Raw genomic sequence first — 121,896 nt, forward strand, 5'->3', positions numbered from 1 at the left:
GTTGTTTTGGCAGCCTGGGCACTTCTTGGGCAGCAAGACGTTTCTGTGGTGGCACCTTTTGTCTGGCAGGAATCTTCACTTGGAGTAAATTTTTCAGGAGATGGGACCGGCCTTTACATTGCACGGCTTAAAAAAGGCAACAGCAGCTCTTTCCACCAGGAAAAAAAGTCTGGAAGCTTTGGCTTCAGGTGTAGTTGTTGGGGCAGCCTGGGAACTTCTTGGGCAGCAAGAAGTTTCTGTGGTGGCACCTTTTGTCTGGTAGGAATCTTCATTTGGATTCCATTTTTCATAGGGTGGGACCGGCCATTGCAGTGCAAGGGTGAAAAAAAGGGAACAGCAGCTCTTTCCACCAGGAAAAATAGTCTGGAAGCTTTGGCTTTGAGATGCAGTTGTTGGGGCAGCCTGGGTACTTCTTGGGCAGCAAGACCTTTCTGTGGTGGCACCTTTAGTCTGGCAGGAATCTTCATTTGGAGTAAATTTTTCAGGAGATGGGACAGGCCATTGCAGACCAGAGTTGAAAAAAAGGGATCAGCAGCTCTTTCCACCAGGAAAAAAGTCTGGAAGCTATGGCCTTCAGGTTCAGTTGTTGGGGCAGCCTGGGAAGTTCTTGGGCAGCAAGAGATTTCTGTGGTGGCACCTTTTGTCTGGTAGAAATCTTCATTTGGATTGCATTTTTCAGGACTTGGGACTGGCCATTGCAGTGCAGGGCTGAAAAAAAGGGAACAGCAGCTCTTTCCCAAAGGAAAAAAAGTCTGGATCCTTTGGCTTCGAGGTGCAGTTGTTGGGGCAACCTGGGAACTTCTTGGGCAGCAAAGATCTCTCTGTGGTGGCACCTTTTGTCTGGCAGGAGTCTTCATTTGGAGTAAATTTTTCAGGAGATGGGACAGGTCTTTACAGCGCAGGGCAGAAAAAAGGGAACAGCAGCTCTTTCTACCAGGAAAAAAAGTCTGGAAGCTTTGGCTTTGAGGTGCAGTTGGTGGGGCAGCCTGGGAACTCCTTGGGCACCAAAGATCTTTTAGTGGTGGCACCTTTTGTCTGGCAGGAATCTTCATTTGGGTTCCGTTTTCCAGGAGGTGGGACCGGCCATTGCAGTGCAGGGCTGAAAAAAAGGGAACAGCAGCTCTTTCTACCAGGAAAAAATGTCTGGAAGCTTTCGCTTTGAGGTGCAGTTGTTTTGGCAGCCTGGGCACTTCTTGGGCAGCAAAGATCTTTCTGTGGTGGCACCTTTTGTCTGGCAGGAATCTTCATTTGGAGTAAATTTTTCAGGAGGTGGGACAGGCCATTGCAGTGCAGGGCTGAAAAAAGGGATCAGCAGCTCTTTCCACCAGGAAAAAAGTCTGGAAGCTTTGGCTTTGAGGTGCAGTTGTTTTGGCAGCCTGGGAACTTCTTGGGCAGCAAGAGGTTTCTGTGGTGGCACCTTTTGTCTGGTAGGAATCTTCAGTTAGAGTAAATTTTTCAGCAGGTGGGACCGGCCATTGCAGTGCAGGGCTGAAAAAAGGGATCAGCAGCTCTTTCCACCAGGAAAAAAGTCTGGAAGCTTTGGCTTTGAGGTGCAGTTGGTGGGGCAGCTTGGGAACTTCTTGGGCACCAAATATCTTTCTGTGGTGGCACCTTTTGTCTGGCAGGAATCTTTATTTGGAGTAAATGTTTTAGGAGATGTGTGAGCCCTTTACAGCGCAGGGCTGAAAAAAGGGAACAGCAGCTCTTTCCAGGAGGAAAAGAAGTCTGGAAGCCTTGGCTTCAGGTGTAGTTGTTGGGGCAGCCTGGGCTCTTCTTGGGCAGCAAGAGGTTTCTGTGGTGGCACCTTTAGTCTGGCAGGAATCTTCATTTGGAGTAAATTTTTCAGGAGGTGGGACAGGCCATAGCATCGCAGGGCTGAAAAAAGGGATTAGCAGCTCTTTCCACCAGAAAAAAATGTCTGGAAGCTTTTGCTTTGAGGTGCAGTTTTTAGGGCAACCTGGGAACTTCTTGGGCAGCAAAGATCTTTCTGTGGTGGCACCTTTTGTCTGGCAGGAATCTTCATTTGGATTCTATTTTTCAGGAGGTGGGACAGGCCTTTACAGCGCAGGGCTGAAAAAAGGGAACAGCAGCTCTTTCTACCAGGAAAAAAAGCCTGGAAGCTTTGGCCTTGAGGTGTTGTTGGTGGGGCAGCCTGGGAACTTCTTGGGCAGCAAAGTGATTTCTGTAATGGCACCTTTAGTCTGGCAGGAATCTTCTTTTGGATTCTATTTTCCAGGAGGTGGGACCGGCCATTGCAGTGCAGGGCTGAAAAAAAGGGATCAGCAGCTCTTTCCACCAGGAAAAAAAGGCTGGAAGCTTTGGCTTTGAGGTGCAGTTGGTGGGGCAGCCTGGGAACTTCTTGGGCAGCAAGAGGTTTCTGTGGTGGCACCTTCTGTCTGGCAGGAGTCTTCATTTGGAGTAAATTTTTCAGATGGTGGGACAGGCCTTTACAGCGCAGGGCAGAAAAAAGGCAACAGCAGCTCTTTCCACCAGGAAAAAAAGTCTGGAAGCTTTGGCTTTGAGGTGCAGTTGGTGGGGCAGCCTGGGAACTTCTTGGGCAGCAAAGATCTTTCTGTGGTGGCACCTTTTGTCTGGCAGGAATCTTCATTTGGAGTAAATTTTTCAGGAGGTGGGACCGGCCATTGCAGCGCAGGGCTGAAAAAAAGGGATCACCAGCTCTTTCCACTAGGAAAAATGTCTGGATCCTTTGGCTTCAGGTGTAGTTGTTGGGGCAGCCTGGGCACTTCTTGGGCAGCAAAGATCTTTCTGTGGTGGCACCTTTTGTCTGGCAGGAATCTTCATTTGGAGTAAATGTTTTAGGAGATGGGAGAGGCCTTTACAGCGCAGGGCTGAAAAAAGGGATCAGCAGCTCTTTCCAGGAGGAAAAAAAGTCTGGAAGCTTTGGCTTCAGGTGTAGTTGTTGGGGCAGCCTGGGCACTTCTTGGGCAGCAAGAGGTTTCTGTGGTGGCACCTTTTGTCTGGCAGGAATCTTCATTTGGATTCCATTTTCCAGGAGGTGGGACCGGCCATTGCAGTGCAGGGCTGAAGAAAAGGGATCAGCAGCTCTTTCCACCAGGAAAAAAGTCTGGAAGCTTTGGCTTTGAGGTGCAGTTGTTTTGGCAGCCTGGGCACTTCTTGGGCAGCAAAGATCTTTCTGTGGTGGCACCTTTTGTCTGGCAGGAGTCTTCATTTGGAGTAAATTTTTCAGGAGATGGGACCGGTCTTTACAGCGCAGGGCAGAAAAAAGGGAACAGCAGCTCTTTCTACCAGGAAAAAAATCTGGAAGCTTTGGCTTTGAGGTGCAGTTGGTGGGGCAGCCTGGGAACTCCTTGGGCAGCAAAGATCTTTTAGTGGTGGCACCTTTTGTCTGGCAGGAATCTTCACTTGGCGTAAATTTTTCAGGAGATGGGACAGGTCTTTACATTGCACGGCTGAAAAAAGGCAACAGCAGCTCTTTCCACCAGGAAAAAAAGTCTGGAAGCTTTGGCTTTGAGGTGCAGTTGGTGGGGTAGCCTGGGAACTCCTTGGGCAGCAAAGATCTTTTAGTGGTGGCACCTTTTGTCTGGCAGGAATCTTCACTTGGAGTAAATTTTTCAGGAGATGAAACCGGCCATTGCAGTGCAGGGCTGAAAAAAGGGATCAGCAGCTCTTTCCACCAGGAAAAAAGTCTGGAAGCTTTGGCTTTGAGGTGCAGTTGTTGGGGCAGCCTGGGCACTTCTTGGGCAGCAAGAGGTTTCTGTGGTGGCACCTTTTGTCTGGCAGGAGTCTTCATTTGGAGTAAATTTTTCAGGAGATGGGACAGGTCTTTACAGCGCAGGGCAGAAAAAAGGGAACAGCAGCTCTTTCTACCAGGAAAAAAAGTCTGGAAGCTTTGGCTATGAGGTGCAGTTGGTGGGGCAGCCTGCGAACTTCTTGGGCAGCAAAGATCTTTTAGTGGTGGCACCTTTTGTCTGGCAGGAATCTTCATTTGGATTCCATTTTCCAGGAGGTGGGACCGGCCATTGCAGTGCAGGGCTGAAAAAAAGGGATCAGCAGCTCTTTCCACCAGGAAAAAAGTCTGGAAGCTTTGGCTTTGAGGTGCAGTTGTTTTGGCAGCCTGGGCACTTCTTGGGGAGCAAAGATCTTTCTGTGGTGGCACCTTTTGTCTGGCAGGAATCTTCATTTGGAGTAAATGTTTTAGGAGATGGATGAGGCCCTTACAGTGCAGGGCTGAAAAAAGGGAATAGCAGCTCTTTCCAGGAGGAAAAAAAGTCTGGAAGCTTTGGCTTCAGGTGTAGTTGTTGGGGCAGCCTGGGCACTTCTTGGGCAGCAAGAGGTTTCTGTGGTGGCACCTTTTGTCTGGCAGGAATCTTCATTTGGAGTAAATTTTTCAGGAGGTGGGACCGGCCATTGCAGTGCAGGGCTGAAAAAAAGGGAACAGCAGCTCTTTCCACCAGGAAAAAAAGTCTGGAAGCTTTGGCTTCAGGTGCAGTTGTTGGGGCAGCCTGGGCACTTCTTGGGCAGCAAGAGGTTTCTGTGGTGGCACCGTTTCTCTGGGAGAAATCTCCATTTGGAGTAAATTTTTCAGATGATGGGACCGGCCTCTAGAGCGCAGGGCTGAAAAAAAGGGAACAGCAGCTCTTTCCACCAGGAAAAAAAGCCTGGAAGCTTTGGTTTTGAGGTGCAGTTGTTGGGGCAGCCTGGGAACTTCTTGGGCACCAAAGATCTTTCTGTGGTGGCACCTTTAGTCTGGCAGGAGTCTTCATTTGGAGTAAATTTTTTTGGAGATGGGACCGGACTTTACAGCACAGGGCTGAAAAAAGGGAACAGCAGCTCTTTCCACCAGGAAAAAAGTCTGGAAGCTTTGGCTTTGAGGTGCAGTTGGTGGGGCAGCCTGGGAACTCCTTGGGCAGCCAAGATCTTTCTGTGGTGGCACCTTTTGTCTGGCAGGAATCTTCATTTGGATTCCATTTTCCAGGAGGTGGGACCGGCCATTGCAGTGCAGGGCTGAAAAAAAGGGAATAGCACCTCTTACCAGGAGGAAAAAAAGTCTGGAAGCTTTGGCTTCAGGTGCACTTGTTTTGGCAGCCTGGGCACATCTTGGGCAGCAAGTAAATTCTGTAATGGCCCCTTTTGTCTCACTGGAGTCTTCATTTGGAGTAAATTTTTCAGGAGATGGGACACGTCTTTACAGCGCAGGGCTGAAAAAAGGGAACAGCAGCTCTTTCCACCAGGAAAAAAAGTCTGGAAGCTTTGGCTTTGAGGTGCAGTTGTTGGGGCAGCCTGGGCACTTCTTGGGCAGCAAGAGGGTTTCTGTGGTGGCACCTTTTGTCTGGCAGGAGTCTTCATTTGGAGTAAATTTTTCAGGAGATGGGACCGGCCTTTACAGTGCAGGGCTTAAAAAAGGGAACAGCAGCTCTTTCCACCAGGAAAAAAAGTCTGGAAGCTTTGGCTTTGAGGTGCAGTTGGCGGGGCAGCCTGGGAACTTCTTGGGCAGCAAAGATCTTTCTGTGGTGGCACCTTTTGTCTGGGAGGAATCTTCATTTGGAGTAAATTTTTCAGGAGGTGGGACCGGCCATTGCAGTGCAGGGCTGAAAAAAAGGGAACAGCAGCTCTTTCCACCAGGAAAAAAAGTCTGGAAGCTTTGGCTTTGAGGTGCAGTTGTTGGGGCAGCCTGGGCACTTCTTGGGCAGCAATAGGTTTCTGTGGTGGCTCCTTTTGTCTGGGAGGAATCTTCATTTGGATTCCATTTTTCAGGAGGTGGGACCGGCCTTTAAAGCGCTGGGCTGAAAAAAGGGAACAGCAGCTCTTTCCACCAGGAAAAAAAGCCTGGAAGCTTTGGTTTTGAGGTGCAGTTGTTGGGGCAGCCTGGGAACTTCTTGGGCAGCAAGAGGTTTCTGTGGTGGCACCTTTTGTCTGGCAGGAATCTTCCCTTGGATTCTATTTTTCAGGAGGTGGGACAGGCCATAGCATCGCAGGGCTGAAAAAAGGGAACAGCAGCTCTTTCCACCAGGAAAAAAAGTCTGGAAGCTTTGGCCTTCAGGTGCAGTTGTTGGGGCAGCCTGGGCACTTCTTGGGCAGGAAGGATCTTTTAGTGGTGGCACCTTTTGTCTGGCAGGAATCTTCATTTGGATTCCATTTTTCAGGAGGTGGGACAGGTCATTGCAGTGTAGGGCTGAAAAAAGGGAACAGCAGCTCTTTCCACCAGGAAAAAAAGTCTGGATGCTTTGGTTTCAGGTGTAGTTGTTGGGGCAGCCTGGGCACTTCTTGGGCAGCAAGAGGTTTCTGTGGTGGCACCTTTTGTCTGGCAGGAATCTTCATATGGATTCTATTTTTCAGGAGGTGGGACAGGCCATTGCAGTGTAGGGCTGAAAAAGGGAACAACAGCTCTTTCCACCAGGAAAAAAGTCTGGAAGCTTTGGCTTTGAGTTGCAGTTGTTGCGGCAGCCTGAGAACGTCTTAGGCAGCAAAGATCTTTTAGTGGTGGCACCTTTTGTCTGGCAGGAATCTTCATTTGGAGTAAAGTTTTCAGGAGATGGGACCGGCCTTTACAGCGCAGGGCTGAAAAAAGGGAACAGCAGGTCTTTCCAGGAGGAAAAAAAGTCTGGATCCTTTGGCTTGGAGTGCAGTTGCTGGGGCAACCTGGGAACTTCTTGGGCAGCAAAGATCTTTCTGTGGTGGCACCTTTGTCTGGCAGGAATCTTCATTTGGATTCAATTTTTCAGGAGGTGGGACAGGCCATTGCAGTGCAGGGCTGAAAAAAGGGAACAGCAGCTCTTTCCACCAGGAAAAAAAGACTGGAATCTTTTGCTTTGAGGTGTAGTTGTTGGGGTAACCTGGGCACTTCTTGGGTAGCAATGAGATTTCTGTAATGGTACCTTTTGTCTGGAGGAATCTTCATTTCGTTTCTATTTTTCAAGAGGTGGGACCAGCGATTGCAGCGCAGGGCTGAAAAAAGGGAACAGCAGCTCTTTCCACTAGGAAAAAAAGTCTGGCTTTGAGGTGCAGCTTTTGGGGTAGCCTGGGCACTTCTTGGGCAGCACGAACTATAGCTGGTGGTACGTTTTGTCTGGCAGGAATCTTCATTTGGATTCTATTTTTCAGGAGGTTGGACCGGCCATTGCGGTGCAGGGCTGAAAAACAGGAATAGCAGCGCTTTCCACCAGGAAAAAAAGTCTGGAAGCTTTGGCTTTGAGGTGCAGTTGTTTTGGCAGCCTGGGCACTTCTTGGGCAGCAAGAACTATAGCTGGTGGCACCTTTTGTCTGGCAGGAATCTTCATTTGGATTCTATTTTCCAGGAGGTGGGACAGACCATTGCAGTTCAGGGTAGAAAAAAGGGAACAGCAGCTTTTTCCACCAGGAAAAAAACTGGAAGCTTTGGCTTTGAGGTGCACTTCTTGGGGCAGCCTGGGCACTTCTTGGGCAGGAGGAGGTTTCTGTGGTGGCACCTTTTGTCTGGCAGGAATCTTCATTTGCATTCAATTTTCCAGGAGATGGGACCAGTCATTGCAGTGCAGGGCTGAAAAAAGGGAACAGCAGCTCTTTCCACCAGGAAAAAAAGTCTGGATCCTTTGGCATTGAGGTGCAGTTGTTGGGGCAGCCTGGGCACTTCTTGGGCAGCACGAACTATAGCTGGTGGCACGTTTTCTCTGGCAGGAATCTTCATTTCGATTCTATTTTTCAGGAGGTGGGACCGGCCATTGTAGTGCAGGGCTGAAAAACAGGAATAGCAGCTCTTTCCTAAAGGAAAAAAACTCTGGAAGCTTTGGCTTTGAGGTGCAGTTGGTGGGGCAGCCTGGGAACTCCTTGGGCAGCAAAGATCTTTTAGTGGTGGCACCTTTTGTCTGGCAGGAATCTTCATTTGGATTCCATTTTCCAGGAGGTGGGACCGGCCATTGCAGTGCAGGGCTGAAAAAAGGGATCAGCAGCTCTTTCCACCAGGAAAAAAGTCTGGAAGCTTTGGCTTTGAGGTGCAGTTGTTTTGGCAGCCTGGGCACTTCTTGGGCAGCAAGAGGTTTCTGTGGTGGCACCTTTTGTCTGGCAGGAGTCTTCATTTGGAGTAAATTTTTCAGGAGATGGGACAGGTCTTTACAGCGCAGGGCAGAAAAAAGGGAACAGCAGCTCTTTCTACCAGGAAAAAAATCTGGAAGCTTTGTCTTTGAGGTGCAGTTGGTGGGGCAGCCTGGGAACTCCTTGGGCAGCAAAGATCTTTTAGTGGTGGCACCTTTTGTCTGGCAGGAATCTTCACTTGGAGTAAATGTTTCAGGAGATGGGACAGGTCTTTACATTGCACGGCTGAAAAAAGGCAACAGCAGCTCTTTCCACCAGGAAAAAAAGTCTGGAAGCTTTGGCTTTGAGGTGCAGTTGGTGGGGCAGCCTGGGCACTTCTTGGGCAGCAAGAGGTTTCTGTGGTGGCACCTTTTGTCTGGCAGGAATCTTCATTTGGAGTAAATTTTTCAGCAGGTGGGACCGGCCATTGCAGTGGAGGGTTGAAAAAAGGGAACAGCAGCTCTTTCCACCAGGAAAAAAAGTCTGGAAGCGTTGGCTTTGAGATGCATTTGTGGGGGCAACCTGGGAACTTCTTGGGCAGCAAAGATCATTCTGTGGTGGCACCTTTAGTCTGGCAGGAATCTTCATTTGGAGTAAATGTTTTAGGAGATGGGAGAGGCCTTTACAGCGCAAGGCTGAAAAAAGGGAACAGCAGCTCTTTCCAGGAGGAAAAGAAGTCTGGAAGCTTTGGCTTCAGGTGTAGTTGTTGGGGTAGGCTGGGAACTTCTTGGGCAGCATGAGGTTTCTGTGGTGGCACATTTGTCTGGCAGGAATCTTCATTTGGAGTAAATTTTTCAGGAGATGGGACAGGCCTTTACAGCGCAAGGCTGAAAAAAGGGATCAGCAGCTCTTTCCACCAGGAAAAAAAGTCTGGAAGCTTTGGCTTTGAGGTGCAGTTCCTGGGGCAGCCTGGGCACTTCTTGGGCAGGAAGAGGTTTCTGTGGTGGCACCTTTTGTCTGGCAGGAATCTTCATTTGGATTCAATTTTTCAGGAGATGGGACCGGTCTTTACAGCGCAGAGCTGAAAAAAGGGAACAGCAGCTCTTTCCAGGAGGAAAAAAAGCCTGGATCCTTTGGCTTCAGGTGTAGTTGTTGAGGTAGCCTGGGAACTTCTTGGGCAGCAAAGATCTTTTAGTGGTGGCACCTTTTGTCTGGCAGGAATCTTCATTTGGATTCACTTTTTCAGGAGGTGGGCCAGGCCATTGCAGTGCAGGGCTGAAAAAAGGGATCAGCAGCTCTTTCCAGGAGGAAAAAAAGTCTGGAAGCTTTGGCTTCAGGTTCAGTTGTTGGGGCAGCCTGGGAACTTCTTGGGCAGCATGACCCTTCTGTGGTGGCACCTTTTGTCTGGCAGGAGTCTTCATTTGGAGTATATTTTTCTGGAGATGGGCCCGGCCACTGCAGCGCAGGGCTGAAAAAAAGGGAACAGCAGCTCTTTCCACCAGGAAAAAACGTCTGGAAGCTTTGGCTTTGAGGTGCAGTAGTTGGGGCAGCCTGGGCACTTCTTGGGCAGCAAGAGGTTTCTGTGGTGGCACCTTTTGTCTGGCAGCAATCTTCACTTGGAGTAAATTTTTCAGGAGACGGGACACGCCTATACAGCGCAGGGCTGAAAAAAGGGAACAGCAGCTCTTTCCACCAGGAAAAAAAGTCGGGAAGCTTTGGCTTTGAGGTGCAGTTGTTGGGGCAACCTGAGAACTTCTTGGGACGCAAGACCTTTTTGTGGTGGCACCATTTGTCCGACAGGAGTCTTCATTTAGAGTAAATTTTTCAGGAGATGGGACACGCCTTTACAGCGCAGGGCTGAGAAAAGGGAAGAGCAGCTCTTTCCACCAGAAAAAAAAGTCTGGAAGCTTTGGTTTTGAGGTGCAGTTGTTGGGGCAGCCTGGGAACTTTTTGGGCAGCAAAGATCTTTTAGTGGTGGCACCTTTTGTCTGGCAGGAATCTTCATATGGATTCCATTTTTCAGGAGGTGGGACAGGCCATTGCAGTGCAGGGCTGAAAAAAGGGATCAGCAGCTCTTTCCACCAGCAAAAAAAGTCTGGAAGCTTTGGCTTTGAGGTGCAGTGGTTGGGGCAGCCTGGGCACATCTTGGGCAGCAAGAGGTTTCTGTGGTGGCACCTTTTGTTTGGCAGGAATCTTCATTTGGAGTAAATTTTTCAGGAGGTTGGACCGGCCATTGCATCGCAGGGCAGAAAAAAGGGAACAGCAGCTCTTTCCACCAGGAAAAAAAGTCGGGATCCTTTGGCTTCAGGTGTAGTTGGTGGGGCAGCCTGAGCACTTCTTGGGCAGCAAGAGTTTTCTGTGGTGGCACCTTTTGTCTCGGAGGTGTTTGTTCCCTGTTAGCACGTCCCTTATGGCGTCAATCACAGAGCACTGCGACTGCTCACAGGGCATGGTGAAGGAATACAGCAGCAGTGCGGAAAGAGGAGGTAGAAAAATACATTCCTGTATCTGATTGCCTTCCTCAATTACAGAAATTGCTAATCTTGTGACATTAGTTGTGCTGGACCCTTCTAAGGATGTACTTTTTCCCAGACACTTTGCTCCAGATGTGCCAGTTACACCAAATGAAACCAGAGAGAACCTCAGCGAAGCCAAAAATCAGCTCTTATGGCATTTGGCATTCTATGGGGTTTAGCAGTGGAGCTCAATCTCTCTGGGATGGCTGGTCCAGAACAGTTCATTTAATGAATGTTGCTGTTGCCGAACTTCCCTGGGCATGTTGCAATTGGCTACTGAGGCTGAAAGATTTCCTCAAAGGATTTTTATCTTTTGAAACTACAGGCTGAATTTGAGGGATAAACTCCAGTATTCTGAAAGTGGAAAGTTGATCAAACAGAAAAGAGTGTTTCTTCTACAACGGATTTGAAATAGTCCGCTTGTAAAAATCACAAAGCTTGAAGCCTACTCAGCAGAGCTGATTCCTCATCTGCACTGATCATCAGCAACTGGCCTCTCTCCTATTTCAGGGCCTCATCTGTGTACACTGGATTAAGGCCTCCTAAGAAAAGTAGTGTTATAAGCTCACTTGTCTGGCAAGGTTTCCTTAGCAGATGGGTTGAAAAGCAAAACTTTGGTGCCATGACCAAGGAATGCAGAGCCAAAGGTTGTTAGTGGTGCTAGCTTTGCTCCACTCTCTAATAACTTCTGTCCAGATCAGTGCTGGCAACAAGAATTCCAGGTTAACGCTTGTTTCATTTTTCAGGCTTTGCATTTCAAGAGTGGGGAGTTGTTATTGGAAACTCTGCCATGGCTGTCAGTAACAGCCTTGGAAAACAGTTTTTCTTATTTCTGAGGGAGAAGTTTCCAAGCCAGCTTTGGAGTATGCAAATAGTTGAATGACTTGTTGTACAATTGGAAATAAAAATCCATACATTTGCTCTGATTAATGTCTTAACTTATATTTGGCTAAAGAGTTCTTTTCTTGTTCCCTTCTTTAAAAAATAGAACCCACAAGCAGAAAGGCGATCTCCTAAAGTGTTGTAACCTTTTAAGGCCACTTGTTGCCACACAACAATAGCATGCCAATATCACATCCAAAGATACAGAATCTTATAGAGATACACACAAATAGATATCTATACATATCTTTGTGTATATATACATATCTATACAAATACACACAAGAAAGTTTGAGGTTCCTGATGAGAGTTCTACACGGGTAATGAACAGAGGACTGCTTTGATGTGTCATACAACTGGGGGGACCAAGAACATATGTTCTGAGCTTTGATTTACTGTCCTGGTTTGTAACTGCCCGCCTTCCCTTTGGGGGGAACACAGGCCTCTATTTTGCACGGTCTTTTTTGTTTTACTTTGCAGTGTAGACTAGGGGCAGAAGAGTTTTTGGAGCCCAACAGCTCCGCCTGAGCAACCCATTGCAGTGCCCGAGCCCCCCCCGAAAAACACAGCGAGAAACCTTTCTCCAGGAGCTGACCTGAAGCCCCCCTCCGGCCCCGCTCCCGCCACGGCCCCGCTCGGCTCTGCACGGGGAAGGAACGCGCCCAGCCCCGGCCCGACACCCCCGGGGGCCGCGCACCGGGGGTCCCTGCCCGGGGCTCACTCACTTGGGGTCACTTGCCGAGGATCCCTCCCCGGGGGGCACTGTGTGCCAGGGGTTGTTCACCGCGGGTCGCTCACCGGGGTCCCTCCCCAGGGCTCACTTACCGGGGCTTCTTCACCGCGGGTCGCTCACCGGCTGTCACTTACTGGGGGTCACTCGCCGAGGGTCGCTCAGCAGCAGCCACTCGCCGGGGGCCGCGCACGGGGGGTACCTCCCCCGGGGCCGCGCACCGGGGGCCACTCGCCGGGGGTCTCTCCCTCGGGGCCTCGCACCGGGGGCCACTCGCCGGGGGTCTCTCCCTCGGGGCCGCGCACCGGGGGCCACTCGCCGGGGGTCTCTCTCTCGGGGCCGCGCACCGGGGGCCGCTGCCCGGGGGTCGCTCAGCGGCAGCGCTCCCGCTCCCGGCCCCGCCCGCTCCCGCTCCCCCCCAACCGCCCCTCTCGGCCCCGCCCCTCTCGGCCCCGCCCCGCCCAATCCCCGCCCCGCCCCGCCCACTCCGCCGCCTCCCATTGGCTGCGCACGTTCGGCCGTGGAGCGAGGAGCGTGCGGGGAGCGTTGCCTGGAAACCGGCGAGGGAATCCCGGGAATCCTCGAGGCGCCGGCGCTGCCCCGCCACTCCTGGAGCGAGCGGCCGTGCCCGCGCGGGGAGCGGGCACTCAGCGCCTGGCTGCGGCCGCCGCAACGGCCAGGGAAGCAGGCGCGCGGAAGGCGCGCTTCGGCCCCCGGCCAGCCAGGAGCCCTTAACTTATATTTGGCTAAAGAGTTCTTTTCTCCTTGCCTTCTTTAAAAAATACAACCCACAAGCAGAAAGGCGATCTCCTAAAGTGTTGGAACCTTTTAAGTCCACTTGTTGCCACACAACAATAGCATGCCAATATCACATCCAAAGATACAGAATCTCATAGAGATACACACAAATAGATATCTATACATATCTTTGTGTATATATACATATCTATACAAATACACACAAGAAAGTTTGGGGTTCCTGAGGAGAGTTCTACATGGGTAACAGCGGAGTGGTTTGATGTGTCATACAACTGGGGGCACCATGAATGTAAACTCTGAGTTTTGATTTATTGTCCTGGTTTGTAACTGCCTGCCTTCCCTTTGGGGGGAACACAGGACTCTGTTTTGTTTTACTTTGCAGTGTAGACTAGGGGCAGAAGATTTTTTGGAGCCAAACAGCTCGATGCAGATTCAGTTCGTTTAGTGGTGCCTAAAACTCAGGAGCTGCACTCCACGGTGCCGGTGGGACCCTCCCAACTCAGCACGTTCCATGATTCCATCAAGTCCAACTGTCAGCCCAGCACTGCCCCAGGAACCCCCAAACCACTAAAGCATGTCAGCCATGGCCAAATGCAGTCGCCTCTGAAACACCTGCCGGGGTGCTGGCTCTGCCTGGGCAACCCATTGCAGTGCCCGAGCCCCCCCCGAAAAACACAGCGAGAAACCTTTCTCCAGGAGCTGACCTGAAGCTCCCCTCCCTCGGCCTCGGGCCATGTCCCCCGCTCCTCCCAGCGCAGGCTCCTTTCCAGCAGCCCCCTCGGCAGAAGGCGGCTCAGGGCTCCCTTCTGCCCCCCCGGCCGGCTCCGCTCCGGCCCCGCTCCCGCCACGGCCCCGCTCGGCTCTGCACGGGGAAGGAACGCGCCCAGCCCCGGCCCGACACCCCCGGGGGCCGCGCACCGGGGGTCCCTGCCCGGGGCTCACTCACTTGGGGTCACTTGCCGAGGGTCCCTCCCCGGGGGGCACTGTGTGCCAGGGGTTGTTCACCGCGGGTCGCTCACCGGGGTCTCTCCCCAGGGCTCACTTACCGGGGCTTCTTCACCGCGAGTCGCTCACCGGCTGTCACTTACTGGGGGCCTCTCACCAGCAGCCACTCGCCGGGGGCCGCACACGGGGGGTCTCTCCCTCGGGGCCGCGCACCGGGGGCCACTCGCCGGGGGTCTCTCCCCCGGGGGCCGCTGCCCGGGGGCCACTCGCCGGGGGTCTCTCCCCCGGGGGCCGCTGCCCGGGGGCCACTCGCCGGGGGTCTCTCCCCCGGGGGCCGCTGCCCGAGGGCCGCTCAGCGGCAGCGCTCCCGCTCCCGCCCGCTCCCACCCAAACCCCAACAAACGCCCCTCTCGGCCCCGCCCCCGCCCCGCCCAATCCCCGCCTCGCCCCGCCCACTCCGCCGCCTCCCATTGGCTGCGCACGTTCGGCCGTGGAGCGAGGAGCGCGCGGGGAGCGTTGCCCGGAAACCGGCGAGGGAATCCCGGGAATCCTCGAGGCGCCGGCGCTGCCCCGCCACTCCTGGAGCGAGCGGCCGTGCCCGCGCGGGGAGCGGGCACTCAGCGCCTGGCTGCGGCCGCTGCAACGGCCAGGGAAGCAGGCGCGCGGAAGGCGCGCTTCGGCCCCCGGCCAGCCAGGAGCCCTAGAAAGAACAAAAGTGTTGAAAGAGAGGGAACTCATCGCACCATCACAGAACATGCTGAGCTGGAAGGGACCCACGAGGAGCGTCGAGTGAAGCCTTTGCCCGGCACAGGACCGACCCCAAGAGTCACTCCGTGGGCCTGAACTCTGCCAGCCTTGGTGCTGTGACCACTGCCCTGAGGAGCCTGGTCCAGTGCCAACCACCCTTTCTTCCGTTTGGGAAGAACCTTTCCCAAATATCCACCCTAAACCCACGTGAAAAAAACCTATTTGCCACCAAAAAAAAAAAACCAGTTTCTATTTTCTTCCTTCCCCTTCTCCTTATTTAGTGTTTACACAACAGTACTGCAGTGCCCTACTGGCTCAAAACTGAACTACTTGAAGTCCTTGCCGTATAGGCTGGATTTTGTCCCTTAGGCAGAGGCTAATCTGTGTGCAGTCCACCAGGACTGCCAGAGCTTGGGGAAGGGATGGAGGCTATCGCAGGAAGGAACAGAGATGCGGAGATATTCCCTGATATTCTACTCTAGAGGCGGCTCAAGAGACAGCCCTGGAGTTGGAAACACTTGCCGTTGTCACTGGACGATCTTGTCCAGCACCACAGAAAGGATCTTCTCCTCCGGCAAAGCCGCAGCTTCCCGGGAGCCGTGGATTGAGAACCGGTGTCTTGGGGACAGGAGCTGCTGGGCCACCTGCTCCTGGGAATCTTAGACTGCAATGGCCTGGGCTCCCACTCCTACCCGCAGCCTTTTGCTGCCATGTGCATCCTCGGCGAGGAGCGGGCTCTGCTCTTCCCCGCCCCTCCCCGGCAGCAGGGAGACCTGGCCAGAGGGGCTCCTGTGTGTGACTCCGGCAGGTCTCCCAAAGGCTCTGGGAGGGATGGAGTCTGTTGCCAGAAGTAACTGAGGTGCCGAGATACTCCATCCCCTGCTCTTGCCATACTGGATCGGGGAAGAGCCCTTGAGTCGGGAACACCTGCTTTTGCCATAGGAGACAACGCAGCACGTGTTGCTGCACAGGATCCTGATGTGGCACTGGAAGAGCATCAAAGGACGCATGGATTGGGCACCTCATATTTGGGATAAAGTGTCATTTGTCTTCAATTTTGGGAGTCAAGTGCAGGGTTCCAAAAAGAAAGAAACAACAGGCTTTATCCCAAGAAAGAAAGGCTGTATACTTTTGCTTTGAGGGGCAGTTGGTGGGACAGCCTGGGCACTTCTTGGGCAGCAAGAGCTTCCGTGGTGGCACCTTTTATCTCACAACAATCTTCATTTGCATTCAATTTTTGGATCTACTTTGGCCATTGCAGAGCAGGGCTGAAAAAAAAGGAAAACCAGCCCGTTCCTCCAGGAAAAAAAGTCTGGATCTTTTGCCTTCAGGTGCAGTTGGTGGGGCAGCCTGGGCACTTCTTGGGCAGCCAGGAGAGTTCTGTGGTGGCCCCTTTTGTCTGGCAGGAATCTTCATTTGGATTCAATTTTTTAAAAGGTGGGACCGGCCACTACAGCGCAGGGCAGAAAAAAGGGAACGGCAGGTCTTTCCACCAGGAAAAAAGTCTGGAAGCTTTAGCTTTGAGGTGCAGTTGTTGGGGCAGCCTGGGCACTTCTTGGGCAGCAAAGACCTTTCTGTGGTGGCACTCTTTTGTCTGGCACGAATCTTCATTTGGAGTAAATTTTTCAGGAGGTTGGACCGGCCATTGCAGCGCAGGGCTGAAAAAAGGGAACAGCAGCTCTTTCCACCAGGAAAACAAGTCTGGAAGCTTTGGTTTTGAGGTGCAGTTGTTGGGGCAGCCTGGGAACTTCTTGGGCAGCAAAGATCTTTCTGTGGTGGCACCTTTTGTCTAACAGGAATCTTCATTTGGATTCAATTTTCCAGGAGGTGGGACAGGCCATTGCAGTGCAGGGCTGAAAAAAGGGAACAGCAGCTCTTTCCACCAGAAAAAAATGTCTGGAAGCTTTGGCTTCTGGTGCAGTTGTTGGGGCAGCCTGGGAACTTCTTGGGCAGCAAGAGGTTTCTGTGGTGGCACCTTTTGTCTGGCAGGAGTCTTCAGTTGGATTCTATGTTGGAAGGTAGTTTGGCCTACGCAGGACAGGTCTAAAAAAAAGGGAATTAGCAGCCCTTTTCCCCAGGAAAAAAAGTCTGGAAGCTTTGCCTTGAAGGTGCAGTTGGTGGGGCAGTCTGGGCACTTCTTGGGCAGCAGGAGTTTTCTGTGGTGGCACCTTTTTCTGGCAGGAATCTTCAGCTGCAGTCTATTTTAGGAGTTATCTTGGCCTATGCAGGACAGGGCTGAAAAACAGAGAATTAGCAGCCCTTTTCCCCAGGAAAACAAGTCTGGATCCTTTGGCTTCAGGTGCAGTTGGTGGGGCAGCCTGGGCACTTCTTTGGCAGCAAGAGCTTTCTGTGGTGGCACCTTTTCTCTGGCAGGAATCTTCAGCAGGAGTCTATGTTGGGCGTTAGTTTGGCCTGTGCAAGGCAGGGCTGAAAAAAAGGTTATTAGTAGCCCTTTCCCCCAGGAAAGAGAGCCTGGATCCTTTGGCTTCGAGGTTCAGGTGGTGGTGCAGCCTGGGGACTTCTTGGGCAGCAAAGAGATTTCTGTGCTGGCACCTTTTGTCTGGCAGGAATCTTCATTTCTCTTCAATTTTGGGGAGGTGGGACTGGCCATTGCAGCTGAGGGCTGAAAAAAGGGAACAGCAGCTCTTTCCAGGAGGAAAAAAAGTCTGGAAGCTTTGGCTTGGAGGTGCTGTTGGTGGGGCAGCCTGGGCAATTCTTGGGCAGCAAGAGCTTTCTGTGGTGGCACCTTTTGTCTGGCAGGAATCTTCATTTTTCTTCAATTTTGGGGAGGTGGTATTGGCCGTTGAAGCTCAGGGCTGAAAAAAGGGAACAGCAGCTCTTTCCTTGAGGAAAGAAAGTCTGGATCCTTTGGCTTCTGGTGCAGTTGGTGGGGCAGCCTGGGCACTTCTTGGGCAGCAAGAGCTTTCTGTGGTGGCACCTTTTTGTGTGGGAGGAATCTTCATTTGCATTCAGTTTTGGGGAGGTGGGACCGGCCATTGCAGCGCAGGGCTGAAAGAAGGGAACCGCAGCCCTTTCCCCCAGGAAAGAAAGCCTGGAAGCGTCGGCTGCTAGGGCCAGTTGTTGGTTTTAATAGATTTTTTATTTCTTACTCTTTACTTTGTTTTGATATTGACCTCTGCAATAAAGAACTGGTAATTATCTGTCCCGCGGAGGCCCTATAGGTGTTACTGGAGCAATTAAGCTTCTTGTGTAAGGTTTCTTTCAAGTCTTTTAAAGTGTCCCAAGCGGCAATTAACCACTTCACGCTAACGAAAGTATTTCCATCAGGTGATGTATGTTCGAAGTGAAAGTTTTGCAGGCTACCAGGAACCTCCCCTGGAGCCCAGTGACTGAACAGAATTGCGGACACCGGCTTTAGCTCTATGCAGGGGTGTCTTCGTCAGCCTACGGGGACATTTTGGACTGCTTGCTGGAGTCTTGGGGAACCCCTGGATAGTCTCCAACAGAGAGTTGGTACATTTTCCCGCCTTGGCAGAGCCAGCCTGCCTGTATACCAGCAGCTTAGCCATTCAACATCGTGTAAAGGTGTGCCCGGTGCCAAGCTGGCCAGTGAGCGCCCACCGGGGAGTATTTAAGGCAGTGCCCAGCGTGGTGGTGAGTCCAGTCGGTGTTGGCCAGGGTCCTCTGCTGGTCCCCACTCCTCGCTCCATCCTGCTTGCCTCTGTCCTGCTCGTGTCCCACCTGCCCCGTCTCCTGTCTGTCTTGGATCCAGTCTGTTTCCCCCCTGCTTCTCTCCAGCGGTCCTTCCATGACAGCCTGAGGCTGACTACACCTGGATCTCTCACTGGTGGTGGTAACCTTTTTGTACTTTCCTTTTCCTTATCTCTCCCTCTTCTTTTCCCCTCCCACCTCGATTTTACCATTACTTATTGCTACAAAGAAAGCAAATTGTCTGTTTGAGACCTAACATTTGGAGTTTTGTGCCTTAATCTTGCCTTCGAAGTAATCATCTAAAGAACCACATTGCAGCCCCTGACCAGTCTGTAAAACCCACCAACTGCACCTGAAACCCAAAGGTTACAGGCTTGCTTTCCTGGGAAAAAGGGCTGTTGCTCTCTTTTTTCAGCCCTGTGCTGCAATGGCCGGTCCCACCTCCCCAAAACTGAATCCAAATGAAGATTCCTGCCAGACAAAAGGTGCCACCACAGAAAGCTCTTGCTGCCCACCGAGTGCCCAGGCTGCCCCACCAACTGCACATGAGAGATGGAGGGTAAGGGCTTTCTTTCCAGGGTGGAGGTAGAGTCGTGTGCTTGCAGGAGCCCTGTGCTGAAATTGGCAGTCCTTCCACCTTCCACTATCCCAGGTTGCTCAGAGCTCCATCCAACATGGCCTTGAACACTTCCAGGGATAGGGCATCCATAAATTCTTGGGGTAACTTGTTTCAGTGCCTCACCACCCTCACAGGGAAGAATTTTTTTCGTAATATCCGATCTAAACCTGCCCTCTCTCAGTTTGAAGCCATTCCCCCTTGTGCTGTCACTACAGGCCCTTGTAAGTGCTGATGAAACTTGACTGGATATTTTTACAGCAAAGGTTATAATTTTTATTTTCTTAAGGCAGTGACAGGGATGATACCGGGATCAATTACACTTCAAAAATCTGTTGCTTGTATTAGTAGTTAAAAATAACAAACGGTATTTAAACGCATTATTTCTCGTCTAGGGGGTGCTAGAGGGCTGGTTACAGCGCCCACGACCCTCCTCTGAAGCTGTGTTACCTTCCTGACTGTGATGGTTAATAAATACTTTTAGCCAATTTGTCTCTCCAGATCAGCCCGGAAGTCTTTAAAAAGGTACTCAAAAGTATTTCCCCATTCCTACTGGTTTTGCAGCCAGTCAGATGTGTGGGGTTTATGTCCCACAGCAAATTAAAAACACCACAGCCATTATGTAAATGTGTATTTGTTTGAGTATTCACCCTGATGGTGTTCAGGCAGTTATGCTGAGGTACTTTGTGGATTTTTGGAACAGAAATAACATCTTTTAATGGTGTCTGTGACCGGCTGAGGTGCAGGATGTGGCCTCTCTATTTTTAGCATCTGTACACCCATCTGTAGTGAGAAAACATCCTGTGAGTGTTAATTTAGGTGATGCAACCTTTTAAGTCTGGAGAGCTACTTCCTTCTTCAAAGCTTGCTAATTCTCATGAAAGAAATAAAGAGAATTTCATGACAGTGACCTATTTTTCACTTTGAACATCCCAACTATTGGTGAGCATTTACATTAAAATATTTGAAGTTTAATAAATTTTGCAAAATGTCCTGGATGTTGAGGGATGTAGTGATGCACTCAGAATTAGAAAGTGGAGATTGTCTTCTTTTTCTTTGAAGCTCACAGGCCGATGAAAAAAAAAGTTTTCTAGAGAAACTTAAATTTTTTATCTAATTTGTACACATTTCTACAATTAGGACAGCTGTAGGTTCACCCCTGGCAAAATCTCTCTGCTGGTAACCCAGCCACATGCTGATTAATCCTTATTTCATGTTCAAGTGACCATGATATTTTGGTCAGCTGGCGACAGAGAGGTCCAGGTGGTAAAGGAACAAGGACTGAACAGTATGAACAGCGTTTGCCTTTTTCTCTCCTCCATCCCCCTTTTCTATATATTATACTTTGCCACTTTCTCTGCTCAGCAGACAGGAATTTGCTGGATGCATCCATGAATGCAGAACCCACTGGAATCACGACATTTGTTCCAAATGATCCAGCTAGTGCCAGGGAAGCAGAAGTTATGACTGTGTAACAACCACACTGTGAGGAGGAACAAGACTGAAAACCACTTTCCGTAAAGGGAAGGATTTGAACTGGTGTTGGAGATGTGCAAGGCTCTGTTATTCTCCCTCCTTAAGTTGTTGACAGGACACAGTCCCCTCTCTTACCTGTCATTGAAAGGTCCTTCTAGTTACACTTATGGCAGTGTAACTTTGTACCAACATCAGCCGTGCACTGTAAGGCTGCTGAGGTTTCCAAAATCCACCTTTTTTATTTCTGCTAGTTCTGCTTCGTATCCTTCAAGCCAGTACACAAGAACAAAGCTTCAGCAAAGCCTAACTTTTTGTTTCTGACATCATTAGCCAACGTAAACCAAACCATTAACAGGCATCTAAAAATATTTCTGGAAGTTTTCACGTGCTCGGTGAGGATTCCAAAGTTTTCTTTGAGGGAGACTCAGGGAGACTCTAGGAAGAGGATTTTTGGTCCAGGAAAAAGAAATAACGCAGCTGAAGCCCAGGCACCGTTGTATGAAGCACATTGATTAACCTTAGTGCTGCTGCGTTCCTACTGGAATACACACTGGAATGACACTGGAATACACACTGGAATGACACTGGAATACACACTGGAATGACACTGGAATACCGCCGGATTTCCTACTGGCCGCCCGGAAGCGGCTCCTCCCGTGACTCCCAGCGCGGCAGGACCGCCTCCCGCTTCCACCCGCACATCCTGCCTGGCCTCGCCTCAGCTCGCCCGACCCGTTCCATCCCGGCCCGCCCCGATCCCAGGCGATCCTCCCTCCTCCCCGGGTGAGTGCGGGGCCGCGGGACGGGAAGGGGCTGGATGGAGGCGGCGGGAGCCGGGAGGGGGGAGCGAGGACACCCGGAGCCCTGTGCCCGGCGGTATTCCCGCTGTGCCCGGCGGTATTCCCGCTGTGCCCGGCGGTATTCCCGCTGTGCCCGGCGGTATTCCCGCCGCTTCCCAGGGAGCTGCCGTGGTGTGGGAGCGAACAGCCCTGGCGGGGAGCAGCTGCTCCCGTGTGGGGTTCTGCGCTGGGGTTTGTCCTCCAGCCCGGCACGGAAGGAATTGGGGGTGCTGGTGGATGGAAAGTTGGGGCTGAGCTGGCACTGAGCTCCCAGCCCAGAAATCCGGGCGTATCCTGCATCCAGTTCAGCGGGCCGTGGGTGAGGGAGGGGGTTCTGCCCCTCTGCCGCGCTCTGGTGATTCTCCACCTGGAGCGCTGCATCCAGCTCTGGAGCTCCCAGCGTGAGAAGGGCACAAACCTGTTGGATCAAGTCCAGGGAAGGCCAGGAAGATGATGAGAGGGATGGAGCAGCTGCGGAGACAGGCTGGGAGAGTTGGGATGGCTCAATCTGGAGAAGTCTCTGTGGAGATCTCCTTGCAGCCTGTCAGTACTTAAGTGCTGCAAGAAAGATGGAGAGGGACTTTTTACGAAGGCCTGTAGGCAAAGGACAAGGGGCAATGGTTTTAAGCTTAATGATTTAGGTTTAGACTAAATGTAAGGGAGGGTGGTGAGGCACTGGCTCAGGTTGCCCCGAGAAGCTGTGGATGCCCCATCCCTGGCAGTGCTCAAGGCCTGGTTGGATCCTGTTGGATGGGGTTTTGAGCAACTAGATCTTGTGGAAGGTATCCCTGCCCATGGCAGGGGGCTTGGAACAGCTGTAATAACGAGCAGAACACTACGGAACAGCACGTGTTGTAAATGAAGCTGCGTTCTGTGAATAGTAAATATCTGAATGTAACTTCTTTAAATCAATGTGAATGAGCTGAGAGGTTGGTACAGTGGATTTAGGTCTGGAATTCAAAACTGTTAATCTAGGCTTGGTTGCATTTGTGTTGCTGGCATTTGGGGATGTCAGCTTTCGATCTTGGTGCCTTCAGCAGCATCTTCAGATCTTGCTGTCAGTCAGGGACTGATTTTCAGTCTTTAATTTTTTACGCATCCCCTTGCCTCATGCTGCAGTTGGGAATGTTCATTCTCTCAGGAAGGAGGTGATGTGAATTCCCTCCTGCAGGGCTGAGGTGACCCTCGGTTATTGTTGAGGGACAGGCTGTGCAGGAACTGCTGATGAAACACTGCCCAGGAGTTAGTGGGCCAGCAAGGGTGTCCTGCTACACAGAAGAACTTAGTGCTGCATGTAAATACCAGAACTGGAGTTTAAGTTTCAAAACACAGATCCCGATCTGTGTAAATAAAAGCATCTCAACAAATTGATAGCATTTCCTATCAAATGGGTGTAGGGAGTAGAGCTGTCATTTTTACTTAGGAATTATGGCATCAGCACGTTCAGACTTCTCAGGTGTTGGCTTTCCAGACTTGCACAGTTACCTACCATTACTTGATTTTCCCCTTAATTTCCTGAGAACTTGGCAGCCAAACCGTTTGTGGATCAACTTCTTTATTTTTGCATAATGGTACACAATCATACTATCTGCCTGGGAAAAACAAAGTAAATGACTTCCAGCTTTAAAATGAAATGTCTGTGCTTGTATGAAAGAATTCTTTTTGTTCTACATAAACAAAGTTTGACAGCTCAACAGGACTGAAAGCAGAATCTTGGCCTTTTAGTTCTTAAACTGGTAAATTTTACAAGTTTTAAACTTGTAAATGTAGTAATTACAGAGCATCAACAGGAAGGCCTAACAATGTTCCCTGTCTTCTGTAAACTGTTAATGCTTTGGAGCAAATAGTGAGGCTCTGAAACCAGAGCTGTTCCCGGGATACTCTGATATCCCACTGGGTAGGGTAAGAGTTGTTGCTCTGGGCCCGTGAGCTCTTGAGGTTGTGTTGCTGGTTGATTGTTTTGGTCCTCTCTCCTCTTGAACAGGAACCATGCCCAAGAAAGGAGGGAAGCATGCTGAAATGGGAAAAGAAACACAGACACAGTGTAAACGAGCAAAACTGGAAGCAGCTTGTTCTCCCTCAGTCCTGAGTTTTGAGAACCCAGACAGCCTCTTCGGGAGCTTGATCTCCCCCATCAAAGAAGAGGTGTTTTTCAAGGAGTACTGGGAGCAAAAGCCACTGCTTGTCCAGAGAAATGATCCCCTGGTGGCTGCTTACTACCTGTCCCTGTTCCAGCTGTCAGACTTGAAGGAGCTGTGCAGCCAGGGCCTGTACTATGGGCGAGATGTGAATATCTGCAGGTGTGTGAATGGAAAGAAGAAGGTTTTAAATAAAGAAGGCAAAGTGAATTACATGCAGCTGAAGAAGGATTTTGACCAGAAAAAGGCATCAATACAGTTTCATCAGCCTCAGAGATTTAAGGTGGGATTGTTTCACTGGATATAATTGATGCTGGCTCAATGATGTGGTGTGTTTTGCTTGAGTTGCACTAGACATGGCTTCATCTCTGTCCCCAGGGGAAGTGGTTGACATTGATGACCTGCTGAAATCTTTACATGAGCTGTATTTAAACACAGTTTATACTTTTGCACTGTCCATCATGTTTCACTGCTCTGCAGTAAGAACAAAATCTGATTCATGCTATAATATGTATAATAATATATTCTTTTTAAAATTTTGCTCTGTCACATAAAAGTTTGGAATAAAACCGAAATGCACAAAATTGATGATTAGGCATCTGTGCTTAAATTATCCCTTCTGCCCCACTGTTTCCTTGTGCAAACTTTGTGGGTTTTGAGCCACTTCCCTTTAATGGAGGGTAAGGTGTGAAACCATGTGAAATATTTCCAGTGTTCTTGCCAGTGAATTGCACCATGGAAAGGTACCAGCCCATTTTAGCTGAGTGTTCTCAGTCCTTGAGTTTGAGAACGAGACAGTGGGGCTGCACAGTTGTGTAAAGGACTTGGATTCTTGGAGGTGCTTTGATTCAGGTAGTCTTGAAGGTGTCAACACAATTTAATTGTGAGGTGGACCCAAATAAGATCCCAAATACAAGCTGAGTCCCAGGTATAGTGTTCCTGGCTGATGTCAGCTTTAATGGCCAAGCTGCACTTGTGTGGATCTGGTACTTGGCACGTTCTGCTGTTTCCCTTCGGTGCCTTGTCTGTCACATGTGGGGTGTGGATGAGTCAAGTTTGGTTTTGAATATTCCCAAATGATTGGAGTAACTGGTGAAAGGTCTCTAACCTTTGTATGTTCTCTCTGGTGAGAGAATGCAGGTCCTGCATGTGCTTATTGTCTTATGGTGTTTTGCTGTTTGTGGGATTATTTTCCTCTGTTCAGCCTTGTCTGTCTGGTTGTGCAGCCTAAAGATGGCACAGGGAAGAGAACAAACACAGGTTGGGGCACCAGACTTTTTGGCTTAGCAATGACTCTCATGGCAGATCCCCTTTGCATCTCCAGTGCTCTCCTTCAGGAGAAACACTGGTACAGAGCACCTTCCTTCCCAGCCTCTGTGTCCCTGATGTGATCATTCTTCCCAAGCCATGGGGAGGATGTGGGTTGGGCTTGGCTGAGCTCTTCAGCAAGTAACAGCATCTTTTTTTTTACAGGAGGAGCTGTGGAAGATTCAGGAGAAGCTGGAGTGCTACTTTGGGTCTCTGGTGGGGTCCAATGTTTACATCACTCCCCAGGGATCCCAGGGCCTTCCTCCTCACTATGATGATGTTGAGGTAGGACAGCACAACCTTGCCTGTGAAATTGTGCATGGGCTTTTGCTGATGGCAGTGTTTGCTGTTGTGTGTGTGCTTCTAACCCTCCCTCCCACTAAACATTATAGGAAAATGTTTTTTTTTTATTTGTGTTTCCTTGTAGTCATTTTTCTTACATATTTTTGCTGAAAATTTACTAATAGTAATATCTAATCATAATATCATGTAAACTGGGTTTTCCAGACCTGGTATTTCCATTAGATAAAAAGAGAAGTTTGTTTTCACAGCTGCAGAAGCTTTCTATCACCTGTTTTTTCATTTTCACTTCATTCAGGCCCCAAGAATTTACAAGTCCTTTTTCCTTTACTAAGTACTTGCTCTTTCTTCAGCTGGACTGTAACAGCAGACTGGTTGTGCTTGTTGGTCCTGCTGTTTTTAAGAAGTTACTGATACGATGAATTCCTGTGGTCCAAGTGCATTTTAAATCAGCTTCTAAAAGAAACATACAAATGTACACTGCATTATAAAAAAAAAATTGGACTATCCCACTTAAACCAAATCAAAAAATCCAATCCTTATATGTATATTTTGCTTTTTAATATTTTCATTTCCATTAAATACACCTGGAGTTTCATTTTCCTTATGCTTGTTATTCAGCAGCTTCACATCCAGCATTTCTAACTCATGCCATCTACCCCCATTGGGCACCCTATAGAGGTTTCTGATGCTCTGTTGGGGATAAGCCTCTTTCACCTGAAATTTTGGATATTTGTGTGGCAGATGTTCCTTTTGGGTTAGTTCTCTAGCACTTACTTAAGTGACTGGAGAGAAACAGGGATTTCCAAATGCCTGCCTTAGGATAAAACAGATCCCACTTCACAACTCCTCTGTCTGTTGTCTCTAAATAGAGACCAAAAAAATTAGTTCAAATTTAAATTTCTCTGAATTGTAGCTATCTAAAAATTAATGTGAAAGGAATTACTTCCTTATGGATTTGGATTTATGGTCTTTTGCAGGTGTTTATCCTTCAGCTGGAAGGCGAGAAACACTGGCGGCTCTATAAACCAACGGTGCCTTTAGCTCGGGAATATAATGTGGAATCAGAAGATAGGATTGGGAATCCCACACATGAGTTCATATTAAAGGTATGAGAATTTCATTGCCTTAGGTGGTCTGGGCTGTGATTGCCAGAAAAGTTAAAAGTGGTCCATTTCTTGAAGACAGCGATTGTGGCTGTGAAACTGAGGGGAGGGTTTGCACACTGTGAGCACGAGAAATTTGGGTGATAGTTGTCTAACCTATCCTTTGCTTCTAGTATTTAAATAATGGGCCAAAACCCCCAGTTATTTCTGTAAATTGAGTAGTACTCTCCAGGTTGGGCACCCTGACCCCTAGGTCATGTTTGTGGAGTTGTGTGCAGAAAAACCACTGGGTTTGTGTATGGTTATGAAACATTTTTATGCTTTTACATGCTGCCTGTAATCACTCAGGCTAATCCTTCTGTGCACTGAGACACTGCTGCACTGAACATTGTCACTGTTCTGGTGAATGAGATTTAAATATTTATCCTTGGCTGATAAAGAAAAGCATGAACCAAACCCCATATAAACTTGCTGTATTAATTGCTCTTCCTTTTTCCAAACCTGAAATTCAAGTGTTTGGTTGGTGGTTGATTTTTGGAATAAAAGGAACATTTCATGAAGATTACTGAGTGTCAGCAGGGAATCTGGTGCTTGTCCTGTTCTGTTTTACCTGCTTTTGAAGTGTTAGTTGTCCAGCTGGTGGTGCTGCTCCATGTTGGAATCCTCAGGAGTTTCTCTGCCTTTTGGCCTGTTATGGAGCCTCTCTCTGCTCTTCTCAGTGTCCAGAGCTGCATTTGGGTGTAGGTGTTTTAGGAATAGTGTGACATGTTGGATGGTGAAGGTGTTTTAGGAATAGTGTGACCCATTGGATGGGATGCTGACATCATGAGCTGTGTTGTTTGACAGAGGGGAATATTCAATTGTCATCGTGTACTGGGTGATGCAAAGTCTAGTAAATTACAGTTCCCTTTTTCATTTCTGGAATATTTTGGACCAGACTTCAGTGAATTCATTTTTATGGAATAATGATGGGCTTAAAAGTTATCCAAGTTTTTGATTTATTTTTCTTCTGTTTGCTGTTGTTCACTTCCTGTGACCCATTTCTTCTGGGTGGCTGGTGTCAAAGTTTGGTTGTCTCTTTGTGGCTGCCTCTGAGAGGGATGCTGTTGTTTGACTCTGTTTCCTCCCTAAACATCTTTCTAGAATATTTCCTTTCTCCATCTTTCAAATGAAGAGAATTCAGAATACTCTTGGTTGGTGTAGTCCCCACTCTGGTAAGGAAGGCAGTTTTCTTTGACTGTGCTGTCCAACTCTATAGGTGTTTACAGGACAAGGCAGAAGTAAACTTTTATTTCCTTCTTGGAGACAATTTTATGGGCTTTACACCTTTCTTATCTTGACTTTCCTTATCCAGTTTTTTTTCAGTGTGGAGTTTTAATTTACATAGGTGAGAAGAAAGATAGGGAGGAGGAGGAAGGTTGTACCTGGTTTTTAAGTGCTTTAACTGAAAATCTCAGACAACAGTATTGTAACAGATTACCATTTCTATAGAATATTTGGCTTTTTTCGTGGAATACTAGCCTTTTCTTTTGATGTGATCTGACCAAATCCCCATTTCACTGCTCCTCTGCCAGCCCACTGTGTTGCCAGCAGGTCCATCTCAGCTGCTTCTTTGTCCTCTTCATGCAGCTCAGTGGAAGTCTGCGTGTTCTGTAATGTTAAAAAGCTTGTTTCATGTTTTCAGTAAATATTGACAGCAGGTTGGAAAGTTTAAGGTTCTGAACTTCTGGCTTAGTGTTGTTTATGTTATTAAAGTGTACATTGCAGGACTGCTCCATTTTGTGATTCTAAAGGATATATATTGTCAGACTGTCTGCTCAGAGAGTATTTTCTCTGTTTTGACTGCAATAAGGTTTGACCTGGTGCCCTAAATATATCAATTTTCTTGCAGCCAGGTGACTTACTGTACTTCCCAAGAGGCACCATCCACCAAGCTGACACTCCTCTTGGGACCTCCCATTCAACACACGTGACCATCAGTACCTACCAAAACAAGTAATTATTCTTTATCTTTTGTTTTGTGTGGCTTTCCTCTGCCAAGTGATGTGTGTGAGTAGTACAGACCTGAGATGTGGTGAAGTTTTGGGGCTTGGGGGAAGGAGGGGAGCAAGAAGACTGTTGTTGTTTGAAGCAGCCTGTTTGAGAGGTTTTCATGCAGCAAGCTTGATTGCTTTTTAATTGCTTATTTTATTATTTACCAGCTGTAGGCTTTAATGTGGAAGATGCTACAACTGCAAACTCACTGCTATTTTTAAAAAAATCTCTCATCAGTGGCTGAAGTTACTGTTCATTTCATAGCTCAGATAAAGAGTCATGAGTTACTCCTTTCATCATGTTTTCTCCTGTATTTGATAGTCACCTGCACTAATCTTCTGACAGATTTGCTGCCAATTCTTCCTTGCAAACATTTTCTGCTTATCTGTGTTTTTTTTATCTCCTACTCCATGTATGCAAGTCAGATTTCTTATGACACACTCCCAGTCCTTGTGCCCACACATCACACAGGGAAATGTTCTTGCCAACCTAATCAGCCTCCCAGATTCTGGGTTTGGAGCCATTGGCCTGAGTTAGGAATTAGGAAGGGCAGAACAAGTTTGGGCATATTCTAGATAACTGTGAGATGAATCTCTAACCACCAGCTGTGCCATTCTGGAAGCCCAGGATGGGCTGGTAACTCTTCATCTGGCCACTCCTCCAACATGGAGAGAGGGTTAAGAGGAAGCTGCTCAAAGGTGTGAGTCTTCTTAAAAAAGTTGGGTTCAGATTATTTCAATTTACACACATGTTTTTTTATTTAGAAGGTAAAAAAAACCAAACCCAAAAAACAGGAGAGGAAGGGGAAAAGCTGTTCTTCTTCCAAGGTTAAAAAGTGGAGTCATCCCCCATTAAGGCTGTTGGTAATGAAGTGCTGACATCCTGCCTCTGCACCTTCTGTCAGCAAGTGCAGGGAAAACAAGCAGGAGTCCTGGTGCAGGCTGGTGTTCTGACTTAGCTTGTAGATGGAAGTATGATCTGGAAACATTTCCTTGGCAAATTGAAGAGAAATCCTTGAAAGCAGCTGTGGAGGAAGTGCTGGTGGAGGTGGCACTTTCAGGTATTTTCAGGTTTGTCTGGGCCAGATCCCAGCAGGAGAGAAGTGAGCACATGTGGGATAAGCAGGGCAGTTTGGAAAAGCAGTGAGTAGCTGAAGACAGTTGCTGGCAGATGGAGACTATGGGGGCAAAAGAAGGGAAGTAGTGAGGAGTAGATGTCTAATTCCTTTCAATGGCCAGAGTTCTTCCCTCCCACTGTGTAGCAGACAGTGGAACACTTGAGTGGAGATGATAAAAAAATATTGCCACTACAAAAAGTGGCACTTTTTCTTTTTCCTAAACTAAAGTAGTGACTAGAGATCAGAGCTGACAGCAGGGAGTGCTGAGGGAGAACAAGAGCAGAGGGTGAAGTGTATGTTGGAGGACAGGCCCTGCCCTGCTGCCTGCCCTGGGTGGGTGGGAGTTCTGCTGGCAGCCCTGGATGTTTGTCCATTAAATCAGCCTCAGGATGTGGGAGAGAAGAAGGTCACCCATGGACAGGGCAGCACTTTGGTGTGAGCCTCTTCCTGCCCAGGTCGACTCAAGCTGGGCACAGAAGGTGCAGGCAGGAGTAGGATCCTCCCTCTCCTCCTCTGGTTTATTGTTACAAGTGGGGAACAGAAGCACAGGGATCAAAGACAATGTTTTTGGTTAAGTATGTAGGCTAAGAATGGGGATTTAATGCAAACAAGACACCTACAAACTGCCTGTCAGGTGTCATTAAAATCCCTGCAGGCATCTTGGTTTTGGGGTCGTAATTAAGTTTCTAGTCAAGCTGAAAACTGATGCCCTGTTGGATTTGATAACCCTGGGTACATTTCCTCCTTCAATATAAATGTCTCAAAAGCACATTAAGTGACAAAACCAACCCCACACACTTCACTGTGTGCAGTGGGGCTGTATGTGCCTGTGGCTGGATGATAAAGACCCCAGGAGGAATTCATCAATCACTTAAGCTGCAGTCACTGATAAATGGCAAGCACCTGGAAGCAGAAGAAACTGGACCCTTCTCAAGCCAGTTCCTTCCCTCTGTAGAAGTGCCACTGACCTGAGGGTGGTGAGGACACACATGTGCATGAGCCTTTGCCTGAGGCTACAGAGCAGTAACGGAGGGGCCAAAGGCACTAAGCAGATTTGGAATTCTCAGGGTTTCCAGCCCATGACACCAGTTGTGATGTCTGTTTTATTTCAGTGCAGCTATTTCAGGAACTTTTTTTTTTTTGTTTCTTCCTGTCCATCAGCTCTTGGGGAGATTTCTTACTGGATGCAATTCCTGGCCTGGTGTTTGACACAGCAAAAGACGACGTGGTGCTGCGGACGAGCATCCCGAGGCAACTGCTGATGGTAGGTAGGTGGGACTGAGGGAATAATGGTGCACCCTGGTGGAACTTCAGCACTTGATCTGCTCTGAAGGCTCAGTGCAATGGCACTGCCTTGTCTAGCAGCCCAGCCACTTCTTTTGAAGTCTTCAGGATGATCTTCTGAGGTTGGCTCCATCTCAAGCATTGCCTAATTCATTGCACTGCTTTTCTTTCCTATCACAGTGTCCTTGTATGGCTTGTTTCCTTCTAAAAGTAATGCTGTTTGCTTGGGATCTGTCGGACAGGCATAATTCCTCTGAGGCCAAGCTTTTCAGTCTTTAAAAGTTAGTGCATATGTAAATTGTTGTGTGACCTCTTTATGGTGATCCTGTCGTGCTGATCAGCTCCAGGAGGAACAAATGTCTCTTCAACTGCATTTGCTTGTCCTTTAGCATTGCAGTAGCCCCAGAGCAAGGGAAAGTGAGCTTTCATGGGGAATGTGTAAAACAAACAAAGGTGGTTGTTCTGGGACTAAGTGTTAACCTTGCAAAGATAAAAGAGGAGTGTCCAGAGTTTTATAGCATTTCTGTACTGGCTTAGGCCTGGTCTGTGCAGCTTTAATTCATGTGAGAACAACTCTGTGTGGATATTTAGCAGGTGAATGCAGCTGACTCCACCAAAAAGCTGAGCAGCCTTTTGAGGAGGCTTGCAGACCACCTGGACCACACCAGGGAACTGAGGTCATCTGACATGAAGAAGGACTTCATTACGCACCGGCTGCCGCCTTGCTTGGGATGTGACTCCGATTCCTTGACTCCAGGTGGGTTTTGAAGTTACTAAAACTGGCTTACTGGCTTATGCCATGGTAGAGCTGTTGCTAACTCTGCTCCTCTTGGGACTTTTAGTATTTTATGGTAGGCAAAGATCACAGTCCAGCATCAGCTTCACGTGCCATGAGGCCCCACGTGTGTGTTTGCTCCCCCTGTCTAGTGGGAGAGATGACACTCCCTTGGAGTGGAATAAAGATTATCCTAGACTGGAACTGGCAGCTGTGATAAACTGTATCCCGAGAGCATTTAACTGGTAGCAGTTTTCCCTGGGCTCTAGCTTGCTATTTATTATAGTTATTTGTAGACAGGAAAGGTGAGAGAATTAAAAAATCTCCTTCTCCTTGCCCCCTCCACAGCAAGTCTGAGGACATGTGGGTGTTGAAACACAGCTTAACAAACAGTCCAGCCTTGAGAGAGTGGGGAGAGCACAGGGGGGCTCAGTTTAACCATTTGTCTGGTGTTTTTTCCTTTCTAAGGGAGGATTTATTTTTCTTAGGTGGGAAATTGCCAAAAATAGACAGCAAAATCAGACTGCAGTTCAGAGATCACGCTCTCATCTCCGTGGAACCAGATCAAGAGAATGCTGTGGGTACAGTGAAGCCACCTCTGTACATTTGGGGTGGGCTGGGGAGTGCACATGAGGCATGTGAGTTGTTGCTCTCCTGTGCAAAAGGTCTAAAAGGGTCGTGCAGTTACACTGAGCTGGATCCTGCATCCCATTAGGGTTTGTTAGGATACTGTGGGGTTGTTTGTTGAGTGATATGGCACATTCCAACCTTCTGGAGGGGGGGCTTCAAAACTAAATTCAGCCTATGATTCTGTATGGGAGGTGCATGGCTTTTGTCTCAGGTTTGATGGGGTAGATCATTACAGCAGCTAAATGGCCTCTACAGGTCTTGATAATAGGGGGTTTTTGTATTCTTTGTATTTAAGAACAGGAGTAAGTTGTAAAAATAGGTTTTCTCAAGAGAGGGAATTCTGCTGGTTGCAGCTGCTGCTGTGGCTGCATTTAGTCTTCACTTCTGGGTTATCTCTGTATCCAAGCAGGTGCCAGGGGCACTACTAAGTTGTTCCACAACATTGATACATGCATCTTGCATTATGCTGTGTTTATACTACTTCTTATCCATGAAGGTTTTTTAGTATGAAATTGTAGAAGTGCTTTTTATCTCACTTTAAAAAAAAAAAGGGGGGTGGGACACACAGCAAAGATTATCTTGTACAGTTTGGGGTTTGTTTGGATGAATTGAATGTTTCCCAAGAAAAACACACCATAACTTTCTGATTTTTTCCTCCATCTTGCTTGTGTCCATATTGAGACTGTGTAGGTTTTGGAGACTTTTTCCCCCCAATTTTTGGGCCACCTTGCCTTCTGATGTCACACAGATCAACCCAGGATGACAGGACACATGGAAGACTTGTGTCCACAAATTCCATGGGCAACCTGCCCAGAGAGCTCTGAATTGCTTTGCACAGCTCTGACCAAGGACTGATGATGGGCATGTGATTTTTAAGAGACAGATCAGTATCAGACTGGAAATGTGTTGATGCACACCTGTTCATTAATACTTTCCCTTAAATGGCCTGTTTTCTGTACAGCATCACTCCTGGGACTCTAGCAGGGGGAGTTTTAAGGCAGAAGATGATTGTAAATAAATTTTCAGAGGTGTTTTGGAGAGTCCCTTATTGCTGTGGGAGGTGGCTGTTGGAAAATTCATTTGGGAGGGTGACTTGCATGCTTTGTTGTAAGAGTGACTCCAGAATTAAGGAGCATTGGCAACTGCAGTGAGATGAGTCTGAGGCTGTGGATCACATGTAACTGTTTCCTCCCTGCTGTCTTTTAGGATGAAATTCGCAGGGAGATGGTTTATGTGTATCATTCCTTAAGGAACAGGAGAGACACTCACATGATGGGGACAGATGACACTGCCAGTGAGGATGGCACGGCCCAGGTTTGTTCCTGCAGACACACCAAAAATTATCTTTCCATGGTGGGTTTTGCTGCATGGGATGAGCTTGCCCAAAATGGCAGCAGGGCCTGGGTTCTGCCGTGATCCTCAGCACCCAGAGCCTTTCTGCCCAGCCCTGCAGTGCCCACATGAGCTGAGGCTGCACCACAGAGGCAGTTTAACAGTGGAACTGAGTAATGTGATCTCATGCTTAATTAAACACTCGAGATGTTAACAGGATTTCTGGTGCATGCCTTATGGCCCAGTGAGCAAAGCTACTGGAGCAACTAAAACCAGCTCTTACTGGTGTGTCCTTAGCACATCCTCTACTGAGGCTACTGGATAGGCCAGCAGATATTCCCTAGGGATCACTGCCATGCTAAACCCATGTTAGATTCTGTACCCAATGGAACACACTGCAGGGGTGTTCATTTTAGGGTAGGGTGGGTCAGCACTGCGAGTAAAGACCTACCTTGTTCTGAAATGTACTTTTCAGGTTGTCTCTGTTCCTGCTTGCAGGTACAGTGTGCTTTTGCTGGGTCATAAATCCTTCCTAAGCATGGGCTTTGAGCTTTGGAACCTTTATTTCTGCTTTTTTGGCAGTGAGATGCTGTGTCTTAGCTCTGTGATCCGAAACACTTGAATGGCAAAACAGGGCACAGTCTGTCCTCATCTCGGTAATTACAGCAAAGCTTTTTGCCTGGCACTTATTTTTCTTTGGAAGTAAATCTCACTGGTCCTCCAGAGCTGAGGTTGTACACTGGCACCTGAACAACATGTGCAGATCCCAGAACATTCCTTCTTGCCCTTGAAGACTCCAGGCCTGGGAATGGAGCTCCTCTGTGGTTGTGTCAAACTATATCCAAAGACTGCGTGTGGCAGCTAGAAATAAACTTCTGTGAGCTTCCAAAAATAATGGGTAGGGCTAGGCAAAAGTGTAAGTTTAAGGCTATTTAATTCTTCCATGTGTAAACCACAGGAGAAAGCCACATGCTGTAAACATCCCCACCTCAGAAAGCGTGCTAGAACACGGAATAGAGTTCAGCATTTTCCCTACGAAGATAAAACAGGCCTGGATAAAACCGAGTCTTCTGGAGAATGCTCTCAGTGACACCAGTGCCTTGTGGGAAGGGAGCACATTCCTGCTGCTCCCTACCCACAGCTTCACACACTGCTGTGCAATAAGGACACTGCTCTCAGCTGAAGGATTTTTTTTCTGTTTCTTCTTCCCCAGCAGACTCACGGGCTGCGCTTTCCTTTGTCATACTTGGAAGCACTGAAGCAGATTTGGAGTAGCAGCACTGTTCATGTTAAAGAGCTTAACCTCACCTCAGATGAAGAGAAGGAAAACCTTGCCTTGTCCCTGTGGAGTGAATGTCTGATTGAAGTTCTTTGATGCTTCTGTGAATTAGCTGCTCCTCTAAAGGAGCGTTTCTGTCTATTAAGCATCTCCTGAGAGCGAGGCTTATTAAATTACTTTTTTATCCATCCGGCCTCTGGTTTGTGGTGCTGTCTAAACAAATACTTGCTTTTCTTTCCTCAGTTTTAGGAAACTGGGCATGGGGAAAACAGGTAATCTGCTCACTGTCTAGTGAGCCACAGCTCCATGTCTGGGATGCACAAAGTCACTCCTAGTAACACCAGTGCTGTGGTATCCCCTTCCCTCTGGAGAGCTGCTAAAGTTATACATGGGGCAGGATCCAGAACCTTGGGCATAGAACAGTAACTTGTTCTTTTTCATTTGTAAAGTTCAGCAGCAAGAAAACACGTTTGTTCAGTTTGACTGCCCTGACAGGACAGAAGCTTCTCAGTAGAAGCTGTGTGTGGTGTTCCCAAAGGGGGAAGATTTTGCCCAAGAAAACCCCTTTCCTCTCAGATGCTGCCAACACTGGTGCTCCCCCAGCACCAATTTTAATGTCAAAGTAACCCAAAAAACCTCTGACTGGAGCCTGTATCTTCAATGCTCACTCAAGTGGGTTTTGATGAGTAGTGCAGTTACCTGACTATTAGAAATCAATGAAGTATTAAACTCACGTGACAGCAGAGCCATGTGCTCAATATACTTACCCCTTTTTTTGTCCATTTGAAAAGAAATATTTTACAGGAATGTGCTTGACACCTGCTAAAAACTATTGTTTGGTTTGTTTAAAAAAAGAAATCGACAAGCAAAATGTTCCTCCTAAAAAGTTTTATACAGTTAAAATATACATGCTTTAGCATTTTACATTCAAGGTCTCCTAAGTACAAAAGCCTGCTTTGCTTTGTTATGTAACACTGAGACACCAAATATGATTTAGTCATTCTTCATTTAAAAAACTACAACTTTTTACACAGGCTTTTAAAATTTCATATGGAAAGCAAGTCACGTGCAGAACACCTGATGTACTGACTTACAAGGAAAAAAGTTAAACAAGTGCTTTAGTTGGAAAAATATATACATATATTTGAGGATCTGTTACTCAAACAGCAGATTTATGATAATTCTAGAATGTAAAATAGTAAGTGCAAGTAGATAGTTCTTTTTTTTTAAATAGTACTATATAGAACTCCATTTCATACAAAAATAGACATCCATGTATTTTATTTCTATGGCAGACTTGGGGTTATGTCTTTATTCGTTTGGGGGTGATCCTGTTTGAGTGCACAACTGAAATAGTTACAGCTTTTGGAATCTAAAATATCTTGCCTTTAGCTAACCTGAACTCCTTAAATAGTCCTAGAAATACATACCCTGAATATACAAATATGAAAAAAAAAAGGTATTTTCAATTAAGTAGGTAAGTGATGCCGAAACCAGTGATCTGAGGGATTTCTCATTAAGCAACACTGGAATGCAGGCTGCCAGCACCTTTGAAAATACATGCCAGGGTGAGTTGTTTTCTGCAGGAAGACATGGTTTCAAGACCAAATGACATTGCATTAAATTAAGCTATGTACACTGAACCAAAATACAGCTTACATTTAAAATCGTTGCTGTGCTAAAAGCAGCTTTAGCCCTTGCAGAAGTGCAGCCTGATCCAGGGCCATTTATCCCTGGTTTGATACATGCACATATGGCTCCTGTTAAAGGTGATCTTCTGGGATAACTCACAATTGCATGGGTAGTAAACAGGCCACGGGGCAGCAAAACCAGTTCCTGGATCTGGGAATTTGGTACAGTGAAAACGAGGGAAGGCAAAGGCCGACCAGTAACACTGAGGGGGTGAGAGTCAGGCTTTCTCTATCACCTCATTTCACATGCTGAGCTGGAATTCCAATTCAAACTTGCCTTTATGAACAAAATAAATTGCATTTGAGCAAGATTTGAGCTTCAGGATTGCTTGGAGCCCACACAGTTTCGCTTGGGACATAAAAGTCCAACTCCCCTTCTTTCAAGCTCACCAGTGCATTCATTCCTCGAGGAGCTTCCATCAGTGTGAGGAAGGTAAAGACAACATCTCTGAAGAGCTTTTCCCATGTTATCTCTTGCAGTTCCTATACTGCAAAACCTATGTCTAGTCTTTTATATTTTTATACCTTTCATACTGCAGATGAAGAGTAATAAGTGACTTTCATAGGAGCAGCCTCCGAAAAATCAACTTCCCTGCAGAGAGACATTGGATCAACATCCCCCCCCAGATTTGTGCAAAATTCAGTTCTTCAAAGAGTTGGTGCTTGGTATGAAGGAAAGTAGAGAGGAGTTGCTGCTTATGGTTTCAGTGGTGTGTGACTTCAGTAGCTGGGGTCTTGTTTTCCCCCTCTAAGATGTTAATAGCCCACAGAAGGTCCATCTGTGGGGTGAGTTTTACAATATTTCTATATCCCATTTCTGTGAAGGTCTGTCTTCTACTGGCTGATTCATAATGATGTGGTTCTTGTCATAATAATTTCCTCCTTAAAAACAAAAGAAAGTCATGAAGGAATTTTTTTTAAAAGAAATGCTCATAAAAATCTATGGATAATATTTAGGAAGTATGATTAAGTAGGAAAATTAGCTGAAAAACAGAAATTCCATGAGGTGTCTGTAATTGAGCAATGACAATTTTAACCAGCCTTCTTTTTTAAACTCCTTTTCACTTTTTGAGCCACAGCTGTTCTGTGGTCGCTTCTTGACCATTTTGTCTTTAACTTGCATTCCTTGCCATCAGCACTGCTCAACTCTCTGAAGTACAGTAGTTGATTTGATCAAAATAAACCTCTGGAATCAAAAGAGAAAGGTTCCTCCCTGCCCTGCTGTCCCACTGACAAGCAACCGGACATAAACCTAACAGGAAACCTTAAATACAAAAAAACCACCAAAAAACCCTGGAATATGGCAATTAACCCTAATCAAAAAACATACCTAAAACATGTGAGAAGTTTAGGGATTGTTTGTTTTTTAAATACCTTTAATATCAAGGACCAGTTGTTCACTGAGGTATGAACTGATGGTTCCATCCTCGTTGAGTCTCCACTTCTGTCTGTCCTTCCCATGCTCTGCCCAGAGGGCAACTTTGGCCCCAGGCACGTCTCTGCCACCAATGACATCTAGACAGGCATTGTTGGCCTAAGGAACAAGAAGAGAGGTGAGATCCAGGCCACAAATCCTCAGTTTTGTGCCTGATTTGTTTCAGGCACTGAGCATATGTCAGGAAATGGTGCTGCAGTTGGTAAGAAGGAGTGAGGACAAGTGAGGAACAGATTATGCAGCAACTTATCAGCTGTCTGATCAAAGGCAGTGTCTCTGCTACTTCAGGTTTTTATGTTATCAGCTTTTTATGTTAAATTATCAGCTTTTTTTATACCAAGAGCAGACTATCAAGGGCAGCAATAACAGAAAATCACTTACTCCGTCCACACATTACTTTTCAGATAAATTCTTTACTCTTTTAAGTTTTAAACTTAAACTTGCGACTTTAGACAAAACGAGGTTTCTACTGGTTTCTACTTCCAGGAGCATCGGTCCCATTAGACAGATGTGAGAAGCAGCCCAACTTGCCCAAGCAGACAGATCAAAGTGACCTATAAGAAGATGTAGTTTTTTTTACGAGTTTTGGTTTAAGAGAGAACAAAAGCCATCTGGGTGTTAGTGGTGGCCTAGAGTAAAAGCAAGAAGTGAAGGTCAGAGGAGAGCAGGGATACAACCCACCCACTTCCAGCACCTGGAAACTCACCCTGGACTTGAAGAGCCCCCTGCAGTAGTGCCAGACCTGGGTGTTCCTGCCGTTGTAGGGGGATGCACACACTGAGGTCGCTCTGACGTCTGCCAGGCTCCCAGCCACCGTCAGGTACCGCCCCTGGGCTCGGTTCCTCACCCTCAGGTACACTGCAGGCTGGGAGGGGGTGAGGGGAGCAGGTTACAACACAGAGATTACCACAGCTGATGTGAGAGAGCCTCCCCTCCACCTCACATCAGTTTTCTAAACACTGTGTCCAATTTCCAGTATCAGAAGATGATGCTCACTGATTTTTTTGTTAGAAATGTGCATGTGAAGCAGCAGCAAGCGGCTTTCACAGCTCTAAGCAGCAATGGCAGATAGGTTTTCTTTAAGAAAAATGTATTTATGGCTATAGACCTAATTCCTGGGGTATGCAAACATGTCTAGTTCAGCACATTTCAGTCATTCCAAGGCCAGGCAGTGGGCTGGACTCCACAGGCTTTTTATTCTTGGGACACAAAACTTACTGGATTTCGTATCCAGTAACTTCAACCCCGTTAACTGGAGTATATGGCAGACATAAACCACTTTTGAACATGCATTCTGCTTTTGAAAATACACAGAAAACAGGGTACTGACTTGGCATCCCTGTTTACTCAGTTTACTCAAAAAATAAAAGGATTTTGTAGGGCTGTTACAGGGTTTGAGCTTTTGCTCTGTCATTCCCTGATTTCAGTGCAAATAAAGAGCAGGGAGTTATAAAGAGCAGCTCTGCTGGAACCTCAAACTCAAGCACAGTTTTTCTTCTGGGAGCTTTGAATGCCCTTTTTTCCATATTAAAACAAGCAGGCAGTAAAGCCTCTCTCCCACCAAGCATCCATAAACATGTGTATCAGTATAGTGTATATATTCCTTAAAAGGCATTATGAAGTCACTGAGCAAAGCCTGTCTCATTTTGCAAGGCTGGGCAGTGAGAACACCTGCTTTGACTGGTCTGGAGCTTCTGTGTGTCACTGATGGCCTGCTGGGCCTTGGAAAGGCAGAGAAGCACAACTGTATCTCCTTTTCCTTGATTCAGGGACATTTATCTCAGTCTTGCTTCTCCATCTACCTTTTGCAAAGCTCCTAAGAATGTTGTGGTTTTGAGACCTGAACCTTTGAATTTGACTGAACTTGGCATTACTTGGGGTGAGGTAGAGAGGGAAAACCTGGTGGGACTGCATGAACTTTGCCTGTTTTGGAAATCCAGGCTGCAGCACAATAAAATTTGCTCTTGCTTCCATTTATGTTAATTATGAAACAAGTCTGGAATTGGTTTTCTCATTATATTGTTTTATGGCAAAAGTGTAAAAATAGAGCATCTCCAGGACATGCTAATGAGCAATTCAGAAAAACAAAACTTGGCTCCAAGAAACTAGGAATTATTTCCCTTTAGGAGGCGAACATAGATCTCAATAACTGCCACAAGAGGAATTTTCTGCTTCAGTAATCTTCCAGTAGGTCCTTCTGGCTGTCACCATTTGGCCTGATTTAAGGAGTACAACATACACCACTGTACTTGCTGCTAGAGCTGATACTTGTGCACCAAATCCCTGTCCAAAAAAAACCCTGTCCTCACACAGTCTTACAGTACCTGCTTCATGGGACGAAGGGAGCCAATTACTTTCCAGCCACTGTGTTCATTCCAGTTTGAAATCTCACTGGGCTCCAGCAGAATCTGCCTTCCTAAAAAATTACATCCCTCGTACGCAATCCACCTGGAATACAGAGAATAGGACATGAAGGGCCTCATGTTAACCACAGCAAACCCAAACTGCAGGTCAGGGCTGTGCTCCTGAAAACCCCAAACCTCTCCACAGTGGTGCTTATGTCAAACCTCTATTTCTGTGCTGCAAAATGCCACCCATGTCAGTGGTTTTACTGCCTTCTGTTGATGCTGAGACCTGTTTTCTAGTTTTTTCTGCCTGAAATTTGTAAACTCCACTCCCCATCTCCTCCCCCCCCATTTATTTTCTCCATAAATAGGAGGACCCAGATGGGAATTATGCTGGTTTCAGCAGGCAGAGTTAAGAAATTAGGAAGCCACACACCAGGTGCAGCTTTGCCTGGTTGTACATATTAATTATGAGAGGATCTCATCCTATGTTTTCATTACAGTTAAAGCTTTTTATAGCTATTCAACCTGTCTGAAAACACCAAATGTTTACTCCAAAACCAACACCCTGCTGTAGCAGACTTTCCTGTAGTGAATATATCTGAGCTGTGGGCACGGCTGAATCCCTCACCACTGGCACATACAGACCCCCTTGTTATCTGGGCATCTGCTCAGTGAATGCTGCTTACAAAGGGCAGCTTCAGGATCACAGATCCCCTCTGTTTGTATCAATAGCACATTGTTGTGTGAATCCTAAACGACTCCTTAACTCCTGCAGACACAAAGCAAACGCTGGTTTCCCCGGTTACCTGTTTTGCAGGTCAGCTGCCAAGATCGTGAGGGGTGGGTGAGCTGCAAGTCAGTGAGAAAAGATCCACCCTGCTCACAGCACCTGGAATTTGCCTTTCCCATGGCACATAACTTGGAGGAACTCGACAGCCAGCCTTGCTCAGGGCTCCATGGAGCCTAAAGTGTGAACTGCCTTGCAATGAGGCTGTATCCCTTTCCTCAAATGAAGTCCCATCCCTCCTGACTAACAGGTATCCAGAGCAGCCTGACCACCACTCTGTGTTCTTTACCCTTCTAATCCATTCCTGACTTTTTTTCCTTGCAATGTTTCCTGTCAGGTCACTGAGAATTCATTTGTTAGCATTGTTCTTGGAGCATGGGACAGTCTCATTTGGAATGCGGTTTCAAAGCAGACAGTTATAGGAAACAGAGAGGGGAGAGACTGTCACAGTGATCACCAGATGAAGCCAGGTTGGGCTTTTGGCCTTCAGCAACTCAGGCAGAACTCACCTCAGCTCTCACCAGGCTGTGCCTCCTGTCCCACATCTCAGAGTACCTCAGCAGCCTTTGCCAAGCCACAGCCCAGGCTTGTGCCATTGCTGAGGTGGCCAGTAAGTCTTTGTTATTTGCCTAAAGCTGACAGCAGGCTTTGGGACAAGAAGCTAAAAAACCTCCAAATCCGCCTTCCTGAGCTCTTAATCACAGATAAGGCAAACAAACCCACAGACTTCCCACGATCACCTGACACCTTGAGGCTGCCTATCTGCCACGTGGGATGGGGACAGGCTGTGGGGGTCTGCTTCCCAGGGAGCATCACAAACAACTCAGAGGAAGCCCAGTCATTCTGCCCTGACCCTTCTCAAAGACAGGGAAGGAGCTGACCTGGCTTGGATGCACAGTAACGAGCAGAAAGATGCAGGAGGGGCTGCAGTGCTGCACTCACTCTCCTGTGCTTTCTTGCTATGTGGTCCTAAAGCCATCACCCTTCCTTTACAGCCAAATGCATGGGCAAAGGGATTCAGTTTCCAGTTCCACACCCCTGATGAGAGGGCAGAGAAAACTCATAAAGGGATGTTTCCCAACAGGACGAACTTCAGACCTCAACATCTCCATAGAGGAATGGAGATTTACACACTCCCACCAGAAATCAGTCAGGTGTTCCTCCCAAAGAAGGCCTTTCCCCCTCCAGACTAACACAGATCAGGGGGAATGTGTGCACTTCTCAGCCAAACAGCAGCTGTTTGCCACCCTCACCTGGGGCACCTCAAGACAACAGCAGCAGATCATCACTCACTCTATATTCCCAGCAAGGTTTCAGGATGGAAGGGGCAGATGTTAGGGACTAGAACTCATAGTGAATTGGCAAAGCTCTGTAGGGATGCTTATATTCATTATTCTCTCAAGAAAATTACAGCCTTGTCTGTGTGAAGAAGGTGGGAAACATAGGAAGTGTGTGTCACATTAGAGGAACAGCAGTTTCCAGCCAGTCTCAGTCGCAGGATGAGACTCTGCAAATTGTTTGTTGCTGCTGTGGATGTGGAGGCTGAAAACCTGGTCAGAGACAGAACACTTGAGAGATTTTCCAAAAGGTGAAGGGGCAACACATGGAAGAGGTTAGAGGGTCACTCCTGCAGATGTAAAACAGTTTTCATAGAAGAACCTGGGTGTGCGTTCACACTCAGGGAGGAGGGTTAAACTAATAACAGAAGCAAATTACTGTTCCAGTTGTCAGATCCACCCTGAGCTTCTCTCAGAAGCTGCTGCCTCTTTGGCAGCCAGTCAGCACAACAAGCTTCACTGAACCAATGCAGTGGTTTAAATCACTGCAGTTTATAGCTGGTATTTTACAGCCAGTCAATAAAGGCGGTTTGAGTTTACACTATCTGTCTTTATAAGTCAGCAATCAAAACTTACTTTTGGCTCCTTGCTTGAACAACAGGCTCTATTGGTCATTACTGTACAGAGATGAAAGGACAATTCTTACAAGGGGAAATACACACCCTGCCCAGAGTTTTTGTTCAATTTTGGGTCTTGATACAAGAAGTGTGTCTGGCATTCAACTGCATTTTAGAATTTTATATTGTCTCAAAATTAAAGTTAGAATGTGAAACATCCTATGGACAGGGTGAGAAAATGCATGTTCAGTATTAGTCCCTACAGTGCAAAACTGACAGGAATATTTACTCCATACTTACAGTCCACTCCTCACCCACACAGACTGAGTGTAAAAATGAAGGTCCTCATTCAGAACAGAGCTGACAGGTTCACTGAAGTGCAGCTCTCTGCCCTTGCAGCATTCCAGGGTGAACAGACTGATGGAAGGCTCAGCAAAAACCTGGGGGAGGAGGAAGGAGAGAGGGAAAAAAAAAAGCAAAGTTTTAGTGGGAATAGTCTGACTTCAGGTGTTAGACATGAGGCACACATTTGCCCACTTCAGTTGAACTTCCACGTGCTTTTGGGTCAGATCATGCTCCCTTTAACAAAGAAGGAAAAAAACCCAAAGCACACAGAGCTGGAACACACTGCATTTATGAGTGGCTTTGTCACCGGAGTGTGGTGGCCCCACTGACACATGCCAAGCACAGTGAGTCACTTTGTGATGCAGAGAGGCCTCTGCATCTGAAAAAAAATCATTTTCATCTGGTTTGTATCATCAGGGCCTAAGTTTTTGCTTTTCATAAATCCAGGTTATTTACTTACTGATGGAACACATCACCAGCAGTGTTCAGGGTGATCTGCAGATTGCACCTAAAGCAGCGATGCAAATAACAAGTAGAGTGTCCACAGACTTCAATTAGCAGTAGTTCACTGCAAAAATCTTAGAGAGCTACAAACGGCAAGAGGTTAAAAAGGTCAACTAAAAAGTTCTCAATGTTTTTAACAGGCATTCCTATTTTTCTCCTGACTATCCTGAGGAAACATCATAATTAGTAAACCCTTCAATCTCATGCAGAATTGAAACACTTTTCGCTTAATGTCCTTTTCTACAGTTGATAGATTGCCTGTGAAAGCAAATAAAAGGATCAGTTTGCATGAAAATGTGGTCCAGCTACAAGATCAGCAGAAAAACGGAGGAAATACTTAAATACATGAAGTCTCTGCCTTAGCACAAGGAACACTGGCACAATTCTTCAGCATTTTTAACCTAAAGCCATAAGGGGAATATTGTAACCTAAAGCATAAGCACTTGCAGGAGGAGGGAACAGGTCTGGGTAACCTCTGATCAGCCTCTCCAGGAAAGTCACCCTGTTCTTAGGAGAGGTTACCCTGAGATAGCTGGCTCAAGCAAAAGTTAGGATTTCTCTTGCAGCAAAGATATGGCCTCAGGTGGAAGGAATGAAGCAAAATCTTGAACTGAAGTTGACACAGGCACCGAGCAATTAAGAGAAATTAACTTTCATGTTTGAGGAGGCACATGTATTGTAGTGAAGTGTCTCTGAACAGCTCAGTGGTGATTCAGGACATACAAATTTACTTGACACTGACTCAGAGCACTTGGTATGTAGCTGGTTGGCCAGAATCTGCCTCAGAGAAGTTGTCTTCCTCTGCCAACCAGTGCAGGGACAATCTAAGTCATGCAACACTGCAAGGACAGAGAGTTTGCTGAGGTATTTTAAAGAAGATGCTGGGGATCATCAGAGGCGTTTTTAAAGCTCACTGTACTCCTAAAAAACTAATGTTACAACCTAGAAAGAGATTAAAACCTGCAGTGTTTTTATTTTGGAATGTCAGTTCTTCCCAAGTGCCTTCTGCTAGATGGGGTGGGTCAAATTTACAGTGTGTGACTAAGGGCTTACTTTGAAATCCAGACCAGCAGACAGGCAGCTCTTTCTCAGGTTGCCCTGCTCAGCAGGGCAGGTACCATCACACTCCTGTTTGCAAGAGTCTTGGCACTGCCTTTCACCTGAGCAGACACCAGAAATTGTGTCCAGAACAGGTCCAACAAGGTCAATTTTCACAAGGGCATTACTGACCATGAGAAACACCCTTTGGCATCCATGTTGCCAGACACTGTTACCCAAGCCTAAATGTTTATCCTGCTGCTGCAATATTCAGTATGTCAAGAGACAGGGATGCTGTACTAGATGGACAAGTTATCCGATACAGCATATCCATTTATATGCTAAGAACCAGGACAGCACATTGGTGGAGTCAATTAAAATGACTCCAGAGTCAATTGAAATGACTCCAGCTGTCCTGGGGTGAGACTGTTTGACCTGAATGGCCTGGGAATGTCCTGTCCAGCTGCTCAGAGTCCCAGTGTGTCTGTAGGTAGCAGGCACTGTGTCCCTGGCACACACACAGCCCGTGACAAGGGCTGACACCACCTTCCCAGCGACACCTCAGGAGGACTCCACTGACCTTGCACAGACAGAAAACAGGCTGCTGTGTCAAGGACTGAGCTCTCACATTTCCATAACCATATACAGAGCAAGGAGCTGATTCCTCACTTTATGTATTCCCTTATACACCAACAGCTGGCAGCAGTGACTTGGCCTGGCTTTTTTCTCTGACTTTGTTTTCGTAGTTCCATGGAAACTACCAACAGCGAAAAACAAGGTTTAGAGGCCATGCTGTTATGCTTCCTACAGAGGCATCCTGCTCCTACCCTTCCCTGCAGAATGCTGAGGAGCATTTTCACCCATTTTCAGGTGGAACTTTCACCACTGACAGGTAATTGTGAGGCTCAAAGGACCAGCTTTCTTCATGAAGGCCCAGTCCTGACAGACCAGGGATGAAAGGGGCTCTCCAAGAGCCAGAGGAAGGGCAACTGGCAGAGAATACAAGAGGGGACAACCTCACTGCCTTAGGTGGACCCGAGTTCCCCATTTCAAAGGTGAGCTAAAGTCATCCACGTTCCCTGGCAAGTCATTCCCATGTCTAGGTCAGGATTACCTCAGCTTCCTTTCAGAGTTATTTCAAGGAAAATAACCTGAAATGCCATCCTTTGGGAAAAGCTTGCCAACTGTGAGAATGACAAAGCACTAAAGAATCACTTTATGTGTGGGGGAACTAAGTGCCTTTGCTTAAACCAGCACCAATAATATTTTAAGAGGTTTTGCTTGTTCTGTTTTTTAATGCCAGTGTCCAGGGAGAAACTTGAAGAGATTTAATATATTCAGGAGGCCAGTGATGAAGAAAGGCTACATTTACACAGCATTTCAAGATATAAGCAGCCTTGTGAACTGTTAAATACACTGATATTCTTTACTTAACAGGTGTGGTAGCCTGTGGCTCACACAGCACATGATGCAGTGGCAATGACACAGGTAAGCCATGGAAATCAACACACCAAAAATCTCTTGTGCAGTTCGACTCAGATCAGGCTTTCCCCTAATGATTTTTAGCTTTTTTTTTTTAAATGGAGAGAAGCTGTGCACCACAAATTTTTCACAATTCAGAAGAGATATTTATACTCTACTAGTTCAGAAAAAAACACAATGCAAGCCTGATGTGTTTGATATTAAACAAAGATCATTCAAGATGAGCTTCCTTTAAATGCCTTTTGCTTGCAGTGCAAAGCTTAGGTGCTTTGTAAAGCAGCAGTGTGCAGACACAAAGCAGCTGACCAAAGGGCACTGGAACTGAAAATCATTTGTACAGGTGAATCTGTACATGTGCCTGTAACAAAAACTATAGATTTAGGTATGGATAACATATGGATAATTTTGCATTATGAATGCTGTGAAAACTATTACCAATAGAGCCCTTTTGAAAAGGGCTCAGCCAAAACATGTTTTTCCTCACACCTTTTTTTTGCAAAGTTAGATTTTGCAAACTTTGATGCCAAAGCCTAATAATGCCAAAGAAAGAAGTCCATGGGGCCAGACCAAAGCATGACTAACCCAGTCATGGCAAGGGTTGGTGAAGTTTCCCACTTCGTGTCTGTGCTGACCTGCTGCTCTGCAAACAGCATTTGCCAGAGTCTGAACTGGATGAGCCTCCACAGCTGTATTTCAACATCCATGGGAAAATCTTACACTTCAGCCTTGGCTAACTCATCATTTACAACTGTCTTTACTGCCTGGCTACTCCCTTCAGTGTGGGATGGATGCCTGGCTGAGGGAGAGGAACACAGTGCTGGACGACAGAACACACACGGTCCAGTCCCAGCTACACAGAATGAATCATTGCCTGGCCCTGGGAAACCAATTCATTCCTGTATCTGATTTCATTATTTGCCTCACAGGAATGCTGGGAAGATTGGTTAACACCTGTATTTAACTTAGAAAAAGAAAATCAATACAGAAATACAAGAACTGTCATAGTTGATCAGAGCAAGAATAAGGAATGCCTCAAAAGAAAAGGGCAAAAAAGCAACCAAACAAAAAAAGCATTGCACAACCTACAACCTGGATCTCATTTTTGATTTTAGAAACACTGAGACTGGTTTAACTTAAGGACTGCTGTTAACACTTTAGAAGGAAAACTAAGTGCTCATTGCAACAATACTGAATATTCTTGTCCACGGAAATCACAGCAAATATGACAGGGAGTTTGACAATACAGCCTGTCTGAGAAAAGGTAGCACTAGAGCTCCCCATTGCAAGAACATAAGGGTCACTATCCCAAAAGAATAACCTCTTCAAGCAACAAACACTGGGTAAATTCCCCAATAAGCAACCATGGCCCTATAAATGGCACAGCTGACTTCACCCACTCTTTTGCTGCTTTCCTTTCCATGAACCCATGGAAACACAAAAGGCAAGTCCTCGCTGATGTAGGAACGGAAACCAGCAGTATTACACCACTATTTTTTCCTCACAGAATATCAAAACCAAAGGACATAACACACTCATTATCAAGGCATACATTTGCTTTGTTCCTTCTTTCTATCCTCTCGTTAACCTACAACTTTTCCTAAACACTCCAAGAAGGACAAAACAGATCGTTCTAAGTTTGAGCAAAATGGAACAGCAGGAAAAAAGAACAGCTAGGGCCTCCTGAAGATTTAGTTTGAGTATTACAGCCCTTGGACAATAAGCATATAACATTTGTTATATTTGTTTGCAAACATTTTGTTTGCATGAAAGCTGCATTTTCCATAGAACAAACTATTCCCTCAAATCCTTTCCTCATCTTCAATTGGTCGATCTATTTTTGGAAAAAAAAAGTCAAGGCTTTGCAGAAGTTCTTCGCTGTTTCAAATGGATTAAGGCAGTGCTGTTTCCTTAGTCACAAAAATTCCACTGCCACCTTACAGTGCTGTTCCGTCAGGTCACAAAATCCCACCGATGCCGTGAGGGAGTACTGCAAATAAGGAATGTTAATCCTCAAATTCTGCTTCCAAAACGGAGCCCAGAAATCTTGCAGCAGCTGACAACATCTAAATAAGCCCCTCAAACTGTTACAGCTTTGAAGTGAAAACTCAATAAGTTACGCTTTACACTTCACTCAGCTGTACAAAAATCAGGGTAACATACAGTTAATTATCACTACAATCCTGCAAATTAGCAAGGGAATACCCAGATCCCATGCCCCTATTTTTCTCTAGCCCATTTTCTTCTCCAATCCCAAAGAATTGGCTGATATAATCTACTTCTAAAACATACAGCTGGACCACACCTACACCACTAAACAGGCCTGGACTGTTCCCAAAGGCTGGTAATGAGCTGGCCTTTGTACTCCTAAAAGCATATTATTTTTCCCCTTTGCCAGTGCCACACATGGACCTCTTCTCCTGGTGAACATCTGGGATGCAGAAACCTCACGCACAGCAATGCATGGCTCCCCACCACAGTGTGGGAGTCCTTCACAGACACACTTGCAGCAAATTCATCTCACTGAAAAGTGGAGCAGGAGACAATGCACATTCAGGGCTTGGTGTTGGGGTTAAAGGTTCTCCCTCTCACACATAAGCAACCAAGAGACACACCTTAGGTCTGCTAATTGAAAGCCGAATAATGGAAGGGGTTCCCAGGGCCACAAATGAATTCAATAAAGCTACACAACAGCTCCACTTGGGAATAGCATTGCTTCTCTCTTGAATGAGCTAACAGAAATATGTTGTAATAAGGAGGGCTCTGTTCCAGGAACAGTGTTTTGTGGACAATGCACAGAATGAGCCGCGGCTGTTCCTGACCACGGACGGAACCCACTGCTCCGTGCCCAGCATCACGTCGGTGCCACACAAAGCCTGGGAGCCCTGACCTGGGGGATCTGCACTCACAATGACTTAGGGGCCACTGAGGGCACTGCTATTTGTGAAACAGGTGGGGTTCAACAGCATTTTATGCTGTGTAGCCCTGATTTTGTGAAACACGAGGGCTCCTATTTGAGAGAGAGGAACTGAGCTAAGAGGTGCAAGCCTCTCACAAGGCAGAGGAAGACATGTGAGCTTCCCACACACAGCCTGCCAAACACACTTCTTCCAGGGCCTGGCCCTCAGTAATCAAGGGCTGCCAGCAGTTTCCTACTATGCCAAACTGCATAGTTACTTCCCTGTGAGATTACAGGCTGGGGGATTGGATGAGACCTACTATTCCATGTTAATACTTCACTCTGATTTAGCACAGCAGTGTCCAAAAGCCCAACTTAAAAACCAGGCTCTCAGCAGGTGAGGTGGGAAGCTATAGCTCCACTGAAGTCACTGTATCTGTGTTGTCTAGTGAAAAGTCCAGCTCTCAAGCTCAAATTGTACATCCTCCCCACCATGCCCGTGGCTTTTGGTTGGTTGGGTTTGCTTGGTGGGTTTTTTTTTTGGTATCTCTTTTTTGCTTGCTTTGTTTGCTTGTTTGTTTTTTGGGGGGTTAGTTTTTTTTTTTTTTTTTGCTTTTGTTTTAAAAATCTGTTCACAAATGAAAAAAAAGACTTCATATGTGAAAAAAAAACCCTGAATTGAGTAATCTCTTAAGTCCAGCTTCATGAGGGTTACATTGAAGGACACATGTCACATAGGCTGAGTTTGTGTTCTGTGATCAGGGGAGGACGAAGAGTTTTGGAGAAGATGGTGGCAATTGCTAGAGAGGAGTGGGCAGAGGAGCCACTTCAATTGCAAGACTGAAGCTCATGGAGGACCTTGGTGGAGCAGAAATCCACCTGCAGTCCATGGAGGGCCCCACACCAGAGCAGGTGGATGCCCAGAGGACACTGTGATCCTGTGGGAAGCCCAGGCTAGAGCAGGCTCCTGGCAGGACCTGTGGCCCCATGGAGAGAAGAGCTCATCCTGGAGCAGGTTTTGCTGGGAGGACCCTGTGGAAGGGACCCACACTGGAGCAGTCTGTGAAGAACTGCAGCCCAAGGAAGGACTCACACTGGAGAAGTTGATGGACTGTATCCTGTGGGAAAGACTCCCTGCTGGAGCAGGGGAAGAGTGTGAGGGGTCCTCCTCCTGAGGGGGAAGGAGTTGCAGCAACATGTGATGAACTGACTGCAGCCCCCATTCTCTGTCCCCTGAGCTGCTGTGGGGAGGAGGCAGAGAAAATCAGGAGTAAGGTTAAGCCAGGGAAGAAGGGAGGGGTGGAAGGAGGGCGTTTTTAAGATTTAGTTTTATTTCTCATTGTCCTACTCTGATTTGATTGGTAACAAATTAATTTCCCCAAGCTCAGTCTGTTTTGCCTGTGATGGTAACTGCTGAGTGATCTCTTCCTGCCCTTATCTCAACCCACGAGTCTTTTGCTGTATTTTCTCTCCCCTGTCCAGCTGAGGAGGGATAAGGCTAAAGTGGCCTTGGGGGCACCCAGTGCCCATCCAGGGTGAACCTGCCACAGGACCAGTGAGAAAAATGTTAACCAATGCAACTTGTACAAAACAGAGCAATTTTGAGCCCAGAACACCCAAGAGCACACACCTACAAGCGACCACGTGCATGAGTGCACGCAGCCCAACTTGTTCTGAACCCAGAAAATCCTGTAAGCCAAGAAAACAAACTTCACTCTTTCCTCTATATACCACAAGCACTTGTTTGAGACATCTGACTAGGAAAAGAGTTCTAAAATGTTATTATTTTTTTTTCCCAATAGTCCTTACATATTGAATAGGCTTGAGGGATTTGATTGTAGCAGCTGGGCAGCCACAGGAACTGAGGTCAACGTAGAGCCCTTCTTCCAGCACACAGTGATTGTCAGTGATTTCCCCTTCGTAACACAGGAGCCAACTGCAAGAATAATGAAACAGAAAAGATAAGCTGCTCGAGCTGCTTATTAACAGAAAGTTTTTTTCAAGACTTAGGATTTGCTAAGGACACAAAGAATAAAAAATTTCTCTGTTCTTGTCAAGCTTAAAAGTAAGGTGACTTCAAAGGCTATGCTATGAAGCAACCCAAAGCAGCAAAATCACATCATGTGGTACAGAAACCTCAGTTCCAGAGTCAAACGATGCGAGGGGAATGCAGACACTTCTACTGTACCAAGTTCTCAAAATCTGGAATAAATTCTAATTGGAGTTTAAAAAAGAATCACAGTGACTGTGCAAACTTCCCACAGGGATAGCAAAATGCATTCTACCCAAAGCAAGGACAGGATGAGAGTTACTGAGATGCATTGCAAGACAAAGGTTCTAAGACATGATGGAATATGATGGGCATGTGTTATGTGTTTTCAGTTGCCTGAAATTTAGTAAGGTTTCTAAAAAAAAAAAAAGTTCATATCACTGAAAATGGTGGCATGTAAAACAACAGACTTACCATCCCCGAAGAACCTTAAAAGAACATGGTATGAATGATGTAAAATCAGAAACTTCTGCAGTGAAATCTACACATGCTCCTTGGAAATGTGTATTACTGAAAGCTTTGAGCTACAAGAACAAAACAAAACAAAAACAATGACTAGAAGGAAAATGAAGGCATTATCATTTATGTAAACAGAGAAAGCTGTACTCTCACAGAAGTATCCATTCAATTCATAAAGACACAATAAACAGAATGACTTGTCATTTAAGGAATCTTTTACATTTCTATAGCTGCTTTATTTCTAGAAAGATCAAGTAATTTATCATCTCTGGGACTGGTACAGGATGCTCCCCAGTAATGCTAGGGCAGGCAGTGTTATCAAGTGTTAAAAGTTCCACTGCAGCAGGAGAGGGCCCAGCAAAAAGAGAAGGGCAGGACTGAAAGCTGTTCTCATCCACATGAAGAACCCCTGAGCTGCAGTTAAATCCCACTGCAGCTCAGCAATCCAGTGTTCAGAACAGGATGGGGAAGCAATGGTCAAAAGACACAGATCTACTGGTGACAAAGTGCCTTGAAAACTTCTGTGACCACAGCAGGTAGTTTTTAATTTCAGAATTTCAGATGGAACTGGGAACTCATGAAAACAGCTTGGCTGAACTTCAGATGCCATGGTGAAGAACTACAAGTCACACTGGACCACGCCCCACCAGTAAGATGTGACCAATTCACCCTGAAAAGCAACAAGGCTGAAAGTGCTGCAGTAAAAGGAAAGAGGAAAACAGAAAAAAAAATAAAAGAAAAAACCTAGTATGATATAGGCTGTGATCTACAGCAAAGTCACCCAAAATTCTGCACCCTTGGGCTGCCACTGTGTAACTGAGATGAATTTCACTTTAAAGCCTGAAAGAGAGGCTGGAAAAGAATGAAAAATTTAACTGTATCAAGAGAATAGCTCATATTCTGTAATGGAAGAAAAACACGATGGCTGTTGCAAAAGCTGCTTCCCCCTTCATGCCCCAAATTGGCCAAGTTTCCTGCCAAAGAAAAGAAATCAAATGCTTTTGCCAGTACAGATTGAGAAAGCCAAGCACAAGTATCAGCAAATGATTTTATGGAAAAGCTCAGTCTATGTTTTTAAAACAAATGAATATGTTTCCTGTTAGAAACAACAAGAAAGGCTTAACCTGGCCTTACAGGCTGTAATTGCTAATTGGAGAACACAGATCAGCTACAATACAGTAAATAAAGTGTAACTGATTTTTCTGTAAATGCAATCACACTGCTATGTCACAAAACATCCATTTAAGCTGTAATTACATAGTATTTTCTACCCACTCATCTAAAAGCTCTTTACAAAAAGGAATATATATATATATATACACACACCCCCCTTTCCTTCATAGGCCATGTGCTATGCAAGGCTTTTAAAAAGATCCACAACTCATTTTAATATAGAATGTATCTAATAATGAGTGATGGTCTTAATTTGACAAAAGCTGGGGTGAAGTAGTGATTCCTCAGTGAAAACACTGAGCATCTGCACTTAGCCTCAGAGTGCAGCAACCTCTGGTTTGTCAGGGTTTGCACATCATTATATGAGGTTTCGCTTCCTAAAAGTTCAACACACAGCACATTAAAATACAAATATAAGGTATCACAGCAATTATCTCTGCTTCCTAAATCATCTGTACAAGTCAGCTGCTACTGAAAGAGGCTTTGTTCTTGCTGGGCAAAACCAAGCTTCATTTTAATAAAAGAAATGGCTTTGCAGAGTCAGTGATTTCAGACACTGTATGTCCATGGTTTATTAGGGAGCCTGGCAGGAGGAAAAGGTCAGGGGAATTGCTGAGAGATTTAAGAAAATTTAGCTGCTTTTCAATTTCTGATGAGCAACCAAACACAGGAGTGAAAAGAAGACACACTGTTGTAGACAGTGAAAACACTTCCCTTAGCTCAGATACACGCTTATTAAAAGTGGGAGAATGTATAATCATTGAAAATAACCAATATATGGCTTATGCAAGGCTCAAACATCAGGATGTTTAAGGACCTGCCAGCTCCTATGCACCATGCTTTGAAGTTCCAAACCAAAAGACTGCTGGATAGATTAAAGCTTTTATTTTACTCTGAATAGGAAATTCTTCATATTTATCCAAAAGACTGTCCTTTACTTATCATAAGTGATTAAATGTTTTCCCATAAAAACTTACTCAAATTATTTCCCCTCCTATAAGAGCTGTAGGGATATGAATGATGTTCTTCCTTCCTTAGCTTTGGAGTGGAATCCGACAAGAACCAGGATTGTGATAAATCACAATAGTAATTTTTTTACAAATGGTGTTAGGACTGTTATTAGAGAACACAAGAGGCAAACCACAATCCAGTACAGGTCAGTATTTAAAGGTGACTGTGTGTGTATATACATACACAGTTTTTTTCATGTTTCTGGGAAATAAAAAGACTATAAAGCACAATTTATTGAAACTTCAAAGGCTTGAATTGATCTTAAAGGTCTGCAAGACTGAAGTAATGCACTCAAACAACAGTTTTTGGGAGATAGTGAAAAAATAGAAGAATTGAACATGGAAAGAAAATTGTCTTCAACTGTTTGGACCCCTCTGGTTTGATTTGAGGTGGTTATTTTATCTGGTAGCATTTACCAAGGCCTTACTGTGAATATATTCTTGTAAGTCTTTGGATTTGGCTGCAAACTGCCATGTGAATAGGTCTGGCAGGAAGTCAGTGTTTAAGACTAAAATAATGCACCAATTATGTCTTCAGACAGGAAACACTTCCTGTAGTCCTGGGTTAATCATAAAATCATAGAACTAGGATACTTGGGGAAAAAGGAGGGTGTGGTCCACCTGCTAAACAACACAGTGTATGTTATTTCCCATCCAAGAAAGAAAGAGCAAAATTGTGTCCAGATGACAAAATACTTAGAGCTCAACGGTTCTGTTTCAGCAAACTTTAAAGTCTCTTTTGTCTGAAAAATGATGTCATGTTTCTTGAAATAAACTTTTCCAAATTTGCTTAATTAAAAGCATGTCACAGAGAGAGCAATGCAGCCCCTCCCATCATCACCCACACCAGCAGTGCACTCCAGGACACAAAGACAAATCAAAAAACTAATGCTGGAAGGGAGGAGAGCCCTGTTGAGACAGAACATTGTAGGGGACACAGACCATGTGTGGTGACGAGCACAGAGTGGGATTTTGGTTTTAGAAAGATAACACAAAGGTCCATTAATGGAATGTAACCTCAAAAGATAAGGACCGAAATTGTAAAACCCCAAACTAACTCATTCTTGAGACTAACAGTGAGTTATAGGGGCCACTTTCTCATTGTAAGTTATCACCAAGTCAGACACAACTTTCAGGGAAATTGTCAGAATGTATCATAGAAGAGATTTAGCACAGATTTATTATAACCAGGATGTGTTCAGTTAAGGTCTTAATATTACTGTAAGGAAAAGGTAACCACGGGGTTACCTTGCTCCTTAAAGAGACTATGAAAAGCAGAGCTACCAGCACTCAAGACTGAAAAAACCCATTCTGTTGATGCATCTGCAGGTTTGGAAAGCGCAATTCAATTTTCTGCAGTTTATATTTTCATCCTCACCTCATCTGTGAACACAGCAGTGACAAACCAGATACAACGCAAAAGAACGGAACGAAAATCTGCCACCAAGAGAAGGACGAGTGAATGTGAGGGAGACTTTCCAGGAACAGGAAGGCAAGAAGAGGAAAATAAAAAGCTACAGAGACCCAAATTCAGTCAAAACCTATTGGGCTGCTTGCATTTTTGAGGACAGAATACTAAAGGGTATGATCTGGAATAAAGTAAAGAGCAGAACATCAGCAAACTTAACCTTTCTACATCTACCAGGTTCATCCATCAGTGATCTGCTGTATGAAATGATAACACTGAGGTATCATTTGAAGTAACTGAGGTATCATCTGAAGCAAGACGTTCAACACTGCCTGTATTTAATTATTAAATGTAGCTTAGGACTGAAGACAGTAATATAATGTCAACATACCAAATGTGGAGGCTCATTCATTCCAAGTGGTTCCTGCAATAATAAATACATACACATATGTTAAACCTCCCCCCAAATCAATTACAATTAATTTCCTAGGAGACATGTCAAGTTCCTGAAATTTGTTAATTATGAACCCAAGAGCAGAGAAAAAACACACTTCCCAGGCTCTTGGCACAATTCTCTTCCCCATTTTTGCCATCAGCTGCCTGTAAGCTCACGATTACCTGCCTGACTGTTCAGTGCCTTTCACACAGAGAAGTTGTATCAGCATTAATTAGTTCGTATAATGTGGATTAGAGCCCATGCAAATGTCTCTGCATTTGTTTTTGAGGCTGTTTCTTGAAAAGATGCAGAATTAAAAACAACAGATGACTGCAACAGCTCTTTAAACACGTGATCTTCAAAATAAGGTTAAATGTTCCTTTCCTATTTTCAGTGCATTAGTATAATTTACTACTTATTATTTATTTATTGCTTATTATTATTTAATACTTATTACTGAGCATTGTCTTTGCTTTGCATTTGGGTTTTGACAGTTCTGGCACTAATCTGCTTGGCAAGTTACATTACCTTGGATTGAATAATGGATTAAAAATATTTCCTGTCTTTATTCACTGTATGTATTACATATATTTCAGTATAAAAATAATAATAAAAAAATCAGACTTCTATTACATAACAACAACATAAGTCAGATAAATTCTCAAGTATTTTTATATCCATTATTGATTAGGCATTATAAATTACTATGTTTTAAAGCAAATTAATCTTTCCAGGCCAGGTTATTCTTTCCCTTTATGCAGTCTACCAAAGGGAAGTTCTTCTTTTGAGGTTTCCCTTATAATTTTCTCAAGATATAGAAAGATCCACAGTGTCCATTTAAGTCTGAACAGACTCATGATGTCATTTACAAGGGTCTTTAAGTTGTTTCCAAATAAACAGACAAGTTGTTATAATGTGGGCTGTCCTGTTTAATTATTATGGAATGTCCTGGACTCCAAAGGCCTCATTTCTTTCAAGTTTCCCCCCTAACAAGTTCTGATAACTCACCAACTTCACAGGTCGAATTGACATAATGATTTTACTGGATCCTCCCCAGTCAAGGAAGCATTTGTATTTTCCTTTCTCCAATACATATTGTTCTCCACAGAAGTATTTCTGCTTATATGCCACCCACCTGGAGAATGACACAAAAATTAAACCAAAACCATCACATTTTTCCGTGCAGTCTGATGACAATGCTAGCAAGTTAAACGCAACAAAAAGCCCATCTGACAGACAGTGCAACATTAAACCTGAGGAGACAAAACTGTCACACCTTTGATTTTCTGCTCTTAATTTGCAAACACTGTTTGACAAACACACAACTCTGGGTCTCTGCCTTTCCATCAAATATACACTCAACATGAGATGATGCTTTTCTCAGAAACAAGAAACACAAAGGAAAGAAATTTAGTTGACAAGTTTTCAAATCTCTCTCAACTGAATATTCAGTATCACATAGTTCTGTAAACCATCCCTTCAACTGTTGTCATGCAAGACTCTGGGAATGCTACTGCATTGAACTTGTCTTACAACCCTCAGGATTTTGCAGTTCTCATTTGTATCCCTCCTCTCCAAATTGAGTCGCAGCCTTTCATTCTTGTATTTTATCCTCGTGAGACACTAATTATCAGCCCCTGTGTGAGCAGTTCCAAGTCCCCCACTATTGCTACCCATCCTAAATTCAAAGCCTTCTTAGTCTCACTTAACAGCTGCTGATCCCTATCACCATCACCATTAGGGTAGGCATGACAATGTTAATATTGTATTAAAAGTCTGGAATTTCAACCCATGATTCCATAGTGCTATTTTCCCATAACATCTTTTATGTTTTAGCATTTGATATTATTTTTCATGCACAGTACCCCTGCCCTCCATGTAATAGCCTACTCCATCATTCCCATGGAGTGGGTGACTCCCCTGCTTATCCTTCCTGTCAGCCTCTGCAGTATCTGCTGGATCAGAGCTGTTATTTCATGCCAAGCATTCTAGCTCCCCCACACTAATCTTTAGGCTTCTGGCACTTTAGAGTTTTGTCCTTGCTCCATCAGTTAATACCACATATGTCTGTCTGTCAACAGACACTGCAGGTGGTCTAATTTACCTTTCTTACTTATTTTCTTTGTTTCCTTGTTTATCTTCCTTCTGAACTTCACATATGCACACCAAATGTTAGCCAGGTCCACCCTGTAGACTGTACCAGCTTGAGCCAGCTACTCTTCCACACCCCTTGGTTTAACCCCTCCTTTTAGTTAAAATAGTTCTATAAAATTAAAACATTCAGTGCCAGCAGTCTGACTTTCTTACAAATACAGCACATCTTATCCTTTCTATACAGGCTCTACCTGTTCCAAAACCTTACCATACCTAAAATCTCTCTTCTGTTTTACTCCCAAAGCTCCTTTATAATGAAACTACAGTGACACCTCTGGAGGAACATCACAAACTTTGTCTAGTAACAACAATGTCCAGATCCAAATCAAGGTACAAGCATGAGAGCTACAGAAAACTAAAGTTATTTTTTCCCCCTTCCATTCACCAAGGAAACATAAAGAAACATTTTTTCCTCCAAATGTTTACCACCTGTAGCACGTGAAACATATTCTGTCAAAAGATGCACCCAAACATGCACAAAGATACCGAAGAGTTCTCTCCAGGTATTTCAATAGACTTACACTCCACTCCTCACAAGAACAGATCTCGTCTCTGGGCCAAATCCAGCCTTCTCCAAATCCGGGATTTCTTCATTGGTGATGTCTAATGCCTTCCCATCTTCATCATCAGACTGAAAAAGTGCCACTGATGACTCTATGAAATCCTAAGAGGCAGCAAGGGAGTCAGAAGACAGGCTGTCACAGCTCAGCAACACTTCAGAACAAAAAACATTTTGGAAAAGAGTTACAGCCAGAAAGACAGCGTTTCATAAAGCACTGAAGGGACTTGGATCCCTTCTGTGGATCTTTAAGGGATATTTTGGCATCGAAGTTCTGTAAAAACTGGCAGCCTGGCAATCTGATATGGCCTTCAGTGGTTTCCACTGAAGAGATAAAGAACCTGCTGCCCCTCAGCACCATCCTTTCCTCTCTGAGGATGACTGAGAGTGCAAAGATGCCCACGTGGGCAAGAGAAGAGTCATGGATCTTCCAACAACTGATCTTCCAACAACTTCAAAAATGACTATTCCAAGTATTATCACGACTACAGCTTTTTACTTCAAGTTCTCCTTCCTCATCCCTTCCCAGCAACATGGCAATAACCATGGAGAGGAAAAGACGGGGCAAGATCACCTTTCCAGCACAAAGGATTTGTACCTTTTGGATACATCCGCGGCATGACTAATCACTACAGCTATGAATAAATCCTGCTTAACACTGTCATGTTCCCTCTTACATAGCTGTGTGACACTGCTCTCTGCTATCAGCTGGCTTAGCTCCCTGACCAGATTACTTGCACAGCTTCAGATTATTTGAATTTGGGTTTCAAATCTTCAACTTTTTAACCACTTAGCAATTCTAAGCACACAGTTCAGTCACTGCTTGGGAAAACAGAAAACAACAATCCATTCACTTTATTCCTTTAACTTTTAACATAAACCATGAACTGAATTTCAGTGTTTCTCAAACATTCAGCAATGTTATAATAAGTTGAAGCTAAGTCTTTCAAACAAGAAATAAAGGCTATCAAGCAAGCAATGTGGCTGATAGAGATCCACAAACATATGAGGACACCACCATAGCAATTATTACACTAAATACTTGCTGCTGTAGCACTTCAATGTTACCAGAGAGCAATATGCTGAAGGCTACACTGAGAAAACAAACACTTATAACTGTCAAAACCCACTTAGAAATTAAGGCCAGACCAAGCATGCAGCCAGACTCCTTTGGTTGGGCTCTTTAGAGGACACCACGTCTTTGTACAGGATACAATCACAAGGAATTATGAAAACTAACTTTAGAACAAACACTTGATGTAACTCCAGCTCTCTGCATTGTTTACAGGACACTAGAAGGTGATGGAACAAATTATGTAGTAAAACTGGTTTTCTTACTAAGTTGACCACCTCCTTCTTTAATTTATTTAAACAGTTGCAACTATTTCAGGTATACACTAGAAATTAAAGTACCAGGTCTGACAAAATCATCATGAACAACTGCAGTTTCAGACTACTTTTCTGGAAAACAAACAAACAACCAAACCAGTGCAGTATTGGTGCAAATGGAAAACAGTTACTCTTAACAGTCCTAAAGCAAAAACTTTATAAAAGTACCTGAGAAGTCATTTAGATCAAATCTACACAGAATTTCTTTGACTACAATTAAAATACTGAAATATATTCACAAGTCAAATTACATTTAAAACATGTTTCAAATTCAGTCATCATTTTTTCCTGCCTAAACTTCCACTATAGTTTCTCTTACAATAAGCAATAGGAGAAATACTTCTATAAGAAAAGACTTTCAGAGCAAGGCAAATCATTGCAGACTTGAAAACATTAGTGGGGAAGCTCCAAAGGCAACATACTCTGAAAAAGACTCAGAAACTTTGCTCTTTCACTCAGCCATGGGCAAAATCCCAGCTTCACACATTCACTTGACACTGAAGAAAAGAAGTAAATGCAACTGTCCCCCAAACCAGCACAAAGTACAAACTGCTGCCTGCCCTCAGGAACAGGCTCTGTATTTGACTGTGGTGTGTTCAAAATAGATGCTGATAATGGAGCTTGGCAGTAGCTGGAAAAAAACAATTCCACAAGATCTTTCTGTCTCTGCTTTCAAAACACTCCCCAAATCCCCACATTAGCTCTTGAAATACGTAAGACAGCTAAAACCTGGAAGCTCTTGCAGTGTGCCTGTGAACATCTTCACCAGTGGGTGAGGAGGGGTGATGTGCAGCAATCCCTTGTTTGTGTGCAGTGACTAACCTTCCAGATTTGTCAGGAAATGAAATTCCTGCCTCAGCTCGACTGCAGCTACTGCCATGTGTACAGAAACAAGGGCTGGATTTTCCTGGTGCTAACAGGCGCTGGTGGAACCTGTCATGTCGAGTGTCGTGGTGCAGGAATATCTGAATAGCTTTGCAGAGCACTAAACCCCATTGAGGGAGCTGGGACTGACACAGGCTAATGAGGAATGCTGTACCCTGCTCTCTGAAGAGCCTTTACGTGCCTCTGGACCACACTCCCCACTCTGGGAGCACGACACAAAGACATTTGATCTGACTCTGCCTGCAGCTGACTCAGGTACACGAGGCTCATTAGCTTCAGCTTCAGGCCCTGTGAGCCAGGCTGAATTGTTTTCAGGTCTGGGCTGACCTCAAAGCCAACACAGCCAAGGTCACCTGGTGTGATGCTCCAGCAGAAAAAATACAAGTCTGGCTGAACTGGCCCTCCATGAGACACAGTGGTGGGTGTGTATAAGAACAGGGTCAATGCCCAACCCCACTCCCTACTTAAACTGACCATGAGTAATGCATGGTCATTTCACAAAATCCTAAATCTTCTAGAGAGAATCTTAAATTCAATTTGACTAAACCAGAATTCTAGGGAAGGGCAATAAAGTTCTGATATGTAGGAACACCCCCCCGTTGCTTCTCCTGAGGGAATTTCCAAGGTTATGGAGAAGATCTTGTACATTTGCTGTTATGCACACAGAACTAGTTTTGGATTTTTGCCCAGGTCCCCTTGAAAACAAGAGCTTAGTACTAAAATATTTTTAAAATCCTGACCTTAAGTATCATATACAAAGTCAGGAAGGGGAGCATATGGCAAGCCTGAACACTGACACGTGTGGTGCACATCGGAGGGAGGCAGGCAGGCAATCTGCTGGTCAAGCCAAACAACAGAATGCCAGTGCCCTTAGTCATTTTATTGGCAAGCAGCTCATTGCCTTTAGTTATGCTACAACTTGAGGAAAATTGTTCCCTGCACTTGTATTTTATTAAATATTGACACATATTTATATGCCAGTTTGAATGATATATGTTGATTTATGACTGTGAATGATACACATTTTTAAAATGTTTATGAGTTGAGTCTTGCCAACTCTCCCAGGTGTGAGTCAAATTAAATACATCCATGTATGTGGAGGGTCACTCTTACTGGCCACACACATAATTTTAAGCTTATATTTACGACCTTTGCCAAGACGAAGATCTAAAAAGATCAATTTAACTTGCTCAAGTGTCCTATGTATAGCTGAAAAATAGAGAGAAACTAAGATTAGTCAGTAATTGAACAGGATTCTGCATATTCAAAATTAAGAATCCTAAGAAATTTCCTGCCTGTTTTTTCTCAGAAACCTGAAAATAAATTATTTAAAGAAGTATAGTTTTCTTCAATTCAGTTTATTCTCCTATCTTTATTTTAAGTTGCATGATAGATTCTGATTATAAACACAGCTTTTGCTAGGTGCCTTTCATAAAAACCAAAGCTGCAAATTGTGAATTTAAGTATGGCCTTCTTGGGTTCACATAAACTTTTTATTTTTTAAAAAAGGTAATGACTCTTGAGACAGCAAGTTTGCTCTAAATGCCTATCTTCAATCTTCACAAAATTCCTGGCTCAGGAATATCACATCTCCTCAGATGAGGAGATGAGTTATCTGAGTATACAAAACTGAGTAATATCAGAGTGAACAATCTGAGTCTCAAAAGGAGCCACTCTTTGCAGCTGTATTTAATGTTCACAGAGTTCCCATTATAATAAAAAAATCTTCGAACCCTCAAACAAACAAACAAACAAAAAAACCCAAACCAAAGGAAATGACAAAGAAGTTCTAATCCCATGTTTCCCCATCACTAAGAAGTCTTTGCCTCCAATACTGGACTCTTACAGATAGTTTTTATTATTATTTCATCTTTGCCTCCACTAAACCCATTTTTAGCAGCAGGGATTTTTTTTTTACCATGATTATTTTTGCTGCCAAAATTTTCTGGCAGAAAAATCACAGAGACAGAGGGTAATGCTGTTTTAAGGCTTGTAACAGCTGCTGTGTTGAAAGCTATTTTTATTTTAATAAAGAAGTACACTGTACACTTAGGCACGTTATGCTTTTAAGAAAATTCTGTTAGATTCAAATAGCTTGAAGTGCAGAAGGGAGGCCCTTGGAAAATCTGGCAGGTAGACAAGGAATTCTGCACGATATACTTTTTTTGTATGAGCATCACAAAGATTATTTAGAACCTGCTTCTGCTTTGCAATGTATGCACAGTTCAGCCTAAATTTCAGCCAGCAGGAGAAGAATGAGAATGAACACGGGCAAAAGATGGAATGACTAAGCCCAAGACAGCTGTGCCATACACAAAGAATAACCTTTCTCTTTATGTACAGAGCTGTGCATAATTTGTGTGAAATGCATAGGAGTACTTACAGCCTGGAGGAACCGGAAAGACAGCAGGGCACTGTCAGCTCCCCCCCAGGAGTGTCTGTCTTCATAATTTCCCTCCTCCAGCAAGTACTGATGGCCTTTGTAGCGTTCCTTGTCATAGGCAACCCACCTATGGCACAACAAGGGAAAGAGAAGTCAGTAAGAGCAAAACAACTGCACACACCGTTTTCCAGAACAAATGAAAGGGGAAGAGAACATCCCAGGAACACTAAAATGAGTATCACAAACTCAGCTGCTGAACAAAGCAACGCTTGTTTGAAACCACGAACCAGCAACCCATGAAGTGTTTTTTGTGGATCAAAATCCCCCCATGTGATTCTCTATCCAACAATAGTTTATTCATGTGACACTTCTCCATGTGCCTCCTCTCAGTCAGCCATATTCCCAACCCCAATATTTGGTACTACAGAGACTAATAAGCAACCAGTTGCCAAAACATTCCAAGCCACCAATTGTCAATGATAAAAGAAACAAGCAGTAGATATCTTCAGTGGATTAATAAACAATGAGTTTCTACCCTTGCTGGAGCTGATGGCAAAATTAACAGATTTCAACAGAACAGAATTTTGCCTGCTTATACTGTATCCTGCTCGAATCCAAAACCACAGACATATAAATAGACAAGCAAATTGAATATATAAAGTATACTGCATATGGAATATCTTTTAGCACTAAATGAACAAAAGTTTTTAAAGTATTTTTAAGAAATAGATAAGGTTCAATTAAAAGAAGGTATTTCCATACCAACTTCGAAATCTCTAATGGAGCTTAATTTGAAAAAGTGCTTCCCCCTCCTTCTTTCTTGTAAGCATTTTTTTTTCATCAAAGCTCCCTTGTAAGTATTAGGGCTGCTGTACAAATTCTGTTGGCACTGAATCTTGCCAGGCAGGGATAGCTTTACTTTTAGTACCATTTGGTTTACATTAATTCAGCTGTTTAGGTTACCGCAGTACTAAAAATAAAAGCTGCCACAACAGACAGAACAATGATTTTTAATAACTTGAGGCTTCCCAGATAGTGAATACACAATGCATTTATGAAGAGATTACTTGAGGAGTAACAATTAAGTTTGTTTTTAATTTAGTGCTCATAAGATTCTGACGACAGCCTGAAAGGATGTATGTTATTCAATCTTTATGGTGAAATAATAACATGGAAATCCCCTAAGGAACAAACCCAAAATTTTCTAAAAACTGTGTTATTACCAAGGTCTTTGGCAGAAGGTCTTGGAAGAGGCTGGAAGAACAACATGAGGGGTTGGCAGCTCTCTAGAATAGCTGGTGCTGAGTCTGCCTTGTGAGAGCCCACCTGAGGACTGTGTTTCACAGCCCTGAAACACAGTCTATGCTTGTCTATTTATATGTCTGTGGTTTTGGATTCGAGCAGGATACAGTATAAGCAGGCAAAATTCTGTTCTGTTGAAATCTGTTAATTTTGCCATCAGCTCCAGCAAGGGTAGAAACGGAGAGGGGCAGGGCTACAACAAATCAATCCAATGCCTCAATAAAGGAAATAATTAGTAGATTCTTAATTCCAGACAACATGCAATAGGTGACAGAGGAAAACCATTAAGACAATAAAACAGTTTATATGTTTCAGAGGTATTAAAGTGCCAAACTGAAGAACTAACCACACCTATCCAAGGTCATTTCAGCAAATTAAGTAGAGACTATCAGAAGTATAAAGCAATATGAATAAAGCTCTGTGTGAATGCTCTCATTAAGGAACAAAGTGGCCTAGTTTATTGACATCCAAATGGTAAACATTGACTCCACACCTCTCACACATTTAGCTTTATCTTCCAACATTCCCTCAGAGAGATAAGCCATATGTAGAGGTAGTTGTACCCAAGGGTGATGTTTGACAAAAGAAACATATACTCCTTTTTTTTCAAAATGTTTTACCTGTGAAAAATTCCCATCACCACTTAGTTAGCACTTCTAAGCAATTAGTTATGCTTTCCTCCTTTAAAATAAATAATTATAGAAATGAAATATACTTACACTCCACCAATTACACGTATTGATCCAATTTCCCAGAACTCCTCTTCGCCAGCAAACAGTGCTGGGACAGAAGTGACATTTTCTGAAAACTCTTTGGACCATCCTCCAAAGTGGGTTTTCTCATATATTATTATCTAGAAAACATGAAGTTGAACAATGACCTAAGTATGCCCTGAATAGTAACTTGTAGTTTGTGTTTATGTACTGCTACAGTATGTGGAAGACCTGTTTTCCCCCCTCCATCACTACGAAGAAAATCCAGGGTTGCAGCCCTTCTGATTCCTGAGTGCCCTGAAAGCTGGAGACCCTATTTGGGTTTACATGGGCTTGTCAGGCTATTTGCAGACATTTCCAGACAGTAAGATACTTATTTACAGAACTCTATACACATAAATGTACTCTCCAGCTACATGACTATGATTTATATCCTGTACTCCTGTGCCTGGGCAATGAATATTAGCCTGCAGTGAATCCTACCTGGTCACAGGTAGACAGATGGAGCTTAACCCTTCAAAAGTAAACGAGTGGTCTTTGCCTGTACTTTGCTAAAGTTATTTGAATGACCCCCTTCAGGTTCCTCATCTGCCCAATCACACAGATTAACTATTAACAGTATTAATATTTGTTGCAGTATTTAAAAAAACTCCCGAGTTGTGCATGTATTTGTACAATTAAAAGTCACCTAAGGCATTACCATTTTTGTGGAGAACTAGAAAAAGGAGGGAGAAGGAGAAATAACTCTGGATTAGCTTTCTGCTCCTCAGATCACAGAAGGATCATGGTCTCACTCACGACTCTTGTACTGGGATAAGGCATAGGAAGGAATTCCTGGACCCTTCCTCCCTTTCTCCTTCTTTATTTTTAAACTTGGTATGTTAAATGGGAAAATCTCTCCTGATCCCTTAACCATTACAGTAACTAATGTGGCAAGTCAAAAAAACTGGTTTTATTTTGTAAAAACTTTAAAATTCTTCTATAGCAAATTGACATTCTGCTAATGTGAAAAATGAACTACTACTGCTTTTACAACTCATGAAACACTGACTTTGACACCATTAGTGAATTCTTCTTCAGCAGCCAACACTGAATACTTAATCAAATGTCATATACCCAAGAAAAAGAAAACAGCTTAAATAAAGGCTTTATATTTCAAATGTGCTAGTATTTTATTCTCAGTGTCCTCAGTGCTTACCTTGACATTCATTGGCATTTGTACCTTCAGTCCACCCTAAAAAAAGATAGGGAGGAAAACAGGTATTTATATTAAACTTGAAGTTACACTTTGACACATATTTTACAGTACTACCAGAGCATGAAGTCTTTGTAATTATATTCACCATTTTCAGTGCTGGCCATATAAAACACTAATTTAAACACTTTGATATTTCAAAAGGGCAGAGACACTATAAACCTGACCTACAAACAAATCAGTGCATTGATAAGTCTGTAAGGCTGAAAGCAATTTAAGAATATTCCTTCATTGTCTATTAGCAATAGAAGGGAAATAATTTACCATGTGTTTTTAAACTAATTTATATTGTCCAATTTTTAAAATTAGCTTTTAAAGCTTTGTTGTATGACTTTCTTAAGCACAGACTGTAGAGCTCCAAGAAATCATAAAGACCAGAAGAGAGAGAAAGCTGACATATTCATGGTCAAAGAGCAAATACAACAAATTTGCTCTTTCCATCTTCTCTGGAAATTTCAGTGAATGATGTTCTGTGAGGGAATAAGACACCTCACTTGAGGGACTACAGAGACCATTATTAGGTCTTATTTCTTTATGGCTTTTAAACTCTCTGTAGGCTTGCTATGTATACAGCAGAATTATGTGTTATACCCCTTCACATTCTTTCATATGTAGATCTACGTGTTGTCTATTAACACAAAAATTAGCTGCACCTCCCAAGATTTTTGTGCAATCTGTGGTCAGAAGAATATTACACTCCTTTCTGGTCTTCCATTCCCAGAAAAAAGGAACATTAGAACCCAAGTTATATTTAGGTCAAAACCATTGGGGAAGCAACAGTAAGAAAAAGAAAGGCACACAGTTATTAGGAATTTGTGAAGTCCTCACCATTTTTAAGGGACGCAGGGATTTTACATCTGCTGACGGAATTTCGGACGGCGAATCGCATTCTTCCAAAACCATCATCTCTCCCTTGTAATTAAAGTCTGAGTAAGCAAGCCATCTATAACAGTCAGGATAAATGACTCATTAATCTCATTAATTAGATGACAAAGATTTTACTAAAATTATTTTCCTTTTTGTACTCATAAGAGCTAGATACTGTTTTAGATACTGGCAGCACATCAAAACAAAGCTGTAGTTGAATACACTGGCAACATCACTGCTAAGAAAATCTCAGATAGTCTCTCTCAGTCCAAGCTAAATATAAATGAAAGAGAAGAAAATTACCAATTTGTTCACTCACTTCAAAAAGCCATTTTGGTATATTATGAGTATACAAAAAAAAGTCAGCACTGAGGATGAGAATTGAATTTTCACCTTATGAACTAAAAGGCTTCTAACATCAATCCCACTTCATTTTTTCACTGGAATTTATTAAATTATGATGATTTACATCACTTCTTTGTAAAGCTATTGTAATTTTGACACGAAGATTAAAAATGCTGAGACTCCTTCAGACTGTTTTACATGGAAAAGAAAGCTGAATGTAGAAGTTTGACATAGGCTTAGGAGACCAAATAAGGAATGGAGCAAGAGGCATTTAGCCACATGAGAGTGATTTTCTTAAAGCTACACAGATCATAAGCAGTTAAAAGTTATACTAAGTCTGATCAGAACTAAAACAAGACTCTGTTTTTAATTCCTTCACCACCTCAAGCCTCACAGACATATTGTAAGATTGTGGGAAGGACGACTTGGCTCATGGGGAAAGGCAAACTCAAAACTCTTTTAATAGAACTAATGTCATTCTGCAATGATTTATGAGAAGAGACACAGAACTCCCAAACTTCAGGAACTGTGAAGTGTTGGCCACTTACCCAGGAAAGAGCCTATTCTGCTCAATACAGGAAGTGCTGGGCTACCAAGGGGCCTGTTTCATATTGCATCACCGCTCTCCAGAATGTCAGGATATGCCTGCAGCTTGAGAAATGCTTGGGTGATGTAATAGTCATTTTCTGGTATTCAGCCACAGTGTTATAACAGGGTGGGTGACTAGGGAGACAGTATCTATTCTCCAATGAACTAAAAGCTGAGTTGCTTCTATTTATAAAGCTACTCAAAAACTGAATTACAACTTCTGCCAGCAACTAGGAAAAATGCCTTCAAAAATTTGGTTCCACTACTAGAAGCCCATAGAGCACAGTGCTGAAGTGTAGAGCTGGGAATATCTGCTGTATGTTAACTGATTTGTAGCAAAACCCCCTAAATATTGTTCAGACTTCTGACTGACTTTCATCCCATGATGTTACTCCTCTACCTGCTGGCAAAATGCCATTAGAAAGGCTCAGTACTCACGCTCCTGACTTGACCCTTACGTAAGGGTGTTTCTCAACATCCAGCTCTTCTAAATTGGGAATTGCACCCTGTATGCAGATAGGAAGTCCCTCTGTACTTCCAGCTGCCAGGCAGAACTCCACCTCTGGAACAGCACAATCCTGTGGAAACAAATCAAAGGGTAAGGCTGTGTGGATATCCACAGAGTCTGTCCCTGAAGAACTGGGAGTGCTTCCTTATTTTCTTCCCTCTGTCGTCTCACCCTTCTAACATCACTCCAGGCTTCATATAATGGAAGGGTTTTAGCTTTTTAAAAATGGAGACTGGAATTTTTAGAAAAGCTATGGGAAGTAAATTTCCATCTCCCAGTAACTTTTGAAGAAGAACTACGCATTTATGCCTGTCAGGCTACTTTCAAAAAGGTCAGTTTAAATACTCCAAGTAAAGGATCTGACAGTATTATAATACTGACTTTTTTTTAAAAAAAAAAAGACAGTGCTTTCATAACACACATATAAGATACACATGATGCACACATAATTAAAACTTTCTAGAAATGTCTACTACATTCCCACCTCCCTCCCTCTATGATAATTAAGTTCTGTAATGAATCCAACTATGGTATAAAGCCATATGAGTTCAATTTTCTGACATGCTAAATAAATCTACAGCATTTTAGACAAAGAAAGGAAAAGATCACCATTAAAACCCATCAATTTTAGTAGATACTTTAGGAATTTTCCTGTTACACAAAGCAACAACCTCTATTACCATACTGAAGGTTTACTACTGAGAGATCCCACACTGGAGAATAACTTGTTGAACACATGATCTTCTCTAGAATTTGCAGGGGTTTTATTGAGCCATCTTCATTTAGTAATATTTATATAAAATGTATTGCCAATACTTTCTTCCCCAGCACTCAAATACATCATGAATCAACAAGGAACTTGTAAAACACAAAAGCCTGCAGAGAAACTCAGCACCAGGGCACAAAAGCTCTTAAAGCTCTTTTTTCACAAAGGTTTTGAGTGGAATGTTCATGGAGTAACATTCCACTGCCTCTTGATTAGTGTTTTTCAGCAGCTCTTTAACTGTCAGCAATAAGTGTGGCAATTATAATTGATGCACTTCAGGATGTTATTTCACTTTCCTCATGAGACCTGAAGGAACACAGTATACTATTTTGGCAACTCTCCCTCATGCACAATCACATTTCCTCTGTATTGTACCCTGCAAACAATGCATGCTATTTCTTTTTAGAGCAAAAACTGCAATACCAGAATTTTTCTTTTCAGATGAGCAAAACCAGAAAAACGAGGAAAAAAGACTTTCTAGTACAATGCTACTTTATGGCAAAGTGCTAAGGAACTCAATTCTAAGTGTAATGCAAGGCAAGTTTAAAAAAAGTAAAAATAATCTCCCCGTAGTTTTCACATGTATATGCATCTTACTAAATCCCTTTTGAGAAATAGCTGAAGTTTGTGGGGTTTTTCCTAATAATACCTGATATGTGATAAGGTGAAATCTGTAAATCCAACAGTAAAGATTGATACAGAAAATCAGAAGCTGCATCTATAAGAATTCCCCAAGGAATACTCTTAATGGTTTCAGATAAATTCTGAAACAAAGTACCTACAAGACGAGACAAGTAGCAAAATAAAGTATCTGCCTGCAGGCTCAGACAGAATATGAGATGGAGGATGTTCAATTTTAATTCAGTAGGAAGCTTTTGTTTTTGTTTTTCATTTAAGACTGGAAAAAGCCAGTCTGTATTCTCTTTTCAAGTCTGCTCTCCTGACTCAGAAGCTCCTGAAGCTCCAGCTCAAGAGATGACAAATGTAGCAGGGTAGGTAAAGCACAAGCACTCATAATTACATCTCTCCTATTTATCACCATCTCTCTCCAGCCAGATTTTGACAGTCATAAAACCCCTCTATTCGCTGTGATGGTATTTTTGTGTGTACTAGATTAAGTCCAGAAGCTTCTTTCATGAAGTGTATACTGAGTTTTTCACACAGTAAACTGAGGTTTTCATCAAAACCAATTCAAATATCTATTTTTAAAGGTAGTAACATGTTTGAGCAAGAAGCACATCGTATGTTCTAAGTACATTTTTTAAAGTCGCAAATACGCATTTTGCCCTAAATAATGAGTTCAATTCACCTATATTAATGCACAGACTGCAGAAAATGGTAACATCTATTATTAGTGTGTGGGATGAACACTATGAATTTGCACATGTATGCTCAAATACTATGCCATTAGTTTATACAATTCAAGCATGCAAACCTTAGCCGGGTAAATATTTGCCTTAGCATGTTCATATTTGCCTGAGCACATTTAATAGGCATCATTACTTTCAGAGGCTTCTTTAACATTCCTAATAAAGCTACCATCTTTAGAAACAAAATGAAAACCACACAAATATGACAGCATTCAGATTGAGAACTAGATCCTTCAGTCCAAAGCCCTTTCATCTGCAAGGCGTCAAGATTTTGGAATGAGATACCCACATGCAAAACTATTATCATGCAAAACTACCACCACAATGTTTCAGGCCAGATTCAAATCTGGAAAGTTTTCCCCTGCTATACCTGCCCCCCATATAGCCTTGCCACCCCCATCACAAGCAGTCAAAACTCATGTTATTCACTATCCCACTGGCACATCGGGCAAAAACACAGTAAAAAGCACAGCAACCAGATTAGGTAGCTGTGCTCATTTCCAATGATAACACACAACCAGCAAATGCTTAGGTAGCTCACAGCCTGCAGGCATCCCACTCTGCCTTTCTTTATTCTGTGGTATTCTCCTCCTACCTTCACATAATCATCCTGGAGTCCCTGTGCTTCCCTCATGGTCCCTAAGGAGCTGAGGTATTTACAAAAGTAGAGGGAATACCCACATTAGCTCACAGAGGACACTTCCAAAAGACCAACATGGCCCTCAGCAGAAAGGTGAAGGCTTCTTCTGAACAGGGTTAAGAGCACCCTTAAGACCTCAGCAGGAAAAGTTACTCTTTGGTGGCGTCTCTGACATTTTTCTGGTCTGACCAAGAGCTCTGCCAGCAGTGACACATCCAGAGCCTTCGACCTGCTCAAGGTGGTCTTGGCTGGATCCAGGGTTCCAGCCCTACCAGCACCATCAGGCCCAAATAAATTCAGCACTGTGAGCTGCTCTCCTTGGACCTCCAAGCTGTGGTGACTAAAGTGATCAAAATAGCCTGTTTAACTGGTGTAGCTTTTTATGCCAACAACAGGACAAAGAATGACCAAAGTCTGGCTCCTTAAGCAAAAACACCACAACAAGGAGGAGAGAAGGGTCTATTGAAAACCAGGCTTACTTAGTTTTGATATTCACATGATTGCTTTTTAATACAGTCTAGACACGCATCTTACTTTTGACACATGGTTTGTCCTCAGGACACATCAGCTTCTGCAGATTTCTTTTTTGTTAAACATTACTCTCCGTTGGTCCTCCAGGCTTTTTTACCCATTCATAATTCTTGCTCCCAGTGCTCCAGCTTGGTATCACTCTTGCTACCACCCATTACCACCAAACCAAACTACAGGATTCAACACAGCTGGTAGTAAAATAGAATAATACTAAGGGAATTAATGATTACTGTCCTGTAAATACCAACTAGAAAGTGAGACAAGCTGAAGCTATTGGGTGTTTTCCTATGGCATCTGACTAAAGTAGTCCCTGCTTAAATTATTAACTTCTTTTCACCTAGCAAACCACACAAACGAAAGAAAGACACACTCTACATATAATACTGTGAACAAACCCATTACAAAGAGCTTTGCTTAAGGAGAGTCCATAAGGAATCCAGTTATTCCCTGCCTAACCATCTTGCAGACAGTGACTATAAACTGCTGTTTCAGATCTCCTGTCATCTTGCAAAACATCGGTTGACAAGATTATTCCAGAATGGTAAGGTCAAGAACATTTCTTAGCTCGTTTTTGGGAAAATAACATTTAGTTACCCTCTCTGGGCTTCCAGAAACAGATGGAAAAAGCCCTCCAATTGCATTTCCAGTAGGCCAGAGAACTGACTTTGCTAAACAGACTGTGCTGCAGGAGCTGCATTGAACCTGTGTGTCCAGGCAGACTTTGCTGGCCTAGGTTCATGCTGACTTTCTTGGTGGAACTCAGTCTCCACATTACTTCAGATGGGTCTTCATTTTACTGATTGCACAATCTGTTTCTTTGGAACCTCCTCCCCACAAGTTCCTTGAAATTAAATACACAAGGACACACCTAATGCTTATCCACAGTTAGGCCACAAACTAACCACAAAGCTAACAGAATCTTTGCTTTTTTGTGGAGGCTTGAAGCCAAATCAAGGGCTCAAAGCCACTGACAGTCTGTTTTTCAGCCAATCTGCCAGTAAAAAAAAAATTAAAAATAATATTAAATGTACCTCCTACAGCTTCTTTAATAAAAGTCTGTTTTTCTCTTCTTGGCAAGTCATTTTCTTCTCAAATATTTAGCCACTGTTCACATCTGATAACTCAAGGCATCTGAGCAGCCACTAAAGAAGCACCATAAAAAGCCACTTGCGATTTAGAAGCCAAGCCAGAAAACCTGCACACAGAGCCAGTATGGCCAAACTAGTCAGGAGAAAATGCACTGAGCTACCCAGTCTGTGACAAAGAGAATGACAGGAAAACATGTGACCCTGCAGATCACACACACACACACACACACACACACACACACACACACACACACACACACACACACACACACACACACACACACACACACACACACGAGCCGCCTGAAAAAGAAACAGCCACTTGTCAAATAAAAGCAATGCCTATATTTAAAAAAAAAAAAAAAAATTAGGTAGCATTTTGGTAAACTACCTTCTGAAAGTACTTCCACAACCTAGAAAAGAGGGATGCTTTCACAAATCAAGGTTTAGAAGACAAAACCTGACTTAGTGAGCTCCACACACCTCTAGCTCCATGGATTAGCAGCAAAAGCCCTCCTAACCAACCATACCTGCTAGAGCTTTAAGTTACACAAGAAAAATGTTGATTACTGAACTAGTGCACTGTAACAAAGCTTTCCATCTGTGTTCCATATAAATGAACCATATACTGGAAGAAGAACAAAGGTCAAACCTATTTAGCTGTGCTACAAAGATTTTTATCAAGCATGATGAAGCTAAACACAGTATCTTTCCTATTCAAGAGTTTTCTTTCATGCCCAAAACACATCCAGCTTCCCTTGGATTCAGACCACAGTTCTACATGTTACTGTGGAATTCCTTTATTTATTTAGTTGCCTTCCACAGTACTGATCAATATTGCTATTACATATTAGTCAAAGGCTTTTAATCTGTTTAGCTCAAAGAAATGTTAACTTCATTATTCCTGCCTTCAGCCAGCTTCTTTTGAGCTTATTTACTGTTAAGTGTTTGAAGAGAAGGAAAAAGTATTTCTAATTGTTATGACATTATGCCCCTGTACTGATGACAAAAAGGTTATCAATTTTAAAATGAGCTCTATTCCAGCAGAGAACAGAGAAACCACTTTACTGAAAACCTTTCACATTGTGATACAAATGATAATTCACTCACAGTAAGGGCCATTGCCCTGTGAATAACTGGAATGTTACACTAAACAACGAGAGCACTAAGTCTTCTTAAGTCACAAGATCTGGTAAATATATTCCTCATTCACTGAATAACAATGGGCACATTATTTTTGGGTTTAGACATTTGATTCTTATCTTTTCAACAGAAAGCCTTTTAAACTTCTGGCTGTAGGCAGAGCCACATGCTGTAGGTGTACCACTTGTCCACGTGGAAACCCTACAGACAGCAAAAAGCTGTAGAGGGAACAACAGTAATTTCTGGAGGCTACAATGTAAAAATGGGATTAGAAACCCAACCTCTAACTTGTGAAACAGAAGCCACATAGACACATTAGCCAGCTTAAGCTTAAGATAAATCTTTGAAATGATTTCATTTAATTTTGAATAACTGGACAGGTAAACATCTAAAAGGAGGGGAGTCACTGTGTACCGTGAAGGTGGTGGTAAAGAAACACAAACAATCTGCTCACTAACTCAGGAAGAAAGGGAAATTTAGCACAGCATGAGCCCTAGAGTCTATCTGGAAGGCGAAAAAAGTGATTCATAGCAAATTTGAATCGTCAGAAACACTATACACACATTGGCCACTGCCAGCAATACACCACTATTCCCAACAAAGCAATTCTGTGTGTGAGCATACTATTAAGGAAGTCTGTACCTTTGTTACATGTTTGATTGAACCAACTGTGAGGTTTCTTCGATGATGTTTCACGCCTGGGAGATCCCAAAGGTGATCCAGCACAGCCTCTCCTTCTTCTAGGACATATTTTCGACCCTGGAACTTTGGTTTCTCATAAAAAATCCAACTGTAATAACAATATCATGAACTGAGTTGCTGCTGTTAGGTGAGACTGTCCTCACACAGCACATCTGATGAAAAGCCCACTAATAAGCTCTTCTAATCAAGGCAACTATCACATCTTTCTTATTCTGTCCCTCAACAGTCACATTCACTTCAGTGTGGAAAAGTAAAACACAGAGTTCTATAACATAACTTAAAATATTAACTGTATAAAAACACAGCTAAGCCACAATGTGAATAAACAGCCTTATTTTACCAGAACAAATATATTAACTGTCACATCAAAACACGTCATGTTCAGGCAGGTACTATGCAAGGCAGAAACACACTAATAATGGCATTCAGCATTTCTTAGGATGTGAAAGCAATGTATGCAAACCCATACAAGGCTGCCTCAAAACTGCATAAATGTGACATGCATTGTTACCATGGCTGACAGCCAGAAACATTCACTGCAACCACTGACACAGCCCCAGCCCCAGCTTCCCAAAGCAAATATAGAAACACTTGCAAACTTAAAGGTACTCGTATATATCCACATTCCTCTAAATGTTACATTCAACCTAGCACTGAGAATGCTTATTTTATGGTCCTTTTGCAGCAGCTACTGTATAATGAAACTGAGCTGTAAAAAAAAAAAAGAATTTCTTTGGCATACACATGCTTCTGGTCATGATTATGGCTGCACTGCCTCAGCACTTCAGGCAAGAACTCTAAACTTACTTGTGGCTCTATTAGAAACTTTCTGTTTGAAGCTAGCTCCCAGGAGAAACAATATTTTTTATTTTTTTTGTACTGCAGCATTTGAAGCCTTGTTTCATGCTTTTTTTCATTGGTATCAGTCTAATTATAAAGAAAGAAAAATACGCTCTTGCAGATCGGATGTGTGCCATAAATGAAAGAAATAAAAATACAAGAGAAATGCATATGCAAGTCTTTAGGAAAGGCTCTATTTAAATATGACCTGGATTTCTTACCATCCTCTAATTATCCTGAGTAATGTTCCAATGGGAAAGTTCCACGATGAGGTATCTGGCACATCAGAATGAACTTCTTGTTTACTTTTGTTGCCATAAGTATCATAAATAACAATCTGAAACAATATACAATGAATGAGGGCCCACTTCAACATAGAGTAGAGACGGTTATTTTTTGCTTGCAATTTGTGCCCACTCAACTGGAAGGCTACACATTTTCTTCTTTTATGAAACACTCTACTGAATGAAAACAACAGCTGCTGAGGAACACAGTAAAATGACTAGTGGCAGGATTTTTAATAATATATTCTCATTATTAGCATGTCCAAACATATGCAAGTAATACATAAAAACACATAAAACTAGACTAATAACTTCAGATGCCTTCCATTCAAAAGCTTTGGTATAACAAATTATTCCATGTATCATATTGACTTACATGGCAAATTCTGCTTACCTTTCCTGGTCTTGGATTGTATTTGAGACTTCCCCTGTCAATGAGGTTCTGAAATTAAAAGGACATGGCAAACAACTATTAACACCTACAACACAAAGCACAGGCAGATCATTCCGGGTCCGCTATTCCTACACAAGTACACAACTGTCCCTAACAGAAACAACCAAGACCTTTTCCACTGCCATTCAGAGCTGGTGTCAATAGTTTAACAGAATCAATCAGCAGAAAGTGACATGTGCTAGAAAGGAAAAACTACTGTTATGGAAGTTATAACCTTTACAAATGTATTACTCTTTCCCAGCACACAATCAACTGCATTTCTTACCAGTGGAAAAAACCCAGAAGACAGCTCTAACACAGACTGAAGTATTCCCAACATTATGGAAAGACTCCTTCAGTTACATATTGGGCCTATGCGGCACTGTCAAATTCTAAATATTGGAAGAACTGTTTTCATACTCTCATTTGCCAGTACTTTAAGTAAACCAAAAAAGAAATTTTAATCTATGGAAACAACTATATTACTTGCTAACTGAGCTATAATTTGTAGAAGACACTGTGATGAAACAATCAAGCAGCCCAGGAAGCAGATATTTGTATCTTTTTTGGACAAGACAGCTCTATCAATCTCAGAAGTGAAAGAAATAAAAGAACAATTTTCATACAAAAGGCATTTTCATTATCTTCAGGTTGAAATGCCCTTAACATAGACAAGTCTGCATTATGTTATTACAGAAAGTTGCTATTATGCATATTTTCCAATTATATTTTCTGTTCACATATTCTGTTTTACAATTAAGCCACTTTCATCTGTGTGCTGAACCAAGAACACTATGTTTTTAAAAGTATATTATCAGAAGACTTTTTTTTTTTTAAAACTATGAAACAGCCTAATTACTTTTGACTAAAGAATTACTTTTTGATTACCTTTATGATAAAAGAATTAATCTTAATTAAAAGGGAGCAAGGAGAATAGGGCAATTTTGAATCTGGGCTAATAATTTTGATTATAAATTTTATGTGATGTGACATCTTACCGCTGACAATTCTCCCAGTTTTGGCACGGTGTTGTCTTGAGACCAGTGAACCTTTGGCTGCAACATATCCTGGAGAATGCTTCCAAACCTGGTCCCCTTCTCAGAAGAAGAATTGCTGGCAGATTTCAAGTACTGGTAGTACACACTTGTAGGAGGATGTGTTAAAGCATCATCAGCTTTCTCTGGAACTGATTTACAAGGTGTTTGACTGGGAGAAGCCACATCTGGAAACTGTTCTGGTTGCTCCTGTGAGTCAAGATGTTCTTTTGAAAGAAGAAACAATTGTTCAGGAGGCAAAGATCCACTCTGGTCGTTCGATTGAAGGGTTGTTTTTAAATTCTCTCTCCACTGGCTGGAAAGACAGTCCTCTTCTCCCTCAGCATCAAGTATATTTTCCTCATATGATGATTCTTCCTCCTCCACTCCATCCTCCTCCTCCTCCTCTTCCTCACTGAACCGAGTAGTGAACTGCAAGCGCTCAGAGACTGACTGGAGAAGGGAAAGCACGGAAGCATGATCAGTGTTATCTTTGGATATTCCACCAGGACGGCTTTCCGGGGACACGTCTGTGGAAGGCAAGTCCTCCTGGGAGCTGTCATCTTCATAGATGGGAGACAAGGAGAAAGGATACACCCTGTAGCGCTTGGCCTCCACGCTCAGGAACGACTCCGAGCCACAGCCATCTGTGGCTGCATTCAGCTTGTTGTCCTGCCCACAGGGACAGGCTGACTCGTGCTCATGCTTCGCCCTTTGGCACGTTAGATGATCCACATTGTCTGAGGGCAAACCAGAAGAAGGGAGAGATCTGGTCTGCACATCATCAGTTGAGACGGATTTGTTCTCAGTCTGAAGAGCACCTTCATAAATGATAGTAAAAGAACTGTTTTCCCACTGTTCAATTAGTGGAGAAGAGGCCAAAAGTTCTGTTGATTCCTTCATTTCATCACTGCAGTCCAGACTGTTTTTTTCATGCTGGTCATTTCTCTCCATGTCCTGATCACTCGTTTTTGCCTGCTTCAGATTCTCATTATTTTGGGCAAAGGCTGTGTTGAAGCACTGCTTCCCTTCACTGTTCTCTCCAGGAACAGACAATTCAGGTACAATGAACTGTGTGTCTGTATCTGATTCTGGTCTTGCTAAACTGCCAGTGGGAAGAAATCCATTTGCTTGACGAGTAATTGCATTATTTGGTATCTTTTCATCTCTTTGGGGCCAATCTGTGCCATTTGCCACACTATTTGGAAGGAAAGGAGGACCTGAGCAATCTGCCTTTTTACAGTTTACAGTTATACCCTGAGTTTCCTTCACCTCTGTTGGTTCCTGTGTTTTGGCAGGAAACTTTGTATCCACATTTAAAGTCTTTGGCATTTCAGCCTCAGGTTTAGATTCAACCTTTTCAGAAGGCCTTTTACTCTCCAAGCCTTGCCACTGACTGGATGCCAGTTTTTGTATGGCTGAGTTAATGACTTCCTCAACTGTTTCTTTTGCTTTTAATGCTAGTGCACTATGTAGGTCAATTTTATAAGGGATGCAAGAGAGTATCTTTTCATCTTGATTAATTGTATCCACTCTTTCATTTCCTGTAAATGAAGATGAGGCTCCTCCACTGCTCTCATTAAAATCTTTTAATGACTGCACAGCTGACTGGATTTCTTCTGCTTCCAGCTGTACAGTTTCAGCATTCTGATAACTTAGAATATCCCTGTTTACTAAACTGTCCTTGCTACCACAATGCTGGTAGACACCAAAGGCTTGTTTTGCTATTATTTCCTCCGTAGCCAAATGTAAAACCAAATCCACAATTTCTTCAGCTTTCCTAAACAAAACAGCAGCATCTTGGAATGCAGCCTGTTCTCGCCCCTTCACACTGGGATCTTCCCACTGTCCCTCAGAACAAAGCCCATCTGACTCCGCAGGTGCAGCATCTGTTTGACCACCTGTCACAGGAGGGGTTTCTGAGAAAGCAGAAGCACAGTCACCAAGGATCACCTGTCCCACAGCATTCCTGCACACAGTCCCAGCACGGGCTGACTCGGATGCTGTTTCCAAAGATTTCAAAGGACAGATGGGTGATGGCATTGCCTCTGCCAACACACTACTGTCAGCCTGTTGTGTGAAGGCCTCCTCTTCCCCATCATGAGCTCTGTGACTGGAAGAGTTACTGTTCCCCTGAGCAACACCCGACATCTTCAAGGCAGAAACAGAAAGGTTGGAGGCCTCTCCGGATCCCAGAGAAGCTGAAGTGGGCCTGGGGATGCAAACACCCCCTACATTTACTCCATCAGCAGAGCTATCAAGCATAGGTAGAATAATCTCACATTCTAGAGAACCAACTGGGCACAAAGCTCGTGAGTCTCCTGAGCAAGGTGTTCCCTCGTTCATTCTGTCCTCAGGGATTATTCTCCTAGACTCTGCAGCTGGAAAAATAAAGCTGTCCTGTTCAGAAGCAGCAATCTGGCCATTTTCAGAGTTAGTGGCAGAAGGCAGCATTTTTCCTTGGTTGTCAGATGAAGAATCAAGTACTGTGGGTGATATCCTAGGCTCCTTGCTGTTTTCCTTCTTGGAAGAAAAATTAATACACCTATTTTCATGAACAGGTGGAGATTCAAAAGTGATGCCTACATCATCTTTTTCACAGGTGAAAGCAGAGTGGTTGGTCACAGGTTTTCCTTCATGTCTCAAGGCAGAATGAGAAACTGCCAGATTTTTTTCTTGTGACTTAGAAATATGGGATGTAAGTTCTGAGGTGCAATCTTCACACCCAGAAGTAATAAGATCAGCCCCAGTCATACCAGTCTTATTGATTTTAGAAGTAGCAGGAGTATGATTGATTAAAGGGTGAGGTGCAGTGTCATCCTCTGCGAGTGTCATTGTCTTGGCAGGAGTGTCTCGAACACTTTCAAGAGCAACAGGACCACGGTTGTGAAGAGGAATAGAGTTTTTTGAGAGACTCATATCTACAGTCTCAAAGGATTTGCTCTTCTCATATTCAAGATCAGGACAAGAAAGTGTCTCTCCGGCATCTTTCAAGATGATTTCTTTTTTCCCCATAGTTTTATCTTTGCACTTGCAGCTCAGATGAAGGGGAGCTGAGCAACAGCCTCCAGTTTGAACAGAAGACTTGGAAGTTACAGAGCGAGGTGCTGTCATCTCATCCAAATCAGTTTTCACATTGTGACATGCACATAGGCATGGTGATACATTGGCAACCTTTTCCACTTCAATCTCAGACAAAACCTTCATTGTTTCCACACCCTCAGTTTCTAGACAAGGTAAACCAGTGTGCTGTGTGGTAGTATCCTTGGAATTCTCCACATGGATTAACTTGTGACCATTTTGTACATATACTGGTTTCCCTAAGTCACTCAGTTCTTTACAAGTCTCCCTGCCCATGACTCTGCCTTCATCGTGTCCAATAGATGACACTGAAGTCCTTAGATCACCTGTGGCCATGCACTTTTCTCCATTGGATTCCATGCTAAATGAAGGGGGTATTTGTTCATTAAAAGGTAAAAGAACAGTAGCAGGAAAGTCCTGTGGATTTTGCTCTCTTTCTACAGTTGCCACAATTTTCTGTGTATCACTTTTTCTTGGATCACTGTCTTTGTTTGCACTACCAGTTTGCTGATCTGCTTCCTGCTGAAATGTAGTGGTACTGAAATGAAGCATCTGGACACCCAGTGATCGCTCTGAGTGATGCTCCATTTGATGATTACAGCAAAATCCTCCCTTACTCACCTGTAGTTCTTCATTAAATGTCTTACTTATTGACTTAGGTGAATGTAAACAATCATCCTGTATTTCTTTCGGGGACTCTTTATTATTAGCTGCTTTACTACAATTGTTTTCTTTATCAAAGTTAAAAGTGTCATTTTTGTTTGTCTGAAACAGAGCTTCTGCTTCTCCTGGCAGTCCATCTTCTTTTCCAGTCAAATCACTTACAGAACTCACTTTGAGGGAAGGAGTAACCTGGGAAGTGGAATTGGTCGGGATCTCACCGTTTCTACTGCTAAATGACAATAATGAATCTAGTGAATACGTCCTTTTAACTTTTGCTGCAGCTAAAGCACGTTCATGTCTTAAGTCTGGCTCACGACAGGATTCAGTGGATGAAGTTGTGACCTTTGCAGTTATTTCACGTTTACTTCTACCCAACCAATGCCGAGCTTTACCAGACTGTTTGCTTCCCCCTCTAACCGCAGAAGGATTTAATACGGCATCACCTTGGTGATCTTCACCCTCATCTCCTCCTGATTTCAGGGAGGGAGTTCTTTGGATTTCTCCATTTTCTTTGACCACTGAAACATTTCTATTCTCAGGATTTTCTCCTCCTTTCCCAGTAGTTTCTGATTGACTCCTCAGCAGCTGCCTGATCCTTGCAGAACCTCGATACGTTGCATAAGTGATCGCAGGTGCTTCTGCCTTCCGTCGCGTCTGCCTGTAACAAGGATCACCACTGTCAGCACAGGAGAGACAATCTAAACAGCTCCATGATAATAAAGGTTAACACAAGCTGTAGATTATATCTCCAAACTTAAACTTATCTTAAACTGTAGATTACATATAAACAGTACTGTTTACCCGCACAGGTTGGCACGAATTGTAGATTGCACGCAACACTGTTTTTACTCCTTCTTCTGCTCTTGCTAAATATGGGTTTGTAGGACAAATTATACATAAACATCTTTTACTGAAAAGCCAACTTATACTAAAAGCAAAGAGTAGATGTTGCTATAACCAACTTCCCTCATTTATTTTCTACCAGACAGAGTTACCACTTACAAATGTCACAGGTCAACATTTACAGTGGCAGAAATAAGCACACTTTTGTGAAGATGTTATATCCTACTAAAGCAGGCCTGTACATTGAAACCGAAGAAAATGCACTACACTAATGTTCACTAAAATATGTAACTGAAATTTAAATATTTACACAAGTTCTCAACATAGTGTTAAGAAACAGAATGAGGAGAAACAAAAAATGTAGGGAAAAAATAAAGTGCACAACAGCGGGTGCTTTTTTGAACCACAGGTAATAAGGAAATAGAGTGAATGGAGATCAGGTAACAATGAAGACTGAATGTTGGAAGGAATACCAAAATGAGAAGCCTAGAAACATAACCAGGAATTGGTAGATCTAGATGTCCATTAGTCTTAAATTTAGCAGTAAAAAACACTGAATGCAAAAACTAAGAAATAAAAGAACTGCCATGGAAGAACCGTGACCCTGATCCTTCACTGCTCTTTGTGATAATACCAAGAATAAATTCAGAGCCTGTCACCTCCAATTTTCTGAAGAAGCAGTTTTTCCTCTTTCTTAAAACTAGCAGACATCACAATTACCTTTCCTTCTAATGCTTCTCTCTTTCCCCCCTATTTTTTGGTCTGCTAAAGAATTCTTGTAAAAATCAGTCACTGCCAGCTTTTCCATTCTCTACCTCAGGACAAAGTAGATGCTCAGACTGTGCCTAAACTCCAGTCAGCCTCCCCCTAAACTAAGAAGAAACCTTTTCAAAGTCTGGCCTGTATCTGCTAACCTGGTGGCTGGAAGTAATCATTCACCTGCCTGGGAAATGGTCATTCTCATTTCAGAAGAGTCTCTTGGAGAAAAAAACAACAACAACAACAAAAAAGGTGTTGGCTAAGATTTTGATTTCTAATATAAAAACAATGCAATATGTAAAAAATATTTTAATAGCATTTTTAAAAAGCTCTCTGCACCTTCCCATTAGTTCACATTTGCTGAGAAGCTGTTACAGCTCTTGAGCTGAGAACGAATAATTGAGGTGACAAATAAAAAATAAATTTACTAAGGAAAGTGAAACATTTGAGTATCACTGAGTAACTGCAACTTCAAATCTTGTCTGTATGGATTCTCTCAAAAGATACAGAAGAATACAAAAATGGAGCAGATTTACAAATCTAAAAATAGAATCTCTTTTCTGTCAAGATTTTGGAGGCCGAAATTCTTACTTCAATATTAATTTTATTTTGAAGAGGGAAATTAATACTATTTAAAATCACAAGTAAACTTCCTCCTTGTGCAGTATTTGGACATGCAAAGAGTACAAGTGAACTAAAAGTGAAATTATTCATATTCATAAACATTAAAAGAGAGATATAAACAGTCATTTACATGCATGTTTTATGCTGTGAGGTACTTTTAGGCTAATTATTAGGCTAAAATACATGAATATGGGAATTCAGACTTTGAAAGAACTTGAAAATTAAGTTTATATTGGGCTTAAATTCATTGTAATCTCTGATGAAGGCTACAGCAGAATCTCAATAAAGGGTTTGTCAGCCAGGTATATTAAGTTATAGAGGAAACAGGAAAGTCGTGTATAAACAGCACAACTCCCAAGCACTTGCCAAGTTAGATGCCTACTTTTAGTCTTCTATACCACCAGTTTGGTTTCCAGAGATACCAACAGTGGTAGCTACTAAACATCACAGACACCATTTGTTAAAATGGCTCTTTTCAGGATTCACATCCCTTCAAAGAAACATATACATTTCTGAGTGGAAAAAGAACAAAACACAATTGAATAAAGGATAGTAGAGGAAAAAAAATATCATTATTTTCCACTTTCTCACAGAAAACTTCCCTCTACATTAGAAAATATTTTCTAAAGCTCCAGAGGTCCTAAAAATGCCAGGGTAAGGATCTGTGGAGCTTGATAGTGCACTACACTCACTCAGCATCAGTCATAGTCATACTAAAAATAAGTCTTAAGAATGTAAGACCTGATCATGCTCTTATTCAGAATTAACCTTACTAAGTAACCTTTCCTGCTTTAAATAATCACTATTAAGCTTTTACAAAATCCATCAGCTCTTCTATTCTTTGGCCAACTTCAAAAATAAAAGTTGGTCTACAAGCATCCCAAATCCAGATACAATTTCTTTACGAGAACAAACACAGGTTTGGCACCAATTCTCAAAAAAAAATGTTTCATGGATTCTTGAATAGGTAAGCTGCTATGACATGTTTGAAGTGAGCACATCAATGGTACTGAGGGATACCAAACACTCATCTCCATCAAAACCAAGACATGACTTTGAATAAATGGCTTGATGACAATTAACTGTCTTTCATGTCATGGTTGATATTTTGTCCGATATGCAGTGGGAAGAATTCAGAAGTTAGGTATAAACATGTGGGGAGAAGCAGTGCTCCAAGAGAAACTGGGAACATGTCCTTTCATTTGTCTCTCACACCCCACTTTCCCTTCAGATTTTTCTCGTGAACTCATCAATTCTTAACTCCAAAGCATCCAGATATGGGATGAACAGGTAAATTTTACAGAAGACTGCCAAGGAGAACATGATTAGGTTCTATATCTACATTGATCTGAGCCATGGATCCCACCAAATCATTATGTCATCTATTACACATGGTCAGGCAAAAAAATACACTCAGAAGTTTCTTTCTGCTTACATGGAGATCTTTCTCGTTGCTCCCAATTCTTTTTGCTCTCTTGTTTGTCTTCTGAGGGAATTTTTTGCTCTGATTGATCAATTTGAAGTCTGAGCAAGACTCCAAGCCCTGTAGAGCTTAAACCCAGTCCTGACTAGCACTGGCAACAGCACTGCTTCAGCTGTGGAGCCTCAGCCTGCAGACTCTGCCAGTGTTTCCCAAAACACAGCCCTCCTGCAGACCTGCCTCTACCAAGAGTTTCTGCAGTGAATGCTATTTTAAAAAGGAACCAACCTTTCCTCCACAGACATGACAACTTCAGGATCTCTCACCTTTGGTAAAGAATTTGCTGCTCAGCCTATTATAAAAATTTTGCCAACAGACCTTTTAGTTCTAATGCATTTACTTTTAGAGTGCAGAGAAGTGCATTCAATCTGAACACCCCCACACAACAATAAGATATTTAAAAAATGAAAACCCATGTGCCTGTGTGGCAGCAGCAATTCAGCTGTAAGTCTGTATGAGACACATTTAGAAACAGGCTGTGTCACAAAAGATCTTCTAAAAGTGTCACTGGAGACTTGTTTTATTTCTGATTACCAAAAGAATATGTCAGTTCAGAACTTACCTTAAAAACTCTTCGCAAATGTTTTTTTTCCAACTCATGAGGATGCAGATGAAAGCCTGAATATACAAAAAACCCAGTGTGCATTCTGTCATGTATTTAAAATACTGGGAGATTCCTTCTTTCCCATCTTCACAGGAAGCTATTCAATTCCCTATAAAGCCTTGATTCAGTTTCACAAAAGACTTTGACAGCAACAAGAGAGGATGTCAGCATGAGTTATGTTACATTTGTCAAAAGTAGGTGCTCGTAGACATTTCTTCTATTGCGAAAAAGATATAAAAAGTTAAAGGGGGACTAATTCAAGGAGGGGAGGGGAACATCTTCTGACATCTCATGTGACAGACGTCTTGTGTAACTTGCCCAAAAGTGGCATTAGTTATAAAACAGTCTTGTTGATTCTGAAGCCTTGAAGCAGGACCAAACACACCCCCTTCAATGCCTTATCTCAGAGTGCATCCACTGTTTGAATCTTTTCCAAGTGTATGCCATGAAGATGGCAACCCCTCCAATCCTCACACTGGTACCATACAGTAATGGTAGAGAACCCTACACCATTTTTGGAAAGGTGGAGGAAGACCATAAAGCCTGATACAGCATCTCAGTCCCAGGCAGCACAGCTTCATTTGCACAACATGTCATCCAGCAACCCTTAAACTACCACCACTGCACAGCTCTGGGCTCAGGAGCTCAGGCTCAGCAGTGTCACAGTGGCTCTCCCAGTGCATGAAATGGCCGTTTTTAACTCATACCTCACTCTTCCAGGTTTCTTCTCCCCAGTCCAGCACTCTCCTGCTTTTACAAGCAGAGATGTGCATGATTCCCCCAGTCTCTTCTCACTGACCCCACAGAAGTAGCTACTGGAGAGATCTGTAGGCTACAGGCTGAAAACCACTGATCTGCATCAGCGTGTCTCTTGTGGTTCCTGTCTGCCCTCTCTGACTATTTTTAAATTATGCCGTTGTTTATTTTAATTTTTCTCCACTTAGCTTTTATTCCACTGAATTCCACTAACAACTTTTTTAAAAATTATGTTAAGGTACTTTGTCTGGAAACACCTGTCTTAAAGTCACTTTGAAAAATCTTCTAGTGGAATCCAACTTAGCCAGCCAGCTGGTTTCTACTCTCATGTAAGACATTCATTAATAGGAAAAATTAAAGACATACTAAAAACCAAGACACTGTGGGCTAACTGAACAGTTGCTATATGCAACTTAGATGAAAGAAAACACTTTTTTTTTTTGCCAGAAGGGATATCTTCATGCTTTAAATCTGCAGTCTGAAATACTCAGCATCCTGGGACTTCACAATGTGTATTTGAAAAGGTCAAAAGTTTGGTTGAACGAAGTGATTTGCACATAGTTGATTCTGCAGGAAATTTCAAAGCTAATGTTCCAGAAGGACAATTAAGAGCCAATGACAATTTTAATAAAAGCAAACACAGTCTCTGTGACCTTGGAAGGAATGATTTCCTTCCCCTTGCCCTTTAGGGTAGTACTTCTCGATTATCAACAGTAAAGAGGAAGGTGTGAGAAATAGGGTCCTACTGATGAGTAAAGGCCCAGAAGTCCTGAACAGTTACACTGCAGGTAGCTCTGTAACTTTAAAATCCCACTGTAAAATGCAGTTTCTAAGAAACAGTCTCTCAATTGAATCCATTGCATAGTTGAACAATCCTACAAAAGAAAAAGTTCAGTGGAAAAAAAACAATCCAGTGAATTAATTTTAAGCCTAATTAATTTAGTTCGACTTTGCATCACGCATCTGTTAAGAATTACTCTTAAAATACGGAGTTTCATTCTTCAGAAATGCAAAAAACTTTGCTTTGGCGCCAACTAGAACCTTTCCTTTGGGCCACATCCCAGCCCTGGGCAGGTAACCCTCTCTGGCAGGAAGAGAAATGCTTCTGGGCCTGCATTTCTCCCACAGCACAGCCCTGGAATTCACCACCCCACTGCTGGAATGGGGCACTAAGTCTCAGCACAGCACCTGCCTTGACAAGGTCTCTGTTGATTCACACAGGCTTGGGCTCTCATCAAAATCTGAAAGTCTGTGAGTACTGTTAAAGAGTAGTTTGTTCAAATCAAGGTGTGCACAGAGATGTGTCTGAAAGAAAAGATTTTTGAATAATGAAACCCTCTGATTTAGAGACCTAACACTAAATCCTTCCATGAGCGTTGGGGTAAACTCCTGAAATCACTGATGGAGGCTTTCCTCCATGGAATTAGGGGCAGGATAACCCTGACCCTTTCCTCAGGAGAGCCTTCTAAATCAATTTTGGGCTGTATTTGGCTGTCCTAGAAGGGTGGAGCTACCCACAGAGTTTATACCCCTCTCAAGCAGAAGCAGGTCACTCTCTGCAGTGACTCCCACTTCATCTGAGCACCAGCAACTCAACAACACTGTATTTCCATGGCCAATTTCTGAAGGCAGAAGCCAGAAAAACACCAAAAGATGAATTACTGCCTCCCTCTCCTCCATCCCTATTTTCCCACCCCAAGGTGGGTGTACCTCTGTCTCCCACTCCTCCTTGTGCTGCTTCCAGTGTCTGTGTACACACTGAATCAGGGAATTAAGACCAAAATTAACTGATCTAGTTAATTACTACAAACAGTAGTGCTTGTAGGCACCAGGACTCACAGCTGTCCTGAGGTTCCCCAGAGGCACCACCAAGGCAACCTCTCACCACAAGGGGAAGCACCTGTCTCTCCTGTCTCTAGATAACCACATATATTTGTCTTCACAATGGGGACCTTTTTGCAGGTATTACTATAATGGAAGCAATCAACAGAGTGTTCTTTTTTTCCTCTTACTGTTGTCACCCAACAGACTCTTCAAAAGATGGACGGACATTTATGGTTTTACAAGTTCAGGTCTCATATGTAAAATAGGTTCTGAGTAGGCAATTACAGAGAAGGACACAGCTCTGACCACAAGATGGATTTGACTTCAACAAATGCAGGAGCAGCAGCTTCCCCACTGTTCCTCAGGAATGACCTTGCTTGGAATTAAGTGATTTAATTTCCACTCATTTGCTCTTGATTTTCTGCCAAAGGCATCTATAGGGAAAGATGAACACTGCTGCTACTGAGGGAGTCAAAACCACAATACACAATCCATCAGACAAATTAAGGGCTGTGTTTCTTTATCACCACGAGCCTGCATCTGACCAGTAACACAAAGGAGAATGACAAGCTCTGGAACGGACCTGTTGACCAGAACTATGTAAACACCAATGATTTTATCAGATGTGTTCCTAACAGAGGAAAATAAAAGGGCAGGATATTTTGACAGTACCAAGGTGAGAAATACTAATTGCTAATACCAATATACATTAATTAGATATGTAGCAACAGATTTACTAGACTTCAAAATAAATAAAACCCCCCCATCCTCTCACAAAGGTCAGTAATGTATAGCATAGGAAAACTGTCAACAGATTGAAATTTGTTTCTCCTCAAGGCTACCTCCCTTCTGAATTAAACTGCTTGCAATGATCTCACTAAACTATTACTAGTACCTGGCTCCTGGTAAAAACAGGATTGTTGAGCACTTGCTTTAGAAATCACTCCCTCCCCTCTTCTACCTACACTTAGAAAATCCTTGCAGTTGTGGGGTTCACAGGGAGGTACTGCAGAAAGTCCATTCTCGGGAGTCTTAGAGAAACAGTCTCAATTTTGAAGCCAAATTGTTGCTCGTTAGTGATGTGTAAGTGGAAGAATTTTACATTATAGGAAAGAAAGATAACAGGGGCATATTTGTGTTTCATATTTGTCACCTACTTTATGAAATCTTGGTGTCTCTCGTAAATTTTCAGCAATAAGAAATAAAGTGAAGTGCATCCCCAGTGTTCCACAGTTTTATATTCAGGGCTATTTCATCAGTCAAAAGTATGGTTTTAACATCATTAAGGAGTGCAAAGGCTAAGACTAAACATGAACTTTTCTCTTTTACCCTTACCAGTCTGCCACAGGGGACTATTCTGCACAGAAGTTGCCATCTTACCTAAGTAAGAGATTTTTCTCCACTTAGTAGCAAATACCTTCCTTTGCATTTTTCTTTCCACTGAAAGCCAAATAAGCATTACTTTAAAACTGTATTTTATCTTTTACCAGCCTTACCCCTCCGTCATTACCTTTTACAGAGCACTGCAAGGCTACTGCTTGCTTCACTTCGCTTCTTCAAGGCAAGGAAATCTTCAAGAAATATAAGACTAAGGGATGCAGTAAGTGGAGACTTAGCCAACCCAACTCTCCTCACCCACCTTCAGTGCTGCAACTATGATGTTACTGTCCACAGCAATTGTTGTCTAGAGACTTCGCCAAATTTATCATGGTTTTCTCCTCTGTGCTGCTCCTTTACCACTTGCCACTGTGGAGACTAAAGGAGCAGAAGCCTTGAGGGTACAAATTACCTCTGAGCCAACCAGCCAGAGTGACGGAGGAATAACGTGACCTACACATTTTGTCCCTCACAAACATGTACTCCACAGACTGAGCTCATGAATTCCCCTTTCCTTGGCTCAAGGCCTGGAAACTTGAATCTTTACCAAGTGCCAGGCCTCCCACTGAGACTAAAATTAACCTCAGTTGACAGGTCAGAGCAGTCTGATTTCCCTGTATTTTGTAAAATACCATTTTAAGGATAAGAGGTTAATAAGATTGTCTGAATAGAGGCATCTGAGACTATTTGGTGGGTATTTTAGATCTGAAAGGTTGTTTGGTTTGGGATTTTTTTTTTAACAACCCAATGGGGATTATGCAACCTAACAACATCCCTCTTTCACTTACTGCAACCTCCTTGCTAACCACAGATAATCTCTAATGTAATATTTCACAGCAGCTTAGAATTAACAAATTCATTTACATGTTCCTCATGGCCAAGGAAACTGTTGTAAGATTAATAATGTAGTGGTCTTAAGGATTTGTAAAGCCCTCTGCTTCATTCTGCTTCTACAGTAAATGCTAAAATTGCAGTTTAACATAACAATCAATGGAATCAATAGTGCCTCTGACTTTATATGGCTCACTAGCATGTCTCATATGTCTTTTAGGACTCAATTTTCAAGCAATTAGGTTCACACCATCCTTTCCCTTCATGGTATCCACACTTTCCTGTTCCTTTGTGCTACATTTTCCCCCTTCTCATCATTAGTCATGTGCTTTCAGTACCCACTTCCAACTACTTGGTACTTCCTACAAGACTCTCTGGCAAACCAGCAGCAGTCAGGAGCACTTTTACAGTTTAACTTTGTTAAATGAATACCAGTCAGTTAATATTTAGTAAAGAAGCCAGCTAGTACTGAAAAGAAAAACTGCTCTACATGCCTTTAACTTTTATAAACTAAAAGAGAGCAAGCCCATAAAAGAAATAAAAGAGGTATCCTTGATTAAAGCATTTTAAAAAGGTAATGAGTGCAAACCTATACTTTTGCATTGTCATTTCAATTTCTGTTCACCATTTGCTTCAGAAAAACAGTTCACATTGTGTGGTCAGGCAGAGAAAAACATAACAAAAGTTACACAGAGATTGTCAAACTTGTTAGTACCCTGAGTCAAAAAGGGCAGAATGTACACTGTACTTTTGAAAAAAGACTGGTTTCATGTTTGCTGTAACTTGCAACAGCTTCCATGAAAAAAATATAATTTTTTTCCGACTTTAAAAAAGTCATTTTCCACAGAAAAACTTCATTCTATACATAGGCCAGCTTACTCTTGCCTCCAAACTAGCAACATACATTTTTCTATGCTTGCTTGGCCATGAGACAGATAAACTATAGTGAGAAGAATCTAGATGGATTAGGCAGATATACCTAACAATACAGGACAATGTCAGAACATGGTCAGTTGAAAATGCCCAACTACAACTTCGACTTCAAGAAAACAAAAATGACCCAAAAACGCTTGCGCAGAGCAGAGAGCTCACCTCAGTGAGTTCACACCCACACCTTCCAAACTCTGTAAGCTTTTATTGATGTCAAATTTATTAATCTACATTACCCTGAAGAGTTCATGAGATGAACAAAGATGCTGTAAACTGGGCAAACAGCAGCAAGAGACTGATGCAGCAACACGGCCTGTCCAACAGGTTTTTGAGAACTAGACCAAATAACACAATGCTGCTGGGCCTCTGCAGATAACAGCTGAGGGGAGGAGAAATTTGCTTCTGTATTGATCAAAGCAGTGGTGGTGGCTGAGCTGCAACGTGTGGTTTGGAAAAAGCACAGTCGGATGTGTGACTACGATAAGAGTCTGTAATAAAACCCAGCCGACCACGTCACAGACCAAACCAGAGCGCTCGTGAGAACACAACCACTGCTGTTAGGAATTACAAACAGCACTGTACGGTGCTGGGGGAAATGCAGTTTTAATTTCACCTAAATAGGTGCTGTATCCCCTATTCGTATCCTGATCAGCCATTACATTTATATTATGAAGGTGAATGACAAATGCCTCGAATTATTCTGCTGAGTAGGTAAGGACAGAGTGCTGGAGATGTCCCCAGTATGGAAGTGGAATTCAATAAGCAGCTATTTCAGGTATCTCTGACCTCCTATATGGAGATGAAACAAACACTTCACATACCACCAATAAATATACTGAGCACAACTCAAATTAGTTTAAAAACTTCAAAGAAAAAAAGGTGTTTCCTCTCAGTACATCCTCCCATCCTGCAATACAAGCAGGGGCACTGTGACAGACTTATTGGTTACCCCTAATTGTTATTTTGGGCTTAAATTTTAAATAAATGTTCTGGGTCATATTGAAAATCTGAGTAAACGTAACTTACAGATCCACTGCCCACGAACAACCTACCAAAAACTGGACAGGCACCATGGGTGTACGTTCATAACTAACTCCAAACCTATGCTGTGCTGCCCCACATGTAAGTCTAATTTTCAACATAACAGCTACAAAGTGTCTTTGGAAAACAAACACCTATTTTTATGACAGAAGAGATTTCGTAATTTACAGCGCAGACCACAGCCAATGTTTGCACATTGCTGCTCTCAAACACAACGGTGCCCTTGGCACCAATTGTTGGGTTTTTTTAAAGCTTATTTTGAAATATTACAGGACTGTTAAGAATGCTCCATATTTGGGCTAATTGAGTGAATTACATAACCCTCTTTACATCACAGGAAAATCCCAAAGAACAAGGGGGAAAAAACCACAAAAGCAAAAATCACCAAGTATATTTAGGATAGTTGCTACTAGAGTTTTGCATGAAGTCAAGTCACAGACACTCCAACCATCCTTAGAAATGACAGACATTTGTCATACAGTCAGTGGAACTTCGACAATGTAGTTCTGTGTGCACACACACAAACAAAATAATAATATAATTATATTATAATAATAAATTATAAAACTTACTTCTGTGTATCTGCAGCTTGTTTCCAGTCTCCTTGCAGATCCTGTGAGATATCTTTCCCAATATTGTTTAAGGTGGCAGTCCCTTTATTTACAGAATCTTCTTTTATCCTGGCTGTAGAACAGAGAGGCTCCTCAATTTTTGGATGCTTTGGCTGCACGTCCTTTGGAAAAGTATTTGTGTTCCGTAAATCCTTTTCACATCTGTTGGGTTCATCTTGGAAGGTAGAGGATTTAGATTCCACCAAAGAAGATTTTGTTGCAATATTAAATAAGCTTCCAAGGAAATGAAAAAAACCTTCTCGGGGTTGCTTGTCTTTATCTGCTGTTTTGGTTCCAGGAGTCAAACTAGGAAGGCTATTAGCTTTTTTCAGTTCCTCCTGGATCTCAGACTTGCGAAGTTCTTCTGTGGAATGGTTCTTCTCTTCATTTTGACAAGCCTATGATGAATACAAAGAGCACATAAAGAAGATGTTTCCTTTCATTCTTAAATTCCTTAATTTTAATTTGCACCTAGGCATTGTATTCCTTTCAGGAGATCTGTTGTTTAAAGGTTCCTTTTAAGATTAAAGCCCAGTGCTTGCTCTCTTCTCTTGCTGTAGTAAAAAGATCCCTATTCTACAAAAAGCCACAGGACTACACAGGCTCAAAGATTCCCAAAGCAGCTGCTGTGGAAATAAATCCAGAATGACAGATGGCAACAATTGCTTCAACTGGCAGAAGAAACACGGGGAAGAACCAAGGAACAATATTCCACACTTCAGACTAAAGCCCTGAAAAAGCACAGCTTCACAAACAAACCTATTTGTGCTTGTGAGATGAGCAGTTTTCAGCCTGCAAACCTAGGCAAGAACACCAGAGCAGAACACAAACACATCACAGCCCTCAATACTCTGCACTTCCAAAAAACCCCAGGAGAATCAAGAACAGAATTTGGATAAAGTGAACTCAGCTCACATCCCAGAGATTAATCCTACCCTTAGCAACCCTAAAATGCCCCCTTTGGCCAGCCTTCCTTCAAAGGCACAGCTCCAATTCCAAATGGATTTGTCATCTCCCACAGCCCCATAGTCCCCCGTGCTCAAACTCCCAGCCCTCCATACAGCCAAGGTCCTACACAGCACCAGCCCTGCACCGCGACCTTCTGAACTCCCTGTCAGCTCTGCCCTCAAACTGATAGGCAAGAGCTTCACCTCACCCCAGCCACATGTTCCTTTCTTCCCTCAGCTCTGCTGAACATCTCAGCCCAGAGGCAAGGCAAGCTCTTTTCCTCCCCACTTTATGCCCTTGAATTTCCTTGGTGTCAGCTCCTCTCAGAGACCCAAGGACCGCTGTCCAAGCTCCTGTTACTTCTGCCAAGACCATCTGCCCAAAAAGATGATGCAACTTCACCGTAAGGCTTCACAAACACATTTTAATGTAAGCACATTTTCAGCTTCACAATCTGCAAATGCTTCTTCCCTGGACTAAAATTTTCTGGGAAGCACCTGCCCCCCATCTCACCCTTCACAGTGTTGCCATATACTAATGCTACCTAGTTTATTTTTACAGTACAATCCTTGTAATTTCAATTCCTGATGCAACCCGGTTTATTAAAACAGAATAAAGTTACTCCAGCTTTTCTTGGATGAAATCTATCCTGCTCAACAGGAGTGGGAAAGGAGAACAAGAACAAAAAGTCCTATGTAAATTTTAGCTGTGTCAACAACACATTTGGATAAGAGTAATTGTTTTAAATTGGGTAACACCTACCCACCCAATCTATGCAGAAAGCTACTATTTTCATTTGGTCACTAATCCCATTTCAACTTGAAGATATATTTGTTTCTGGTAACCTAAAATAAGCAGGTAGGTTTACCTGTTAATAGTCCTTCTAGGATCACATTATTGATGAAAAAGGTATTTTAATGAACACGGTTTAATCCTGAGGGAACAGCAATTTCTTAAAAACTTTCAAGTTACACTTAGTGATACTGGAGCAGTGATCTTTAAACTGCAAGCAATCCTTTTTCACCTTTTAAGTACAATTGCTTAATATTAAGTGTTCAGATAGATGTGTGTGCTGAAAATGGTTTATGTGAGGATAGAAACTGAATGGCACTAATCTGTCCTTGAGAAATCCACACAACCTCTATTTTCTTCATACAGAAAAGACACTTAAATAACCACATCAGACTTCTAAGGAAACTTTCAAAAGTGGGCTAAGTCAAACTCTAGTCTTTTTTCATCCCCCCGTGACAAATTCCATCTTCTGAGTGAAGGTGACAACAGTCCAGCTCACAGATGCACCACACTTCTGGCTGCTGTTTTCAATACTAGACAAACTATCAAGTAACATGCAAGCCTGGAGTGAATCTCTTGACAATTAATTTTATCTCACAGGATCTGAGTACTTTGAGCAAGGAAATACAAAACAGAAGCAAGAAAAAACATTATTTCCAAAATTTGATAATAAATGAATGATTCACCACATCAACTTCTAAGTTCTACTGTCACAGTTACTTCTTTCTCTGACACACCTCAGCATTCTTCAATATCAGTTTTTGATTCAACTTTAAGTGAGGGAGGGTGTTTCTCCTCTGTTCTGTGATTAGTATCAGTCACACATATTTGTCTGATTTAAAATACTATCTCAGAACAGAAAATGCACACAAATCTTATTCTTTTCTCTGCACATATAACCCTTATAAGCTATAAACACTTATATTAAATATTACAATATCTATGAAGTTAACTAAATGCAGCATTAATTAAAAAAGAAATTATTACATTCAAAACTTGTGAACAGTTTTGTATTATGGGAGGTTTTTTGTTTGTTGTTGTTTTGCTGGTTGGGTTTTTGCCCATTTTTTTAAAACCATCTGTATTCAGGAACTAGTAGCTTGGGGTTTTTTTCCTATTAGGAACTGAGACTTCAAATATAACTAAATCTCTACAAGCGAAATTCTTCTCTGAGCAGCTCTGAGACACAAGACTTGTAAAGACTGTGCTGCTTATTTGTAAGCATAATTTATGCCCTGCTTGAAAAGCTGTTTTGTAGTCTCTGCTTCCAGAAACAGAAATCTATTTAGACTTTCCTTCCTCTTTAATCTTCCTTTCTTTACTTAACTTTTGGTAAATCAAAAGAACAGGAAGTTTTAATATGAAAGGGTCCTTCCATACCTTTAACCATAAATAGCGTCTTGCATAGGAAAAAGCCCCAGAGAACATTTACATTGTGCTTATTTGAAGATATATGTGGATATTAAATCCTACACAGAAACTATGCAAATCCTGCTTTCTTCTCTTCAATATAATCAATCTTACTCTCCATATATTTTCCCTCCTGCTCCACTTTGCTATAACAGACAGCAAGAGCTACTGGTGTTATATCATTTGCACACAAAATCCCAATTCAGAGTCTGAGCCACTGTTTAGGCATTACACAAACAGTACTGCTCCTGCTGCAGATTTTGAAGTTCGTATTTTAAGATGATGCCATATTCAAATCACTGAGACAAAAGCACATGATCTTACTTACTGTAGAGCCAGTAAGCCTTTAACACAGCAGGAGCCTTCAGGCACAAGTGCCTGGTGAGAACAGCAGTAAGATGGTAATTCCATGAGCCACTATCACAGTAACTTTCACCTCTCTCTGAGCCTGTCTCTGACAGAAGTCCCCAGCAAAGAGGAAAAAAAAAAAGGCAAGGGCATAGGATACATATAAAGTAATCCTTTCCCTGGTATATCCCACCAGTTTTCAACAGTCCTGGCCTTTAGCTGACCTCAACAAAGCACAGTTGATTCCGTGTCACAATTAGGCCTGAGCAGTGTGTTATTCACCACACTGAAGGAATACCAGTGACAGCTACACTTCATGTCATCAGTTAAAAAAAAAAAAAATTAAAAAATCCCCTTACAGTGTCCAAGCAGTTTGAATAGCAAACAACAGTTTCTGGATGGAAACCTACCTGTCAGATCCCCTTTCAGATCCTCCCTGATGCAAGCAAAAAAAGGTTTCCAGCTGTAGTGTTGTCTTTCTCCTCCTTTTGTAACAAACTGTGAACAGATTTCCCCTTGCCTCCCCTTTCCCACTCTCTGTGAGCTTTCCTGCCTGTGACATGCTTCATGAAGCTTTAATTAGCTCTTATTCCTTTAGCAACTCGTTACTCCAAGTTTCACTCCTGGGTAACCTGGCCTGACCTCATCACCGAACCTGCTTTAAGCGGGAGGCTGGACTAGATGACATCCCAGGGTCCCTTCAACCTGAGTTATCCTATGGACTCGTGCCCTCACATGCAACGAGGCTGGTGTGGAGGGGAAGCCTGGCAGAGTGTGAGACAGGATTATGACTTGAATCAGGTGACTGAGGAGGCTGCAGTGATAACTGGAGCTGTGCCCACTGTGCGGTCTCACTTGGCCGGAGCAGCCGCGGCGGAGCAGCCTGGCAGCCGGGACCCAGGAGACAAGCCCACGATGTCATGGCTCAGGCATGATTCTTATCTCAGCTAATTTATTCAGTGGTAGACTAGCTATGTTCTCCAGGCTGTAATCTGCTCCTGCCTGCAGCCGAACTGCACCTACACAGTCAGGCACAGGGCTGGCTCCCAGTGTGAACAACCCCCCGGAGCACAGACAGTGCCACAACAGCATCCTGAGCAGGGATTGCCTTCTTCCCTGGTTTGCCTCACACCAGCTGGGAACAGCAACCGTCTCTCAGCAGTTGGGTGGCTAAAGTTTAGATTGCCAGAGGTTCTCATTCAGCAAGGGTTACGTCCGTCTGCCAAGAATGAAATCTCTTTTATTGCCCTAACAAGTGAACGAAATGAAAACATTAACAGCATTAAAACACAGATCTCCGTGAACAAAGAATTAGCTTCCAGCCACGACTGCCAGACATTTCAGATCTCCCTGCCCATGAATGAATGCTCATTACAAAGCAGAAACTGCAGACAGACCCATGAAGACCTCTCCCAGACCGCCCGTCCTGCTGCACTGGGAGCTGCTGATGGAGAACAATCTGCATGTGGCACGGATACACTCGAGCACTTCAACCACCTCATCCCACCTGCAGCTGTGAGAGAAGATGACCTGCCACCAGAATTTTAGGACTGTCACTGATTCACCCCCAGGGACTTTCAACAAGCCGTTAAACCCCAGTATCCCGATTTACTCATCCGAGAAACAGTTACAGCACTATTCCTGGATTTCTGTTTGCTAGCTTTGTAGAAATCATTTAAGAGTTTCAGATTAAAGTGTTGGATGCACAAAGGAGCACATTTAGGCATTGCTACCTCTAGTTCTGGAAAATTAATCGTGTTCCCAGCCTTAGCTTTGACCTTTCAACACAACTAAGGCAGCTGCATTTCATTTAACAATTATGAGCATCTCATTCAATTTGAACAGTGATATAGTACATTTTGAATGCTAAGCAAAATCCACAGTGAAATAGCTGGCAGGCTAGTTCATCCCCACAGTGAGTATGTGCATGTATTCCAGCTGATTTCCTTTCTCAGTGAGGCTAAAGCATCTCTGGTGTAATCTCTCACCTGTTTGCAGTGAGTGGGACACGCTGAGGTGCATTAAATCCACGTGTGAAATAAGCTTTTGTTTTTTCAAATACTGTGAGGAAAATCACTCTCAACCAACAGGAGGCTATACATCTGGAAACCTAATGAAACAGTACTAGATACAGTGAGACAGAGATTATGAACAAGGCTTGTCTAAGGAAACCAGCATAGCACTAAGAAAAATTCAAGTAAAAGTACTATCAGACAATGAAATACATGACCAGCAGAAATCCCCTAAAAGTCCAGTGTTGCTTGTGTTCATGAGACAAATGGATTTAAAAAACACATAGTCTAAGTGAGGTTTTCCTACTTAACCCAGTAATTAAAAGAGGCGAGGGAAATAACGCAAGGGAGGGCCATCATTGTAAAAAACTGATTAGTCTTAACTAGCTTTTAACTAATCAGAGAAATCAAAAAACACCACAGATTAACAAAGACAGGCTTGGGGGGAGTTTAAGGTGAGCTCAGTATCTCTACAAATAACCAATTAATCTCTGAATATTTTGGCTTTTTAATGCTGTTTTCATTCCACATCCTCCTTTTTCTCTGCTTGTTTTGACATGAAAAAAAATCAGGTCATGACAACCCCGGAAGACAAGAGTAACTAGAAAACTAATGAAATCATGGCATCTTCATAATCAGGACTAAAAGTTAAACAACAGGAAGGGACTTTTAGTTAAACTGTATCAGGTTTGCATTTTAAAAAATAAACCTATTTAAAGTCAATGACTATTTAACATTTGGAAAGACAACTGCCTGTGTTGGAAGTTCAGCACTGGGACTTTAAAAATTTGTTTACCCATTTAAATTCTTGAAAAACCAAGGAGTCATTAATGTATATTTAATTTGTCAGATGAAGAAAGAAAAGACAAAACAAACATTCTCTGAAACTCTAGTGTTCTCCTAAAATCTGAGGAAGTATCCAGAGTCACCTTTCATAACAAAAGAACAACAGACAAGGTGCAAGGGTGAACACTTCAAAGGAGACAGTACAGATAGACATGGAGGTACAATTTGAAATAAAGTTTCTGCTAGGTCACCTTTACAGGGAATTGTAAACTTGATGAAAGTCTCTAGAATGACAAAAACAACTTAATAATTAAAAAAATTCTCTTCACACCATTTGCAGAGTTAATTCAAAAATTCTCCCTTCTGAATTTTCTCCTGGAATTATTGTAAAGCTCTGATTAAAGATTAAAAATCGGTACTCACTTCTCAGTATGCAGCCACCACTTATTACTTCAAGGTCTAGTATGGAGCCAAAGAGAAAAGAATTTAATTGTCTGTCTTATTACTGTTCTTTTCTCTAAAGTCTTTCAGTACTACACATCCATTGCCTTTTAGTGAAAATATTTTCACACACATGAAACAATTTTTATTCTCTTTTACTTGACAATTCCTCCAAGTTTGAAAAAAAATTTTCAAATAAAGGTGAAATTCACCTTTTTGATGCAGAAGATGTGCAAAAGCAGACAACACACTGAGAATGGGATGACAGAGTGGGATTTCCACCTGTACTTAAATTCTATTGGCAGGCTGTAGCATCTGGCATCACACTTCTGCTTCTCATCTGTCTCCTTGCTGGGTTTCTGAGTCAAAAAAAGCAAGGTTTAAAAGCTCTGGGTTTTTTTTTTTTTCTTCACCCATCCTGAAACAAAGTTTCCTGCTCAAGATCCCTCCTCTGAAGAACTGAAGTAGCAGAGAGGGAAGCAACGTTTCAGGATCATCCTTTCCAAAAATCTTCAGTATGACAATGGAATTCACCAGGACTTTAGAGAGCATGATCCTGAAATACATTCCACAACACATACATCTCTTAACACCATCAATTTAACATTGTGTCCTGGGAAACCAGGGCACTAACCTATAAAATTCCATTTCAACAAAATTCTACATCATTGCTGAAGAGAAAAAGACCCATTTTCAGGTTCCACAAGAGAAATCTTGTTTATACAAATTCCAAACCCATTTCTGTTTTGTCTTTCATTTGTTGCTATGGGCAGCAACTGCAACAGTTTTTAAAAGTGACTCAGGTTTTTCAAAAATTCATAGTTGGCAGTAGGAATCCATCTCCCTTGACTCTCAAAAGACAAAGAATCCCTCTCTCTGATTTCTAATTACTAGGTCTAAGACAGGTATTCAGCAGGAATTCACACACAGGCTGAGCAGACATTATATAACATACATATGAAATGAAGTCAATGTAAAATAAAACCATGACAATATAAAAAAAACTCATGCTATATAGAAAAGCACATCATTAACTAAGACACTAGGTTTAATTTTGATTAAAATAAAAATAAAACTTAAAATTATGGTCAGAAAGAGGGACATTCAGTAAGAACAGCTACCTATATTCAGCAAGTTAATGGGATTTTTAAAAAAACTTCTGTGAATGCACACACTGGATGAAAAATTATGTTGCAGAGAATTACAGCACAAATTAGGCTGAAAGGAATGTGGCTGAGGAGGTCATGCAGTCTATGCTCCTGCTCAAAGCAGCTCCAGTTAGAGCAGGGCTTCATCCAGCTGTGCTTTGTGTAGTTCCAAGAATAAAGATTTTGCAACTTACTTGGGCAACCTGTTCTGATACCAAAACAAACAAACAAACAAACAAAACAAAAAGCAAACAAAGCAAGCAAGAAAAAAATTCTCACAGGTGACTGGAATTTCCCATGTTCCAACTTGCACCCGTTGCCTCTTGTCCTATTTGCTGCAACTCCAAAAAGATCCTGGCTCCATCTTATCACATAATTGCAGTCCTTGCCATCAAAATTTAATACCATGTCTACTGTTTAAATACAGCCATTTATGTTACCTTGAACTGAAATTCATGTGAGAAAGCAGGGCTACACAATAATCTCTTCTCCATGTTCACAGTACACAGCAGTACTTGGCAGGGGACAATTTAATTTGTAGCACAGAAGCTCTAGATGGCATGTTAAGAGAAAGACTTTTTAATTATAAGCTTTATGAAATTGGTAGAACAGTTGTCTGGTGAGGCTGCAGAGATCTTAAGAGATCTCTATCCCTGGAGGTCTTTGAGAACAAGTCAGACAAACTTCTATCAGGTATGACAGAGATACAGAGATCTCACCTTGGGCCAGAGGAGCAGACTAGATAATCTTTGCTGTACTTTCTGCTCCTGAGTTTTCTAAGAAGGTTGGGACTGTCTGTGGTTAATTCAGGTGACAAGCACCCAGGCTGGAGCCTGTGGGCCAAATTATAGAATATTTAATGCTACTGAAATACCACAATGATACATTTGGTACATCATATTTAATGCAACTGAAATACTAAATGATACATTTGGTACATCATATTTGTACTTCCTTTTTTTCAAACTTTTGGGTTTGTCTGACAGAGCTCACATAGTAGTTCCCGTGCTGAGATGCTTAGAAATTCCTTCCTAATCAGTTATGGGAGAATGTGCTATATTTAGTACAAATAGGAAACAGGTCAGACTTGTGGAACAGCACATCCAAGAAGGGTTTTGGGTGATTTCTTCAGAACTGTATCATCTTGACATTCTCCAGCACGTGGCTCACTACAGTATCTGTGCTAGTTTATTTAACAGCTGCTCCACACAATCCAAGTAATATTTACATCCCAGCTGGAAATCTCTCTTTTAAGGGCATTACCAAAAGCATGTGAAAGCAAAAGCACACTTTTGCAGGAAGCACTGTTGCAATATTCCCTTTGAAAACAAAGTCCCTGTAGCACTAAAAGTGAGGTTAATGATACACTAATATGTACTGGACACAATGTAAGGCAGATACTTAGTACACTAAACATGAAGTTCAAGAACAGTTTACATCCACACAGCCATCTGTTCAACAATCGCATCCCTCAAATGGAGCCTTTACTCAGAAAGGACACTGTTTATTTACCGCTCTTATTCAAAGAAACAGAAGCAAAACAAAATCTGTAAATAAATAGTGGGAGGGGGTGCAATGAATTAACAGACTTGCCAAATATATTTCAGTAATATTTTCTTGAAAGTGATCAAGTGATGACTATTAAAGTCCCCTTGGCACAGAGAAATTAGAATTCACATTTTCAAAAACTATTAAAATATCTTTTCCTCCCTCTATGAGGTAAATATTTAATTGTAGGGAAAAAAATAACAGGGCTAAAATACAGAACTGGTGTCTAAAGTGCTCAGAAGAGTCAATGAGCTACCTGCCATAGCCCAGCACATTTCCCAGCTCCACTCACCCAGTCAGTTATAATTCAGACGTTCAACCTTTGCTCCTAAATCAGAGACTCACAGTTCCCCCACTGTTTTGCCCCTGGCCTCCAGCTGAGACCAATGAATATACAAAATCACTGCATATATACAAAGTCCATCAGAAATGTGATGGCTCATTAACTTGGTGACAGTTAACACAGGCACAACATGGTTTCCCTTTTAGTCACCATCCACCTGAAAGGACTGGGCAGAAGAACTGTTCAGAAATGTGGGCACATGTGGAAACCTGCCCAAAGCCCATCCAGGCAGGCATATGGATTTAGACATTCTTCACAAAGAATTCCCATAATTCCCACTATTTTTCTTTTAGCCCATAGTAACCTTGATGATTCAATTAAAGAAAACTGGAATGTCTTTTCATACCAGAGATTATACCTTTCATAGAATCACAGAGTCATTTAGGTTGGAAACGACCTTTAAGATCATCTCAGCACTGCCAAGACCACAAATAAGACAGTCTCAGTTCTCTCCAACTGCATTCTTGTGATCTTTGCAGAAGACAGCTTATTTTGGCCAATGTCAGGCAATAGACCATGTGGTGTTACCAAAATGCAAGTGTGTGTTGGAGAGAGAAGGGGGAGGAAAAACCAGAAAAATATTTTCTTTAAAAAATGGGGGGTGGAGGGATAGAAAATAAATACTTTCTCCACCTTCTCTAAGTTTTTACTATCTAGATGTAATTTCAGTGCATGCACACAAATTATAGTTCAAAAAGTACTCATTACTATGCATATGAAGCTATTCAAGTGTATCACAAGGTTTTTGATCGGCTCAAGAAAGAGGGAACTAAGTTAGACAGGAAGCTCTTAGTACAGCTCAATAGTCAGCACATTCTAGTAATATGAAAACCACACCTTCTTCCTAAAGCTTATACAAACACCAGGTATTATTTCAGAGAGAATGTAATGTACAGTGTAACATTTAAGACTTTAAAACGTGGATCAAAGACAATAAAATTAAATAAAAAAGCTATGGCAAGACAAAGAGAAGAGATCAGATACTTGGAACAAAACTTTAGAGCACTAATATTGGCACCAACTTTTAGTACAATATTACAAAAGCAGAAGCTCTGAGTACAAAACTTTACTGCAAGGAATTTCGATTCAGCAGGAAAAATTCTGAATTTTGGGACTTTTTAAATAAAAAAAAACAAAAAAAAAAGAAGATTTAGTTTCTGGCAAGAAAGAAACACTCTTAGGTAACTTAAACCTGCTATGCCCGCTTTGCTCCTCCTACGCATCCTGCTTGTTCCTGAAGACCTAGCCCTGTTCATACTTCCTTTTAAGCAATTCCTGGTGCAGAAGTCCTGTGCATGCATGCTAAATGTTTCCCCTTCCTCAGTCCAAACCTTCCTCAAAAGGAAAATCTGTTTTAGAATTTTGCACTGATCCAGCACAGAAAAATGGGATTTTTTTTTTGAAACGCCAAAATTTTTCTTCTATTATAGTAGAATCTCCTCTGGTTTATCGTAATCCTATCACTTCAAGGCACAAGCCCAGTAATCTGTGATTTATGGGAATTCAGTGGCACTTCCAGGAGCTCTGAACTGACAGAGCTGGCTTGAATCCATGGGGCTTCTGAACAAACATCCCCACATTGTTTCTTGCCTTGATGTAGACAAACCACAGCCAACATGAAATCATTCTCGAGCTAATGACCCTGTTGGGGTCTTTGTAAAGGCAACTACAATGTCTCTTCACCTTTAGAGAAGCCCAAACAAAGACACTGAGGATGCAGGAACACAGGGACTGTAGGCCACTTCCTTCTCCCGACACCATCAGTGCTCAATAAATGCAACACAGGACAGAAATCTTAGATCCAGTGTGGTAAGAATCCTACTGCATCCCCAAATAAATCTGGCCCCTTCTGGAGAAGCAGTCACCATATTATCTGGGTTAAACTAAAACAACTTAGAAAAGGAACAAAAAAAAAAAAAATCAAGCAAAACTGCTTAATGAATGGATCACTCAAATGGCTCTGTGCGGGCAGGACGCGACAGCAGTGAAGGCAGCTGTTCTCACCAGCACCTGTCCTGTACATCATTAGCCATGGTATTTGACTAAACCTAAACACAACTTTCTAGCTGTGTCAGGTGACACAGGAGGAAGCCCTGATCACAGTGGAGCATGTCCTTTTTCCGCAGTACAATGCTTACAGGACAAGACAAGCATGATTAACACGGGTAACCGGCGAAGAACAGCCGACGTACATACAAATTCCAGCAGACCTTCAGGCAAGTAAGGACTTGCTGGTTAGATATTCATAAATTATATAGAAATGGTGCTTTAGAGGAATGCCTGAAAGCGTAGTTTGATAAAAAATACCAGCTTTCTTCTTTGCTGGCTAACTGCATATGGAATTAGCACCGAAGTCCCAGCTCTTTCATGTAAGTAAATACGTGAATTTTATTTTAAAAACCTGAAGCACAAGCAGTTTTTCTGTCTCCTGCACATATATTAGAACCCTGGCATAATGGACCCTAACCCAGAAGATGGAAATATGGAATATGGAAAGTCAGGTGCTAGCTCACAGTGCAGGAATACATCCAACATCAGAACTCTAACAAGTAGTCAAAAGCAGAGGTGGCACGTTTTACCTCAAATAAATATGAGTCAATAAAAATCATACCTTCAAAAGTGCAGGCAGAGTTGTGCTTTCCTTTTGGTTGCTCTTTAAATTTATGGCTTCACTCCCTTTGTTTTCAGAACTGAAAAAAAAAAATATTTTGCAACACTGAGTACTTGCATTATTCATGTCCAACCAAGAGCCAACGCAGTATTGTTCAATTTAAACACTAAAGAGTGTTAAAGGGACAGAAGAACATATTTTCCAAACTGTAGCACATACTCTGCACACATTGTAACTGAAAAAGCCATGCCCCAAAAATCTGAAGATAGAACCAAAATGCCCATTTCACCTCATACAGAGGTTTTCAAACTCAAGCATTCAAAAATGGCACACAGTATTTTGACTCTTCCACCTGAAAAGGGAACAAAATTTATTTTCTGTTTTGTTTGTATGTTATTTTGTATTATTTTCTGCAGGAAAAATGATACTGTAGTTGATCAGTCATCTACTACAGCAGGATTCATTGCCACAGGACTATCTGGCACACCTGGCAGCTGGAAGGTGCACCCCATTCTGAGGACTGTGAGCAAGTGGAATGTACTCATGGCAGATGGAATCATCACAAATCACAGCCACCACATTTAACTGAACATGCCTAATGGGGCTTCGCCAGCAAATGCAGAAGAAACGTTAGAAAGGGGACAAGAGGCATGTTGTTATTACCAGGGAAACACCCACTGTTCCATTTTAAAAGTCAGAAATCCAAAGTCACATATGTCCTTATTGCCAAATCATCTTGGTCAACATTTTCCTCAGAGCCCATCTTTGGAATGAAGGGAACCATCTCCCACATCAATCCCAATTCTTAAAACAATCCTTAAACACAATCCAGCAGAGAACATTTGAATCAAAACCTTTAAGCTACATGCAATTTAGAAGCAAAAATGTATCAAGGAAAACACTAGATTATGTTAATGACACATATCAGTTCCTGCATTGTCATAACATGAAGAAAATTAACTTTGTACCAACATATCATGTGACAGAGTATTCCAATTAATATGTAATCACTTCAAAAACATTTCTTCATCAATCTCAGGAATTTATTAATTGCTACTGACAAATGCATGAGCCCTTATTTCTGAAAGATGCTTAAATAAAAACAAACCCCAACTATTTGCATTTTGGTGAAATTCTGCCAGGATCTGGAGAACAAATTTAGAAGCATGGGTACTCCTACTGCTACTGATTGTAAACCACAGGTAAGTGTATCTCAGCAAGACTTCCAAAAAGAAAGGTTTTCTTCCTATTGTGGATTAGGCATCTGCATTCAATACACATTAATACACACACAACATACAAAAGCCAGTATGACTAAATATTAGTTTCCTTCTCAGCTGCTCAGAGACAGGATTCCCTGAATAAAAATGAGAACAGAACTCTCATGCAATTACGTTTTTCAAGATATTTCACATCTTTTCAGATAAATCTAAAGAAAGGCTTCCTCCTCCCTTTCATAGATCCTCTTCAAGTTGAAAACCATGTACTTTCACATCACCGTAGGTAATCTTTCATAATGCATTCATAAACACAAAGATGCTTTTTCAGGGAGACCATCAGACAGAAAGTCTTGGCTGTTCTTTGTTTCCCCTTGAAGACAGAGCAGATGAATTAATATTCTAACCTATTAATTTCTTCTGCTGTTAATGTGTTTCATGAAGGAGATGTCACAATCACTCTGGGCACTCTGGCACACTAATAATAAAAGCGTTTCTCTGTACATAACCTATATTCTCCCTCCTAGTTTTTGTTTTGTTGGCTTGAAAAAATAAAAATTAAAAAATCAGCTACCTCTCCTCCACTCACTCAAAAAACCCAACCACAAAACCAAAAAAAACAAGCCACCCTTCTCAGATCTGCATAGCTTTTCCTGATGCTGATACACTCGATATGAACAGGAATTCCCTGTATTTAAGAGCAGACAAATGATGTAGATCTCCACCAGACATTCTTCCTGACTTCATGATATCACTCTTTATGAAACTGGTCTGCAGACCACAAATGAGACCCTTGTTCTTGTTAAGTATTACCAGCACAGATTACTAGTGTCCCATTCTTTCATCACTTTGTTTTGCTCATATTCTTCCCTGTACATCATGTTTTTTTCCCCAAAAACTTTTTTTTGTTTTCCTACTTCTTTTTTATATTTTAAATACATGGCTGTATTACTTTCTTCTTGCTAGCCAGGCTTGGACAGATTGCTATGAAATTCCATAGCATACATACCAAAACTGGAAGAATGCAATTCAGCAGATAAGCATCTTAAAACCAACAAGTAGGGAAAAAAAAAAAAAGTAGTATCAAAACTTTATTTTCCAACATAAAATAACCCTAAACCTGGAAGCAATTCCCCACACCCTTTCATGGTTTATATTCTAGTGTTTCCACATTCCTTAACCTTTTGCTTTAGGGTGTACTTCCTCAACATGCTGACTTTGTCAGCAGAACCAGCTTTAGAAATTTCCACTCCTTCCTCCTCAACCTCAGTTATCTCTTTGCATCCTTAGCTCAGCCAAGAGGGGCTCTCAGTAGGGTCACAGTTTTGGATAAAATCAAGGGAGAAGCAGAAGTTTCCATCAGGAAAAATCCAGCCTGTGATCCAGTTTACAGTGCAACACAAATGAAGGGGCAATGAATGACACTCCAGAGGCAGGAACAAGCAAGCAGGGAGCACTGCAGCTCACTTCACCTCTGAGGAGACTTTTTGTGAACCTCTTCTACCCTTAGCCAGGGCCCAGCTTCAAATGGATCTGACAGAAACCAAATGACTCATGCTGGATGAATGAAGTTTACAGCACAAAAGCTTGCTTTGCTGAACACAGGCCTCTTGGATTGTTTAGGATAAAATTGTGTTTGTTTTTTTTTTTCCCCAAAGAGTCAAGATTACCTTCTACAGCCTAAACACCACAGACACAGGAGCTGGTGACACACTCAGTCCTTGAGACTGAGGAACAGCCTGGCTGGCTACTGTTCATTTGGCTCATGTGATGCAACTTATCACTTGCCACTCAAAAAATTTTTATGGCTTTCCCCCTTCTCATCATTGTGTCAATCACTAATCACAAGTTTTGGAACACTGCACATTATTTTCCCCACAAATTCTCTGCAGAGAAAAATAAAACAGTACAGTTCGTAGCCCCACACACAAACCTACATTCCCTGTTCAAAAAAACCCAAACAACAAACACGAAACATGTGAGACTAATGTAATTATGCAACACATATTCACATATTTGTACACGTTGCAATGCCACATTGTTCACCGGTGATCACAGATTGGTGGAATCTGCTGTCCTGAGAGATATGGATCACACAAGGAGTAAGGTTAGGCCCCTGAACTTAAGGAAAGTAACCTTCCAGCTCTTCAGTGAGACAATAGTCAACAGGATCCCCTGGGGACTGCCCTCCGGGACAAGGGAGCGGATCAGAATTGGCACGTCTTTAAGGAAGTCTTCCCTAGAGCACAAGAGCCAGCAATCCCCAGGAGCAAGGAAACAGAGCAAGAATCAGAGCTGGAAGGCTGAGTAAGGACCTGCTGGTCAGACTGAAGGGAAAGAAGGAAATGCACAGGCAGTGGAAACAAGGACAGGACACCTGGGAAGAGTAAAGAGATGAAGTCCAGTTGTGGTGAGGTGAGGAAGGCAAAGGCAAAGTTGGAACTGAACCTGGCAAGAGACACAAAGAACAACAAGAAGGGCTTTTACAGGTATGTCAACCAGAAAAGGGAGGTCAAAGGTATATCCCCCAATAAACAAGGCTGAAAAACAATGGATGAGGAGAACTTTTTTCTTCAATCTTCAATGGCAACGTCTCTTCCCACACCTCTCAAGTCAAGGGACAGCAGGATGGAAACTGGGGGAGCAAATCCCTAAATAAAGATCAAGTTCATGGCCACCTGAGGAACCTGAATGTACATAAGTCCATGGGACTCAATCAGATGCAACTCAGAGTCCTGAGGGAATTGGCTGATGGAGCTGCCAAGGCACACTCTTATGATATTTGAAGAGTCAGGTGAAGTCCCAAGTGACTGGAAAAAGGGAAACACTGTACCCAGCTTTAAAAAGGGTAGAAAGGAGGGCCCTGGGAACTACCGACCCACCAGCCTCACCTCTGGGCCTGGGAAGATGGAGCAGATCCTCCCAGAAAACTGTGCTAAGGTACATGGAGGACAGGGAGGTGATTCAGCCAGCACAGCTTCACCAAGGGCAAGTCCTGCCTGGCCATCCCATTGGCCTTCTGTGATGGAGTGACTGCATCAGTGGACAAGGGAAAGGCCACAGATGTCATTTACCTGGGTTTCTGCAAAGCCTTTGACATGGTCCACTACAACATCCTTCCCCTCAAATTGGGGAGAGATGGATTCAATAGGTGGGCTGTTAGATGGATGAGAAAGTGGTTGGACAGACACATCCAGAGGTCAACAGCTCAGATCCCCACGGACATCAGTGACGAGTGGTGTCCCTGAGGGGTCCACACCAGTGTTAGTTAATCTCTTCATTAATATACAGATGAGGGGACCAAGTGCACTCTCAGTAAATTTGCAGATGACACCAAGCTGAGTGGCGCTGTTGCCACACCTGAAGGACAGGATGATATCCAGAGGGACCTGGACAACCTGGAGAAGTGGGCCCATGGGAACCTCATGGGGTTTAACAAGACCAAGTGCAAGGTGCTGCACCTGGGTTGGGGCAACCCCCCGGTATCAACACAGGCTGGGGAATGAAGGCATTGAGCCCCATCCCTGGAAGTGTCCAAGGTCGGATGGGGCTCTGGGCAACCTGGTCTAGTGAAAGGTGTCCCTGCCCATGGCAGGGGAATTGGAATAGATGATCTTTAAGGTCCATTTCAACTCAAGCCTATGATACAATTCTATATTCAGAGATGAGTGAACACAGTTATTAAGATATGACATTCACAATTAAAAGTAATTCTCGTGAAATATGTAAGACATTTTGTATTTATGCTAAAAATTATCCATTCTTTATTTTTTTTATAAACCCGCGCTACTCTATCAATACTAGCTAGATGTTATATTTCCAGAGACTGTATTCTAAGGGGCTGTTTTTTGCTTGGTTGGGTTTTTTTCTACAGAACAATCTCCGCAACTAAATATTGTTACAAAGACTGAACTGGTAGCTGTATGATATCCCACCACCAAATTCTTATGCCTTTGCTAAGACCTGAAAACAACAGACTGGGTCCCTGTGAACTAGGAATTCCACCCCCCATTTGGACTACATCTGTATTTTTAAAGTTTTCCTCCACAGAGTTTCATCCTTGCTTTAAGTTTTTCCAGCCTTTTTGAAATGCTTTACCAAGAATGCTATCTCCAGTTCAGCACATCTAACTTTAGGTTTGTGCTTAAGCCTGGCTTTGCCTGATCAGCCAGACACCTCTCAGAGGGCATTTCACACTGGCCAAATTAGGAAGATGAATGAGCCTTCAACTCTATGCTTCATAAGCTACTGCTGTTACATTATATGCCCAGCAATAGGTATCCATTAGCCCAAGTTTTGAATCTATTTTGTACTTGCTTTTAAAGAGCAAAGCATGACCCCAAGAAGACAGAAAACACCTCTGCCACACCATCTTGCTTCCATGGACTTAATTATACAGGCAGTCATTTACAAATTGTCACCACCAGTTGCTTACATATTTAGACAGATAGTACTCTCATTTTATAGATTAAAAGGTGAAAAAAAGGCATGGGAATATTAAATAACACTCAGAGTAAAGACACTGTCACAATTGAGACTAGAAATCAAGCCTCTCAACTCTCAGATAAGTAATCTACTGCCCTTCTGTTGCTATTTCTGCCAGACATTCCCTTTTCCTTTATGTATTAGTGCATCCAATATGGATGGGTTAATCTTAAGTGAAGGTTTAGAGGAAGGTTAGAGGGATTTCTTCTCCTCAGTTGTCTGGCTGCTCTTTCTACTGCCTTGCCTGCATGCCTAACCTGATTAGCATCACTCTTATTCTCTAAATAATCAAGATTAAACTTAAATTACAAAAGATATGTTCTGAACAAACCTTTCTTTGTGTCATTTTTTTATTGCTTTTTGTTCCTCTGCGGCTGAAAATCTGTTTTGACCTTTCTGTAATACTTGGACAGGTGGTATCTGAATCAGAAGCAGGTTTGTGGGCCAAGTTTTTAATCATTACGCTTTGGAAGGGGAGGTTAAGAGATTCTTACAGGGGAGACTAGTTCACATTCTGCATTGTTGCTCACACACACAGAGATTACCTGAGGGATTACAGTCAAGAAAAAAAAAAATAATGGGGCAAATTTAAGCACATATTTTGCAAGATCTTTTCCAACTGGCTCTAAAAACAGACCAAGACAATTACAAACAATCACATCTTCAAAAGACCCTCACAGCACCTCTGTATGGTGCAAGAAGTCTGTTTCCTCCATCCTCATCCTTCATAACAATCCCTCAGAACTTGCAAATTAAAAGCCCATCCCCTTCTTCCTTTATTAATCCACCCCAGCCACATTATGCACGCAGCAGATTGTCAATGTGTTGTGGCAGATAAAAAAAAACAACCTACAGGAAACACACAAGTGTAATAAAGCACAAACACACAAGTTTTTACGAGACTGACCAGACGCAGGGTTCTCCAAACTGAAAGTAACTGCTGTGACATTTTAGGTTCCTTTTAGGAGGAGAAGGTACAGGCTGCCCGTTGCTGTTTGAGAAGGGGGAAATTAATGGGCACTCCCTTAAGGAAACAGGGTCAGCTGGCTAAAGCTTAGCTCGGCAGCACTATGGGACAGCACTTTGGGCTGTTGATCCTCCCTCCTTCCCCCACAGCTTTGCAGTAAAGTCTCTTCCAATGTAGCAGCTCCAGCATTTACTTCTCCTGCAGTCCAGCTGTGACCAGACAGGCGAGTGCTCCAGCATTTTGCCACTTCTCTTTCCCTCTCTTCAGGAGCAGATGACTCCCCGAGTAGTCAAACCCTCTTTGTTACCACATCTGGATGGCTGCCATTATTTGTTTTTAACTGTTCTTCTCTTCAGATTAACTCAGAAACCTTTTAATGTGGTGACTCACAGTGCTAAGGGAGTAAGCAATGCCTAACCTGAGAGATGCTCCAGAGTGGCTTTGGTGATATAATGCTAACAAACCAAGCCTGACCTCTACATATAGCTGTCTATCCAGGTTTCATGACCTCACTTGTGACATCTTCTTCCCAATACTTTTAAACAGTTTTCCTGAAGATTTTTTTTTTGGATTGCTGATAAAATTCACTCTCCGCTGCAGCCTTCACTGTCCTTTTTAGGTTTGCTTTCTAGCTATTTTCTTTATTTCAGCATTTTGGGGTGTAATGCCAGTCCCTAATACCTGCCTTTTCTCTCTTTTGGAACAAACCTAACAGCCCTCTCTGGAAAGTACCTCATTTGGTTTTGATGTCATGACTTCTTTCCAATTTTACTTAGTGCCAACAATTACACGTTCATTGCTGACCTTCCAGAAGGATATTTCAATGGAGAGATTGCTAAACAGGATTTCATTATCTAGTACTTTAAAATCCATCTATGCAAGAGTCTGCCTGAAGAATGTAAATGAGTGGAAAACCACAAGTCTAATAATACTATCAAATATAGATGGGCAAGACCCCCACGAAGTTTCAGCACATTACAGGGATTCTCAAACACATCCACAGGCCAGAAATAGTTATTAAATTTTGATTATACAACTGCAAAGAGCCATAGGTTGGTTAGTATTGGTTTCTTCTCTATCCCAGCTTCTAGGTGGTAATTAAAAAGATGATTGTTAAAAATTCAGACCTTTTAAGTAATATTTTATATCCCAGTTACCCTACTTGCCATACTGACCCTTATAATTACTGAAGCTGGTCTCCAGCATAATCTGGATGATGAAATTTCACCAAAGGAGACCTGTGTTAAGCCTTTAATACATGACAAAAATATATGAGCTTTGGTTAAAGAACAATAAACAATGGAAAATCTACCACATTTCTAAATAAGACTTTTCCACGCAAACTACTACTAAATTCACTATTTCTTAGGCTTACTATTTTGATTTGTCAAGCCTCCTCTCTCAGTTATAGGATCAATTTACATCTCTGTGGGACAGCTTATAAAGGTCTCAGGTTTGAATAACCTCATTAAATCACAAGTCTAGTACAGAATACAGCACTTAACTCTGATTTTGCTTCCAGTTATATTCCTTAAAGCAGAGTCATTCCTCAAACTCTAACCTTGTAATTTCAAAACTTTCTCTTAAATGAACTAAATGCTACTGAGCTACTTCATTTTATTCTGTGAGGGAGGTTTTTCAGACTTCAAATTGCTCTGGAGCTCTTTTTAGTTTGCCAGCATCTTTTTCATGATAAATCAAGGACACCAAAACTGGACTCAGTACTCTAGTAACCAAAGTCCATCCACAGAATACATGTATTTTTTTATTTATACACCTGACAATTGCATTTTCTCTCTGAGCCACCACTTTTTGGCAGCTCAGGTTCAACTGGTTGCCAAACATGGCAACGTTGCTTGTGATTTCCACACACTTTACTCTAGTCACCTGCAAACTTCACATGCTACAGCTTTGTCCACTTTTAAATTACCTGTGAAGATATTAAATTGATTCAAAAATACATTCTTTTTATTTTCTTCAAACAGATCGAGTAGAAAATTATTTATTATATCCAGTCTTTTTATATTCCTCTGTATGTTGAGTGTTAATTTTAATTGGAGCACCAGCACCAAGTTTAAGTGTCTATGGATGATATTTCAACAGTTTGTGAAGTGAAGTTGTAATCTCATACACAAAACCAAGCTCAACAATTCCCAGCTTTCAGTGATGTTAGGATCAATACCATGTTTATTAACTTCTCAGGTCACCCAGGAGCCTTGGAAAGTCAACTGTTCTGTTCTTCCCCTTTAATCTAACTAAAGGCAAGAGACCTTTAGGGGAAACACCTTACTCTAGACACTAATGTCACACTTGTGAAGCCAGGAGAACTACCAGAACCTAATTACAAAGATAAGTCAATCTTTTTAAGAGTCAAACTTCTGGCCTGTATATTGAGCAACAGGAGTGAGAGTACAGGAACCATTTTTTAAATTAATCAAAAAGAAAATGTTACTGTGAAGCTCAGTGGCAACAAGATGTGAGGAAACCAATGGATTCAAAAAACCTGCATTGTGCATCAAGTGACAGTTAAAATACGTTAGTATTTAACAGAAAATAAAACTGCCAGCATTTTAACATAAAAAATGAATTTAGTTAAAACCTCTTTCCTCCGTTCCTCTTCCCCCAAAACCAGAACATTGCCCTTTTTGAAAAGCTTCAAAATGAAAAATTTCAGCAAGATTCCCAAGGCTAACAGTGTTCCTGGGAATCCAAATAGCAGCAGTGACAAAGTCTGCCTCTAGTCTCTGGCAAGGTTGTTGGGGATTGTCTTAAAAGAGAGGGAGTGTTTGCACAGAAATTTGAATGTGAAGTTTCTGGCTCTTGTTTCTGTGCCTAAGCTTAGGCCACACACACAGGAGAGGAGAAGTGAACACATTAAGACAAATGGAAATTATAAAACCAGTTAGTTTTTAATAACAGGCTTTTCATAGCAGTTTGAAATTAGAGGGTCAAAAGAAAGCAAAGGTGCTATTTCTTTGAAAACAAATAAGAAGGGAAGTAGAGGAAAAGAAACAGAAAGCAGAGAAAGGTAAAGGAGGACAAAATGGAACGAGGAGGAAACGAAGGCAGGAACTTAGGCAAAAGAAGTGTTACAATCACTGATTAATTTAAGTGTTGAAATAGCACGAAATGTATTATATTCAATTAAACCACCCTACTTTGAAACTGGTTTGATTACAGACAGCATTGAGCAATTTAGATTGTTTTAACTGAAAAAATTTTTCCTCTCAGACCTGTTTATCCCACTTATTTACATACTGTTCTTTGCTTGTGCAGCAAAGCTGGGTCAGCTTCACGTTCTGCATTAGCAGTGCTGTGTCACATAGTTTCTGTGAGCTATACAAAGTGTGTTATTATTAAATGAAGACTAAAGTAAGCAACTAAAAATATCATGGAAAACGAAGATGCTATAAAATCACACAAGCCACATTTTACTATGAAAATTTACATTAAAAATTGCAAGAACCAAAGCACGTCTTTACACTGAACATGTGCCTTTAAGTTTAAAGGCTAGAACTAAGTGAAATTAAGTATGATGGGCCACAATCACCCTTGCTAAATAACTTAATCCGTTTTGCATGTGAGGGAACTGAATAGCCCTACAAAGGCCAGAGAAAAGAAATATAAATGTTCCTGACTAGAGCTTACTCCAATATTGGGCAGCACGATTATACCAGATTACATCAAGGTTTTCTTCTGGCATCTGTCAACCATAGTAACCAACATTAATGCAGAATCTGCTCCCTATTTGCCAGTCTGATTGGTTAGATAAGGTTTCCAGCATTCCTATGAAAGAAATATGTTACTGGTCACTAACACATAAGCTTGGTGTAGTATCAGGAACAGATTCACATATTATTTATTAAGGTTAAAATATAAGAGGTTAAAATAATAGAGAATAGAACTGTTTTCAAATGGCGTGTTTGCAGGGTTGGGGATCAACAGTGGTACTTAGAAAATGGCATGAAAATAGGAGATATTAAAAAAAAAATTAATCCAGGAAAGCTTTAAAGCAACAGCAACTGCTGTCCTGATAAACAGAGCATAACAGAATTTCAAAAAGATGCCATTAAGAAAAAACAAGCAAGAGAGACTGGTGTCACTAGTAAAATGCAGCAAGCTCTTCCAGTCAGGCTGGAGTAGAAAACTCTTGGTAGAGGCACACGGGGTTCCTACCTCAACACAAGAAAACACCCTTCAGAACTCCCATCTTTTACTCACAAAATATACATCAGGAAGCATCCTACAGACACTTTCCAGTCATTACCAAAGCTCCCTCCTTTGTTTTGAAAGCATGTGTTTTCCATTCAACCAAAATAAATTTTATGGTTAAATTTGCAGTATGTAACTGATGATTAAAACCAAAGTATGTTGTCACAGCAATTCTTTCTGCCTCTGCTCTTCATGAGCTCACAAAAAATACTTCTTCCTACACTTTTTTCCCAACACAACACTGTCCACAGGTGAAGTGCAGATTCACACAGTGTTCACACACTTAGGCCTCAAGACCTCCAAACTGCTTAAGCAGATACACTGCCTTCAGTAAAATATTTTGGCAACTTAAGAAACAGTGGAACATTTAGAAAACCAAGACTCTATTTCAAAACAAGGCAAGTCACGAAATCACATTAACACACCACAAATAGAGGCTACATTGAGACTCTATTTCATGTCTCAAAACTGACATGAGAAAGTGAAATGACCAAGGAAACAAACATTCCTGACCTTATGTCTTCAAAAGTGATACTGTAAAGTCATTTAGAAAAGATAAAAGTTGTATTAGAAATTAAAATTAATATACCAGAAGAATCAAGGTATTACTATCCCCTGAAAAGCCCAAGCAACACACACAGTTCTGTGCTACTGTAATAGTATATACTAACTGAATCATATGAAATCCAAAAGCTCCTCGGAAACTGAAAGCAGTAATTGGGTTTCTATCCTTTTACGAAGTTACAACAATTAGAAATACAATCCCCACAGTAACATGTTTCTGAATCTTAATCTTTTTCCACCTGTGAGCCTCTTGTTAGAGGAGAAGACCGAGGACTTTTCATCTTTGCAAAACTGTTCCTTAAAACCACAGACTTGTAGCTGTTTTGGAAATATTTCTGCATTAACTCTGGCACTTACACCAATAACTGGAAAGGAAACAACGCTGTTAACATTTAAAATAGTGGAAAAAATGTTGCTTTGTTTCTTCCAAGGAGCCCTTCTATTATAATTCAAACACGAGTAACTCAAGTAACATTTCCTTCAGGAAATGTCTCTTACACACAGGGCCAGCTGCTGGCCTTGCTCCTCCTGGTCTCAGTCCCATGAGACATCCAGGTATGTGCTTCATTCTAATCAAGCAAATAGTCCCACTATAGTGCACAGAACTATTTACCTGTTTAATTAAAGGCAACTACTTTGGTACCCTGCTGAATCAGGGGCTTTTCATAATATTTTGAATTACCCTGCAATAAAAGTCATAATAGGAAAAATATAAGATGCAAAAAGAAAGAAAGAAACAAACAATAATCCCCAAATTAACAAATGTGCAGAAAATTTTCATAATGCATCTTACTTAGACAAGTGTAATTTGGAGTCTTCTATACGGTTGGAGTATTCCCCTTGCTGGTTCCACAAACCATCATCCCTCATGTACACTCATATATATAAATTAAATTTTAACAACAACACAAAGAATCCTGCTCTGGCTTTTGAAAGAAAAAGGTTCTTTATTAGAAAGCAGAAGCTGATTTTTCCAGCAGACAACGGATTTCTTCAAAGATGCTAATGGTATCTGAATCAAAACCAGTCAGGAGGTAGTAATTTCAGAAGAACTAAGTTTGAAATTTATTATTCCCTTTTCAATCAATTTCCAGCAGTCCCCCAAATGCAGTTTTTACAACTACAAAAATACATGTTCTTTGTAAACAAGAACAATGACTGGCAGTCCCAAAGGAAGAAAAAGGCTCTCTAATCTCTCCTCAGGCAGAATAAACAAAGTTCTTCATCTCTGAAAGCTCTTAGTTAGAAACTAATGGATGAATGGAACAACAACCTCAGCCTGAAAAAAACCTCTAATAAACGGACTCCCAAACCCCCTCTCAAACCAGATAAAAGGTTGCTCTTCCCTGTTTGATGTCCCTGGAACACTTCAGCCATGCAGAAGAAATATCCTGATAAACCCAAGGCCAACTTGCACTGGTAAGTTATGTGACCAACCAACTGCACTTGGAGGGAAAAAGATAAATCTGAAATGAACCTGCTAAACACCATATGGGATAACTTATAAAATACACCCATAGTTTAAAGGACATTTTGATGGTAGCTCAGTGAAAAGTGTTACACCTCCCTGGCAGCTTCTAATGTGACCTGAAAAGTCACATTTATTCGCGAAAGAAAAATTGCTCATCCACAGAAGTTACATATCTCTCAAAGAATTTGCAGTGGATTGACTTACACTGTAAGTGCTGTGTCTTCATCCAGATGGACTAAAGATACATGTATTAAAAAAAGAAAAATAAAAGAAAAATCAGACTCCCCACTAGAACACTGAAAATGCAACTGGATTTTTTCACCCTGGGGATTTAGACTGCTCCAGGACAAACACTGTGGTAACTAATACCAATTGTGTATCATTGGAAATAGCAAACAGGCGAGTAGAGCATAATGACCGCCTTTGATGGAAGTTAATGATAAAGAACTGGGATAAAGGCACTGGAGTTGTTGCTCAAAGCAGCCCCAGCTCTGAAGAACACACTTATGCAGGCAAGCACTCGGTGGGAGATACCTTACATTTGGCTGCGTTTTATGTAAAAACCCAAGTAAGCTCTTAAGGCATGTGCTGTGCCTTTTGCTGCCACGAAAACTTGCAACTAATCTGCACAGCTTATTTTTTCCACAAGCAAGCAAGCCTCCAGCAAGTCTAATGTTCATCAGAGCTACAAATCACTGTAAGGGCAAGTTATTAACATAAGCTCTTCGTCAAATGGGGTTCTTAGAAGAGTCTAAGACACTGATTAATAAACTGTGTCATTCCCCCCATCCCCTTCCTCCTACTTTAAACCAAGGCCACTGTAGGTTTGGGGTTTCGCTTTTGTTTTTTTAGAGCTAAATCTGAACAGGGTGTCTGGAGCAAGAGAGGGCAAGAGCTCCAAACCCCACCAACCTGAGCTAAACAGCTGGGGGAAGGAAAGATGGGAGCTTCCATCCACCCACTGTTGCCTAATTTGCAGGAGCAGATGGAAAACCACTTTTGGACGTACATAGGCTCACTTCTGCATGCTTTTAGAACACAGGAAACCATCAGGTTCTGCACAGGCATCACGCGTGATGCGTGTCTCCATAGGGTCAGTGCTGGCACACTGTGGCCCTGTGTATCACACTGCTCCCTCTCCTGCCCACTTTACCCGGGTGTTTCGCTTTTCTGAAACCCACCGACAGGTAAAATGCCTCCGCACAGAAGTTTCTTTCCATGTACTTCAGATCTGGTCCGGTTCCAACGTATATCCTACCGATAATTGGAACGGGAAACCATCCCGGTGTATACATTTCTCACAGCACCTCACAAAGGCCGCATTCCCCAGCTCGCCCACGCGCTCCACACCTTAACAATAAACATGCAAAGCAGCCTCGGTTCCCCCTCCCCACACACATGCTTTGTTCAGCGATCCATTTTTCTACCCCACCAAGCTCACTAAATAAACATGAGGAGCCAACCTGCGGCACTCATCCCAGCCGAGTAATGTATGCAATTACGCTAATCTGCGAAGAAGGCTGCCAGTGGAAACCAAATACGGGAACGTCAGCATTCCTGACTAACGTGCCACGCTGCAACCCGGCACGACAAGAAAAAAAAGCTCCTTAACATACCAAATGGGACTTCTCGGGTCGGGAGGGTTTGTGCTCGCTTCTGCTGCAGGAAGGAATCGCGGCTACCACCCTCCAGCTAAACGTCCTGAGGAGGTCAAGAGCGAGGCCAAGAGGCCGGAGCCTTTTCGTATCTGTGTGGACCATCCCAACTTCCTAATAAAGGAAAGGCTCTTGGCTGCAGGAAATGAAACTGTGATTGAGATAAAGATTAGGCTCCAGCCTAAAGTTAAGTGGAGCAGGTCTACCGTGAGTGCTACCTACAGATAGACTAGTGGCCAAACCACTGAAGGAGCATCACTCTCCTCCTTACCGGGGTGACCGCTAGGCTTTTTTTGTTAATCCCAACCACAGCTGTAGGGAGCTGGCAAGGAGTCATCCGATGAAACATCTCCTATTGCCTCTTCAGGTCCCCAGCCAGCTTCAAACCTTCTCCTTCTCCAATATCTTAACCACTCCAGCCAGACATAAAAGCAACTGTAAAGATGCCCTTGATTCAGCAGCCTTGCTCTGGCTTTCTTTTTTTGGGGGGGAAATATAAAGCAGTGCTTCATGTGTATCCTTGGTGGTGTAGTGGCATGTCAAATGCTCACAGTAAAGCAAAACCCCCGAAGTTAAAAATCCTCATGGTGCATTTACAAGACTGATTGAGATGGACAGTGTAAGACAGCAATAAGCTACTTTCCATGATTGCTGAGACTGTGCAGTGCAAGATCCTGAAAGAACCACTGAAAGAACCACTGTGATAGCCACTGTCTATCTGATTAAACTGTATTTGCTGGTCTGACGGTCTGAACACAAACCTATGTAGTATCAAGAATGACTCAACGATTAAAATCAACATGTTAAAAGCAAAAAGTAAATAGTACACCCGAGGAAATAAGGCCTAGCCAGCTAGCACCTTTTTGCCACAAAAATATCCTTATTAACTAGGGCCAATAATAAGGCTGCCTGAGAAACTGAAGGGAACTATCTGTGCTTCTTTCTTTCTTACACACAGAAATCAGCCACCAGGAAAAAAAAAAAGAAGAAAAAAAAAGGAAGAGGAACAAATATACAAGAAGTTTCCAACCCTTTTCATCCTGTAAAGTCTCCCTGCACTAAAAAAATTATTCATAACAACGTCTCCATAAACCACAAATTTTGCATCGAGACTTAAACACATCACTAATATTTATGTTGCATTAACGCCTGATTTACACCAGTCCAAAGAAAACTTTCAAGCGTAAAAACTGAAAAGGAAAAAACAAACAAACAAACAAACAAACAAACAAACTCAGACCCCCTCACAGACCTCTGCGCCCTGCAGGAAGGGGCAGTTCCAAGGAAGGGGTTGCAACCCGAGGGACACCGAAGGAGAAGCCCCGGGATGGGCTGTTCCCAGCAAACGCGTGTTCCAGGCGGGACTCCGCCGGTGCTCAACCGGCCTCCCAGGGAAAGCCCCGAGCTCCCAGCCCACAGGAGCCCTGCCCGGCACCGCAGCACTGCCACAGGACACTGAACACCCAGCACCGAGCCCGCCAGCCCCGGCGATGTCAGCTGTCAGCCCAACACCCCAGCCCGCTCCCCAACTCCCTCCCGTGCCGCCGCTCCACCAGGAGCCGACCCCGGCCCCCACCCCCGGTGGACACCCGCTGCTCCCGCTCCTCGCCCACCGCCGGCGCGGGCAGGTGGGGCGGGCAAGAGGCGGCAGCGGCCGCGTTACCTGCTCGCCGCCCCCTCGCCGGGTGGGCTCCGGGAGAAGAAGCGGGAGAAAGTGCTGTGCCAGGAGGGGCCGGCCCGCCGCCGGCTGCCCCCGCCGGACATCGCCGGGACGGGACAGGACGGGCACGGGACGGGAGGCGCCGCCGGCAGCCGCCCGACACCGAGTCCCGGCGGCGGGAGGAGGCGGCGGCGAACACCTCCCTCCCTCCCTCCCTCCCTCCCTCCCTCCGCCCCCGGGGAGGAGCCGCCGCCCGCCGCGGGCAGGAAGGGGAGCAGAGCGCTCGGGGAGGCGGGGCGGGAAGGTTGGAGCGGCAGGAGGTGTTTGAGTCCCATCCGTGTCCCTCCCGTGGGCAGCCGGGCAGGGACCCGCTCCCTGCGCTGCCGAGCGAGAGGGGAGCGATGTCCGCGCAGGGGGAGGCACCGCCGCGCCGGCAGCGGTGGTGCGATGGGTTTTGGTTTGATTGTTGTCGTTTTTGTTGTTTTTTCTTAAGTTAATGGGCCATAATTAGTGTGAACAAAGAGAAAAGATCAGAGGTGAAGTAAAAAACTCTGTAAGGAAAAGGACGGGCAGCCTTGAGAATTTACACGCCTGACTGGCTGCGAACGCCAAGCCCAGCGCTTTGTGAGTCCTGCCAGCTGGGAGATACTGCGCCCGTCTGTCCGT

General features: G+C 43.0%; 2 protein-coding genes across 5 annotated transcripts; one reads left to right on the forward strand and one right to left on the reverse strand.

Annotated features, from left to right (window-relative positions):
• The first annotated feature begins 20,956 nt into the window (after positions 1-20,956).
• RIOX2 (ribosomal oxygenase 2) lies at positions 20,957-35,543 on the forward strand. 4 transcript variants are annotated; one of them, XM_064643675.1, is made up of 10 exons: positions 20,957-21,094; positions 23,135-23,571; positions 24,762-24,881; positions 25,877-26,005; positions 27,894-27,997; positions 30,315-30,417; positions 31,029-31,194; positions 31,701-31,789; positions 33,049-33,156; positions 34,388-35,543. In XM_064643675.1, the coding sequence occupies exons 2-10, from the start codon at positions 23,140-23,142 to the stop codon at positions 34,547-34,549; spliced, it is 1,413 nt and encodes a 470-aa protein (XP_064499745.1). In that variant the 5' UTR covers positions 20,957-21,094; positions 23,135-23,139; the 3' UTR covers positions 34,550-35,543. The 4 variants fall into 4 exon arrangements, with proteins under 4 accessions (XP_064499745.1, XP_064499747.1, XP_064499746.1 ...); XM_064643677.1 differs by having other exon boundaries at positions 20,969-21,094; positions 31,032-31,194; XM_064643676.1 differs by having other exon boundaries at positions 20,970-21,094; positions 34,391-35,543.
• CRYBG3 (crystallin beta-gamma domain containing 3) lies at positions 35,327-121,428 on the reverse strand. The gene is made up of 22 exons (XM_064643643.1): positions 121,234-121,428; positions 105,000-105,078; positions 92,574-93,010; positions 77,153-81,590; positions 76,116-76,163; positions 75,659-75,774; positions 74,538-74,685; positions 68,288-68,427; positions 66,878-66,992; positions 65,993-66,028; positions 64,801-64,934; positions 62,780-62,906; positions 58,085-58,227; positions 56,418-56,544; positions 55,365-55,397; positions 51,338-51,447; positions 50,683-50,809; positions 42,909-43,048; positions 39,904-40,027; positions 38,286-38,444; positions 37,519-37,678; positions 35,327-37,026 (listed from the first exon to the last, which is right to left on the reverse strand). Exons 1-22 carry the CDS (start codon positions 121,332-121,334, stop codon positions 36,938-36,940), a joined length of 7,131 nt encoding a protein of 2,376 aa, XP_064499713.1. The 5' UTR covers positions 121,335-121,428; the 3' UTR covers positions 35,327-36,937.
• Positions 121,429-121,896: the final 468 nt, after the last annotated feature.

The sequence above is a fragment of the Pseudopipra pipra genome, chromosome 2 (assembly GCF_036250125.1).
Source record: "Pseudopipra pipra isolate bDixPip1 chromosome 2, bDixPip1.hap1, whole genome shotgun sequence".
Lineage (NCBI taxonomy): Eukaryota > Metazoa > Chordata > Aves > Passeriformes > Pipridae > Pseudopipra > Pseudopipra pipra.

What these genes read in the sequence shown, in the direction of transcription:
- CRYBG3 (XM_064643643.1), bottom strand. Translation starts at nt 121,334, where the DNA reads ATGTCCGGCGGGGGCAGCCGGCGGCGGGCCGGCCCCTCCTGGCACAGC. An exon ending in CAATTCGACCTGTGAAGTTG is followed by an intron (nt 55,398 to 56,417) that starts GTGAGTTATCAG and finishes TTATTATTGCAG; the next exon opens with GAACCACTTGGAATGAATGA. An exon ending in CCCTCAAGCCTATTCAATAT is followed by an intron (nt 43,049 to 50,682) that starts GTAAGGACTATT and finishes CTCCTCCCCCAG; the next exon opens with GTTTTTGCTGAGCCTTCCAT.
- RIOX2 (XM_064643675.1), top strand. Translation starts at nt 23,140, where the DNA reads ATGCCCAAGAAAGGAGGGAAGCATGCTGAAATGGGAAAAGAAACACAG. An exon ending in AACCAGATCAAGAGAATGCT is followed by an intron (nt 31,790 to 33,048) that starts GTGGGTACAGTG and finishes GCTGTCTTTTAG; the next exon opens with GATGAAATTCGCAGGGAGAT. An exon ending in GTGAGGATGGCACGGCCCAG is followed by an intron (nt 33,157 to 34,387) that starts GTTTGTTCCTGC and finishes CTTCTTCCCCAG; the next exon opens with CAGACTCACGGGCTGCGCTT.